Source organism: Meriones unguiculatus (assembly GCF_030254825.1).
Source record: "Meriones unguiculatus strain TT.TT164.6M chromosome 13 unlocalized genomic scaffold, Bangor_MerUng_6.1 Chr13_unordered_Scaffold_34, whole genome shotgun sequence".
Lineage (NCBI taxonomy): Eukaryota > Metazoa > Chordata > Mammalia > Rodentia > Muridae > Meriones > Meriones unguiculatus.
Window position 1 is genome coordinate 11,019,065 of NW_026843646.1, and position 142,027 is coordinate 11,161,091.

The following is a 142,027-nucleotide window of genomic DNA, read 5'->3' on the forward strand; positions in this document are numbered from 1 at the left end:
TTTGCAAACCCAGCTGCAGCTTTTCGAAGCGAGCCAGCAGCTCGGCTGGGCTGTGACCAGCAGACATTGCTTCCTCTGGCTTCTGAAGATGGGAAGAGGTGAGGCTGTCCACCCTGGCTGTGGAAAGCGTGGGATTTCTGGCACTTCTGAGACTGGCTTTGAGAGGCACACTGGAGAGCTAAGGCTGTTTCCTCCTCTCCTGGCCCTTGGGAGGGCAAGAGAAAACGGCTTTCCTGAACAGCATGCCCCATGGTGGGCCTCAGTTCTCTTTGAGAGGACAGGTTGGTAGCTTGGGGATTTTTTTGTTACACTGTGGGCTGAGCACTAGTTGGGATAGTCAGGCACATCCCACCCCAAAGCCTGGATAATGGGGCAGCTTCCATGGAAAGGTCCAAATTTGTCTATGAAGCACTTTGATGTCTTACCTGGAGGCTCTGTTCTCCAGCTCCTGCCTTCTTGCCCCACCTTCCCCTGAGAGCCTGGGCAGCCGAGGCTGACTCTAGCCTAGCTACCCAAAGCTGCAGAGGAATGGGCTGGAGAGTAGGTGCTATGACCAAGAGGATCCAAAGAATAGCAGGGGCACCTTTCTGAGAGCCCACTGGGCTCCGAATCCCTCTGTGTTGCCAAAGGTTTGTATCCTGGGCTCAGCTCTGCTTAGTCCTCTGCTCCACCCCACATCACTTGCTGAACCAGCAGCTTGGGGACCCTCTAGGGTACTAGCAGGGCTCTGATCTAAGGCAGACAAACTCAGTGTTGGAAATATATGCTCTATGCGCTTCCCATGCTACAGCACTTGGGGTTAGCTCCAAACATGAATGGCAGACCTTAGGGTGGCTCAGGATTCCAGGGAGACAGATCTGTAGTGATCTGACAGGCTCCCAGCTCTTCTCTCCGGTTTCTGGCAAACTGCCCATCTCTCCCAAGGCAGAGGACCAGCTGGAGATAGCTTTGCCTTTGTCCTGAGTCACTACAGTCCTTGTGGTAGCCAGAACAAGGGACATGAAGCCAGGACCACAAATAGGGGTACAGCGGCAGGTCCAGGAGTGTCTGTTGGTGGACTTCTCTGCATCCGTCCCTCGCTGTATTAGCAGAGCTTTGCTGAGCATCATTTCCTGAACAAAAATAGCAAGATAGAAAAGCTGTCTTTCCTTTGTTCCCGAATTAACCGCACCCAAACTTTTTTTTTTTTGTAATCCATAAAAGGTTGGGGAATACATGAAGCAGGTGTTTTCATTCTACGTCCCCACTGAAACTTCCTCAGTGTTTAGAAATTGGAACCAACAACAACAAAAATACACAATGGGCTGCCATCTTGAAATCAGTTCCTAAAAGACTAAGGCATGTCCCAAAGCAGAAACCTGGGAAGCATGAAATGAGTTAAAACATTTATTTTTCATGCAACAGGAAAAGAGGGTTTATGCCAAATTCTAAGAATGGCCCTTTCTGAAAGACAAACAAGGGGAGACTGATTTGTATACAATCTACTCCCACATAAAAAAAAGTAAATGTAACTTAATAGTTTTGTAAATGGGAGAGGGGAATCTATAAACTATAAATATGTTATTTTATTTTTTTGTACATTTTTAAGAAGAAAAAAAAATAAATATTCACAATATGAGTCAAACAGCTGTGTCTGCTGCTTTCTGGGCAGTGGCTGCTGGTGTGGGGAAGAGTCACCAGCCTGGGGTCTTGGCTGTCCCTGCCCCTTCAGTCCTTCATACAGTGGAGACTTGCCTACCAGTGCTCTCCCTCCTCCTTATGCCAGGCTTGCAAAAGAAGAGGGCCAAAGGGCAACAAGAGGCCTCCAGGGTGGCTGCCAGCACAGCTGCCCTTGACTGGCCTCTCAGGTGGGTTCTTTCCACTCCCTTCTCTCTGGCACTTTGTGGTTATTTCTGCTTCATTAGATCTGTGCCAACCGCTACAGAGAGGTTGAAACCGCACGGCTCCTGTTTCAGTTCCATCTCCACACGCTCTGACCCTTGAAAACCCATACTGGGGCTCCTGTGCTAGCCACCTTATTATGCAGCATTCACACTGCTCCAGCTGGTATCGTCAATGATCTCCAGGAGCAGCCATTCCAAGAGGCAGAATGCTAGCATTTTTCTACAGCACCCTTCTTTAAGGCACAGTACTAAAATCTTGCCTCAAAAAAGCCTTCCCTGGCCTCACCCCCAATGGGATCCCTGCCCTTTGTTCTCAGATCAGTGCTAGGGAAAAACAGGCCTGGGGTGGATGGAGAGTGTTTATTACGGAAAGTTCTGGAAAGATCATGTAATTAGAAATGGGCCATGGTCTTTTTTTTATTGCTACCCATGTCCTTCCTCATCTTTGGGTCTGATTGTTCTTCATATCTGCCTGAATGGGTCGTTTGGGGGGATGTGAGTGTTATCACATCTTCCTTTCCCTGTGGACATCAGTGAACTGTGTTTATCCCCTCCTCCCCCCTCCCCAAGCTCCCCAAACTGGGGGAGATTTTTGGTGACATATTCCATCTATTCCAAAGGGTTCTTCAGCTCTGTACTCCTAAGCAACTCTAAATGGGTCCATGGTTAATACTGGGAAGTCAAGAATTTGAGGAAAGATGGTGGGGGCCTCTGATGAGCCAGAGGCAGAGAAGAGAAATGTGAAAAGACACCAAGGGTGAGCACCACCCATGTTCATTGGGCATCAGTATCCATCACGTGGTACTTGGGAAAGAACATTTCCCATTCGCCATGAAGTGTTTATAGTGGTATTTGATCCTGAGTTAGGTATTCCCCTCCGGCCATCTCCTTTGCTAACAAGGCCTCTCTAGCTCACACATACACTTCCAAGCCTGCCACACTTATGCTGACTGGCAGCCCCATCAAACACTCGGTATGAGTCCAGCCAAATGATGAGATGTTGCTATTGAGGTTCAGCGAGAGGTCTGACTGGCCATTTGCCTGTCTTCCTGGGGGTGGTGTGTACTGGTGAGGATTTTTATTAGCATATACTAATTTAGATATTTACACACATGTCTGATTTGGTCATTTTCATACCTCATTACTCTGGTTTGTTCCCCTTCCACTCTTGCTGATCCCTTCAGTTTTCCTAACCAGGCTCGTTCACATGTCTCCCACGTTTCCATGTGCACCGTGTGTGTGTGTGTGTGTGTGTGTGTGTAGACTCAATGAGTTTAGAGTTGCTTATGTGAGCATGGGGAGAAAGTTATTTAGAGCATGGGCATGGGCAACTTAGTATCACTGTTACACCAAGTTACACTGCTAAGGAAAATGTCTCCCCTTCCTCCTCAGGGAGGGGTGGAGTCTCTTCCCTGTCCCTACCCCCTACCCCAAACCCCACCCATGTTAGAATGTCCATGGGCCCAATCTTGGGCATAGGAGGGAATATTTAACTAAGTGGGGTTGGCAAGTCCAGCTGCATTGTACCTTAGAGTGTTTTTACTGTTTGTCACAGAGAAATACTAAAATATCAAATATTCCCTGGAAATTCATAGCGCTAATGCCTTCCTATGGCCTGGGTGCTCCAAGCTGTCCCCTAGTTAGCTCCTGATGGTCACTATCTCTGCACCCAAGGAAGGTCTGGAACTATGCACCACACGTTAACACTCAGTACAGAAAGTCTTAGGCAACAGGCATATTGATGCTACAAAAGTGGGGAAATGGTTGAGTTGTAGGTATACAGGCTCCTCAGGGCTCTGGCCACATTCCCATCATCACCTCATCATCACGTGTTGTGTTTCAGATATTGCTTACACACAGAGACTAACTGTGGAGGAGGAAAAGAGTCTCCTCCACATCTGTACCCCAAAGGTCTAGCTGGCCTGTGAGGAGCCTATTGTACCTCCTAATCTAGGGAGCAAGTTAGTAGCTCTTGTTCATACAGCATTAGCCTTTGGGGCTGTAGTCAAGGCCAGTGATAGGAACAAGACGAGAAAAGCTTGATGTGATGGCTTTGGGGGAACATTTAGTTATCTCTCCCACTAAATCTCCAACAGAGTGGGAAGGGAAAGGATTATATTGCTGTTGTATTTTTAGTTTGGTTGGTTTTTGAGACAGGATTTCTTTGTGTACCCTTGGGTGTTCTAGAACTCACTACATAGACCAGCCTGGCCTTGAACTTACAGATCTGCCTGCTTTGCTTCCTGAGTGCTTCCCTGATCCTACTGAGGAGTTTTTCTGAGTTTTGCTTTGGTGCCTCATGTTTGGAGAAGCACAAAGTGGGAGGGAGTGAAGGCCAAGCTGAGAAGGAAGTAAGGAAGCCACACATGGACCAGAACTGCTTTCAAACTCTTCCACCCTCAAACCTGGAAGACACAAGCTTCCACACTGTCACACACACTGACACACTGACACACACTGTCAGCTGAGGCAGCTTAGTAAGAAAAAAATCTCATGCTCCAGACAATGATATTAAATAATAAACATGCTTTAATGCCAGGGAAGAGCTATACAATCAACTGAGAATGGGAACACTTCACATAATATGACATATATATGTAATTAAATCCATTTCCAGAAAGTCCCCCTGGGGAGTACCACACCGCCCCTTCTCCATCCTGAGCGAGGTATGAACAGTCAAGCACTCTGAAATGTCCTCCAGTCCTGTGGACAGCACAGACTTCCTTTACTTGGAACAAAACAGGCTCTACCTCCACCAGAGGCCCCTGAACACAGCACAAACACTGCCTGGCCACAGGAGTGACAGATGTCTTCAGACACTCGGCCCTCCTGATGCTGTGATGTTCGTTGGTCAAACATGCATGCATAAAATGACACCCAATGCCTTCCTGGGAGAGGTGGAGAAGAGGAGGAAACATACAGATAGGTCTGTTATGTCTGTGTGTCTAGCTGGTCTGGAGCTCTCCAGGCCTTCTGGGGACCACAGGGTTCATAACCTGTGCATCTGGCTCTTGAATTCTGAAGAGCTGGAGGCCACCTCTGGTTTCCATCCCAACTTGGGTTAATTTTGCTTTCCAAAAACAGACTTTATCATTTGGCAAGCCTTGCTACAAAAGGTAAGGAAATGACACTAGGAAAAATTAAGATTACAAAATCTAGGTCACAAAATTTCAACCTATGGAGACACCATTAAAGTTTGAACTTCTGCCAGTTAAGAGTATCGCCATGGCGGGGGGACCTTCAGCCAGCAAGAATTGCCTGGGCATCATTTCTTATAGCTATGTTTAACTTTTTGCGGCTTTGTTCTACAGGAAGTGGCTACAGGCAGCAGAGACCTTCCTGACTCCTCTTAGGCAGACTCTGCCACCAACATCCTTGAGTGTCTGGGCCTTGTTGATGCCACTTGTGTGTGAGGCTTTGGTTGCCTGTAGCCAGAAGTTTTTGCTTCCAACCCTTATTTCAAAGTAGTGTATATGAGGTGACCAGCCCAAGCAACAACTCACCTTTGCTAGATTCAAATAACACAGTGAAAGGGAGTGCTGTTGGGATCCACGGTAGCCTCAGACACTGCAGGCTCCCTAGCCGGCACCTACAGGTGAACTGCCTGGCTGGCCCACACCTCACTACATGAAAGATACCCGGGGGCAGAAAAAGAAGATTCTAGGCGTGGCTCACCCACTGAGGATGTAGGTTACACTGTTAGGACCAATCTGCTTTTCCGAGTCTATGGAACATTCATCTGCTTAGAAAGACAGCACACCTGCACCTGCCAGTGCGCTGCTGGACCTTGGCCCCTTCTCAGAGCTGCTGGTGGACAAGACGCTTGGAAACTGCCTTCCTCTGGCCACCTTGACTCTGTAAAACCATTCGAAATCAAAGCTGGGCCTGAGAAATGGGACCATCCCAAATTAGAAAGAAAAACAACTGGATCTTGAATAAGGGCCAGCTAAAAAGAAAGAGCAAGTCAGGCAATTTAGGGGAGGACTGTCCTTGAAGCTATGAGTTCCCCGCTACAGCTGCCAACCACATAACTGCTATCTTTTCTGCTAACTAATCAATGTAAAGGCCTGAAATAAAAACTCTGTGCTTTGTATGCTCGGGGTCATCTCCTGCTTTGAAGGGACGACCCCCATCGCGATCGGAATAAACTGCCTCTTGCTTTTGCATGGAACCGCGGTCTGTGAGTCACTTTGGGGGAGGGAGCGGTACGGACCCTGCACCGGGAGTGCAGGTTTTGCAGGCCCTTGTCATCATTCTTTTGTAATTTTATGGAGTATATAAAATACACTTGTTGACTGGTACATTTGTGCAAAGACAGGACTTTAAAACAAGACACTGACATTCGTTGTAGTTGGCTTCACAATAAACTGCTAAAACAAGTCTTCTGTAGTAAGATTGCATTAGCGCTCACTAAACATGCATTTACAAGGCAAAACACTTAATTTGGTCTGCAATACCCAATATTTTATATACAGCAGTCTTTTTATAAATCACAAGTAGGTAGCAAGATGGGTCTGGTTTTAGAATGTTACCATCTGTGTTTGATTTTTCAAAGGACCTCATATTAGCTCACCTCTGTAAACCTGTGGGGTGGGAGAACCGCTGAGTCATCTTTCCCCATCTCTGTTAATTTACCTTGTAATGTTCACAGCTTGGAAACTACAGCCTGCTGGGGTGGAGGGGAATGTCCCAGCTGGCTTTAATAGCTTTACCCCAGGGGGTAACCTGCTGTTAGAAAACCTAGCCTCCGGGTGCCTGCCATAGCCCTGAGGGCATGCGTGACAACACACCCAGATTAGGAGTTTTGTCTTTCAAACAAAGCCCCTCAAAGCTTGCTGAAGGATCTCAGGGGCAGAATGGAATTCTTTTCTCTGGCCCCACCAGTCTTGGGTTTTAAGACAGATACATTAGAATCAAAGGGGAAAAAGTAATGATGATTAAAAAGTCATCCAACAGGGAACACCACGAAGTCTGTTCATGCTCTCCACAAGCGCTCTGGGCATTCACGTCCACGACGAAAGAAGCAAGGGACAAGGGTGTCACAGCAGAGCGCGTCTGACTGAAGAGGGGACAGCTTCACCATCAATATTGTTTGGCAAAAAAATACAAATAAAATAAGTTTAAAAGCCAACTGGGAGAGACCCAGGCAGCTGTAGCGTCCTTAGGGTGCGGGGCTCAGAACTGGCCGGCGCTGCTGGGGTCACACTGCAGGAGACGCACTATGGATGGATCTCTTTTGGCCCCTCGGATGAATTCTTCCAGGGAGAGTTTTCCTAGAAGGCAAGAGGACCAGTGAGTGACGGCCTGTGGTCCTTTGCACTGCACACGGGGCACAGCAGAAGCCCACAGCTTCACCCACCAGAAGCCAGGAGACCATGAGGCAGAGACCCCAATTCTCTGTTTACCATGGCATTCCCCCACCTCGCTCAGTGCACAGGGCCATTTAACAAGACCTCCAGGACAGGACCCAGGGCCTGGGAGGGTACTGGCTTACCCTGACCTGAATCTTTGCCCTAGTGGCTCTTCTGCCTCTACCTATACCGGGGCCTCACCCCACTCCTCGAGCCCCTGTGCTCATGCTCAGCTTCTGAGGACTGAGTAGCCCTAGCTCATTTGCGTGTGCCAGGCTCAGGCCCTTCAGCCCCTGTGTACTGCTGTATTCTGGTTTGCAGAAGACTCCTCCCCCCACCCCGCTCCCAGTGGGCAGAGCAGGAGTGTAGGTTCTTTTTAACAACTTTTGAGGATAGCACCACCGTCATCCAAAGTCGGGAGGATAAAGGAGTGTGTTCTAGACAGAAGGTGATACACTTCTGTCAACCCAGGCGGCTTGAGAAGGAAGCCAAAAACCTGGATCTCTCACCAGACGGCTTTCTTTCTTCTTTTTTGATATGGACTCTACTGTGTAGCCCAAGCTTCCTTTTTTTACCTCAGGCTCCTCAATTTCCTGGATCTTCAGTATCCTTCCTCCTCAACTCTCTGCCAGTAAAGGTCTCTGTCACTATCACTTTGGAGAAATGGGGGTGGGGGTGGCTTTCCTCATTCCTGGCACTTCCATGGTGACCATTTGATTGAAGTGACTCATTGACTGATAGTTGGAAATAGAACTGTTGGGAGCTGTTACCTAACTACCTAACTTTGCCCTCTCACCTTCCCTGCAGACTTAGCCCCATCTGTTTTTCCAAAGACAGATACGAGGCTGCCAGGCTCCTCCAGGCCTGTGCACTTCAGTACCTCCTTAGCTGCTCTTCCATGCTACCTGCTCAGCCCCTGCAGGATGAGAATGAGGGGATGGGATTGGAAGCAGCATCTTCTAAACACTTTAAAGCTGCAGGCACAAGCACAGGCATCGGGCACCACAAGCTGTAGAGCATTTGGTACCCCATATGAACTCTGCCTCTTGCACAGACTCCCAGATTGACTTGCTTGTAGGTGCAGACTTTCCATGGCAGAGGCCAGCAGTGGGATGCAAAGACCCTTATCTAAGGAGACTCTGGTGGCAGCAGGCTTCACACCACGCCGGCTCTGCTCCAAGTGAGGAGGGACAGGAGGCTCATGCCCGAAGCACTGAAGCCAAGCCCTGAGCTGAAGCAGTGTGTTTTTCGGGTGCTCAGCAGTCCCTGCCCTCCTGCCCTCACTGCCTCCATCCCCATAGCTTTCCTTGTTTAAACAAATCTTTCCTTCTCAAAGCCCAGGGCAGTAGTACTCGGCTGTGCATTGGGCAAGGGCCCAGGCAGAGCTCTTTGATCCCATAGAAACAGTCCCAGTGGAGAGGCTCTGCCATTGCCTTGAGCCAGATATCCAGAAGTGTCTTTCCCCCCATCATTTAGTCCTCCTCTAAGGAAGAGGCTGGGTCTTAAAGCCATCATGTTCCCCAGATGACCAAAACCTGTGGTTCAATATCATAAAAACAATCCCATGTTTGTTTAAACTTGTGAAACAAACTATGTGCTGTGAATCAGGGCACATGAGGGAAAACAGCTCTCAGAGGATATCAGGCAGCTTCATGGAGGCAACTTCTAGCAGTGAACAAGCTGGCTGTGCCACCAAACCAAGATTCTCAGGGAGCTGGCGCCCCACGTATGGGGGGAAAAGGAGGCTTATTCTATGCAGAACATGCTATCATACACACCACGAAGGACCTGGTCTATTTGAACACAGCTCACTAGAATTATTAAACATCAGGTGTGAGGGTCTGGGGCCAGTGAGCTGTCTCAGTGAATAGAAGTATGTGATGCATAAACCTGATGACCTGAATTTGATTCCTGGAAACTATGTAAAGGAAAGTGGGGGAAAACGAACTTCATAAACATGTCTTCTGCATGTGTGCACCATGGCACACTCATACATGTCATGTAATAATACTTGCAAAATTCTACACTGTAATATTAAAATGAGTTTTATGTTTTAAAAATGAGTTGGCTGGAGAGATGGCTCTGCAGTCAAGAGCAGAGGACCAGTTTGATTTCCAGCATTCATGTTGAGTAGATCACAACCACCTGCAGCTCCAGTTCCAGGGAACTGTATATCCTCTTATGCTCTCTGCAGATTTCTGCATGCGTGTGATGCATATAAACTCACACATGTGTGCAGGTACAAACATACATGCATGTAAACAATAAAGAAATACATGTTTGTTTAAAGAGCTGTGAAGCTTTTGGCAGCATTGGGTCATCAATGGTAGGCCTTGACTTAGCACTGTAAACTCAGGAACTATTTCTGAATAGCATTTCAAGATTTGGCAATAAAAATAATGATTCTAAAATAACTTTAAATTTCAGTTGAATAACGATCAATTACTTAGCATACGTATGCCCCAAATATTGCACAGATAGAGATGCTATAAAGAAGTCATTATTTTTCAATTGCCTGGGGATCCTGTATCTTACTTGGTAGCCCAACATGCAGAAACCATATCTATTTATTTGATTTTGCAGATAGCTTCAGACTTGTGGTCCTCCTGTGTCACCAAGCGCTCTTTGGTTTGTGCACCTGCTGGCTGCATCCAGGCAGCACCCTCACCCAGTGGAACCAGCAGACCACTCCAACCTGCTTCCCACTACCTGAGCTTTCACTTGGACGCAGCATCGTAGAGTCTGCTCATAAGATCATTCAGGCAGGTTGGGATAAATGCTGTTGGGGTCTTTAAGAAACAGCAGGCACATCCCCATACTCTGGCCTATTGGCCACAAGGATCCAGACTTCTAGAAAAGGCCCATCCTACCTCAGTGGCTTCTTGGGTCCTTTTATTTCTGCTCCACAGGACCCATTCTATTCTGGGGAAGGCTAACTTAGGAGAAAGCTAGAAGGGCCTAGAAAATAAGGCCTTTGCTCTAGACTGGGACCAGCTCCAGGGTCTACCCACTTCTATTCCTCCCCACCCAGCATAGGTGGTTGTCACATATCACTGTGCATAAGGTCCCTGTGGTTGACATTTGGTCCTTTTATAAAGCCACCCTGCCCGGACTCCACCAGAAGCTTGACCCAAGCAAAGTCCTTTAGCCTCTTACCATCTCTATTGGTGTCCATCTGGCAGAAGATCTTCTCTGTCCTTTTTTCTGGGGTTGATTCATCTTCAGGCATTTTCATGACAGAGGAAACCATTTTGTAGATAGCCTAGGGAAAGAAGCAGCCGGGTTGTGATATGGAAACAGTTCAAGCCAACAGTAGCTCTATCAAGAGTCAGATGCTGGAGTAAGGGGAAGGGCCCTTTGCTCTGCTGGAGCGCCGTCTGTCCCTGAGCCTTTTACAGGACAGAATGTGAAGTCTGTGGTAGAAGCCAGGCCCTCAAACTTGCTCTCCACCAACGACACCCTCGGTAGTGCCAACTGGCAGAAAAGCCCATCCTGCTGCCTCTGATGTGTTATACGTGTAAAGGAGCTCTCAGCAGTTGTGTCTCAGAGTCATTATTACAGGAACTGGGGTGAGGGTGGTCATGTGTATGTCATTATCTTCCCCCTGGCAGACCCTATCAGTCCTCTCAACCTGTGCAGCACTGTTTTCTCCACAGTGCGTGGCTATGGGCTCACTCATTCTCTGAATGAGTAGCTCTGAGAGGGAAGGCAGGTGCTGTTAGAGTTTTGGATTATAATAACTTTGCAATCTCAGGCTGAGATAGACTTCTGTGAAATATGATAGAAGAAAAAGAGATTTGACTGAAGGACTGAGTAAGTGGAAGTGAAGATGCACAGGAAAGGTTCGAGGGCCTCACTCATCAAAGGTACTTTGTATTTAGGAAGAGCAAGATGAAGTCATTGTTTAGATCATGACATTGTTAATCAATTTTACTTTGGGCACTTCAGCATGGTGAAAACGTTTAAAAAATAGATTTTGTCAGAAAGTTCTGGAACTTTCTGGAGTTCTAGGTACATCAGTGTAACTGGGAAAAACAGGGAAATAAAGACAACTAAAGAGAAGAGGAAATGCCAGGCGAAGGTGATAGTAAGGGTTAAATTTCCCTGCTTACATTATTGTTTAGGATCAATCCTATCAGAAATACCTAAAATATTGTAGACATGTTCTAATCCCAGCCAACAAAATAAGAATGAAGGTGGATTCACCCAGTAGAGGTCCCCTTGGGCAGATACCATCTCTCAGAGACCCCTGTGGCAGACTTCCACGTCCCTTGCTGAACTCCAGGGACACCCCATGGTCAGTCACTCTAGGAAGACAGTCAAGGCCAGCACCGTGGCCCAGTTTAGAGTGATGGCCAACACTGGATAAACTCAGCCACATCCAGCTTTCCTGAAAAGTGCTTGCTAAAGAGTTCCTGCAGGCAAGAATAGGGCTGTAATTAGTTCTTGTCCCAGACCCTGTCGGCTGTTCTTGGCTGTTCTCGCAAGCCTCCATCTGTGTCTCCACCTGTGCTATGGGTTTAGAACCACAGGCCAACCTGTTGGCCATAGAGGTAGTGCTCTTTTTAAAAGTGGGAAAGCTTTCCTGCTAACTCCAGAACAAGGCAAGATGGGACCAGGCAACACACACACACACACACACACACACACACACACACACACACACACACACACTTTGAGCTTCTTTGTGTTCTGTGAGTTCATAATCTCAGGGATCTCAGAACAGCAACAGCAGTGCAGTGTCTGGACCCCACCGGTTCACCCCAGCACAGCCTCTGTCCAGGGCAAGCACTGCTCCGTCAGCATGCGTAGAGGTGTCAGCTGAGGAATATTTACAGACAACAGAGGCATTTATTTTTTGCCTCAAGACTTCAGCATACTGTGATTGTCTTTCCCCAATCTCTTTTGGACCCAGTTGTTTCTCTCCTGAGTCTTTTTGCCTCTTGGGGGCTCCTTCCTGGTTTGTGTTTGTGACTGTCTTGCAGTCAGGTGCTCTCCTGTTTTCCTAGATGAGTGGCTTCACTCGCACTCATTTCTTATCTGAGTGTTCACCTGCTCACCCCCAAGCCTGGCCCATGTACTAAGGATAAAAGAAAACGGGACCCTACCACAGGAAGCCACCTATGCCTTCCCTTCCTTCCTCTTCAGCGTGCACTCTCCCTTCCTCTGCACAAACAAATGGCTCTATTGCAACGTCTCTGGGAGCATTTCATTCCACTTACCCTCAATTATAGTTGGCCAGGACACCCTCCTTTTGTGACGGGCGATCATGCCTGGCTACTCATCAGGCTACTGGCAGTGGCTACTGCAAGGTCTTGTATAGCACCAGTGTAAAGAATTTGTTCCAGAGTGAGAGCCCCACCTCACTTGTCTTCTTTCATATATACATTTTTAAGATTTATTTATTTGTGTATTTTATGTATATGAGTACACCAGAAGAGGGTTCAGACAGGTGAAAGCTGCCATGTGGGTGCTGAGAACTGAACTCAGAACCTTTGGAAGAGCAGAGAGAATCTTTGCCACTGAGCCATCTCTCCAGCCCAGCTCTCATATTCTTCCTCTCTTCTCCTTTACTCTGCTTCTCTATATAAGGTTCCCTCTTTGTCTCACAGTTTTTGTTTCCCACCCTTTGTTTCCCATGTCTCTCTCCCTCTGTAAATGTGTATTTATACATAAAATCTAATTCTTGTAAGCTCCCTACACTCTCGGAGTCTGCCAACAGCTGCAGCTTCCCCCTTTGGCGCAAATGTTTGTGGATACATATCTATCACTGCAGACAACTATGCAGACCTGCGGATTTAGGAGCATATCCACCAACACCCCAACCCTGTAAGCCTCTGCTCCTGACTATCCCCTCCACAGGTCTCAGTTACCATTCATTTTCCCAACCCACTCATTCACCTGTCATTTTCTGTCTTGAGTCTGACACACCAGGATACTGCGCCCAGCCCTGCCTTTGTCCTGAGGGGTTTACCAGGAAGCAGGCAGAAGGATGAGATGCCCACTGTGGGATGGGCAAAGGGACTGTGTGGCATGATGACAAGAGGTGTGGGACTCTGAGTCTGAAAGGAGGCTAGGGCAGGCCGCCCTGAAGGCTGACTATGAAGCAAGACATGAAAAGAGCACAGACCTTCCAAAGAAAAGCAGTTGGCGGGGTTTGTCCTCTCACATCTCATCTGCCCTTTAGAAAGAGCTTGGATGCTACCACACTGAGAAAAGTATCCCACTTTCCAGAGACCACCGTTTAGATGGGCTTAGGCACACCAGCAACGCCTTAGTAGTTGTCATGAAAGCCTTCACTTCCGTTCTTCTCAGTCCCTAGTGCTCCCTTAGAAACCCACTGACCCTTTAAGAACCCTGGGCCTGGAAGGCTAGGGCTAAATGGAATCCTCCTTCTTGGGACTTTGATGACAACGAGCAGTAGCAGTATGGAGGTCAGTCCTTTAACACTTCTGCTAGAGTGGAGGCGTGAAAGCTGACACAAACACAGGGCATAAGAGGAGACTACCTCTACAGCCAACAGGTTGGCCTGTGGTTCTAAACCACAGCACAGGTGATGACACAGATGGAGGCTTGTGAGAACAGCTGAGAACAGCCGACAGGGTCCTGAACTGTTACAAAGGAATAGAACTGGCTCAGAGAAATGAGGGCTCTACAAACAGCTCCCTCGCCACATCACCAGCCCACAAAGAACAGTCACTGAATCCTCCACAAGACGATGCATTAGTAGCAGTTGCAAACTGGGCACCTGGATGTCTGGATGGTTAGGTTTCCTTTAAGAGGCTGGTCTTTGGCCAAGCATAATGGCTTTGTTATGGCAATTAGATTAGATTTGTTCTTTGTGCATCAATTAGCCAATAGGATGAATGCAGTGATCCCCAAACCAAGTTTGTAATGTGGTTGGCCCCAGGGCAGAGCAGACAGGGGTGGCTTCAGGCCCCAGGGCAGTGCACAGACAGTGGTGTGGGGGGACTTCAGGCCCCAGGACAGAGAAGATAGGGCAGGTGGGGCTTCAGGCCCCAGTGGTGTCAGTCTCACAAGCTTAGCTTGGAGGGATGATGGCTTCCTTCTGTTCCCCAGAGCAGGAACAACCAAAACTGACTACTGTTGAGCTTCAGTCTAGGGCTCTAGAGCCTCAAGAGAAAAGACACAGTCCCAACCAGTGCTCTGAGGCAAACCATGTCTTTTATTATCACCATTTCCCCCAAACTTAATGGGATTAAGCCATAGAGAAACCAAGCTGCTTCCGCATGTTAGTTTTAGCAATGTCAGTGAAGACCTGGCAGAGGTAGCCTATTTTTAAGTCCTGTTAGAAGGACGCTGTCCCTGGGTATATGTGTACCTTTGGGACACTCAGAAGCCCAGTAAGGTTGTTCCCTGTTAGGCTCACTGTGGCCTTCCTCTTTGTGGTCTTTCCTCACTCCTCCTTACTTTCCCTCCTTCCTCCCTCCCTCCATTCCTTCCATCCTGAAAGAACAAACTCTTAGAAACAGTCACATCTGGATTGACAGGGCTGTGGATCGACCAAGGCCAGGCACAATTTTAAGAATCAAGGCGTTTTCTCTGAAAGACACCAAAGCGACTCTTTTCACCAGAGAATTTAGACTCTTCCTATAAAGCACCAGACATTCAGTGCTCTCTGATGGCAGCGGAGGTTAGCTGAGCAGTGCTGTCTGTGGATTGCAGATAAGGAAAAGCATCCTACTTAGAAAGATTTCTACACCAGGATAAGAGACCCTGAAAACCTTTTCTGGTAATAATTTTAAACTGCAGTCAGTGTCTACATGCTGGAATGATATGTCATTCAGCTGGAAAGGTAAACTACATCAATGTCCATCACCATGTCCTGCTGAGGTATTTGAGTACCATTTCTGACAAGAGAACAGCATTCCCATCTCCTCTTTTATTTTATTATTTGAAACAAGAGAACAGCATTCCCATCTCCTCTTTTATTTTATTATTTGAAACATTTTTTATTTATGTGCATGAGTGTTTGCCTGGTGACCACGAAGGCCAGAAGAGGGCATCAGATCCATTGGAAGTAGAGTTAGAGAATGCTGTGAGCTGCCATGTGGGCTGGGACTCCATCTCTACCCTCTGAAGAGCAGTGATCTTAACCAGTCAGTCATTTCTTCAGCCCCTCTTGCTCCCTCTCCATAAATGACATCTCATTCTTATACTACATTTCATGAAGGTTTTTACTTAGGAAAAAATAAACTATCAGTTTTTCCTGTTCAAAATAGGGTCTGTCCACTTTGCATATTTTTCCCCATACAAGCCTGAGAACTTTGAAGATCTTAAGTACAGATTTATAAACTGACTCTTCCTTCCTACACAACAGCTTACTATTTAAAAGGCCAGCACGATGCCTTTTTATCATTTAAAGGTGATAGACATTAGATAATCTATAGAACCAAGTGTGTGGAAATTAAAGCTATACACACATAAGCGGGACAAACTCTGCGATACAGTGCTTTCACTAAAGTTTTTTGTTTTGTATTGTTTTGTTTTTTCTTCTCTCCCAAAATTGTATTTCTCTGTGGAGCCCTAGCTGTCCTGGAATCCTCTCTGTAAATCAGGCTGGCCTCAGACTCTGAGTTCTGCTTGCCTCTTCCCTCCAAGCCCTGGGATTAAGGTGTGAGCCAGTGCCAATGTGCCCCTACAGCTCTTTTTAAGAAATGTGTCTTTCAAGATGCCCTAAGACCACCATCACCCAAACAAGGTGAGAAACACTGGTTTATGCTGACTGAAATGTATTAGGACAGAGAGAATTAACTGGAAAATTACTGAGTGCTGGTGGTCCCTAGCACCACCCCAGGGGCTTCTGTGCCAGCACCCTTCGATGCACTGGGTGCTAGTTTTGACTGAGTCCGTAGCTCATATTTATCTTGAAATACTTCAATTCTACCTATCTGTAGCTTTTCAAATATAATAGCAGACAACACTGACTTTTAGTTCATGTAGAAAGTAGAGTACTTAGGGGCTCAAGTGCAGAGATAGGCTACCTTTCCACTTCTGATTACAGAGATTGAACAATGTATATTTCTTATACTTTAAATAAAATCAAGTTTTAATAGAAGAATAATGAGAAAGTCTCTGACTTGACCAGAGTCAATTTTTTTGTAAAATTAATATATTATAAAATGTGAACAAATGAATGAAATAGAAATGAAGAGAGATCTGTGAAAATGAAGCTTACAAGTATTAAAGAAGGGTAAGAATACCACAGCGCAAATGTTAAAAAGGCCCTTAGAATCTCTGCACTGAAGATGCCCACTAAGTTGAATCCAGCACTTCCCAAACTGGTTTGACCAATCCTTTTGTTACAAAGCATTGGTAAAATCAGCACCCCAAGGAGAGTCTCTCTGAGCCAAGACCAAGTCTGATGCTAACACCTTCTCCTGGAATCCTCTGTTCTTTTCCCTCTTCTTCTTGGCAGAACTAATGATCCAAGACCCATGATGCTTCTCCATGAGTTTTCTCTTCCCAGTGGAATCTACATTGCTTCATAGGATGTTTATTCATCTGTGTATGTTTTGTGGCTTAGTATTTGCTTTGGTTGATGAATGCATGCTGGCTTTGTGATAAGCACAGGGACCGTACAATATCTTTCAGATTTAGAAAAGGAAAGCATGGTCCAGGTCAAGAAACTCACAGGGGGCAGAGAGACAGGCATTCAGACTGAATGTGAAAATGGAAACAGAGAAGGTTACTTCCAACCAGGATTCTCAGGGACTGGACTACCCTCCCAGTTAAAGCCATCACCAACAGAAACCAAACATGTTCCATAGATGGCACTGGTTAAAGCCAACGGGTCACAAAGCAAAAAAACCATGAAAATGGGAAAACAACTTACATGGGGGGAGGGTAGGTATGAGGACAGGAAGGAGGTAATAGAGATCGAGGTGTGAGTAATCAGAATGGATCATCTACACACAAGAAATGGTTGAAGAATATTTTGATTTGACAAAGACGAAATACATCGAACCTGATGTATAAGCTTATAAGATCTGTAAATTAGGCAGCCAATGACAGTGATTCCTGAGAAACTAGAACCAGAAGAAGTAAGCCCTGGACATCTCCACTGTGATGCTGTGACAGTGACTGACTCACCCCTATGGAAGGAGCTTTATAGACTCACTGGCGGGTGGACAGACCAAGGTGTTTAGTCATTCAAAGACAGTGTAAAGGAGAAAACCACACAGGCAGGAGTCCAGAGCACTGTTGAGGCTCCCCATGTGTGTCTGGCTGAGTTCCTGTGCAGAAGAATGAGAACTAGCAAAAAACAGGGTTGAAAGAATCAAATGGGAAGATGGATGAGGAGAGCCTGACCGTCAGCTGTGGTCAGGAAGAATGTCACCATCCATGGAAAACCTCCTGATTTGTGGGGTCTGTCTACTGGGAAATAGTTAGTCCCAGTGATCCCTGCTCAAATTTTAAAACCAAGATCTGGAAAGTTCGAGCCATTTCCTAGAAACTTAACTACTTCTCCGAACAAAGCATAAGGACATTAAAAAGCTGGACAGAATTTATATTTACAAAATATACCTCTCAACGGGTAAAATTCACAATGTCTTGTGCCCTCCCACCCAAAGCTATCAGTCTCCTAAGGAAGCAGTATCATCCACACAGAAGGAGGAGTAACTCCATCCAGTGGCCCAGAACTGCCACAGATGTTATAATTAGCAGAAAGCCATTTAAACCCATACAAAAATGTGCTCCATCTTTCCCCAAAAGAGATGGGAGAAGACATTACAAAGAACCCAACTTGAATTTTTAGCAATGAATTCTACAATGTTTGAGGTGGAAAATGCACAGAGTGAGATTGATGGCAAATCAGATCTACTAGTAAAACAAGTACTCATGTAGACATGAGGCTAAGTTACCCAAGATCAAAGGGAGAACAGTTAGCATCTGCAATGCTGGTGGATTGTGTGTGGGCTTCAGGCTGTACAGTATGTCCATAATTAAAGACTGAAGGAGGGAAGAAAGAGAGCCAAAAGCATAATTACTAAAAACATTCCAAATCTGATAAAAACCATAAGTCTACAGATCAAAACTTTGATAGACAAAAACATAGCATCCAGAAGGAACTAGATAGTTTGTGCATTCCACTAGTCAAGAAAGTAGACTCATGGTTAAATTTCTTCTTAAGGGACCTGCAAGGAGCACATAATAGATGCAAAAGGAGGATAGGGGAACCTGAAGTTTTAAAAAGAAGGGGACATTGGCCTGCTTTCCTCAAGATGCCTAGCCATCATCTTTACTTTGGGTAAAGGTGGCTGTTGCCTGCACTTGTTTGTTGCTCACGTTGAGTTATGAGGCTGACGCCTGTCCCTGTAACCAATGACAGTCCTGCCGTCACATCGGCCTTGCTCAGTGACTACTTGCGAACAGACGGGAGGCAAGCGTCACTCCATCTCTTACACTGGATGCTGTATTCCCATCCCAGCTTCTGTCTCTGACAGCTCCAGGAAGTTCTAGGCCACAGGAGAACTGGTGATGTCTTTCAGGTATCACTTGGCCCTTTCCATAGACTCAGCCTGTGCCATGGTGGGTGTGTGGGCATTTAGACTGCCCCCAAGCAGGGCAGGGAGCTGGAACTATGAGAGGAAGAAAGGAATTTCCTTCCTCATAAAGTGACAGGCAGCTGTTCCCATGGAGAGCAGAGAATTCAGAGTATGGTGGGGAAAGGTCCCCGTTTCAGCCTGCTTTAAGCTGCAGGAAGTGCTTCTGTACAATACTAAAAACCAGCCTAAATCAGGATCCTAAATTTGTAACTAACAGGAAATCAGACACATAACTGTAAAAAAGAAGTGTTCATTTAAGGCTCTAAACCAAATTCACCAAATTTAATTTATTCATCCAGATGATGGTACATCAAAAAATAGTGAAAATAAATAGTTTTCTTTAAAAAGAGCCACAACTGTCCTCCAGCATATGTGGTAGACTGAGTAATGAACCCCCCCACCCCCTGTGGATGTCTGTGTCCTGACGCTTGAAGCCTGGAGCTGTCTTACCTTACATAGCAAAGAGACTTCTCAAAACTGGATGAATCAATCACAGATCTGGAGATGGGAGGGTACACCTGGATTCCACACATGGCCCCGGAAAACACAGGAACCAATGATTAACATTCATAACTACACAAATGCATGCATGAACGGAAGAGACGATCAGGGTTGCAGTCCCAGGGAGCCAGCATCTGTGCAGCTGGATTTGAAGGTGAATGAGCAGGCCTGGGAATGTAAACTTCTTCTAAGAACTGGGGCAGATGAGAAATCTTTTCTCCAAATAGCTCCAGAAGGGGACACAACCATAAGCACACTTTAATTTTAGTCCAGTGAAACTGAGGTCAGACTTTCAGAACTATAAGATAATATATTTGTGGGCTTGTAAGCCATGAGCTTTGGGGCTCCTTGCTGTAGCAGCCATAAAGACTAATTCAGCTGGCTTCAGCACAGAATTCATGGTAGTGTGGTAAATTCTAGTCTTTCATACCAATATCCGGAAATGAATTCTAGCCTTTTTGTCACTAATACTATTCCAAAACTAAGTCGAGGGAAAGATCTAAGTATAACAAATGGATGATTTCTGAACAGCGTACGTCCCTCCATCTCTATGCAAAGCCTAATTAAAGACTCACTTTCATCCTGGTCTACGCCCTGACCCTGTCAGCATTTGTAGGCAAATGATCATAAATTTTCCTCCCCTCATTCCCCATTAAATGGCTTGAATTGCTGAGTCTTGAAGGGATGGTGATTCAGCTAGGAAGTTGCTTTCAGAGATTGTTATTAAGCTACAAGTGTTCCTTCAACAATGAGACCCTTAGTCCGTTTATGGTGCTCCCTAGCATAGCTGGCCCCGCCTCCCTGCTTCCGAACAGCTGTTTGCCCAGCTTACCACAGACACTCAGCAGACAGTGACTGCTTTGAAGTAATCAATGTTTTCCTAAGTGGTGCAGACCAGCTAGGACAAAGACAAGAATATCCCCACAAATAGCTTCCTGTGACAGGGCTTAGAGAGTGTAGGCTTTCAAAAAGGGAAGGAATAAAAGATTAAAAAACAAAAAACAGAAACAAAAACAAAACCAGACCGTGGAGCTCAGTGAGGTACACTGAATTCCAGTTCATCCCAAATAACTGATGATAGGGATCAGCCTAAGAATGTGATGGACTGTGTGGACTGTCAGCTTGCAAAATAGCCCTGGGTATGAAAATGGTTTGAGATTTAATTTAATCTCTTCGATGATCTAAAGTCACTTCAGGTGCTTGTGGTGTTCGCAGCCATGAGTATTAACCATCAAAGGCATGGGGGTGTCCAACGGTTGAAGAATTTGAGTCTTCTATTGACAGGCTTCTTAAGAACCTCAGCCTTACACACGCATGTCTGAAGTTCAGGTCTGGACACTTATGAGGGCCTGGGAGTGGCCTAGGGCACTTTACAGTGAGGGGCAGGCCTCCATCAGGTTGAGCACACCTTCATGTTTCTCACCAGGCTTGAACATGGTGGAAGACCCTTCAGGGTCTGGGGTCTGCTGTCGTGTTCTGCATGTCCCAGCGTTCTCCTACCTGCTCTTCCAAGCCACATTCCAAAGCACGGGGCAATGTGACCTTCCTGAACACTGTTCCCCTTGCCAGGGCCTTTGCTGAGCTATGGATAGCAGATGAGTGCATAGCTGCATCTCCATTCTCGTAAGCTCATGTTCCTTATAGTCTTGCTATCTACAGGTTCATCAACAATGGCTGCAAAAACCACCAGGAAAATTGGGCAAAAACCAAAACAAAACAAAAAACAAAACATTAGAAGATAACACCATGGCTCTTGGGCATTTCTGTTTCAGATTCCAGTTAGGAAGAAGTTTTGTCCAAAATGAGTATAGCCCTTTCCACTCTTCCAAGGGCAGAGCCCAGCGCTCTGAGATAGAAAGGCCTGGAATGCAGCAAAGTCCGCACTGGGGTGTGTGGGAGTTTGCCTAGTACTCATGAACCCCCTGGTTCTGTTCCCAGTACCAAATAGTAAAACAACACATAATAGCAAAAAAGCCTAGTTAGGATGAAAGCTACAACTGAATGTCATGTGTTCCCGAAGCTCTGCACCTGAAGGTCTGGCCCTGCTGAGAAGTGGTAGACTCTCTAAGAGGGGGCCTGCTGGGCTCATCTTCAGGTAGTCCGAGTGAGTCTTCAAAGGAGACTGCGGCACCTCAGTCTTTTTCTCTTTCACTGCTTGCTGGCCATGAGGTGAATGGTTTTTCTCTGCTTCACACTCCCGACCCTGATGTAATGTTTTGCCACAGGCCCAGACTCACAGAGGGGACGAAATCTACAAAACTGTAAGTCAAAACAAACCTCCTTGTAAGTTGATTGTTTCAGGCATTCATTATAGTTACAGAAATCAAACCTTGGAATTTTAATTTTTGTTTAACTATCAAAAAATAAGGGAAATCTAAGGTGCAAAATGATAAGCAGTTGTCCTACCTCCACTTGTGGGGGCATTAGAAAAACTACTTTGATAAGATGTATCAAGAGATCTTAGAAATATTGACCCAGCTTTTGGGATTCCATCCTAAGAATGGAAAGAAAAACTTTATATAGAAAAACTTTATATAGAAAGATTGACTTTTTTTTTTAAGACATGATTTCTCTGTGTAGCCTTGGCTGTCCTGGACTCACTTTGTAGATCAGACTGGCCTGAAATGATCACAGGTATGCACCACTGTACCTGGCAGATTTATTTTATTTTTAAAGAATAAATCATTTATAATGAAAACTGGAGGTAACCTAAATATCCAACAGTAGAAAATTAAGTAATTTTAATATACTGTAGGATTATTATGCATTTTATTAAATATTTTTATAAGACATCATTATAAACACAGAAATACTTGTGTTACTCTGCAAGATGAAAATGGCAAGGTAGAAAATAACATACACCTTACAGACGTAACTGAATATTTTTAATGCATGGTAAGAGGACCAGGAAATATATAATTTAAAAATCATCATATTAAAAATTATCAAGAAATATATCATTTAAGAAACTGTCCTACCCACAAAAAATTTTTAAAAATAAAAAAAAATTGAGGGTAGGATGGAATAATGAATACTTTTCTCTTAATATTCTGCTTTATTGTACAATATGGGTGCTTTGGGTGCATGTATGTCCTGTGCTTGCAGTACCTGTGGACGCTAGAGGAGGACAGTGTATCTCCTGAGCCTGGGGTGACAGACTGTTGGGAACCACCATGCTGGGAATTGAACCCTGGTCCTCTGGAAGAGCAGTCAGTGGTCTTAGCCACTAAACTATCTCTCAAGCCCACCCCTTTATCTGTCCATCTTTTACATTAGCTGTCCCCCTCTGCAGAGGAGGGGAAATGCTTAAGATCTATATCACTGAGTGATTATTTTGGTATGGCCTGTTACCCTCTGGTGGAAGGAGAGCCACTGGTGGCCATTCAGAAGAGAGAAGTGCTTGGAGAGCGATTCCTGGGTGAGGCAGTGTCACCAGAAACCCTCATCTTGCATCTTCCTAACGTTTGTGCTGTAACTGCCCATGCAGGCTCCACCTGAACATGACTACTGTTCAGTCACAGCTCTATTGTAGTCTTTTCAGCTCTGTCCAGTTTCCCTTGTCATTGTCCCCAACATTCTCCGCAAGCTAGCCATCCTCTATCCTAATATGCTAACCCCACTCCTACAGCAGCTGACTTCTTTCATCTCCTTGTTCCATCCCTTCCTACCCAACGCTACCATTTTCCCAGGGCAGCAGCTCTATCTCAATAGGACATTTGCCCAGAAGCCCTGCAATGAATGTGACCTCTGAGCTGAGCCCTCCAAGAATCCAAAACCCACGCCCTTGACCCACCTCCACCACGTGGTTCTCTACCGAGCTTCCCTCACCTACCTAGAGGTGAACGGCAGCCAGCTCCCGTGGTCTCTGTCATCATCTAGTTCTTAGTAATGGCGGTAGCAGAAGCTCTCCAAGTCTCTCCTGAGCCCTCAGTGAATCTCCTTAGCTTTGTCCCCAGACCCCACCCACTGCTCAGCAAGCTGCCATTACCACGAGCCTACCAGCACCACCTTCTCCTGTTTGCTTCAGTGAATTTACTCAAACCGAGTGGTTTGGGGAGGCCAAACTCAGCGTTTCTTAGTAAAATGAAGAAGCTCTCTGTATTTGCATCCTGGATAGGATAAAGAGTCCAGACCCTACAAAGCTGTAAATTAAGAACAGTGATCTTGACTATGTGTTTGGTCCTGGGCATTTGTGGTGATTTGAATAAAAATGGCACCCATAGGTTCATATGTTTGAAATCTTGGTGCACAGTGGAACTGTTTAGAGAAGTTTAAGAGGTGTGGTCTTGTTGGGCTCTGAGGGTACAAAAGCCCACACCAGGTCCAGTCTCTCTCTCCCTGATGCCTATGGATCAGGATGCAAAGCTCTCAGCTACTGCCCTAGCGCCATGCCTGTCTGCTTGCTTCCTACTTTGATGATCACGGACTAACCTTCCAGAACTGTAAGCAAGCCCCCAATTAAATGCTTTCTTTTATGAGAGTTGTCTTGGTCACAGTATCTCTTCACAACAGAACGGTAACTAAGACAGCATTTCACATGGGGAGGTAAATCTAAACTTAAACGAGCCCCATGACAGGCAGTCCCACTTCACAGGTGAAGACACTGCTTGCGTTGACTGCTGATCAAAGCCACAGAGGTGGTCCCTGAAAAACGCAGGTGGGGACCCAAGCCAGGGCTTTGTTACTCACGCAACTTCAGAAGACGTGACCGCAAACTCTATGACTGAGCAGGTCGTTATATTGACCAATGGGAAGACTATAACAAGGGTGGCCACCAGGGAGAGCCCTGTCTCTCTGCAGTGTGGGAGCCACCCCAAAGCCCAGGTGACTGCTGACAGGAGAGCATGTGCAGGCAGCAGAGTTGCAGCTCCTGGGTTTGCAGGAAATTCTGACCAGTGGAGATTTTTATGCCATTTTTGGGCATGCAAATTCAAACTTTTCAAAAAGTTAACTGCCTCAGAAACACACCAGATTACACACTCAGTCCCAATTCTCCGGGTGCCTCTTGGGTCTTTCTTGTGACACATGCTTCTCCCTCTAACATGCCAGGGCCCCTACCTACACGATCTCCAGCATTTCTGCCTTTCTGATGTAGCCATTACCGTCCAGGTCGTACATGCTGAAGGCCCACTTCAGCTTCTGTTCCAGCTTGCCCCTCAGGTCACACTCAGGGCTATGATCAACTCTCTAAAGTCTATTGTCCCGTCTCCATTTGCATCAAAGGTACGAAAGACATGCTCTGCAAATTTGGAAGCATCCCCATAAGGGAAAAAGTTCCCATATATTTTCTTAAACTCTTCCATTGATAAGTGTCCACTGGGGCAGTCTCTCAAGAAGCCTTTGTACCACTCCTGGATCTCATGCTCCGGGAAGTCCGTGATCTCCAGTAAGTCCTGCATGACTTCAGGGCCCAGCTTGCTGTTCTGCTTCACCATTCTGGCCACGAAAATTCAACTGCAGAGAGAAAAGAAAATACACATCATAGTTTGTAGAGCTGTCCTACGTGATTATCAGGTGTTGTTCCTTGGGAAGAGGGAAAAGAGCGTTTTCATGCAGCCTTCCCTGACTGTGTGCGGTGAGGGGCAGCATGTGTGTGTGTGTGTGTGTGTGTGTGTGTGTGTGTGTGTGGCAGCGTGTGTGTGTGTGTGTGTGTGTGTGAGGAAGCATGTGTGAGTGTGTGTGAGTGTGTGTGTGTGTGGCAGCATGTGTGTGTGTGTGTGTGAGGCAGCATGTGTGTGTGTGTGTGTGTGAGGAAGCATGTGTGAGTGTGTGTGTGTGTGTGTGTGGCAGCATGTGTGTGTGTGTGTGGCAGCATGTGTGTGTGTGTGTGTGAGGCAGCATGTGTGTGTGTGTGTGAGGCAGCATGTGTGTGTGTGAGTGTGTGTGTGTGTGGCAGCATGTGTGTGTGTGTGTGTGTGTGTGTGTGTGGCAGCATGTGTGTGCGTGTGTGTGGCAGCATGTGTGTGTGTGTGTGAGGCAGCATGTGTGTGTGTGTGTGAGGCAGCATGTGTGTGTGTGTGTGTGTGAGGCAGCATGTGTGCAGTGTGAGGCAGCATGTGTGTGTGTGTGTGTGTGAGGCAGCATGTGTGCGTGTGTGTGTGTGTGTGTGTGTGTGTGCATGGCAGCATGTGTGTGTGTGGGGGCAGCATGTGTGTGTGTGTGTGTGTGCGGTGCGTGGCAGCATGTGTGTGTGTGTGTGTGTGTGTGTGTGTGCATGGCAGCATGTGTGTGTGTGTGTGTGTGTGTGTGTGTGTGCATGGCAGCATATGTGTGTGTCTGTGTGTGTGTGCGGTGTGTGGCAGCCTGTGTGGTGCAAAGTGCTCACATGGCACCTCCGGAGCCAATGCTACAGTGGAGTCCCATGATGCAACTCAAGCAAGCTTCACCAGGAACATCTCAGATTCACTATGTGTTTGATTTTGAGTTAATTGAAAACTATTTTTAGATTTACTTGTTTATGTGCTTGAGAGTTTAGTCTGCATAATGTGTTTGATTTCATCCTCCTGTGGTTAGTGCCTGAGGTTAGAAGAGGGATCCCCTAGAAGTGGAATTATGGATAGTTGTGAGCAGACTATCCAGGGAACTGAACTGGGGTCCTCTGGAAGAGCAGCAAGTACTCTTAAGCCCTGAGCCACCTCTCCAGACCTGGAATTAATATTGCCAATTGCTCACATCCTCCATATTCCCTGGTGGGATCTTCTGTGGAGTCCTGACCTACAGCAGAGAGCTTTGCCCTACAGTGGCCCAGGAGGCCGGGATGCTGGGCAGGTGAGATTATTTGATGCATTTTCCACACAAATCACAGTCTCACAGCATGCATGGGTTTAGCAGGATTTATCTCCACTGTACATTAAGGAGTGTTTGTATTTTTAAGTATTTTTTCATTGAAAAAGGTTTATTCACTTATGTGTACGTATATGTTTGAATATACAGAGGCCAAATGAGGGTATCACATGGTCTTTGCTGCTACCCTTCACCTATTTCTTTAAGAAAGGGTGGGGGCAGGTTTTTTTTAGGCTAGGCTGGAAACCAGCCAGCAAGTTCCAGCAATCCTCCTGTCTCCGCCTCTCCCAGAGATGGGGTTACAGATCTGTACTGTATGTCCACTGATTGCGTGGTGCTTGGATCTGAGCTGGGAACCTCATGGGTATACAGCAAGGGCTTAACTGCTGAGCTGCCTCCCTAGCACCATGTTTCCATTTGTAAAGTAGAAGTATACACTCCCGTGTTACTCTTTTCTTGGCACGGTGTGGGGGAGGAAGTGCCTTCCATGGGGGTGGAGGTGTCGCTCTCAATACTGGCTTCCACTCACATATCCAGTTAGTGTTCATTCAGCCTTTCTCAGACTTCCAGAGATGTGGATGCCAAGAGTGAGATGTGACCTTTCCCTTAGGACACTCAGCCGTCGGTACACAGGGGGTGGTGGTGGCAGTGAGGGGACCCATGGAGGCAGAAGACTGGGTCCGGTGCGGTGGTACATGGGTGGTACATGGAGGAGGGACACTCTGGGGGAGGCTAGAAAGGGGCAGAGGTGCCATCACAGGACATTGCTCAGAGGGGATAATGCCTGACTTTAGTCACGAGCTTTCGGACTGTTGTGTAGTGTTCTAGTTTCCTGTCTGTGAATGATAAAATTCTCTAACGAAAATCAACTTAGTGGAAGAAGGGTTTGTTTCAGCTTGCAGGCCACACTCCTCCACTGAGGGTAGCCAGGGAAGGAACATAAGCAGGAACTTGAAGCAGGGACTGTGACAGACTGCTGCTTGCTGGCTTCCTTGAAGGCTCAAACCATCTTAGAGAATGGTGCTGCCCACAGTGGTGTAAGGCCTTCTATATCAATTAGCAATCAAGACAATTCTCCAAAAATATACCCATAAGCCAATCTGCTCTAGGCAATTCCTCTCCCAATTGCCTCTAGGATGCTTGGGTGACAGGCAGTGCTCAGTAGGACTTGTAGTCTGTATATACCCCTTCACACAGAAGCGGCTCTGCCCTTTCACTTCAGACGACCTGAAGGACAACAACCTGACCTCTGATTTTTCGTTTTGGGATTCTTGTCATTTGTATTTGTCTCTCCTGCTGCTGTCTACTCTGCAGGCAGATCTTAATGGCTGTTAGGCTTTGCCTCTCCAAGGTCCATCACAAAACACACTGTGAACTAAAGGCAAACAAACAAACAAACAAACAAAAAACAAAACTAAAGAACAAGTAGGAAAAGCATCATGGGTAATCAGAAGGATGACTAATTACTAGATGGACACAGATGCTAGACTTGGAAGACTAGTCTCCCGGAAGCAGGCTGGCTTTCTGGTGCTATTCATCGTGCTGGAAAGCACCAGGTGCTTGGAGTTACACCTTGGTCTCAGGGCCTCTGATACCAAACTGTTTCTGAGGCCCTCATTCACGAAATTCCTACCGGGCAGCATTTGTGTGGCTCACAGGGCTCAAATTTCGTTTGTAAAATCCATAGATCAGGAAATAGGGATCGTCATCAATCACCTGACTGGTTAGTTTTGACTTTAGGTACTTGTAACTGATACATAAAATTGAACATATGTGGCTTCCAATGTGAAGTTTTTATAGAGACATGCCTAATGTGATGATTAAATTGGGCATATGCATATTCAGCCTCGCAAACACTCACCATGTCATTGTGATGAGAGCATTCATCTTCCTTCCTAGCTATTTGAAAACACAATACATTAATGATACCCCCTACTTTGCAGAACACCGGAGCCTAAGCCCCCCATCGAGCTGTGGCACACCCTATCTCACTCCTTTCTAGGATCTGAGTTCTGCATTGAGGTGGGAACCCGACTCAGCTCACATACAAGCTACCTCTGAGGGGTAGGTTGAAGAGGGTGTTCCTTCAACCTACAACAGCTGCAAGGAGACCTCATCCAGGTCCCTACATTTATACAGAGACAAATTAACTTACAGATGAAGCCCAGATTGAATAACAATCCAGTAACGTTCACTTTCCTCCTCTGGAAGTGAAAATCCTCCCAAATGAAGAGGGAGCAGTTTATGAGAATTTTAAAACCCTCATTTGGTTGTGACATTGGCAATTTGCCTGAGGCCAGAAACAAAAGTTGATACATAATGCATAGGTTTGAAGGGAACCAAAACACTTAATGAAATTTACAAGTGATTTCAAGTTCTTTCAGGATCTCTGTAGACCTCCCCTCTTGGTGGATGCCATGGCTTCCAATCAGATTGCCACTATCCAGTTTTGTTATATGCAAATCATCTGGTACCTGAGTTAGGAGGGGATTGCTATTTTAATATTTCAATCTACCTATTCAAATAAATCATTTCTTTTCCTGTAGAAACAAAGTTCTATTTCTTAAAAACCAACTTAATGTCCTTTTCCAACCTTTACAGAGTACTTCTCACTTATTAGCTGCTTTATACAAGGAACAAATTGCCTCAACATTTTGGCTAAGTCTCTCACAAGACTAATCTGTGTGCAGCTATTTTTCAGTAAACACTAATTAAAGCACATTAACAAACTCATTAACACAGAAAGACCGTAACACAAAGAATAGAGCATAGCTTGGTTGTTTGGGAAGCAGGTGTTTGCAGCTTAGTCCAGTCTTCATCTCTGTAGTTGTCAACAAATACTTGACTGAGGACTGGTGTCTCAACCTGAGGAAGCCATCTACCCTTGCTTAGTCGGACACACGACAAAAGCCTGAGAGACCCATGACAGGCTTTCGTTCACTGGGTAGAGAGGCCTGAAGGTTGTTTGCCTGTGGGAAACAGGACTGTGTGCCTATTTGAATCCAAAGAAGGGCACAGAGAATACTGTCAGGGAAATACTACATTAAATAACAGTCGGGGAAAAAAACTGCAGAAGCAACAGTTTCACCTTGGGTCAAATCTTCTTCATCTCTGCACACAGTCATTAACTGATTTTGAGCATAATGGGACAACTGCTCAGGACATAGAAGTGAAGTGCTTGTGTTCAGGGACTGGAGAGAGTTCATTAGGAAGAAGCACTCCCCTTTCAGAGGACGTGAGTTCCGTTCCTACCACCCACAGTCCACATTAGGAGGCTCACAATTGCCTGTACCTCCATTCCTAGGATATCTGCCATGAACAACGGCACACACATGCACATATATAGACATAAACAAAATAAGATTCTTTTAAAAAGAAAACATTTAGGTTCAAAGGCTAGTTCTGTTGTTTAATGGTTGAACAAACCATTTAATTTGGGGGTGCATCTCAGTGAAATGAATTCAATACTGCAATTTCACTGCCTTGATATGAGAATTCAATGAGGTGGTCACACATATAAAGTTATAGTATTGAATTAGGAATGGTTTTCATCGTAACCATAAAGACTGGTGTGTTGCGAGTTTGGTCCCCAGTGGTACTGAAATGAAAGAGCTGTTAAAAGTGAGGTCCAGTAGAAGGTAGGTAGGTAATGGTATTCCTCCATCACAAATGATGTAATGCTCCTTTGAAGGAGAGAGGGTGAATCCCATGGATTACTTCCTGAGACAATGGGTTATTACAAAAGAGCTGGCCTGGCCTCTTTCCCAGATCCCGGTTTCTCACCTTGCCATGTGACCTCCCTCTCTGTCATATGTGTTTCTACCATGTTGTGATATGATCTGAAGGCTCTAACCAGAGGTCAAACAGACAGAATCTGAGAATCTGCCCAGGTGAAATCTTCAACTCTAGACTTATAAAAGTCTCTGTGTCAATATTTACCACCTAATCGTAGTCTTCCAACCTTTAAAACTATGAAGTAAATGTCCTTTCTGTGTGAATACAGCCCCAGATATTTGTTTTCGCAAAATAAGAGACTAAGACAATGGTCCCTCACACATTACTCTGTAGCATCTTAGCCACCTGTGATAGGCAGGGCAGGCTTTCTCCATTTTATTAGCAAAGAGATCAAAACTCAGAAAAACTAATTGACACGACCTAGGTCAAACAGCTTGTGGAGAAGCCATGAGCCTAGACTGCTGTCCATTGGCTTTCACTCTGCCCTATATCCTTTATGAACATGCAGAAATTACAACAGTTTAATAAAGAGTTAGAAGGAAGCAGATGAAAAGGAGCAGACAGTCTCCTGTTGTAACCCCTTTACACCACAAATAGGTACTGAGTATCTGTCGGGAGAGACACAAGACAGGGGACAGGTAGGCAAAGAGCCTTTTATGGAGTTTATAGTTGGCGGCAAGAGACATACAGAAAGAAAAAAACAGTAAGAGAAGTGTTGGGTGTACATGTGCAGTGGAGAAGGTAAAGAGTAGAAGGGGGAGTGCCCGGAGGGTTAGAATTTCAAATGAGAAGTCAGAGAAGACCTCACTGAGAATGTGCCATGGCCAGAGCAGAGCAGTGAGAAGGTCACATGGGTAGTGAGAGCAGCTAGCTAAATTGTTCTGAACAGGGTCTTAGCATGACCCAGAATGTGGCAGAGTGGAAACATGAGAATTGAGAACAGTGGGGCCATTGGGCCAGTGCTGTGGACATTGTGCTGAGACAGACTAAAAAGAGAAAAACCGAGGGGGGCCAGTGAGGAAGGCCCTGTGTTGGAGTAACCTTCCTTCACATTGTGTGAGGAAACGTCTCTGGACTGTTCTGACAGAGAACTCAGTGCTGGCAGGATACTGCTATTGTCAATTCTGTGTCCCACCACTGGGTGTTCTAGTTTGTGAATGTTTGACTTTCCTCATTTACCTAGAGGCACTCTAAAAGATGTTCAAGTGTTCTCTTACTGCTGTTTGGTTATAATAAAGAGCTAATGACCAATTTCTGGAGCAGGAAGTAGAGGACAGAGCTTCGAGAGAGAGAGAGAGAGAGGAAGTCTGGGATAAGAAGGCAAATATGAAGGTTTTGGAACAGACACAGAAGAGAGCAGAAGGGCAGAGCAGAGCAGAGGTCATAGGCAAGAATAGTTGGGTCAAGTCTAGATGGTAGATGAGAATCTGCCCAGGTGAAGTCCTCAACTTTAGACTTATAAAAGTCTCTGTGTCATTATTTACCACTGGTGGGTTGGAGGAAGTCCTATAGCCCTTCAGTGACCTAGACACAGGCTGTGCTGGCTGGAAGGGTGGTTACAGCAGGAGAAGGGACATGTAGCTGGATTCTAGGCAGCGGCCTTGGGTTGTAAAGTAGAGAACAATAGCAACAAACAGAACTTCAGCTGGATGCTGAGTGTCTGGCCTCAGTAGCTCCAAGGATTGACACAAAGTTGGGGAAAATACAGAAACAGGGCTTTTCGGTGAGTCAGGGCACATGGTAATCCCTAGATGTCTACTAAAAGTGCAGCTGCAGAAGACGAGCTGCTGAGAGCCCAGAAGTCTGGAGTCAGGAGTCCATGGAGCCAGCAGCAGACAGAGCTTACAACACTCAGTCTCGGAAGCCAATTCTCCTGAAGACTGGGTCCTTATCACTGTGACATTCGGACCTTAAACAATGGGATGGAACCGGCAAAGGAGAGTGAGGAGGCAGAGCTAGTGGGAACATACAAAGAGTCTGAGTCCTACCCCTCAGTGGGCATGCTTCACACCCAGTTCTGCCCATCAACCCTAGTTCAAGGCTGCCCTGAAAGCTCCTGGCTTCCTACTGAATCTTGTCAGCTTTCCCAGATTCCCATCTGCTCCATCTCAGTAAAAGCCTCCCCCCTGCCTCCAGTTGCTCACCCCAGAACTCAAGGATCGCCTGTGACTTCTTTCACTTTAATTCCATTGGCATGGGACATTGATTTTCTAATCAAAATTTCAAATCCACCTTGCCTACCATCTTCATCACCACCCCAGTGAAGACGACAGTGGTCCTCACTGCTCCTCTAAGACCTTCCTTGCCTGAGCTCTTTTCATCTAATTTCCTTTCTTCTTATCCCAGTTCTCATCTATTTTCCACTCAGCGCCTACGATGACTTTCTAAAAACACAAGCCATACTATGTCATACCACTGCTACGTTCTCTCTCTTGCTTGCTTTGGATTTCGAGATAGGGTGTAGGAGCAGAAGTTGGCTTCAAATTTGAAATGTATTCTGTGCCACATGCCTGTCTTCTCAAAATCCTACAGGGCTCCCCATTACCCTCAGATTGTGTGGTCTGTACTCCCTCTGCTTGCCCACAAGCTGTGCAGATCCTGAGTAGACTCCTGCAGTCTTTCCACTGCAGACACCTGGCTCACTTAATGATCTTTGTTTCAGTTCCGCTTTTCCCCAGGTGGGTCCATGTCCCGCAGGTGCTTCATTAAACACTGACATCCTATTTTCAATAGTTTCCTCCAAGAAGGGTAGTGTGGAATTTCTTAACTTATTTTGGGCTACACCCAATCTTCCAGGGGGAAGAGAAAGAGAGGAAGAAAGAAAGAAGGAAGGAAGGAAGGAGGGAGGAAGGAAGGGAAGGAAGGAAGAAGAAGGAAGAAAGAAAAAAGTGTAGAGTTTGGTCAGAGATGGAAAAGAAAAACATGTGAAGCCAGTTTTTCCATCAAAGAAGAAAAGAAATCACAACCCCAAACAAAATAAACAAAAACCCCACCCCTCCTCCAGTAAAGGCAATGGCGACTAGCCGATGTTCTTTCAAGGGCAAGACCTCCCTTCTTCCCTTCTGCATCTGAGCAGGGAAGGAGGAAGCCTTGCACTTCTGTGATTCCCCAAAAGGTTTTGAAAACTCTGTAGCTTCATTCCTCAGCTCCCAGAATTAGATTTTCCAGGGAAAAGCCCATAACTTACCCTAGACAGCCTGGCTAACTTTGGAGGGGAAGTCTCAATGTAAGCTGCACTGTGGTCTCCTAAAATGGTATTTGTAAGGTGCTAGCAGCTGAAGTCAAGTCTGCTGCATCCAAAACAAAGAATCCCCAGAAAAGAGCAGGGTGATGAAAAACGTCTGTCCCCTGTGGAAGCTTCATCCTGTCCACTAAGCATGGTTTTGACTCTTCTGTTTCAACTACAAAAACACAACTAGAAAAATGTCAGGAAAATTATAAACGCTATGGATGAATGGAGAGGTGTGCTGTTTTTCATGACTTGTTTTAGATGCCATCTGACTGATGGTTAAAATCCTCAAATTCATTTCTAGGCTGTCTGTCTATGGTTCTCAGTGGAGAAAAGCATGACTGGGCAAGAAGCCGAGGGACCTCTGTTCCCTCAGAACTTCCCTTCAATAAACTCAGCGGAGTGTGACAGGAGGCCACCCAAACCAACACAAGGACACAGGCAGATTAGGAAATTAAACAGTGATGCCTCAAGGAAGAGGTGAGGTATGAAAGGAGGACTGGGGAGCTGTGTGATAGCCCTCGACCACATTTTTCTCCTCCAGCCTGTGGTATGGGCACAGGACTCGCAGCTTGCTGAAGAGGTTGGCGAGATGGCACCACAGTTAAATGAGCTTGCTGCTCTTGCAGAGGACCATTTCAGTTTTCACTGAAAAGTGGACCATTCAGTTTCCACACCCAAATGGCAGCTCACAGCTACAGTTTTAGGGGACCTCTTCTGGCCTCTTTGGACCCGTGCACACAGGTGATACACATAAATTCACACAGGCTGGCACACAAAAATGATAAAGAAAAAGAAAACTTATGTGGCTTGCTGAAGTCATTTGAACAAATGTACAAAGCCACTGCTTACAGTGAAGTCTCTTTCCCAGGAGAATGGCCCGTATGTCTTGAGTGATGTCACACACCTGCGCCCACTTTCCCTGCAAAAGGACATCAGCTGAACTGGCACAGAAAATGCTCTTGCCCTGGAGGCTTGATTGATAGTTTTTTTTATGTCCCCTGAGGCATGAGATGAGGCCCAGGTTTGCTCTGGGTGAGCTCAGGGGTAACAGTTTCTAAGGCATTGGAGACCTTGCATTTTAGGCTAGGCAAGGATTGGCCTTTGGCTCTTTCCAAAGTTTTCTTTTTTACATTAATGTCAATAAAACATGTATTTTGATAAAAAAATCTAAATAAAGCATTGTCTAACAATATTCTAACCTCCTCTTAAAATATAGAAACATTACTTTTAACTAAGCTCATCACCAAAGACTGCATCATTTTAGTAGTTTCTTGCTATCTGCATGGGATACATTCTGAGATCCTGTGTGGATGCCTAAATCCAAAGAGAGTACCAATCCTATTCATAGCTATGCTGGTTTTCATATACATATATATCAATGATAAAGTTTAATTTATAAGTTGGAAACAAGAGATTAATAAAAACTTACAAGAAAATAAGGCAATTGTACTGCAATAAAGGCCATTGAATTGTTTGTTGCTAGAGTTTTCCATGAAGCAGTTTTGGATATAGGTGGACATAGGTAACAGACACTGCCAGCAGGTGAGGTGGAGGAACAATGTGACTGGCTGTAAAACATTTCACAACCTGTGCTTGGTGGCTCACGCCTTAACCAGCACTCAGGAGGTGTGTGTAGGGGGGGGAGAGGGCTCTGCAAGCTCAGACCAGCTTGGTCTACTAGTGCATTCTCGGCCAGCTGGAGTCATATGGTGAATAACTTTCTTTGAAAAAAAAAATCTAAGGAATAAGAGGCTGTAAAAAATGAGAAACCAACTAGCCTGAAAGCACGTTAGAGAAAACAGCCAGCTTCTCAGGCATCCCTTCTGCCGTCAGCTGGTCATCCAGCTCATGTCTGGTTCTACCCTTCCTGCATAATCCATGGTCAGCATTTGGAGGCTCATTTACCCCGTCCATGTAAATGAGCCATGAGTTAGTGGACAGGCCCCATGAGATGGTCACTGTCCAGGCCTATTCGTACTATACAGCTGACCCAGCACAGAGACCGTGTGAGTGTCAGAAGTCAAGAGCTTTGGAGAAAGTCCCTATGTCCATGGCCACTTGACTGCTGTGGCAGACTTGACTACAGCCACATTATGGGGTAAGGCTGGGGGTACACTGTGGCCTCAATAGTCTCTCAGGGTTGCCGCAGTCCAACCAGATGGAGTTGCTTGGAATTCTGATCTCAAGCAATGTCTGCTCAGCTTAAGGCACTAAATATTCTTATTTTTAATCACAAACTATGGCTTAACAGTAATCACTGTGACAGCAGAAAGGGCACAGAGCTTCCTAGACTAGGGGAGCAAACAGATCAGTTTCAGCCATCCAGGCCAATTTGCTTACCAGCAGCTGGAGGACCAGAGGCTCATGTCCCCAATTTTAGACTTCCTCTGGGGGCCACAAATGCATTTAGTAAATGGCTCCAGGCCCCATAGAGTCCAAGAATAGTTCATAATTTTTAAAATTTATTTGGCATATGGCTTCCGGGCTTAGAAGGGATAGTTCTATAAAAATACTCCTACATGGGGTAAGGAAGTAGCAAGAGTCTGCGGTTTGGGACATAGTTCATAGAAGTTTTATTAATATTTTTCTTTGAAAGTCTGTGATTTCACTCCAAGGATGAGAGTTATGAAGCAATGAACAGCCGTGACATGCAGCTGTGGTCCCAGGGGAGGGTGACCTATCTGCTCCCACCTCCACCCCTGCTGTTTCCCCTGGCTGGGAGGTTTCTGTTGTTTGAATGGCTGATTATGCTAAAATGTATTCTGGGATTCCTCATCCTGACTAGCATGGCAGGATATACTATCTATCTACAAAACACGTGCAACAGTTGTGTTTTGGATGTAGAGCACGAGACACCCATTGACCAGATAGGAGAAGTTATGGAGTGCCTTATGTGATGCTCCTGCAGGGTAGGTGACAACTAAATCAGAGTCACTATTATAGCAGTGTATCATGTGGCCCTGGGGACACGTCTCCTCCTCTTAGTTACTATACAGTAATTAGGCACAATTGACACCTATGTCCTCATGCTGTCCAGAGGACTGAATGAGAGAAAGAGAACCTCCTGCTGCTGAGCGATGGAAAAAAAAATCAACATCATGCCTGGCTCCAGCAGATGTTCAATAAACACCATTAACCTAAGTAAGATAAGGGTACTGTCCCATTGGCATACTTATAGAAACAAGTGCTCCAAGGGTGTGAAGGAATTCTCCCTCTTGCCCAGTGTCCAGGAAGGTGATGCACAAAGAAAAAGAGCAGGAGCCATTTCTCTCTAGCCTGACTCCCATTTGGGTCATTACCTAGCTATGAAAAATCTTTGTGGGTCTGTACTCCAGGAGGCTAGCCCCTAGGTCAATGTTTTCCATGTGGTGGTCATTATGACAACCAGAAATGAAGTGCATGGGTCCCCTGGGAGTTGTAGCTGATGAGAAGGGCTCTGGATTTCATCCTGCCTTCCCTTCTGGTTCTGGGGAGGCTATGGCTCTGTAGCAAGATACCATGGATGCTTGATGAGCGCCACAAAACAATGACTTTAGCCATGTGACTCTGGAGTTACAGAGCAAAAGTGGTGCTGAATACCTTCTGCAGGCAGAGCCTTTAGCTCCCTGACACCAGTGGTGCCCCCCACTGGCTTTCCTGGATGCTCCTGTTCCATCAGATCTCCTTTATATATGGTAGCCATGTTCTGTACCCCAAAAGGCTGCTCTTTCTACCTAGTTGCCTCCATTTTCTAAATGCCCACTGACCCAACTCACACATACTCAACCCAAATAGAACAGCTCTTTCTCCAGAGACCTCTGGTCATCCAGAGGGCTTCCTTTACACACTGCAGTCACATCTTGCATTTAGCTACATCTGGAATTAGTTATTTACATTTTGTTCCAGATCAGCTTCTCCAGCCAGATGTTAAACCAATTGCAGGAGAGTCTGTCTTGTTTTGTGTTTTCTTTCTCATACTGTGAGAGGAAGTAGTGAGGCAGGCATGATGAGCAGGAGGGAAGGGGTGTCATGTAGATAGGTCCTTTTTGTTGTTCAGTACATCCTGACTAGGCGGGCAGAGAATAACACACAAGGTAATCAGGGAAACTACTGTCTCCTGGTAGGTAAAATACTGCTTTGTGGCTTGACATCTTGAGGTGAAGTAGTTTTGTGCCACCATCTTAGAAATGGAAAGGATAGGGCACTTTCTTGTGGCCCACATAGGCCCACCAGAGAAGATCCCAACAACCAAGGGAGGAAAAGCCACAGTGAGCAACATCTTAGCTCCAGAGCATGCTGAGTGCAATGGGGTGAAATGAAGGTGGTACCCAAGAGGAAGAACTAAGCACTGATGTCAAAGGAGGTAGGGGCCTATAAGAAACTTCTTAAATGTCCACACTGGAGAACTCACTTGTGTAATTTGCTTTGCTTAAACCATGTGTCTCTCAGCTGAAGTCTTTCTTTGAAGAGACAAGAAGATGATGCCTGCTTAGGAGGTATCTGCTGTCACTGACAAGCTGATGACTGTTGTCATGGACAGGCATTTCTTCTGCTGTGGCTCCCTTATTCCACTCAAGGTTGGGCTCTTTGCCCACCTGGACAAAGGCATACAGTACTCTGTTCTTACATAGCTACGGAAAAAGAGATGCATTCCTTGAAGAACCCAGTCCACACTAACAAGGAACCAACACTGTACAGGCAGGACCACACCACAGCTCTTCTACTCACATGACAAGAAAAATACATAGTGTTTCTAATCTTATCCTTTATGGTCTTCTCCGAGAAGACTCAATATTGGCTACATGTCCTATCGTGAGTTTGCTCTCAGTTCAAAGCAGCTAGAAGAGAACCCATCTTCACTACCCATGCCTCGCCTCTTTCACGATAACACCAATATCACCTTTCCAGCGGTGTTTCTCCTCAGATCCCTAGTTAAAATCGTAACGACAGGTCTTCCTTGAGTACTTTACTGTCTGCCTTAGTACTTTCAACCTCCAGCACACTAACAGCTTTATTATATTTATTGCTTAGCTTTCTCTACTAAAATGGAGGCTTCATGAAGTCACAGATTTGGTTTTGTTTTGTTCACAGTCCCCACAATCCCAATACTGTGGGACAAGATTTAGAACAAACTAGTTACTCAATAAAAACCTATTGATTGACTTATAACTCAGTTTGCTCAGTTTTCATTTGATTTGTTCTTTTTTGCTTCTCAGCCTTCTGTTCAGCTTATAAAAATTCTTAGTAAAACAGAGAATACTACTTTTACAATCAAACCAGCTGATGTTTTAAATACACTCATTCTTACACCAACATTGACTGACTCAGAGCACATGCCTATCAGTGCCCTGCGTAACAAACTCAAGTGAAATATAGTACCTTCTTGTATAAATTTACAGAATGTTCACACTATTTTTTCAGTAGATGATTGAAATATTGTGTGAAAGAGAATCTCCATATTAAAGAATCAGAGTAAAGATTTAAGTATTAGCCTAAGGTTAGGTAGCCGAGGGTCAGTGGCAGAGGCAGAATGCTTTGCACTCTCCTTTGTCAGCACAGGGACTGGAAGAAATCAGAGTAGAGGCTTAGGGAGGGTGGTGTGTGTGCGTGTGTGTGTGTGCGCACACATCTTTCTGTTTGTTTGTGTACTCTCTGGTTGCTATTTTTATTCCATATTCAGAGAAAGTAAAATCTAAAGGAATCCATGCTGAATGTATAGCCACAAAGTAATTAGAATGCATCCAAGTGAAGGCTCCAGCATCTGAAGGACAAGCTGTGGGTGCAACCAGGACAAACCAGCGTTATTTTTAGGGCACCTCTGGTATGTCTGGGTGGGCTTACTCAGAGATCATCGTGTGAGCCCACCTCATCACTGTCACACCAGAGAGCTCAAAAATGTTTCCTGTTCCTTCTAGATGCTAATAAGAGTCTGCCTGAACTCCCATGGATGTCTCCAGTCCTCATGTTACAGCAAATGCCATCAGATAGGGCACAGCACTAGAATAAATCAATCAAGCCGTCAATCAAAAAGGGAAGGAAGAAAGGAAGGAAGGAATGAAGGAAGAAAGAAAGGTTTCCAAGTGTCTGTAAGTAGGTCAAACAAGGTTCCGTGCTTCTCTTGTCCCTCACACCTGAGCTGAGGACAGCTAAGGCAGTATCAGACTTACAGCATTAGTTACTGTTTTCATAGTGGTGGCAGAATATTTGACAGAGGCAACTTGAGCAGGATTTATTTTGGCTCATGGTTCAAAGGGACGGCCCGTTATGGTGGAGCGGCTCAGTCTGTGGTGGTGGAGCTGGTGACTGATCACTTCATGGAGGCCAATTAGAAATAAAGATCTCAGGCAGAAACCAGAAGCGAATGCCCTTAGAGCCCCCTGCAGTGGCTTAGCTTGCCAGGTAGGAACCATGTCCATAAGGTTCTACAGTTATCACCATAATCTGGGAGCAAGTGGTCAAGCACATGAGCATGTGGGATGCACAGATGAACCCTAACACCTGCCCCTCTGCTAACCAGGCCTGGCCAAGCAGAAACACCCTGTTGCCTTTGGCCCCCACATATAGGTAGTCACACACTTAAAAATGTCTGAATTGCAGGTCCTGGAAATGTACTGACCTCATTAAAGGCAAGTGCAAAGAAAACCATTTTCTGTCTTTTCTAGATCAATGTAACTTCTGGTCATTCAAGCTTAATCTTGCTTGAATAGAGTTTAGTAGCAGGTGCATCTCAGCAGCCATGGCACCAGCAAGTACAGCCTCTGTGGCAAGCTGCAAAGATGAATTCAGCAGAAGTGACATTAGAGTGGTGCATTTGCCATGCATAACCAGCAAACACCTTAAATTTATGAGGTAAGCAGAGCACATACTCAGAAGCACAAATAAAACCATAATGCAAATGGGTAAAAGTGATGGCCTAATTCTTCTGAAGACTCCAATATGCTTGCTCTCACAGCCAAATTCAGACTTTGAAGATGATTACAACTAAAGAATACCAGAAGGCAATGTGAAATTAATGTGAACAATTTTGTAGAAGGAGAAAGCAGTAAAGGCAGGGTGTGGTATGGTGAGCAGTGACTCTGTTTGAGTAATGGGGCATGGATTTGCCAATATTCCCCTGCCCCTGGGGATGTGTGACAGTGCATGAAATAATAGAAAACATAGCTCCAATTTTCCAGGCCAGTTGCTTGTTTCTTTAAGGGTAGCACTTTCCATCATCATAAAGTTATGCAAAAGGAAGATTTGATTGTATTCAAAGAGAAATTGGTAATAAAAGGATATCGAAGCCCAGTACAAATTACGTGTGAGCAGGTGCCATGGATTAAAAGTGAGTTAGATCCATTTTTCAAAATATTAAAAACTGTATTTCAACAGTGATATTCACTTAGTACAATAACCTGGTCCTTGTCTTAGTCCTCATTAGTTTACAAAGATTCTGAAGCATTTAAAGATGTTTTTGTAGCTTAAGGTTGTCAATGATTAGATTAAGCTAAGTCAAATGGGGAGGGGGTGATTATGAGCCTCAACCCTTAGCAAAGGCAGTTGCCGGCTTCTGGGGAAGGGAGAATTGGTTTTCTTTAAGGATATGGCTGCTGGTAGGTAAACCACGTTCCACTGGATCACCCCACACCTATGAGTTACAGACGGCACAAATTGGATTTGGAGAGTTTTATATTTATTGCAGTGTGTGTGTTTGTGTGTGTGTGTGTGTGTGTGAACATTCTTTAAAGGACATTAACTTGAATGGTAGTGGGAACGGAATCTGGGAAGAGTTGGGGGTAAATATGATCAAACTTTAAATAACTCTGTTTTCAAAGAAAACCAAAGCTTCACATCAGGTAATTCAAAGTTCACTTGGGAATAACCGCAACATAACCAAGAAGTCTCTCTCCCCAGCTAACAGGCAGTTAGACTAGGCAGAACTTTCAGTGGATTTTCCTTCTCCCTGACTTTGTTTTTGGGTGCTGGGACTGAGCCCTGGGCTTAGGCATGCTTAGCCCAAGATCAGCCACATTCTATGGGTTGGCCCCTGCCCACAGGGTCTCGTCCTCAGCCCTGGTGCGTGGTTTAAAGCTTCTGCTGCTGAAGCTTGAGAACATCTTTCCATTCGGAACTTTGGGTAGGCCGGGCATCCTGATTTGATGTTAGTTTATCTGCCATATGTCTTCACTGTCAAGGTCAAACTCAATCAGGAAACAGCCTATGAGAATGTCCGCTAACTTGTATCCCCACCGTGGGAGCAGGAAACAATCAGACTCACCCGGCATCCACAGCTAGGCCTCCTGCCTTTTTTATAGAGAGGAAAGGGGCTCTGTTTATGCAGTACCCTGGGGTAAGTGGAGGGGGTCGGGATGGGCTTGAGAAAGCCAGGCCTTCCTGGCTGCCCAGGGAAACGGAGGGACACAGCTCACTCCCAGCTCACTAGGAGTCCTCACCAGCACGATGAGAAGACCTGACTAGAAGCAGCAAAAGAGGAAACAGCTCAGCAGTTGGTAGTGAGCAAACACCTCTCCTAGGAAGGACCCTCCTTTCCGAGCACCCAGATTGGGTGGATCATAACCCCATGTGACTAAGATCCAGGGGGTAATGACACCTGTGAGTCCCAGGGGACACCTGCACTCATGTGCACACACACTGTCAAAGGCACATAATAAAAAATAAGAAAAATAAATCTGAAGAGGAGAACATTTAGTAATTAAAAGAGGAGAAAATACCTCAAATTTATTATTCACGCTCCTCCATCAATTCAGAATAGTTTATGTTTTCTCTTTTGCATAAAGATGCACTTCACTATTTCAACCTGTCACCTTGGCCGTCCATGAGACCACATCTGGAATCAGCTCTGTGAGGGACATTCCTGAGGGATCATTTGAGGTGGGACTGCCGACCTAGGTCACACCTTCTGGTGACAGCCCACGTAAAGGACATGGAAAAAAGAAAGCTTTGCTTGTTTGCATGCTCATCCTACCCTCTGTGACGAGTTCATCTGCCTGTTGCTGAGGCAGGCACTCCTCCACTATGTTAGAACCTAGCTCATCTGGGTTCCAGCAGAGACTGACGACCCGCAACTCCTTAGGAATACTTGTAGGACTCCTCTAGGACTCCAGCACCAGACTGGACAAACAGCCTTGGGGACTGAACAACCCCTGTATTCTCAGCCTTCCTGTCAGGAGACAGCCATTATGGAACTAGCTGGGTCTTAGAGTTTAAGACACTCTAAGAAATTATATATATTAAAATGACCATATTCATTAAATATTAAGTTGAAATCATTTGTTAAATACTAAAATGAAAATACACATGTATATTAATTTTATCTCTATACACACATACACACATTTATTTTATTAGTTCTATTCCTTTAGAGAACCCTAATACACATCTCTTGCTTAAAATATACATAAGCCTTGACTGAAAAGGGCCCAGGCAGTTTCTGACGGTGTGGAAATGGGTACTGAAACTGGCAGCTGAGACTCAAGTGAGGAGAATCAGCCAACACTTTCTTTCCAACACAGTTTATACAAACTCTGCAAAGATTTTTTTAATACAAAATTAGGATTTGGGGAGATGGTCCCATCAGCCTTACAAGCTTGAGGACCAGAGTTCAATCCCCAGAACCTACACTAAAAAAAGCCAGGCACCATCAACTGCCCATCACAGATGTGGGGCGCTCACGAGGCCCCACTGCTCCCTGAATGGTTTTCTGAAGTTAATGGTTGCTGAAGGAGGGACAGTGATGTCTTCAGTGATGCAGACAGTGGTAAGTGCTCATAATCTAGTAAGTAACCTTCACACGCCTATAAATAATCCCAAGAAGCTCAAGTGGGTCACAAACAAGAAGAGGACTGGTATGGTGGGAGTATTGATGTGGAGGAAGGGGCTCCCCTTTTTTGAAGGGAAGGGAGAGGGGAAAGGGAAAGGAGGGAAGGTGGAGCTGGGAGGAGAGGAGGGATGGGCACCCTTGTGATGTAAATATACTGAAACCAAAAAAAAAAAAGAAGAAAGAAAGAAAGAGAGAGAGAGAAAGAGAGATAGAGAGAGAAAGCAGAAGAAGACTTGTTGGGAGAAAGGGTCCACAGGAATGGGAGGGGGATGAGGGCAGTGGGGAGTGGTACAGCCTATTCTTTCTTGGCTACCTGCCCTTACCAGCGTGACCTGCTGTGCAATGCATCTCTATGACCCCAAGCCTAAGAGTCACTCTCGCTTCATCACCTTTCAACGTCCTGGCACCTGCTAAATGTTTTCTGTACACTGTGTCATTTAATCCCCATGACAACCCTGTGGGGAAAGAATAGCGCACCTCACTACACAGACAGGGTACCAAGGCTTAGGGAAATGAGATAATTTCTTCAAGACTGGACAGAGTATGAGCTGAGGGCAGAGTTGAATTCCAGTCACAGGGAACTTGAAGTTCCTGCTTTGTTCACTATGGCACACCATGCCACATATAAGTGAAATGAATGGAACTCGAGAATCTTTGTAATCCTGTGCAATTTATCAAGAATCCCCACACCCACCTTTTAGCTAACCTCCCTGAGTCTGTGACCTACTTATCTCATGTTACAGCAAAGACACTGATGCTCAGAGAGGGAACATCATTGAGGAGGATTTTGGTTTCTGGTGAAAACACAGAATTCAGAAATACTAAGAGTCAAGAAGGGTGGTTGGTGGTGAGCAAAAGATATGGGTTTTGAGGTTAAAGGTGTAAGTTTTAATTCTTGTTCTTTATTTTTTTCTAATTAAATGTATTCATTTATTGTGTATATACAAGCCTGTGGAGGTCAGAGACAATTTGTGGGAGCTGTTTCTCTCCCGTCATGTGAATCCTGGGGGTCAAGCTCAGGTCATCAGGTGTAGTGGTCCCTCTTCTGTCATATACTCACTTGATCCCCTGAGCATGTCATTTAGCTGGTTGGGCCACAAATTCACGTATGTAAAACAATACCTTATGCAGTATGGGTCAGATGAGGTGTGTGGTGAGGCTGAAAACTACCCCAAACACGATCAAGCAACAGCACTGACAATGACAGTTATGGTCCAAGGATCTGTGTCTTTATTTCACGTCCACTTCAGACCTCACAGGGTGCAAGCCACAGAGGCAGGCACAGAGCAGCTCATGCTGACTCAGTCTGGTGATGAGATTAGAGTTTCAAGTCTTTCAGTGCAAAGCAAACTGCTTTCCCTCACTTTTGCTGGCTGGACTTCTGAGTTATTTTTCCTTCTACCCACCTATGTCACCCACATGGTTACCACATACCTCTTAAACATAGTTTCTGGCATATAATGATATAACTTTTAATTGACTAAATCCTTGAAGAACATGACTTTGTAGCTAGCTAAAGACTCACTTTTCTTGTAAAACTCTACCAGGAAGACTCCATGACAGCTAAATGGCGTGCGATCTAGATGATCCTCTTCATTTCCGGTGCTAGGAGAAAGCTGACTGAAGACAACATGAACAGCTGAGGAACCGACAGGCGTTCTCTCAATAGGTCTAGTACTGACACTACACCCCAGAGATTGAACTGTACCCTGTTCAGTCACAGTGACTCGACCAGGAAACCCAGTCCAAATACCCACTGCCTCTGAAAGTCGACGCAGCACACACCAAATGCACACCCAACAGCGATTTCCCTGTTCACACTGACATCCGCAGAACTCTGACATCATCTTGTTGTCTTCTCTCATGATGCAGAGAAGTTGTAATGGGGCTCAGCCAGTGCTGAGGACTGTGTCTCCCTTGCCAGGAACTGGGGTGGGGAAGGTAGGAGCCCCAGTCTGGGCAGTAAATCACAAAAAGAAGACTACAAGAAGCCAAGAGAGATGTTCTCATTGCTAATCAAAACAGGCAACAAAGGATTGTATTTAAGAGCTATGCAGGAGACCTGTGAATTTGCCACAGCCAGTGTGGGATGCAGAGCTCACTTCCAGCATGACATCTTAGTAAGACCCTGACTCCCCCTGGTCCCCAAAAGGTCTGGATGTGTAGCTCGGTGGTAAGGTGGTGACCTAATGAGTGGGAGTCCCTGCATTTAATCCCCGGTAGTAGGGAAAAAAAGAGACCAAATAAATAAAAACGAGAAATAATGAAAGAGAAACAAAAGAATGAAGGAAATAAAGATACATTCATATTTTTTCAGTCTTTATATTTCTTCTCAAAAATCATCCAAGGATCTTTGTTTCCAACAGAGTCCTTTCATTTAATCTCATTTTTCTCAATAAAATGGTATTCTGACACTTCTTTTTGTCATACTTAAATTTTTAAAAGATAAGAAATACTTGGTGCATCCTAGACCTTTTATTCATAAACTACTAAATTGAATTTTTCAAGTTCCCAGTAATTTTCAGATTTTCATCCAAGAAAAGCAGACAATGCTCACAAACAGAGATGATCTGGTGGCCACAGGTCTGGTTTGCATTGCCACTGAGCACATGACAAGAGAGACAGGAGGGAGCCAGAGAGATGGCTGAGTGGTTAAGGGTGTTTGTTGCTCTTCCAGAGGACCTGGGTTCGATTCCCAGCACTCACATAGCTACTCACAACTGTCAATAACTTTAGTTCCAGAGGATCTGGAGCCCTCATACAGACATACATGCATGCAAAACATCAATGCACATAAAAGTAAATCTTTAAAGAGAGAGAGAGAGACAGGAGAACGGCTGCTGACATTAAGGTGCCCGCAGGTTCCTCCCACAGCTTCAGTGGTGTGAAAGAACTCAATGGTGCAGGCCAGGGGTGCAGTTTTTGAGGCTTGTGCTTGAAAACATTCCAACAAGGGAATCATGGCAACTGCCATGGTTCCCCAGCCATGCAGCCCATCCCTCCCCTCAGCTTACCAGAGTTGCTCTTCTGTGCAGAGCCCTGGAGAATGACAGTTCCATGTGCGGAGAGTACCTCTCTGAGCCACTTGCCACCACCCACTCACCCCTTCCCGCCATGACTACACAAGCTTTGCTTACTTTAGAAAACATCCCAAAGGCTTGAGCTCAAGGGGAGCCTGGCTACCACATTGTTGGCTTATTTTTAAAAAAGTGAAAAAAAAGTCAGATGTATAAAAATTATAAGTATGGGGAGCCAAGATGGCAGCGCCGGGAGAGCACCGCGTTTGAGAAGCAGGACAGCACTCACCATGCAGAGACCAGGAGACTGAACTCTGGGCCCTGAAACTGCATCAATCCTGTTTCCCAGGTGAGGGGAGGCTCCCACGGTGTGGGAATCGGTCGGGTCCACTCACGGCTACCCAGCCAGAACCTGGAAGAAATCCTGGGTAACACAGGCTTTGTGTCTCCGGGCTGGAGCTGCAAGTGTCCCTGCCGCAATCACTTTCCCAGGCTGATCTGTGAGCACAAGGGTGCCTGAGGCTGGGAGTCCCAGCCTCAGGGGGACCCCACTGGGAAGCAATCTTGCCAGACTGATCACGGGTCACCCAGTCTATCCCCGGAAGGTCGCTAGGACGGCGGGTACCCACCGCCAACACAACTGAGCTCCTGCCTCGCAGAGAGCTGCACGCTCAGCTCAGCAGTACAGACAAGATGCGCGCCCCAGTACAACAGGGACTGGGAACCCCTGTCCAGAGAGGACCCCACAGGGAAGGAAGAAACCGTGCTGCTGGGGTCACCTAGGGAAAGTCTAGCAGCCTGCAGATCGCAGACAGGTGAGTACTCCCAGCCATCACAGATCTGGGCCCAAACAGGGAGCACAGAGTGATCAGAAACTCAGCTTCCACAGACTAGCAGGCAGGCGCACACTCCACCAGCCCAGAGGCCTGCATTGTACCAAATACACCTTACAGGCAGAACTGTGCACCCCAAGACACCAGAGCAGTACTCACCCGCCACAGATTACCTCTTGGGTTCTGGGGCACAGAGCCCCAACCTCAGACCTACAAAAGACTGGGAACCCTGAGATCAACCCCCCAGATACTGCTCCAAGGGGCAACCAGTTATCCCTAACAAAACCGACCAAACCACGGGACACACAGGTTACAGCAGTTGATCACTCAATTTACAGCAAGAAACCCAGAAGGAGGGCAACTGTCTCCAGGACTTCTCCCAGTGAGAGGAGAGCCCTCTCAACTAATCAGGACCACAGTTACTACCCAGGTCTCTAGGCCTGAGGTGAGCTGTAGCAACTCCTGAAAAACACCAGACATCCAGTGACTATACCCAAAAAGTTGGAAAGGCTTCCTTCAGGAAAAACCATCTTCCTGCCAAAGGGATTCTCTCTACTACAAGAGTCCAGGAACAACCAGAAACTAAATTCAAACAACTAAGATAGCCCAATGGGTAGAGGACAGCGTAAAAGTCCAACCAACAAAAGCCAGAGCAATATGGCATCTCCAGAACCCAGTTATCCAGGGGCAAATAGCCCTAGACACCCCAGCATAAATGAAATTCAAGGAGATGACCTAACTTCTATGCTCATGAAGAAGATAACAGAGGAAACAAATAAAATACGAAAAGAATTAGAGGAAGATAAAAACAAACAGATCATGGCTATCCGTAAAGAAATGGAGGAAATTAAAGACAAGGAGATTATGGCCATCCGTGAAGAAATACGGGAAGCTGCAGCCAAACACTCTGTGGCCTTTAGAGAGGAAATGCTTAAATCACTGAATGAAATAAAAGAAACAGTGGATTGTTCAAACAAACAGCCGAAGGAATTGACGGAAAAACATGAAAATGCAGTCAGACAGGGGAAGGAAACCAACTCAAGACCTGAAGATAGAATTGGAAAAATTAAAAAAAACACAAATGGAAGAAATTGTGGAGAGAAAGAACTTAGGGAAGTAAGCAGGAACTACAGAGGTTAGCATAACCAATAGGATACAAGAAATGGAAGAAAGAATCTCAGGTGTGGAAGATATAATGGAAGAAATAGATGTATCTGTTAAAGAAAATGTTAAATCTAAAAAATTCCTGACACAGACCATCCAAGAAATTCAAGACAACATAAAAAGACAAAACCTAAGAAGAATAGGAATAGAAGAAAAAGAAGATTCCCTGCACCAAGGCCCAGAAAATATTTTCAACAAAATCATTGAAGAAAATTTCCCCAACTTAAAGGAGAGACCAATAAGAATACAAGAGGCCTATAGAACACCCAATAAATTACACCAGAAAAGAAAATCCTCCCGCCACATAATAATCAAAACCGTAAGTATACAGAACAAAGAAAAAATACTAAAAGCTGCAAGAGAAAAAGGCCAAGTAACATATAATGGCAAACCCATTAGAATCACACCTGACTTTTCAACAGAGACTATGAAAGCCAGAAAGGCCTGGACTGATATCATGCACACCCTAAGAGAACACAGATGTCAGCCCAGGCTACTATACCCTGCAAAACTCTCAGTCCTCATAGACGGAGAAAACAAGATATTCAATGACAAAAACAAATTTCAACAATACCTACAAACAAATCCAGCATTACAGAAGACACTGGAAGGGAAAATACAACCCAAGAAAGCTAGCTACATTCAAGAAAACACAGAAAATAAATAACCCCACTACAGTAAAACAAAAAGCAACCAAGCACACAACCGTATGACCACAGCCAACATCAAACTCAAAGGATCTAACAGCCACTGGTCATTAATCTCTCTCAATATCAATGGACTTAATTCTCCAATAAAAAGACACAGACTAACAGAATGGATGTGTAAACAAAACCCAGCAATCTGTTGTATACAAGAAACACACCTAAGATAGACATTACCTGAGGGTAAAGGGATGGAAGACGGCTTTTCAAGCAAATGGACACAAGAAGCAAGCAGGAGTAGCCATTCTAATATCTGATAAAATAGTCTTTCAACCAAAATTAATCAAAAGAGATGGGGAAGGACACTTCATACTCATCAAGGAAAAATTCCACCAAGAAGACATCACAATCCTGAACATCTATGCCCCAAATACAAGGGCACCCAGATTTGTGAAAGAAACATTGATAAAATTTAAACCACACATAGATCCCAACACACTAATAGTGGGAGACTTCAACACCCCACTCTCAACAAAGGACACGTCAACTAAACAGAAATTAAACAAAGAAACAATATCTCTAACAGAGGTCATGAATCAAATGGACCTAACAGACATTTACAGAACCTTACACCCAAACACAAAAGAATTTACCTTCTTCTCAGCACCTCATGGAACCTTCTCCAAAATAGACCACATAGTTGGTCACAAAGGAAGCCTCAACAGATACAAGAAGATTGAAATAATCCCTTGTATCCTGTCTGATCACCATGGAATAAAGCTGGACCTCAGTAACAACAAAAATAGCAAAAAGCCTACACATACATGGAAACTGAACAACTTGCTACTAAAAGACAGCTGGGTCAGGGAAGAAATAAGGAAAGAAATTAAAATCTTCCTAGAACTCAATGAAAATGAAGACACAACATACCCAAACTTGTGGGACACAATGAAAGCAGTGCTAAGAGGAAAGTTCATAGCACTAAGTGCCTTCAAGAAGAAATTTGAGGCAGCGCATTCAAGCAACTTAATGGCTCACTTAAAAACCCTAGAAAAAGAAGAAGCAGACACACCAAGAAGGAGCAGACGGCTGGAAATAATCAAACTCAGGGCTGAAATCAATCAATTGGAAACAAATAAAACAATTCAAAGAATCAATGAAACCAAGAGCTGGTTCTTTGAGAAAATCAACAAGATATACAAACCCTTAGCCAAGCTAACTAAAAGGCAGTGAGACACCATCCAAATCAACAAAATCAGAAATGAAAAGGGGGACATAACTACAGACACTGAGGAAATCCAAGCAATTATTAGGACTTACTTCAAAAGTCTATATGCAACAAAATTTGAAAATTTAAATGAAATGGACAATTTTCTTGATCGATTCCACTTACCAAAGCTAAATCAGGACCAGGTAAATCAATTAAATAGTCCTAAGGAAATAGAAGCAGTCATCAAAAGTCTCCCATCCAAGAAAAGCCCAGGACCTGATGGTTTCAGCCCAGAATTCTACCAAACATTCAAAAAAGAGCTAACTCCAGTTCTCTTCAAACTATTCCACAAAATCGAAACAGAAGCAACATTACCAAACTCATTCTATGAAGCCACAGTCACCTTGGTACCTAAACCTCACAAAGACCCAACCAAAAAAGAGAACTTCAGGCCAATCTCCCTTATGAACATTGATGCAAAAATACTCAACAAAATACTCGCAAACCGAATACAAGAACACATCAAAGATATCATCCACCATGACCAAGTAGGCTTCATCCCAGGTATGCAGGGGTGGTTCAATATATGGAAATCCATGAATGTGATCCACCATATTAACAAACTGAAAGAAAAAAACCACATGATAATCTCCCTAGATGCTGAAAAAGCATTTGACAAAATTCAACATCCATTCATGTTTAAAGTATTGGAGAGATCAGGGATACAAGGCACATATCTAAACATAGTAAAGGTGATATACAGCAAACCTATAGCCAACATCAAACTGAATGGAGAGAAACTTAAAGCAATCCCACTGAAATCAGGGACAAGACAAGGTTGCCCACTCTCTCCATATCTCTTCAACATAGTGCTGGAAGTCCTTGCTAGAGCAATAAGACAGTTGAAGGAGATCAAGGGGATACAAATTGAAAAGGAAGAAGTCAAATTATCACTATTTGCAGATGATATGATAGTATAAGTGAGTGACCCCAAAAACTGTACCAGGGAACTCCTACAGCTGATAAACACCTTCAGCAAAGTGGCCGGATACAAAATTAACTCAAAAAAATCAGTAGCCCTCCTATATACAAAAGACAAAAGGGCTGAGAAAGAAATTAGGGAAACAACACCCTTCACAATAGCCACAAATGACATAAGGTACCTCGGAGTAACCCTAACCAAGGAAGTCAAAGACTTGTATGAAAAATATTTCAAGTCTCTGAAGAAAGAATTAGAAGAAGATATGAGAAGATGGAAAGATCTCCCATGTTCATGGCTTGGTAGGATTAACATAGTAAAAATGGCCATTTTACCAAAAGCAATCTACAGATTCAATGCAATTCCCATCAAATTACCAACACAATTCTTTACAGACCAGGAAAGAAAAATTCTCAACTTCATCTGGAATAACAAGAAACCCAGAATTGCTAAAACAATCCTCTACAATAAAAGATCTTCTGGAGGTATCTCCATCCCTGATCTTAAGTTGTACTATAGAGCAACAGTTTTAAAAACTGCATGGTACAGGCATAATAACAAAATAGTGGATCAATGGAACCGAACAGAGGCCCCAGAAATAAACCCACACACTTATGGACACCTGATCTTTGACAAAGGCGCCAAAACCATACAATGGAAAAAGGATAGCATCTTCAACAAATGGTGCTGGTCCAACTGGATGTCTACATGTAGAAAAATCAAAATAGATCCATACTTATCACCCTGCACAAAACTGAAGTCCAAGTGGATCAAAGACCTCAACATAAAACCTGACACATTAAATCAGCTTGAAAAAAAAGTGGGGAATACCCTAGAACTCATTGGTACAGGAGAAAACTTCCTGAACAGAACACCAACAGCACAGGCTCTAAGAGCAACAATCAATAAATGGGACCTCATGAAACTGAAAAGCTTCTGCAAAGCAAAGGAGACCATCACCAAAACAAAGTGACTGCCTACAGATTGGGAAAGAATCTTCACCAACCCTTTATCTGACAGAGGACTCATATCCAGTATATATAAAGAACTAAAGAAGCTGAAAAGCAGCAAACCAAGTAATCCACTTAAAAAATGGGGAACAGAGCTAAACAGAGAATTCTCTATAGAGGAATACTGAATGGCAGAGAAGCACTTAAAGAAATGCTCAACCTCACTAGCCATTAGGGAAATGCAAATCAAAACAACCCTGAGATTTCACCTTACACCCATGAGAATGGCCAAGATCAAAAACTCAAGTGACAACACATGCTGGAGAGGTTGTGGAGAAAGGGAAACCCTTCTCCACTGCTGGTGGGAATGTAAACTTGTACAACCACTCTGGAAATCAATCTGGCGCTTTCTCAGACAACTAGGAATAGTGCTTCCCCGTGATCCAGCCATACCACTCCTAGGCATATATCCAAAAGAGGCTCAAGTACACAAAAAGGACATTTGCTCAACCATGTTTGTAGCAGCTTTATTTGTAATAGCCAGAAGCTGGAAACAACCCAGATGCCCCTCAACTGAAGAATGGATGCAGAAATTGTGGTACATCTACACAATGGAATATTACTCAGCAATGAAAAATAAGGAAATCATGAAATTTGCAGGTAAATGGTGGGATCTGGAAAGGATCATCCTGAGTGAGTTGTCCCAGAAGCAAAAAGACACACATGGTATATACTCACTCATATAGACATACAACGTAGGACAAACCCACTATAACCTGTGCATCTAAAGAAACTAAGCAAGAGAGAGGACCCTAACTAAAATGTCCAATCCCCATCCGGAAAGGCAAAGAGGATGGACATCAGAAGAAGAAGAAAACAGGAAACAACCTAGGAACCTACCACAGAGGGCCTCTGAAACCCTCTGCCCTACAGACTATCAAAGCAGATGCTGAGCCTGATGGGCAACTGTTGGGCAGAGTGAATGGAATTTTATGTAAGAACTGGGAAATAGTAAGAGCTAGAGAGGACAGGGTCTCCACAAGGAGAGCAACAGAACCAGAAAATTTGAACACAGGGAACTTCCCAGAGACTCATACTCCAACCAAGGTCTATTCTTGGAGATAACCCAGAACCCCTGCACAGATGTAGCCCAGGGCAGTTCAGAGTCCAATTGGGTTACATAGTAATGTGAAGAGGGACTGCCTCTGACATAATCTGATTGGCCTGCTCTTTGATCACCTCCCCCTGCAGGGGAGCAGCCTTACCAGGCCATAGTAGAGGACAATGCAGCCACTTTTGATGTGAACTGATGGACTAAGATCAGAAAGGAGAGGAGAACCTCCCCTATCAGTGGACTTGGGGAGTGGCATGCATGCAGAGGGAGGCGGGAGGGTGAGTTTGGGAGGGGAGGAGGGAGGGGCTTATGGGGGGATGCAAAAAAAAGAAAAAAAAAAGAAACATGTGAAGACTACACTGACAGAAATCACCGAAACAATGTAACTATAACTTTGGAGATGTTACCAGGAGAAGGCTTGTATAGTAATGATACATGTAATGACACATTACATATCCAGAGGCTTATGGGCAAATAAATGCTTTGGCACTGCATGCATGTTGTAAGTTAATAGATTCTGAAAGAAAGACAGAGCGTTCTAAAATTAGACAGGGGTCTGATGAGCCAAATCAAGAGTCTTTTTTTTCTCATCTTTTGTAGGCTTTCAGTCACCTAATGGTTGATGGACAGAGAGCAGTAATTATTTTCAAGCAACTGATGTATTAGAATTTTAATTAAGACAGTCAGCCATGTGTCCCTTTGGAAATAAAGAAGGTATTAATGATTATATTGTCTCTGTACTAATATAGGGCCTTTATATACTCAAGGCTGAATATATTTCTTACTGTAGCCCTCTTGGGGGAAACAGTAATGTAATATGGGCAGTCAAACAACAGGAAGAAAAATCAGTCATGACAGTGGCTGTATTTTAAAAACACATCAGGCTTCAGAGGATACTCTCCACACAAAGTAGTATTTGTAGATGTCACCAAAGATGATTCACTGATTTTTTTTTCATATAAGTGCTTCTGTACAACAAATGGAATTACACATGATTGCATTGCCTTAAAATGTTACCTTCAACCTCCCAACTTATATTCTGACACACAGTACCAGTGATGGCAGTGCAGCATCTAGAATAAGGGTGGATTTCCTCACCGGGCACCTCCACTCATGATTTAGTAAAATTGATTCAACAGAAATTAAGAACACAGGAATGTCCAGTTTTTTTTTATTGTCATATAAGATCACATTCTAATCTTTCAGGACTTTCATCAGTGAGAAATGCAAAGGAATATTCCCTTTTGACACTGCCTGTTTTCCTAGGAAGTAACAAACCACAGGGAGCACAAGAATCCCAGGAATAATTTCATCAGAATGTTTCAGGATTGAAATATCACTTTTCACTAACTAAAGTGCAGGCTCCCTTGATTGTGAACAAATGTCCTTTATGTGTAAGAGTTAATATAAAACTTCTACCTTCTTGTGATGTAAACTCCCAGAGGATTACTGCCAAATCATATGTGTGGAGATGTTAATTTTGTCCCCAGTTTGTGGAAATTAAAATATGCTCATGAATGGGGTAATGGAGTCATGGAGTCCTGAAAAACAGTCTTTCTACCAACTTCTCAGATGTAGAAACTAGTGACTGAAGGAAGATAGTTGGTGAAATCTAAGGCTGAAGGGTGTGACTGATAAATTGCTGTTTTTTGCTATATTGTCTCTTTTGAATAAGTTACTGATGATCATATGGTTTCGTTGGCAGAGATGGTCACACGACAACATTGATGTTCATGCTTGGGTGATAAAATATTAGCTATTCAACACTGAAATTTAGATGAATCACCCTCCTTTATTGCTGGGCAAAAACTAGCAAAAACTTTTGTTCATTATTTTTTCTGATTCTAGTTGGACTTCTAAAATGTGGTGCACAGCAATGTCTCTGGAAATTTTTTTTTGTTGATTATGCTGGACAACATTATAGCCTTGAGGTTGATTGGCTACTCCATGCCTGCTTTGAAGTTTGAATTCCATATTTTGAAATTAAAAAATAAAAAAAGAGATAACTCTGGGGAATCATGGAGTTGGTCTGATCTAGATGCCTTGAGAAGCATGTGCCATGGGATTTTCAGTTTATAGTCAGGAGCTCCTAAGACACTGTCCATTTCAGTTCCCAAGACCTGAAGCACTCCCTCAGGCTTTGAAGCATTCAGGACACCTGTGTATCTGTGCATCTCCTAGAAGTCAGAAAAGCATATTGAAGCTTGAAAGAACTTTTAGTCTTATATACTAATCCTGTGTGCCCTGTATAGTTTGCAAATGTCAGCAACTATGACTGTATTCTTCAGGGGAGCTGCAATTACATTCTGTTTCTGATAAATATGTAAAAATCTGATTTCATGCAATAAATTTGTCAATCATCAATCTTACTTTGACTGCACTAACCTTTGCTAGATAGACAATGTTCCCTCTGACCTAATTCAGGTAACCCTGGATTGGCACATAAGTACATCAAGCCAAGTACCTTCTACAAAGGTTGGCTGAAATCTGATTCTACATTGAAACCCCAGCCTCTTCACATTCACTGCCCTTGCCTAAATCAGTCATCCATTCCAACATGCATTATGGTAGTCAGGACAAGACAATTTCCAAATATATAATAGATAACATGTCCCAGGAAGACAGAAATGTCTGAGGAGGTAGAGACTAGCATGAAGGCATCTGAATCTATATTTAAATCTGCATCTGTACCAAAAAAAAAAACCCTACATAAACTCTATGTGAATCCATCCCTGTTCAAAAATACCCCTTTTCCCACTGAAAAATGTCTTATCTCTGTTATTAAAAACAAACAACCACTTCTGCTGAGGGAAGACTAGTCACTTTCTGTAGTCTCACTTACTAAATTGCCTCAGATTCTTGAAGTTAAAACTATCTAACAAACCTCTGAAAACTTACCTCTAAATCATACCACAAAGATAACAAAGCTTCAAACAGAAAACCTGTAAGGGATTTCACATGTCCAAATGCTTCAGCTACTGTTCATTCATATTTTCGGCATCAAGGATGTTACCAACATAAGAGACTCTAACACCCCTGTTTTTAGAGACATGAGTTTTCTTCAGATATTTTGAATATCCAAATGTGGTTTCTATGATCATAGTCAAAGAGGTCATTTAAAATGATATTTCCATTTCCATTGCCCATTATCCACAACTTCTACTCCTCTAAGAAAGACGTTTAATTTTTTACAATGAAGAATATACCCTCCATATTATTCTGCTGTAGAGTGTTAATAATTCCATCTTCCATAGTTCCTACTGCTCTGCTTGCCTCTACTCCAATGCCTTGTTCTCATAACACAATATGAACCACCTGATCAGTCAGTCATATCTCTTTTCTGATCTCTGTGTATCTAAACAACTACTAGTTACAAATCAGGCATCCGGTGTAGTTTCCCATAGTAAGAGCTTTTATTTTCCCTAATATGAGAAAATAGGATCTTATACAGTCATGCTAAACTATAAAATTTCTTCTGAATTTCATTGAAAATAACCTGTGAAAAAACAGAATCTTCTGGAGTTCAAAAATGAAATAATTACACAAAATTTAATGGTTTGTTTTTAACGAGAGAAGGATAAAACAAATACATCATGGCTGACACACGGTGACACAACTTCAAAACTAGCACTTTGTAGCCAAAGGAAATCATCTATCCATGAGTTTATGCCACACTGTTCTAATTATGGGGATTCAGCTAAAAGAAAGAAACATAAAGAAATTTTATTAGTGAAAAAGTGTAAAACATAAATCTCAAACATAAGATTAAAATAATGGTTCCATTTCAAGAGATTTTAGTACAATTAATTAAATATTCACATGGTATTATACATAATTAAAGATTTATAATAGTGTAGCACTGGTTTTATTTTTTGTTTATAATTTACTAACAGATTAATTTTCATTTTAACTAAATTTTAAGTTAAAATTCCTTTTTGAATGGGTTTTGTGCCTGATATCAAGATGGGAGTTCTTATCTGGTCTTAACAAAATTATGTAGCACTTGGAGACAAAGATCAAACCAAGGAGTGCTGCACTGGAAGCCAACACAGAAAAGACTTCCATAGCCACCATAATCTTCTCCTTTGTGCTGTGGTAGACAGGGAGGAAGGTGACCCACACACAGAAGAATACCTGCATGCTGAATGACAGGAACTTGGCTTCACTGAATGTGTCAGGCAAATTTCTAGACAAGAAGGCCATGGCATAGCTCCCAAGTGCCAAGGAGCAGAGGTATCCCAGGACACAGTGAAAGGCAACTGCTGATCCTTTGTTGCACACAATGATGATGTGGCCATGTTCAGCATGAGAATCATGATCAATGAATGGTGTAGAGGTAACCAGCCAGATTCCACAGAGAACAAGTTGGATCAGTGTGCAGATGGGAATGATGAAGTTAGGGGTCCTTGATACCATTAACCACCTCACCAATCTAGCTGGAACAGTGACCTTGAATACAATAACAACTGTGATAGCTTTGGCCAGTACTGTGGAGAGAGCCACAGTGAGCAGAATTCCAAATGCTGTCTGCTGCAAGATGCAGGTGGCTGTGTTGTGTGGGCTAATGAAGAGCAAGGAACTGAGGAAGTAGATGATGAGTGTCAATAGCAGGATGTAACTGAGAGCCTGAATATTGGCCTTGAAAATGCATGTGTCTCTGTGCTTCACAAAGACTACAAGAACCACAGTTGTGAGTGCAGAGAAGCACAGTGCTGCAGTGGTGAAAGCCATACCCAAGAAGTCTTAGGACAAAAAGGTCACAGATTTCTGGAGGCAGTAACTCTTCTCTGAGTTTGCATAGTGACTTTCTGGACACATCACACACTGGTCGATATCTGTTCAGAAATAAAGGTGACTGTGAATCAATCCTCAGGTGTTCCCTTTTCCCCTAAGTTGTTACTCAGCCTCAGCTCATCAAAATGTTTCCTGATTCACCTCCTTTATTGTTTATTGTTTCAGAAAGAAATACCAGGTTGCCTGTGAATCATCTCAAATCTATGAAGCCATTTTTGTCTATGGTGACAAAAATCAAAGAATCCCAATGATCTTTGCTGTTTTTGTATGTTTGGCTTAAATTTATGGCTTCATGCATCTATTTTTGTTTTCAATGCAGTTTATTCAGGAACATTGAACAATCCTCGGACCCCAGGGAAAGCCAGCCCACAGCTTAAATAGCCTCTGTGTAGCCAACCCAGGCGTGCCACGGGGGCAATGCAGATAGGTCCACATACATGGAAGCAAGCCAGCATCTATTTTATAAGTCATAAGATGACAGAATAATATTGTACAATGCTAATTTTATTCATACTTCACTTTATGAAGAAATTGCTAATTTCTAGGTGTATACTTTGTACAGTATGGACAATAGGCTTTGAAATTAATTTCTTATATACTGTTCTAAGATTCAGGACCCATATTAAATTATTTTCCCCAAATCCCCTGGATACACCCAATTTGGTTCATATTATGTATGATTTTGAAATAATAAATACCATTATATCCTTGAAGCTTAAAACCTTCACTAATATATGTTTTTACATTTAACTATAGCCTTATGTTTAACATAAAAGAAGAAAATTTTTGAAGTATTTCTATATATTCAAAAAAGAAGTTTGAAATACTCTGCTTCTAACATTTGTGTCATTTATCTTGAATTAATAACATATACTCCTTGGTTTGCAATGAAATATTTTTATTATATTAAACCTTTCTGTATTTCTAAAAATTATCACTTCATCAAATAATTTTCTGTTTTACATTTTGAACTAAACATTATCAAGTTTATTGTCAGAAAAATCAAATCTGTATTTTGATATATGTTTTCTTTAGTGATCTTGAATAGTAATTTTTTCTCAAGATAATTTCACACTCAGAGCTTATTCCTTTGCTTCTGTTATGAGTGTTTTTTGTTGCTTTTCTATTGTACAATGTATGCTTTAAGCTTTTATTTATATGTTTCATTAACTAATATATATATGTGGATAACATCTTTTTTTAAAAAATAAGTTTTTCATATTCTGCAATATTGAATCATTGTTAGTTTGAAATTTTAATTTTGACCATGTATGTGTTCACTCATATTTTACTGTATTTCAAAATATAGTCACAAAGACAGGATATTGCATTCATGACTGACGTGTTCCTACTCTGTGCATATTGAATATATTTATGCACTTACCATATATCTGAAATACAGGGAAGGACATTTATCAAAAGAGTATTACATACCTGGTCCTATAGACCACACACAATTTCAGGAGGTGGGAGACCATATCATAAGAGGAGGAACTTGATGCTGCCAATTAGTTTAATGTACTTATTGTCAAACAAACTTCTAAATGTTCTTGTTTATGCACATGGAAAAGTAATACTCTCATTCTTACTCTAAGAAGCCTCTCTTTGCTGTGATCTATGAAGAAGGCCAAGAAATATGACTGTGAAAGATCCTGAGAATGAGTGATGCATTAATGCCCATCCATAAAGAATGACTTTTAAACCATCTATTCCAACATTCAAGAAATATAATGGAAATAAATGCAAAATGTACACAAGATGATGGTTGCTAATTGTGTCTAGGCATCATATGTATTGCACTAAAGAACTCTCAATAATTACGGATAATGTCGCTGGTTGATTCTTCATAAGGATGAGATGAAGAATGAGAGAATTACTGTTCCCTTCCCTGTTAAAGTATTGCCTGTAAAGATATTTTTAAAAAGGAGAGGTAAATGTGTAACAAGTGATGACTGTATCTGGCTCCAAGGCACATTCTGAATCCAAAGGTCATGAAGATGAAACCAAATATGTCACAGAAAAATGAAAAAAAAAAATTCGTGCAACTGGTAAAGGGACAGTTAAGGATGAGAAGAGTAATAAGCATTAGTAGGGTGGAGCATACCTGGGATATACTGAATACATTTCAGAAATTTTTCCATCTTATGAACTATTCTAAATCAATTTAGACTTTAAAATTGAAAGTTTCAAATTTAGGCTATAAATAGCCATTGTTCAATGTATATTGAAGTCACAATAGAACTGAGAGACATGCAAATATAACCAGTCTGAGGTTTACCAAATGGAGCTTTGTTGGCTTAGCCCATAGACAAAGAGTGAAGAAATAAGGTAAAACTGGGTGTCAAAATCACTGAACTGGTACTTCCTTTTAGTTTTGGATTGACAAAACAATACTGGATATCATGCAGGGCATTCCCTACTATATTTTGAAGAGTCGGTAGTTCGTTTGTCTGTGGAAACTATCTGGAATGTTTGACCTATTGGGTTCCTGCAAATAGGCATGAGGACTTTCTGGTTGTATATAGGATTTTCTTGGAAAACTGGGAAGTTAAATGCAGTTTTGGGGACTATATGCCCCTCTGCACTTCCTGGACTGTTTGTCTACACAAGGCCATTTTATTTTTAAGAAACTGCTTTGACCTGGCTATCAACATACATGTTTTGGAAGGTAACTGAGTTAGACAAGTGCAGTGTGTAAGAAAAGGCTAGAGTTTTAACACCTCACTCCCATCAGAATGGCTAAACTCAAAACCTCAATGGATGACACATGCTGGAGAGGTTGTGGAAGAGAATGAACCCTCCTCCATTGCTGGTGGGAATGTAACCTTGTACAACTGCTTTGGAAATCAATCTGGCATTTCTGAGAAAATAAGAAGAGTGCTACTTCATGATCCACCTATACCATTCCTGGGCATATATTCGAATGATGCTTAACCATAAAACAAGGACATTTGCTCAAAATATATTCATAGCAGCTTTGTTAGTAATAGCCAGAATCTGGAAACAACCCAGATTTCCCACAACAGAGGAACGGGTACAGAAAGTGTGGTACATTTATGCAATGGAATACTACTCAGCAATTATAAACAAGGAAATCATGAAATTTGCAGGCAAATGCTGGGAACTAGATAATATCATCCTGAGTGAGGTAACACAGAACAAAAAGACAAATAAGGTATATGCTCATTTATAAGTGGATATTCTTCACATTATATAGAATAAACATAGTAAAATCTCTAGCCCTAAAATGCTAAACAAGGAAGACCCTAGGGAAGAGATTGACACCTCATTCAGAAGGGCAAACAAGACTGAAGTAAAAGAAGACAGGGAACAGGACAGAAGCCTGCCAGGGAGGCCCTCTTAAAGACTTTACCCATCAGGTTGTCAGAGGAGATGCTGAGACTCATATCCAAACTTTGGGCAGAGTGCACGGAAACTTATGAAGGGGGAGTTACAAAGATGTGGAGACAGGAGCTACACAAGGAGACCAACAGAGCCAAAAACACCTGGGCCCATAGTGGACATGCAGAGACTGAAACTCCAACCATTGGCCTTGAATGGAGATTTCTTAGACACCTTGCTCAGATGAAGTCCATAGGTGCTCAGCTTCAAAGTGATTTCCAAGTACAGGGCTGTCTCTGACTTGAAGTCAGTGGCCATCTCTTTAATCACCTCCTTCTAGGGGATGCAGTCTTGCCAGGCCACAGAGGAAGATGATGCAGCCAGCCCTGGTGATACCTGATAGACTAAGGTCAGATAGAAGGGGAGGAGGTTCTTCCCTGTCAGTGTATTAGGGGAATGGGAGAGGTAAATGGGTAGAAGTGGGAAGACAGGTGTGACTCAGAGGAGACAAGGTAGAAGCTATATCAGGGATACAAAATGAATAAATTGTAATAAATAATAAATAAATAACTTAAAAATTAAAAGAGAGAAGCTTGTGTAGACATTTCAATATCTAAAGAATAGACTACACAGCAAATCTAATCAAAAGAGATGGGTAATAATATTACATATTAACACAAATAAAATTCCATGATATTTCACAATAGCCTCAAATAATATTAAATTTCCTAGTGTAACTATAAGCAAGGGAAATAATTATGTGGTAAAACTTCAAGTCTTTGAAGAAAAAAAATTTGAAGCAGCTATGAGAAAATGGAAAATTCTTCCATGGTTATGAATCAATAGGATAACAAAGTAAAAATGACCACCATACCAAAATCAATCTACCGATTCAATGCACTCCCCTTAAAATTTCCAACACAATTATTTACAGATTATGCAAGGATAAATCTTGACTTCATACGTGAAAATTACAAAGCCAAAATACTCAAAACAGTCTTGAACAATACAATAACTATAGGAGATATCATTACCTCTGACTGGAATTTGTACTAAGAGATATAGTATGAATGGTGTTGGCATAAAAACAGAAATATTGACAGACATATTGGTAATTGAATAGATCTCTATCTATCTATCTATCTATCTATCTATCTATCTGAGAGTTCCAAGATGGTGGCAACCAGTGCACACCATTTCTGAAGGGCAGAACACCAAAAACTTGAAAACTTGTGAGTGGATGGTTAGCTGAAGCCAGAGCATTGACTTTGAGGTTTCCAGGGCTAGACCCATGTGCTGGGACACCCTGGATCCATCCTCTTCGTGGATGTCTCCGGGTCTGAAAAGTGGCCAACTATGGAACCCTGCACTCCCAGCTGCACCTTCGCTTGCTCAGCTTGCCCTGGTGGTGCAACAGAGGTGGGGAGTGCATAACCCCAGGTATGGGGCACCTCCTTACTCTAAAAGCCAAACAGGGACCCAAATCTGAAAGTAGAAATCTGTGGGCTCTCTGTGCTTATCACATACACCTGTGAGTGAGTGTGCTCAGGACTTCTGTGCTTCCCACACAAGCCTGAAAGTGAGTTCATGGGCCCTTTATGCTTTGCACACCCACCTGCAAGTGAGTGTGCATGGGCCCTAGTGCTCCCACACATGCCTGTGAGTGAGTTCGCAGGTCCTCAGCACTTTCCACACAGCCTGCCAGTGAGTGCTTCTGCAAGAGAGTGCATACAGAGCCTGGAAAATGGGTCTTTCTGCACTCGCAGCCAGACATCAGATTCCTCTGACACACACCCCCATTATGGGCAACATAGGGATGTCTGGGACAACAACCTCAACACTGAAGCCCCTGTTCTCTGGGTTTCCCAGTGGAGTCCAGACAAACATTTCCTAGAACCAAGACAGTGCAGCTTAGGCAGATCTGAGGGATTGAAGCACAATGCTTGGACAGGCCTGTGGGCCACTGAGCCATTCATGGCACCTGGACATGCACACTGAGCCTGCAAAATATGCCAGAACCCTCACCTGTACTTAAGCTTTGTCCTTATACTTCACTTCTCCAGGCAGACACACCTACACCCACACTCCTGCACTTGCACATTTGCACCTGCAACCTTCCTCGATTAGCAGCATTTGAAACACCAACACCCACTCTCAAACCAGTGGACCTCTCTAATCTTCCTGAAGAATTCCCTGGACTCCACAGAAAGACAGACACAGTCTGCAGTATGGGCTCTAAGGAACAAACAGAAAAGGCTACTGATCATCAAATGGCTAGAGGCAGGCTTAAGAACACATCCAACATAAATTAGGACATCACGGATTCACCAGCAACCTCCAAAAAACATAGATATTTTAATTCATTGGAATCACAGGAAAATTATTGTAAAGCTATGCTTATTGAATTATTAGAGGCACGTGAATAAGAAATGAACAAAACTCTTAAACAGCTACACAAAAATAGAGGCACATAAAGAGGAAAGAAACAAAGCTCTCAAAGAAATACCAACAAAAAATAGCAACCCAAATATAGACACATAAAGGGGAAACAAATTTAAAAATGGATGCCATCATAGAAAGATAGGAATTCACATTCAAACAGATGAAGGAAATGGTGCAAGACATGAATTAGAATCAATTAGAATTAGAATCAATGAAAAAATACAAACAATGAAAACTCAGGAGCTGGAGAACTTAGAGAAAAGACCAGGAGCCAAAAAAGGTAAGCATCACCAACAGAATACAATAGATGGAAGAAAGAATCTCAGGCACTGAAGATACAATTGCAGAAATTGAAACTTCTTTCAAAGAAAAAGTAAAATCAGAAAAGTTCCCAACACAAAACATCCAAGAAATCAAGGACATCATGAAAAGAAAAAAAAATCTAAAAATAATATGAATAGACCAAAAAAAAAAAAAAATCCCAGGCTCCAAGGTCAAAACACTAAATCTACAGAACAAAGAAAAATATTAAAAGCAGCAAGGGAAAAAAGGACAAGTAAAATGTAAAGGTTGATTTAGCAGAATCACACCAGATTTCTCAACAGAAAGCATGATAGCCAGAAGGGCCTAGGAAGATGTCGTGCAGACTCTAAGAGAACACAGATGCCAAACCAGACTACTATACCCAGCAAAAATTTCAATCACCAAAGATAAAGAAAACAAAATATTCCATGACAAAATTAAACTTAAACAACATCTTCATAGCAACCCAGCCCTACAGAAGATACTAGAATGAAAACTTCAATCTAGCGAAAACAACTACACCCAAGAAAATAAAGAACATAGATAACCTCACAACAACAACAACAAAGTCAAAAGAAAACAAGCACACAAACACACTATCACCACCAACTCCACAATAAAGGAACTAGCATTTATTGGTTTATCTATCAACATCAATGGACTCAACTCGCCCATAAAAAGACACAGACTAACAGAATGGTTGCAGAAACAGGATCCAACATTCTGCTGCATCCGAGAAACACACCACTGCAAGAATGAGAGAAACTACCTCAGAATAAAGGGCTGGAAAAATATTTTTAAAGCAAACAGACCCAGAAAAAAAGCTGGGGTAGCTATTCTAATATATAATAAAATAAACTTTCAAACAAAATTAATAAAAAAAATGAGGATGGAAACTTCATACTCATCAAAGGGGAAATTCCACCATGAGGACAACACAATCCTGAACATCTATGCCCCAAATACAAGAGCATTGGTATTTGTAAATGAAACAGTACTAAAGCTCAAATTACATAACCATCCCAACACCTTGATAGTGGCAGACTTCAATACTCTACTCTCTCCATGGGACAGATCATCAAGACAGAAGCTAAATAGGGAAATAATGACACTTACAGAGGTCCCAAATAAAATGGGCCTACAGAAATTTTCACCCAAACTCAAAAGAGTCTACCTTCTTCTCAGCACCCCACACAACCTTTTCCAAAGTTGACCATTCTCCATAGTCAAACACAAAGCAAGCCTTAACAGATACAAGAAGATCGAAATAATCCTATCAGAACACCATGGCCTAAAACTAGACCACAACAACAACAACAGAAATAACAAAAAGCCTACACATGCATGGAAACTAAACAACTCTCTACCTAATGACAGTTTAGTCATGGAAGAAATAAAACAAAGAAACTCAATGTAACTCAATGAAAATGAAGGCACAACTTACCCAAATTTATGGGACACAATGAAAGTAGCGATCAGAGAAAAATTCACAGCACTAAGTGCCTTCAGACAGAAGTTGGAGATATCTCATAGAAGGAACTTAATGGCACTTGAAAGCTCTAGAAAATAATAAGCAGACACACCCAAGAGGAGTAAAGGGTTGGAAATAATCAAATTCAGGGTGAAATCAATACATTAGAAACAAGTAAACAATTCAAAGAATCAAGCAAGAGCTGGTTCTTTGAAAAAAATCAACAAGATAGACAAACCCTTAGCCAAACTAAGTATATGGCAGAGAAAAACTATCCAAGTCAGCAAAATCAGAAATGAAAAGTGGGTTATAATGACAGACACTGAGGAAATTTAGAGAATCATTAGGTCTTACTTCAAACGCCTATGTCACAAATTTTGAAAATATAAATGAAACGGACAATTTTCCTGATAGATTCCATTTAGGAAAGTTAAACCAAGATCAGGTAAATAGATTAAACAGTCCTACATGGCCCAAAGAAATGGAAGAATTCTACCAGACCTTCAAAGAAGACCCAAAGCCAATACTCTTCAAACTATTCCAGAAGATAAGAAGAGAAGTAACATTAACAAACTCATTCTATGAGGACACAGTCACATTGATACCTAAACTACACAAAGATCCAACAAAAAGTAGAATTTCAGACCCATCTCTTCTTATGAACATGACACAATAAAAGAAAAAAAAAGTCTCAATAAAATACTCGCAAACCAAATCCTAAACCACATAGAAGATATCATCAATGATGACCAAGTAGGCTTCATTCCAGGTGTGCAGAGGTGGTTCAATATACTGAAATCCATTAATGTAATCCAGCACATAAGCAAACAGAAGGAGAAAACAAAACAAAACAAAACAAAAACATGATCATCTTCTGAGATGCCAAAAAAGCATTTCACAAAACCCAACATTCATTCATGTTTAGACTTTTAGAAAGATCAGTTATACAGGCACTTACTAAACATAGTAAAGGAAATATACAGCAATCCTAGAACCAACAAAAAACTAAAGAGAGAGAAACTTAAATCAATCCTAATGAAATCAGGACAAGGCAAGGCTGCCCCCTATTCCATATCTCTTCAAAATAGTACTCGAAATCCTAGCTAGAGCATTCAGACAACTAAAGGAGATAAAGGGAATAGACACTGGAAAGGAAGAAGTCACAAAAATTCTATCAGAGAGCTCCTTCAGCCAATAAACACCTTTAGCAAAGTGGCTGTATACAAAATTAACTCAAAAAAATCTGAAGCCCTCCTATATTCAACAATCAAATGGGCTGAGAAAGAAATTAGGGAAACAACACCCTTCACAATAGCCACAAATAACATAAAGTGTCTTGGTGTGACTAATCAAGCAAATGAAATACCTATATTAAAAAGTACAAAACTCTGAAGAAAGAAATTGAAGAAGACTATCCAGCAGGGTATTAAAGCAGATGCTGAGGCTCATAGCCAAACTCTGGACAGAGTGCAGGGATTCTAAAGAAGGGGGAGAGCAAAAGATGTAGAGGAGACAGGAGCTCTACAAGGAGAGTAGCAAAGCCAGAAAATCTGGGCACAGGGATCTTCTCTGAGACTGATACTACAACCAAGGACCATGAATGGTGTTAACCTAGAACCTCTGCACAGATGTAGACCATGGCAGCTCGGTCTTCAAGTGGTTTCCCTAGTAATGGGAACTGGGGCTGTCTCTGACATGAACTCAGTGGCTGGTTCTTTGATCACCAACTCCCCCTGAAGGCAGGGACAGTCTAACCAGGCCACAGAGGAAGACAATGCAGACAGTCCTGATGAGACCTGATAGACTAGGGTCAGATGCAAGGGGGGACATGGGAGGAGAAGAGAGAGGGAGGGCAGTATTAGCAATAGATGAAGGAAGGGGCTAACAGCTGGAATTCAAAGTGAATAAGTTGTAATGAATAAAAAATAAAAAAATAAATTGAAGATATCAGAAGATGCAAAGAGCTCCCATTCTCATGGATCTGTAGGATTAACATGAAAATGGCCATCCTACCAAAAGCAGTCTACAGATTCAACTCAATTCCCATCAATACACCAACACAATTATTTACAGAACTTGAAAGAACAAGTCTCATATGGGGAAAAAAATTCAGAATTGCTTAAACAATCCGGTACAAACTGTTTTCAACATGTGCTATAGAGCAATAGTAATAAAAACTGCATGGTACTGACATAGAAACAGACTGGTGAATCAATGAAATAAAATAGAAAAAACCCAGAATAAACCCATACACCTATGGATACTTGATTTTTGACAAAGATGCCAAAACAATACAATGGAAAAAGATAGCATATTTAACAAATGGTACTGTCCTAATTGGAAGGCTACATGTAGAAAATGCAAATAGATCCATTTTTATTACCCTGCACAAAACTAAAGTCCAAGTGGATCAAAGACCTCAACATAAAACCAGACACACTAAACCCATTAGAAGAAAAAGTGGGGAAGAGCCTTGAACTCATTGTTACATGAGACAACTTCATGAAGAGAACACCAACAGCACAGACTCTAAGATCAATAAAAGGGACCTCATGAAACTGAAAAGCTTCTATAAAGCAAAGGACACTGTCATCAGAACCAAATGACTACAGACTGGGAAAAGATCTTCACCAATCCTACAGCTGACAGAAGGCTAATATCCAGAATATATAAAAAACTTAAAAAGTTAAACACCAACAAACCAATTAATCCCATTAAAAATGGGGTACAGAGCTAAACAGAGAATTCTCAATAGAGCAATATCAAATGGCAGAGAAACAGAGAAATGCTCAACATACATAGTCAACAGGAAAATGCAAATAAAAAACCCTGAGATTTCACCTCACACCCATCAGAATGGCTAGGATCAAAAACTCACATGCTGGAAAGGATGTGGAGAAGGGAACATTTCTCCATTGCTGGTGGGAATTTAAACTTGTTCAATCACCTTGGAAATCAATTTAGTGCTTTCTCAGAAAATTGGGAATAGTGCTGCTGCAAGATCCAGCTATACCACTCCTAGGCATATATCCAAAGTAAATTTAAGTATATCACCTACCCCTGCAGGGTTCAGTCATGCTAGACCACAGAGGAAGGCAATTCAATGGTCCTTATGAGACCTGATAGTCCTGATAGTAGAGTCAAAAGAAAAGGGGAAGAGGACCTCCCTTATCAGCATATTAGATGAGCATATATTCTGAAGTAAACAACAGGGACATTTCTTCAACCATGTTTGTAGCAGCTATATTATTAAAAATAAAAAGCTTGAAACAACCTAGATGTCCTTCAATGGAGAAATGGATACAGAAATTGTGGTACTTTACACAATGGAATACTACTCAACAATTAAAAACAAGGAAATCATGAAAATTGCAGACAAATTGTGGGAACTAGAAAAGACCATCTTGAGTTAGGTAACCTAGAAGCAGAAAAACACACATGGTATATACTCACTTGTAAGTGGATATTAGCCATATAATATAGGATAAACATACTAAAATCTATACTCCTAAAGAAAGTAAACAAGAAGGAGTACCCTAGGGAAGATGCTCAATATTCATTCAGAAGGTTAAATGTGATAGACATTGGAAGCAGGAGAAACCAGGTAACAGGACAGGAGCCTACAATTGTAGGCCTCTGAAAGTCTGTACTGATCTAGGTATCAAAGCAGGGGCAGAAACTCGTAGCCAAACTTTGGGCAAAATGCCTGGATTAAATAGAAAGACCAGGAGGGGAAAGAAGCTCCAAAAGGAGACCAACAGAGCCAAAAAATCTGAGCCCTGGAAGGGGGCCTGCAGAGACTGATAACCTAACCAAGGACGTGTAGAGGACATTTAACCCACTCTCATATGTAGCCCATAGACTCAGCATCCAAGTGGAGTCCCTAATAAGGATTGCAGGGACTTTCTATGAAATGAACTCTGTGGCAGGCTCTCTGATCACCTACCCCTGCAGGGTTCAGTCATGCTAGACCACAGAGGAAGGCAATTCAATGGTCCTGATGAGACCTGATAGTAGAGTCAAAAGAAAAGGGGAAGAGGACCTCCCTTATCAGCATATTAGATGAGGGGCATATGGCAAGAAGAGGGAGGGAAGGTGGAACTGGAGGTAGACAAGGAAGAGAACCACAACTGTGATACAAATTGAACAAATTTTAATAAAAGATAAGTAAAAATTTTTAAAGAAATAAATATAAATCCAAACACATATTACTACCTGATATTTTTATAAAAATATCCAAAGTTACCTACAAGGATAAAAAAACAGCATCTTCATCAAATGATAGTACTAAAACTAGATTACTATAAAATATATATAATATATATAATAATATATAATAATATAATAATGCAAATAACAAATTCATCACCTTGCACAAAACCCAACTATCAGTGGATAAAAGATCTCAAGATAAAAGAAGATACACTGAACTGTATAGAAGATAAAGTTTGGAATAGCCATGAATGCATTGGAACAGGCAAAGCTTTTCTGACTAGAACACTGAAAGGAAAGGCACCAAGGTGAACAATTAATAAATGGCATCTCATGGAATTGAAAATTTCTGTAAGGCAAAGGACACAGTTATTTAAGCCAGGCAGCTTCCTACATAAAGAGAAATTATTTACACAAACTTCACATCTGATAGAGTACTAATTGTAAAGATTATATAAAGGACTTAAAAAACCTGATTTCAAAAAAACAAAAATAAAATTGATGTGCAGACCTAAACAATGAGTGTGTAATAGAGGTATACAAATAGCTGGAAAAAAAAAACCTTAAAGAAGTGTTCAATATTTTTAGGCATCAAAATATCTAATGCAAATCAAAAATACTTTGACATTCCTATTTCTACCATAATGGACACCTCATGTTGGCAAGGATGTGGAGTAAGAACATCTCTTAAATGTTGACGTGAATACAAAAATAGCTCTAAGTAAATGAATACAGCAGTTCCTCAGAATGTTGGGAATTGATCTATCACAGTATCTAGACATATAACTTTTGGGCATATAACCAAAGAATGCAACATCCAACCACAATAACACTTGTTCAACCATGTTCATTGTAGCTTTATCCATAATATCTAGAGACTAGAAATATTCTAGATATCCCTCAACAGAAAAATAGATAAAGAAATCTGGTACACTTACACATTAGATTATTACTCAGCTGTTTTTTTAAAAGACATTATGAAATTAGCAAAAAGATGGATATTACGAGAAAAAAAAAACATCCTGAGTGAGATAATCCAGACCTATAAAGACAAGTTTGTTGAGTACCACTTCAAAGTGGAGAGTAGCCCTTAGATTAATAACAACCAAACAACATTCCATTGACCACACACACAGGGATCTTTTCTGAGACTGATACTGCAACCAATGACCATGCAAGGAGATAAACTAGAACCCCTGCATAGATGTAGCCCATGTCAGCTCAGTCTCCAAGTGGCTTCCCTAGTCAGAGAAGAGGGACTGTCTCTGACATGAACTCAATGACTGCCTCTTTCATCATCTCCTCCTGATGGGGGAGCAGTCCTTCCAGGCAACAGGAAAAAAAAAAAACAACAAAAAACAATGCATCCAGTCCTGATGAGACCTGATAGGCTAGGGTCAGACTGAAGGGGAGGAGGACCTCCCCTATCAGTGGACTGGGGGAGGGACATAGGGGGAGAAGAGAAGAGGGTGGGATTGGACAGGGACAAGGGAGACAGCTACAGCTGGAATACCAAGTGAAGAAACTGTAATAAATTAAAAATAAATAAATGAAAAATGAAAAAGAAGTCATGGAAGTAGCCAAGAATTATTTGATCTGATTTAAGGACCACTCAAGGAGAAGCAGAGCATGAATGACACTTCTTGGGTAACCAAGAGCAGGAGATTGGATATTCCAGAACCTAGGGTAAAATGAAATATAACTGATCTAAGAAAACCTCAATAAAATGATGCCTAATGATTAGGAATATCCTAATTAGAATATCCTAGTGATATTCTACTACATTCATAGTTGAATGCCTTATCCAATCATCATCATCAGAAGTTTCCTCTGGCAAGAATTCAGAGTGGATTCAGAAATCCACAGCCAGACTGTGTGAAGAGTGTCTAAATTGGAGGTCTCCATCAAAGCCCTCCCTGCAGAGCTCAGGGATTCCACTGAGAGCAGGAGGTGGGAGGATTATAAAAGTTGGGGGGATGGAAGGCACCAGGAAAACAAAGCCCTCTGAATCAACTACAAAAATGGTGCATATGAACTCACAGAGACCGAAACAGCAAGCATAAGGCCTACATGAGTACACCTGGTCTTCTGCATGTATTTTAGCTTAGTATGACAATGAGACTTCTGACTTTGAGGATGAGTGTGTCTCTGACTCTTTTGTTTCCTCTTGGGAAACTTTAAATTTCTAATCAAGGAACAAAAGTCTATATCTTCTCGCTAGTCCTTTTCCTTTGGCTTAGGTATTTCAGACTTCTAAGGACAAGTTGGGAAGTTCTCTATCAGCCTGTATTTATCTGTCTCATTGGAAATCTTATTTTCAGCACAAGGAGTACAATCAAAGCAGCAAGCAGCCTTGCCTTCCTGGGCAGACTTCCTTAATCCAGGCATACAGCTCTCACTGCACACAGACTGTGGAATCTAAGAGAAATGAAAACTATTAGCAAATGTTTGGATTTTTGTGAAATTTTTGAGTGAGTGGCATGTTTCTAAGTATTATCAAATATTAATCTGGAAATGCTTACACATAAAATGAAAGGTAATGGGTATTAGTGATACTAATTTTAGAACATTTTGCAATACAAAACCCACATATTTAAACCTTGGTTCAATATATGAAGCTGTTGTCATTAAAGTAGTGTTCTAGAAGGTCACAGTATGACTTCAGATTTAAACTGTCTCAATTTTACTGGCTACTAGGGAACTTTAATATCCAATGTAGTTGTGAATGTTGATTGACAACTCTATAGGGCTTGGATTCATCATGGAAACAAGTCTTTGGGCATTTCTGTGAGGAGTTGTAGAGAAACATTTACCTGATGTGGAAAAAGCTACCACAAAATGGGGGTCAATAATTAATTGGCTACTGTGAGTTTAGTGTCATCACATTCTCTGGCTCCTAAAACATTATTTTCCCACTAGGGTAAGACTGATTGCTCACAGAGTCAGCAAAAACAAACCTGCTCTCCCTTCAGTTGTTTTGTTGACTATTTATTTGAGGTAGCAAAGCAAACACACACACAAACACACACACACACACACTCACTTGTCATCCTAATCTATCTTTTTTAAAGGCTGACAATAAAAATGCCACTTTACCCCTTGGTTTGCCTGTGGTATATATGCAAGATTAGAGTCTCACAACAGTGTGAGGCAGCCATGATCATTCAGGCCTTTACAGCCATTGAAGCAGGACATTCTCCCCAAGCATGGTTGGATACCATAAAAAGCTAAAATGGTACGCTCAGGATGCGAGGCTAAGCACTGCACTCAGGGTCAGCCGCTTTGGACCCAGAGAAGAGCATGTCTGATTGCATGCGGGTTGATGCCCCAGGTCCCGCCTCTGAGAAAAAGGTATCGGACGGGTCTGATGCTCTTTGGGTGGATGACACCTAAATGAACATCTGTACAAAGTCCCAATATATTTCTAATATCAGAGATCAGACCTCTACTCTTGCCTGATGCGTCTAAAACAAAAAGGGGGAACTGTAGAGAGCTGCGGAATGCTATGCCTTAAAGATGGAGCTGGTTTCTGCCTTCCACCTTCCCGATGGTGAGTGCTCTCTGTCACGAACAACTCCACATTTGGCTAAGGCCGAGGATCTGGCTTGCTTCCATGTATATGGACCTATCTGCATTGCCCCCGTGGCACGCCTGGGTTGGCTACCCAGAGGCTATTTAAGCTGTGGGCTGGCTTTCCCCAGGGTCCGAGGATTGTTCAATGTTCCTGAATAAACTGCATTGAAAAAAAAATGCCACTTTACTTCTCACTAAAATTTCTAAGGCTCTGTCACTAAATAAATCTTCTATCAGTGTTTTCAGGCTATGACAGAAACTTAACTTATTCATAAGAAATATGTTGGCATACTAAGATTTAAAAACAAACTTTTCCATTGATCAGAGTCAGGAAATGAGAAAACAGTTTATGTTGGCTGTTTAACTGCCTAAATGGTTGCTGAATAATAATTGGTACTGAATAAGTGTCAAAAGATCATAACATCCTGAAAACTACTTTTGTTTTTATTAAAGATCAAAATGAGATAAGTCATGACTCACCTTTATAAACTTTGTAGGCCATTGAATCATCTGCTCACATAGACAACTGTTGACCAAGAGGAGCATCTGAAGAAAATGGTGCATATGAAAATGGTGCATACTTTAACCTTTAATCCAAGACCCTTTGGAAAATTCCAAAAATTGAGAATGTCATACTCTGAATCTAGGCATTTTCTCCCATCCAGTATTTTGTGACCTCTCAAGAGATTTTTCAGTAGGTCATTCTTTAGGAAATAAAGGAACTGAAAGAGATGTAGGAATATAGTTTGAAGTACATCTAAGATACTAAAAACATTTTATTTAAAAAGTAGTACAAAGAATCATTATAAAAGGATAATTTTTAAAATTTATTTTTTATTTATTACTATTTATTCAATTTGTATCCAAGCTGTAGGACCCTCCCTCATTCTCTCCCAAACCCCTGCTATGTCCCTCTTTTAGTCCTCTGCGCCTTCCCTAGTCCACTGATAAGGAAGGTCCTCCTTCCCTTTCATCTGACCCTAGCCTATCAGGTTTCATAAGGACTGTCTGCATTGTCTTCCTCTGCGGTCTTGTAAGGAAGTCCTTTCTCAGTGGGATGTGATCAAAGAGCCAGCCACTGACTTCATGTCAGAGACAGCCCCTGTTCCCCTTACTAGGGAACCACTTGAAGACTGAGAAGGGGTACTAGGTTATCTCCTTGAATGGCCCTTCTTTGGAGTATCAGTCTCAGAACAAACCCCTATGGCCAGATATTCTGGTTCTGTTGCTCTTCTTGTAGCTCTCCTGTTCACTCCATATCTTTTTATCTCTCCCTTCTTTCATAAGATTCCCTGTACTCTGCTCCAAGTTTGACTGTGAGTCTCAGCATCTGCTTTGATACCCTGCCGGTTAGAGTCTTTCAGAGGCCCTCTGTGGTAGGCTTCAGTCCTGTTCCCTGTTTTCTCCCTCTTCTAATGTATTTCACCTTTCCCTTTCTGCATAAGGATTGGTCATCTTACCCAGAGTCCTCCTTCTTTCTTAGATTCTTTAGGTATAAAGATTTTCATATAATTTATCTTATATTATTTGTCTAATATCTACTTTTAAATGAGTCTATACCATGTGTGTCTTTCTGCTTCTGGGATACCTCACTCAGGATGACAGGCTACAGACTGGGAAATGATCTTCACCAACCCTATAACTGATAGTGGGCTAATATCCAGAATATATTAAGAACTCAACAAGTTAAACAGCAACAAATAAAGTACTCCAATAAAAATTGGGGTACAGAGCTAAACAGAGAATTCTCAATACAGGAATATCGAATGGCAGAGAAACACTTAAAGAAATGCTCAATGTCCTTGGTCATCAGGGAAATGCAAATCACAAAACCCTGAGATTTCACCTTACATCCATCAGAATGTGTAAGAACAAAAACTCAAGTGACAATATATGTTGGAGAGGATGTGGATAAAGGGGAACCCTCCACCATTGGTGTTTTGAATGTAAACTTTTACAACCACTTTGGAAATCAATCTGATGCTTTCACAGACAATGAGGAATAATGCTACCTCAAGATCCAGCTATCCAGCTATACTTCCTCCTAGGCATATATCCAAAATGTGCTCAAGTATACAACAAGGACATTTGCTTGCCAATGTTCACAACAGTTTTATTCTTAATATCCAGAATCTGGAAACAACTCATATTTCCCTCAACTGAGGAATAGATACAGAAATTGTGGTACATTTACATGGTGGAATACTACTCAGCAATTAAAATAAGGAAATCATGACATTTGCAGGCCATCGGTGGGAACTAGAATAAAAAGCACCTTAAAGGAGGTATCCGTGTGGCTGAGTAAATGAACAATACTTGGACTGAAATGCATTAAAATTTGGAAACCACATTTTCTTCAAGATAAAACCTTGCACTAGGAACAACTAAGTCAGCAATAAACAACGTAATGTGGATTCTGCTGATTCAAGTTCCTTTGGAAAGCTAACCAACTTTCAGAATATATACAAAGCTGCCATCCTTAGACGAGGGCCCTGGGGTGGAAAGTACACATTAAAGTGATCCTTAACTTCATAATCCTGTGGTAGTGCTCAGAAGCATTTTAAACCTTAAGGATCTACTGCTACTACCTCTGCTCTGAGGAATACATCCTTGCTTGTTGACAATGTATTCTAAAAACCCTGTGATACCTAATTTAAATGCCTAAATGCCTAAAAATACCTCACATTGCTGATGTTAAAACAACACAGGAAGGGATATTACCTGCCAGGGGAAGAATTCCTTTCCATCTCCATTAACATGTGGTTATGTCTGTATTTGCTGAAGATTCATCTCATGGAGACTGTAGGCCACAGCATGCATAGCACTGTATATATTGAAGCTCTCTGCATTCATAACTGGGTCAAAATAGTGTCTTGGCAGTAACTCCAAAGTAGCATTGGGTTGGCAGTTTTCTAAAAGTTGACAATCGAACTCAGAAAATGAGCACTTGAAGAACAGAAACCAAAACTTAGGAAGATAAGTGTCTTCTGGATATTTGTAGGGATTAACTGTTTAAATAAAATTTGTAAAGTCAACCATCTCTTCATGGTGGTGTGAAAAAATGAGACTCCCATGAAATGACTCTACCATAATTGTGATCAACATCCCATTGAGAGTTCAAGATCCAGACTTTCCATGTCACTAACTGCTGCTCAATATGTCGCATTAAACCTTGCAAAGAAACAACATCCCCATAAATATCACATTTGCTGATGATTCCGGAATCATTACCAGATCCTTCCATAATGCACTGGAATATGAATTCCAGGAACCACAAATCATTTTCAAAAAGGCTATGCAGATGCCAGTACTCTCCATATCTTCTCTCAAGTCTGAAAGAATCTGATTCTCTCTGGTGGCCATCGGAGAATCAGACCAACCCAGGACCATTTGAAACGATGCATCAAAGAAACTATGGTAAGTGACAGAAATGTGTCCTTGGGGGCCATCTGATAGAATTAAACTGACCTCTGTTATTTAAGCTAGAATCAAAAAGTCCAAAAGTGAGCTGTAGAAAAAGAAAATTGAAAAAAAAAAGAAGAAAAACATTGGCATCAAACAGATTATCAGTCCTGAATCAACAAGCATAAACAGTTGGTATGAAGATGGTTTTGTCATATTTTAAAAGGCAAACCCAAACGGAGACTTTTCCAAAAAAATTACTGACTATTCTCAAGTTTCAGTAAGGTAGCTGTTCTCATCAACTTCTCCTTCTTTATATTTCAAGTAATGGAAATGTGGATCTATCATGAAGCACCTTTGTACTTTACTTTGTTAGATGACTTATTCTAGACCTCCTATTTTACATTTTCAATCAACCAATACTATCAAAACTGACATTTGACCCTGAGTTCCAACACCCCAGCCCTCACCTGTGGTATTTTGTAAATTTGAAACAGTTTCCCAAGGTGGGAAGATATTTTCCATGATGTTCCTGTGAGTGCAGCAGATGACATTCTCTTCAGTCCACTGTTGAAATTAGCTAGAGGTACCCTCAACGTGTGAGCCAAATAAAGGGAGCATAAAGGATACTCGTTTCCAAAGGTGCAGCATTATACAGAGCAAAGCCCAGAGTTGTGTTGGGAAGAAGAATACGGTTTCTGTTCATTTCCTCAATGGCAAGTACCAGGGCCAGAACAAACTGGTAGTTCTTAAACTCATACCTGAACAGATTAAAACAAAACAATACAAAAACATATAGGAAAAAGACATAGAATATAAACCCACATATTTAGTGCAATGGCTTTTATAACTCAAAAGCCCATGTTTCTATACAACACTTTTTTAAGTATATTCTCATGAATGATTGGAATTAACATGGGCAATTTAAGTAGATAAGACTAGGTAAGATCCTACATTATTAACCTTTATTATTTATGGTCTCAGGAAATATAATTTTTTATTACATCGCTTTATTTATCTTTTATGTGCAGAAAAATAAACTTAAACTGTCCATGAATAAGAAATTGGGTTCTGACAAAACATCACAACTTTTGGTGTCTGGAATTTGGCCCTTCTACTTTAACAATTAAGAAATGTCATTATGTCTTGATACAATCACTCAGGTTTTAGAAAATAACTTACTTAAAGTATAGCACAAAGTTAATTCAAATAATATATTGCTGCAGTTGCCATTTCTATGATATTTTCTCAATAGTGTGGCCTGGAACACAGCATGTAGACAAGGATGCCCTTGATCTCATGGGAATATTTCTTGTCTCTGCATTCAATTACTGGGATTAATTCATGTGAATCCATATTTAAATTTATGTTAACATTTTGTGTATTGATGAACTGTGCAACACTATTGTAGATGTGAGTCTCTCTGTGCATGTACAGGTTTATGAGTGTCAATAACTATTAGTGCAAGGCAGAAAGAATATCCAGGGTCAGTCCTAGCTGTCCACATTATTTCACAGTGGTTCTTTATCATTTGTTAATTATTCACTTACTGACTGACTGACTTATTTGATTGACTGAGACAGAGTCTGACCATGTAGCACTGGCTGACCTGGAACATACTCTGGCCTTGAAATCACTAAGATTCTTTCTGCCTCTCCTTACCCACTGCTGTGCAGAAGGCAGAGTACCACACTAACTGACTTCATTGTTTTCACCACATAAGCCTGCCACTGTGAACAGCAAACTTGTAGAGGGTCTCCTCTCTTGGGTTCTTCCTGCTATGTGATCATTGGATTATAATAGTACATTTATGTTTGGGGGGAGATCTGAACTTAGATCCTCACACTTGCACCTGGAGCAATTTATCTTATTATGTAATAATAATGCTAACAATAATATGGTGAGGAAAGATTTCACATTCTTCATGATGCCAAAAGTCCCACACACCAGGAATAGCATTTCATTTAGTGTCAAAGTGTGCTGTTCACAAAAAAAGTTTTCTTAACTTTCTATTTAGTAAATTGATCTTCGATAGAAATGCTACATATTAATATATTTTCAGAGTTTTCTGGAAAAGTAATATTTTTTTATATTTTGGAAAGATCTATAGGAAAGAAGATTAATTCTACATTAAAGAAGATTAAATTCTACATACTTGAAAAGAAACAAAGAGTGTACCCTTAGATGTAGAATTTTTGCGTAATTATGTTTTTCTAGTCACAGTTTTTTCTGTTGCTGTTTTTCTACATTGTTTGTATTGCTGATTCTTTGTGCTTTCTTTTTTTAATTTTTATTTTTTAATATTAGTTACAGTTTGTTAAATTTGAATCTCTGCTGTATCCCACTCCCTCTTTCCCTCCCAATCCCACCTTCCCACCCTCATCTCCTCCCTGCCCCTTTCCAAGTCCACTGATAAGGGAGAACCTCTTCCCCTTACATCTGATACTGATTTATCAGGTGTCTTCAGGACTGGCTGCAAAGTCCTCCTCTGTGGCCTAGCAAGGCTGCTTCTCCCTGGGAGGCAGGGAGGTCAAAGAGCCCACAATCGAGTTCATGTCAGAAACAGTCCCTGTTCCCCTTATTAGGGTACTCACTTGGATACTGAGCTACCAAGGGCTACATCTGAGCAGGGGCTCTAGGTTGCATCCATACATCGTCCTTGTTTGGAGAATCAGTCTCATAAAAGACCCCTGTGCCCAGATATATTTGGTCCTTGTGGAACTCCTGTTCTTTCCAGGTCGTATTAACTCCCCCCCCCCTTTTTTTGGTTTCCTGCATTCTGCCAGAGGTTTGGTTATGAGTCTTAATATCTGTTTTGATACACTGCTAGGTAGAGTCTTTCAGAGGCCTTCTGTGGTACAACTCCTGTCCTGTTACTTGTTTGCTCCTACATCCAACGTCCATCCCATTTGTCTTCCTAAGTGAGGATTGATCATCACACCCTGGTTCCTCTTTCTTGTTTATCTTCTTTAGGTGGATAGATTTCAGTATATTTATCCTATCTTATAGGTCTATAAAAGTGAGTATATACCATGTGTGTCTTTCTGCTTTTGGGATACCTCACTCAGGATGATCATTTCTAGGTCCCACCATTTGCCTGCAAATTTCATGATTTCCTCATTTTTAATTGCTGAGTAGTATTCCATTGTGTAAAAGTACCACAATTTCTATATCCATTCCTCAACTGAGGGACATGTGGGTTGTTTTCAGGTTCTAGTTATTACGAATAAAGCTGCTACAAACATGGTTGAGCAAATGTCCTTGTTGTGTACTTAAGCCCCTTTTGCATATATGCCTAGGAGTGGTATAGCTGGATCTTGAGGAAGCACTATTCCTAATTGTCTGAGAAAGCGCCAGATTGATTTCCAAAGTGTTTGTACAAGTTTGCATTCCCACCAATGATGGACGAGGGTTCCCCTTTCTCCACAACCTCTCCAGCATGTGTTGTCACTTGAGTTTTTGATCTTAGCCATTCTGGTGGGTGTCAGGTGAAATCTCAGGGTCGTTTTGATTTGCATCTCTCTGATGGCTAAGGACATTGAGCATTTAAGTGTTTCTCTGCCATTCTGTATTCCTCCACTGAGAATTCTCTGTTTAGCTCTGTACCCAATTTTTTAATCGGATTGCTTGATTTGCTGCTTTTTAACTTCTTTAGTTCTTTATATATTCTGGATATCAGCCCTCTGTCAGATGTAGGGCTGGTGAAGATCCTTTCCCAGTCTGTAGGCTGTCATTTTGTTTTGATGACTATATCCTTTGCTTTACAGAAGCTTTTCAGTTTCATAAGGTCCCATTTATCGATTGTTGCTCTAAGAGCCTGTGCTGTTGGTGTTCTGTTTAGGAAGTTGTCTCCTGTGCCAATGAGTTCCAACGTCTTACCCACTTTTTCTTCTAACCGATTTAGTGTAGCTGGATCTTTGATCCACTTGGACTTTAGTTTTATGCAGGGTGATAAATATGGATCTATTTTCATTTTTCTACATGTAGACATCCAGTTGGACCAGCCCATTTGTTGAAGATGTTGTCTTTGTGATTTCTTATTCCTTTTCTAAAAAAATTTTCCTTTGAAAAACTGCATTTCTCTCACATATCTGACATGCACACAGGCTCCAAGTACATTGTATTTTTTTTTCTTTCCAAACCTAAAGTCCTTTTCTATGAATCTGCTCTGATGTACAGATTGTGTTTCTGAGTTATGTTTCTTATAAATCTAATAAATTTGTCTAGGAACTTCACAAAAATATGAAACAAAATGAAAATATTGTGATGTCATAATTTAAAAGTAATAACTACTATCAGAGATAATCAAACTCAGAGGTGAAATTAATGAATTGGAAACAAAGAAAACATCCAATAATAAGTAAGTATATACCATGTGTGTTTTTATGCTTGTTAACTACTTCACTCAGGATGATCTTTTCTCGATTCTAACATTTGCCTGCACATTTCATGAATTCTTTGATTTTAATTGTTGAGTAGTATTCCATTGTGTAAATGTACCACAATTTCTGTATTCATTCCTCAGTTGGGGGACATCTGGGTTGTTTCCAGGTTGTGGCTATTAAGAATAAAGCTGCTATGAACATTTGATCACCTCCCCCTAAGAGGGGAGCCAAGCCAAACAGGAGGACAAGAAGCCAGTCCTGATGAGACTTGATTGTCTAGGGTCAGATGGAAGGGGAGGAGGAACCTATAATTAATATAAAAAGTAAAAATTAAAAAAATCAAAGAATCAATGTGACCAAGAGCTGGTTCTTTGAGAAAATCAATAAGATAGACAAACCCACAGCCAGACTAATGAAAAGGCAGAAAGAAACTATTCAAATCATCAAAATCAGAAATGAAAAGGGGGACATAACAATAGACTCTGAGGAAATCCAAACAATCATTAGGTCTTACTATAAAACCTGTATACCACAAAATGTGAAAATCTAAATGAAATCTCTAATTTTCTTTTCCAAATTAAAAATTAAATCAAGATTGGGTAAATACATTAAATAGTCCTATCCACCCCAAAGAAATAGAAGGAGTCATCAAAAGTCTCTCTTAAACAAACAAACAAACAAACAAACAAAAAGACTAGGGACAAATGGTGTCAGTGCAGAATTCTACCAGACCTTCAAAGAAGAGCTAACTCCAATTCTCTTCAAATTATTCCACAAAATAGAAACAAAAGGAATATTGCCAAACTCAGTCTATGAAGCCCTTAATACCTACACCACACAAAGACCCAACAAAAAAAGAGAACTTCAGACCTATCTCTCTTTGGATATTGATGCAAAAATACTCTAAAATACATGCAAACCATATTCAAGAAAACATAAAGATATCATCCAACATGACAAAGTAGGCTTCATCCCAGGCATGTAGGGGTGGTTCAAAATATGGAAAACCATTAATGTAATCCACCATGTGAACAAACTGAAGGAGAAAAACCACATGATCATCTCCTTAGATGCCTAAAAAACATATGGCAAAATCCAACACCATTCATACTTAAAGTCTTGGAGAGATCAGGGATAAAAATCACATACCTAAATACAGTAAAAACAATATATAGCAAGTCTATAGTCAACATCAAAATACATGGAGAGAAACTTAAATGAATCCCACTGAAATCAGGGACAAGGCAAGGCTGGCCAATCTCTTGTTATCTTTTAAACATAGTTCTTGAATTTCTAGCTAGAGCAATAAGACAACTAAAGGAGAACAAGGGATACAAATTGGAATGGAAGATGACAAAGTATCACTATTTGCAGATGATATGACAATATAATGAATGACCCAAAAAATTCTACTCAGGAACTCTTTCAGCTGATAAACACCTTCATCAAAGTGGCTGGACACAAAATTAAATAAAAAAAAATCAGTAGCCCTTCTGTATACAAATGACAAATGTGCTGAGAAAGAAATTAGGGAAATAACAACTTTCACAAGAGCCACAAATTACATAAAGTACCTTAGTCTGGCTCTAACCAAGCAAGGGAAAGACCTGTTAGAAAAAACTTCAAGTCTCTGAAGAAAGAAATTGAAGATCAGAAGATGAAAAGATCTCCCATGCTCATGGATTAGTATGATTAACACAGTGAAAAACAGACATCCTGCCAAAAGCAATCTACAGATTCAATGCAATTCCCATAAAAATACGAACACAATTCTTTACAGACCTTGAAAGAACAAGTCTCAATTTCATATGGAAAAAAAAAAAACAGACTTACTAAAACAATCCTGTACAACAGATAGTCTGGAGGTATCTTCATCCGTGATCTCAAACTGTACTACAGAGCAATAGTAATAAAAACTGCATGGTATTGGCATAGACACAGAATGGTGGATCAGTGGAATAGAATAGAAAACTCAGAAATGAACCCACACACCTATGGATACTTGCTTTTTGACAAAAAAACCCAAAACCATACAATAGAAAAGGGCAGTATCTTCAACAATTGGTGCTGGTAAAACTGGATGTCTACATGTAGAAAAATGCAAATAGATTCATACTTATCACCCAGGGGATCAAAGACCTCAGTATAAAAGTGGACACATTAAACCTGTTAGAAGAAAAAGTGGGGAAGAGCCTTGAAATCATTGGTACAAGAGACAACTTCTTGAACAGAACACCAACAGCACAGGTTCTAAGATCCTAAACAATCAATAAATGGGACCTCATGAAACTAAAAATCTGTAATGCAAAGGACACTGTTGTCAGAACCAAAGGACAGCCTATATATTGGAAAAGAATCTTCACCAACCCTCTATCTGATAGATGGATAATATCCAGAATCTACAAATACTCAAGAAGTTAAACAGCAACAAATCAAGTAATCCAATTAAAAAATGGGGTACAGAGCTAAAAAGATAATTCTCTATCAAGGAATATTGAATGACAGATAAACACTTAAAGAAATGCTCGACATTGTTAGTAATCAGGAAATGCAAATCAAAACGACGCAGAGATTTCGCTTTACACTGATCAGAAAGATGAAGATCAAAAACTCAAGTGAAGACACATGCTAGAGAGGATGTGGAGAGAGGGGAACCCTCCTCCATTTCTGTTGGAAATTCTACAACCACTTTGGAAATCAATCTGGTGCTTTCTCAGACAATTTAGAATAGTACTTCCTCTAGACGCAGTTATAAAACTCCTTGGCATATTCCCAAAAGATGCTCCACCATTCAATAAGAGCCTTTGCTCATCCATCTTCATAGTTTTATTTGTAATAGCCAGAATCTGGAAAACCCTACATGTCCCTAACCAGAGTACTAGATACAGAAAATATAGTACAGTTGGGAAAGGATCTTCAACAACCCTATATCTGATAGAGGGCTAATATCCAGAATAAATAAAGAACTTAAGTAGGTAAACACCAACATGACAAGTAATCTAATTAAAAAATGGCATACAGAGCTAAAAAGAGAATTCTCAATAGAGGAATATAAAATGGCACTTAAAGAAATGCTCAACATCTTTAGTCATCAGGGAAATGCAAATAAAAATGACCCAGAGATTTCACCTTACATCCATCAGAATGGCTAAGATCAAAAACTCAAGTGACAACAGATGCTGGAGAGGATGTGGAGGAAGGGGAACCCTACTCCTTTGCTGGTGGGAATGTAAACTTGTACAACCACTTTGGAAATCAGTCTGGCACTTTCTCAGACAATTAGGAATTGTGCTACCTCAAGATTCAGCCATAGCACTCCTAGGCATATATCCAAAATATGCTCTAGTATACAAAAATGACATTTGCTCACCATTTTTGGAGCAGCTTTATTTGTAATAGCCAGAATCTAAAACAACTCAGATGTCCCTCAATTGAGGAATAAATACAGAAATTGTGATACACTTACACAATGGTATAATACTCGGTTTTTAAAAACAAGGGAACCATGAAATTTTCAGGCTAATGGTGGGAAGTAGAAAAGATCATTCTGAGTGAGGTATCCTAGAAGCAGAAAGACACACATGGTGTATATTCACTAATAAATGGATATTAGACATATAAAATAGGATAATCATGTTAAAATCTGTAGACCTAAAGAAGCTAAGCAAGAAGGAGGAGCCTGGGAAAGATGATCAATCCTCACTTAAGAAAAGCAAATTTAATGGACATTGGAAGTGTGAGAATATAGGGAATAGGACAGGAGTCTAGCACAGATGGCCTTTGAAGAACTCTACCCAGCAGAGTATTTAAGCAGATGCTGAGACTCATAGCCAAACTTTGGGCAGGGCATCCTATTAATGAAGTGGGAGATAGAAAGACCTGGAGTGGACAGGAGTTTCACAAGGAGAGCAACAGAACCAAAACATCTGGGCACAGGGGTTTTTTCTGAGACTGATACTCTAAATAAGGACCATGTATGGAGGTAAGAGATGTAGTCCAAGGCAGCTCAGTCTCCAAGTGGTCTCCCTAATAATAGTAACAGGGACTGTCTCTGACATGAACTCAGTGGCTGGCTCTTTTCTCACCTCCCCCTAATGGGGGAGTAGCCTTATCAGGCCACAGAGGAAGACAATGCAGCCAGACATGATGAGACTTGATAGGCTAGAGTCAAATGGAAAAGCAAGAGGACCACCCTAGCAGTGCACTTTGGGAGGGGACTGGGAGGTGTTGTGGGATTGAGGGTGGGATTAGGATGGGATGAAAGAGGGAGCTACAGCTGGGATACAAAGTGTAATTTATTAAAAATAAATAAAGTAAAATTTCAAAAAAACACCTGATATGAACTCATTGGCCAGACTCTTGATCACCTCCCCTTGTGGGATTTAGCCTTGCCAAACCACAGAAGAGGACAATGAAGCCAGTCCTGATGAGACCTGATAGGCCAGGATCAGAGAGAAGGGGAGAGGGACCTTTCTTATCAGTGGACTAGTGGAGGGACATAGGGGAAAAAGGAGGAGCAAATGGGAGACTGGGAGGAGACAAGGGAGGGGACTACAGCCAGGATACAAATTATATAAATTTTAATTAATAAAAAGGTAATTTAAATATCATTCATCTTTCATATTTATTATCTATAATGTGTGTCAGGAAGATACGATATTGGAAACTTGCAAACTTGATGTCAAGACTCCACTGCTGAGGATACTACATAACTTGAGTTGCTAAACATGGAGAAATCAAGCTATTAATCACCTGAATGTTTTATCTATCTTGGCTATATTTCATAATGCTAGAAGGTTCTACACTTGCTACCAATAAAAATAAAGGTAACACCAACTCCTATTCTTCCATGAACTATGAGGTATGTAGTTATGATGGGCTTTACATCATATGTACTATGGTCCAATAATGGGCAAACATATTATATATGGAATCAACCTTTGTTTGATTTGATTTTAAGGTCTCCTCAATGGAATGGAACACACACTTGGCACCATAAAAATAGCCAGAATCTGTGACTAGATACAGCAAAGACCCAAGGATTGAACTTAATGCTGTTATTCTACAAAATGGACTATATATGAAATCAACTCATTTGTTGTTGCACCGTGGATTAGTGCATCCCTGAGCCTTCATCAGCGTAGCTTTTGTTCTTTTTGCAGTAGATGGAAAATAATGCAGAAATCAGTGACTGTTCAAGGTATAGAAACTGCTCATGGTACATATCATAATAGACTATGAAGTGCTCAGACACAAATGTGGCTTACATATCACACCCATTTCAATAAGGATGAGGGGTCATGGCTGAAGAGACCTGGGTAGATTGTAAGAGCCAGAGGCTTGGATAACCTCAAGAAAACAACATTTTCTGTCCACAGCAGGCTACTTGCACATGTAAATTCACAATAATTATGAAAAGATGTGCCAGATCATGTGTACTTAAACAAAACAAAATACCAGCATGAAGAAGGAGAGGGGAAGAAAATATCACTGCTAGCTGAAATTTTATTGGGATTTGATAGTTACTGGGAAAGAGAGTTACTGAGATTTGCGAGTTACTGGAAAAGTGAAGAGAGTTTCTTCACTGTTATGATCACTAGGTGGCCATCCACACACACAAGAAGGCTCCAGTTAAAATAGTACTTATAGAACACTCACTGCCCTTGACTGGGAGAATAAAGGAAACACAAAGTCAGATAGGTAGGGGGCTTAATGTAGGCGGATATGGAAGTGGTGGTGTTGGTGAATATGACCAAAATGTTTGCACTAAAATATTAAACAATATATATTTAAAGACCAAAATAAAATTAAATGTGTGATGGAAGGGCATTGTTGAAATTGTGAGAAACAAGAAAAATAAATAGTAGTTCTTGCCAAAGGACAGCATAGATCCAAATGTATATCTACATACATATGATATATATCATTTTACACAACTTTATGCATGTAAGTAAAGGATTGCAAACACATTATAGACTGCAATCACTACTTCATAGTTCATGATAAAGTAGCAGAGGGGCTCCAATCCTCCACACACACAGCAGTGATAAAGAAATGGAAGACTTCACCACTTTATTTTAGATTCATGTTTTGAAAACCATAGTATGTCATAAACTTGTACACCACTTGAGTCTATGACCTACCTAGTCACAGATTATGGCGATTTTGAATGCCAAGCATGTGTTCTATATCATGAGGGGACCTTAAAAATCGAATCAGAGAAAGATTAATTACACATAAAATATGTGTGCCTATTACTGAACCAGACTGTATATCATATAAGGCCCATCATAACTGTATCCCTCTTGGTTCACAGATAAAGTGATATTACCTTTATTTCCTTTGGTAGGATATATAGCACCTTCCAGCACTATGAAATATAGCCAGCAAAGATAAAGCATCCAGGTGATTAATAGCTTGATTTCTCCATGTTCATTAACTCAAGTTTTCTGGTATCTTCAGCAATGGAGTCTTGACATTAAGTTCTGTAGTATACAATCTTGTAGCTTCCTGATACATATTATAGATAATAAACATGAAAGATACATGATATTTATATTTGTTAATGTGACTCAGAATGCACATATTAAATGTATACAATTTCTCTGAAATGTACAGAATTCTGGTCTGGTTAATTTTGGTGCCTGGTGTTTTGATTTAAGATTTCTTCATAATAGAATTTTACTTAAAATATTTTTATTGTTAGTCTCTACAGTCCTACTTTAGTCTTTGTAGACTGTCACAGTGCTCCTCAATTTTGTGGTTTTCATGATCTCATCCTGCTAAATACAATTGCATTCTTACTTACCACTTTTAAATTATGATATATACAATATCTCTTGTTCCGATTCATTTTGTGTGAAGTTTCTAGACAAATCTATTAAGTTTAAAAGTAACAAATATTCTGTTTTTATTTTGTGGAATTGTTTGAATTGGTGGCAGCTCTTCTTTGAGCATCTGGTAGAATTATGCACTGAAACCATCAGACTGGCATTTTTTTTGACAGGAAGACATTTGATGACGGCTTCTATTTGCTTGGAGGGATATAGGACTGTTTAATTTATTTACCTGATCTTAGTTTAGCTTTCGTAAATGGAATCTATCAAGAAAATTATGTTTCATTTAGATTCTCAAGTTTTGTTGTGTAAAAGCTTTTGAAGTAAGACTTAATTACTCTTTGAATTTCCTTAGTGTCTGTCATTATATCTTCCTTTTTGTTTATGATTTTGCTGATTTGGATATTTTCTTTCTGCCTTTTTGTTAGTTTAGCTAAGGGTTTGTCTATCTTGTTGATTTTCTCAAAGAACCAGCTCTTGGTTTCATTGATTCTTTGAATTGTTTTATTTGTTTCTAATTGATTGATTTCAGCCATGAGTTTGATTATTTCCAGCTGTCTGCTCCTACTGGGTATTCCAGCTTCTTCTTTTTCTAGGGCTTTCAGGTAAGCCTTTAAGTTGCTTATATGAGATGTCTCAAACTTCTTTCTGAAGGTACTTAGTACTATGAACTTTCCTCTTAGCACTGCTTTCATTGTGTCCCATAAGTTGTGTGAATTTTGCCTTCATTTTCATTGAATTTCAAGAAGTGTCTAATTTCTTTTTTTTTCTTCCCTGACCAATCTGTCATTGGGTAGAGAGTTGTTTAGTTGACATGCATGTGTAGGTACATTGCCAAACTCATTCTATGAGGCCACAGTAACCTTGAAACCTAAACCACACAAAGATCCAACAAAAAAAGAACTTCATACCTATCTAGCTTATGAAAATTGATGCTAAAATACTGGCAGGAGCAGTGGGCTTGGATCTGACCCGGAAGCACAGGAAACCATTGGAACCCCTCCCCCTATCAGTGAGTACTTTTCTGGGACAAGCAGCAAGCACACTGGGGTCCAACCCTACAGCCTTAGGCCACCCACCTGCCAAAACACTCCATCTGTGGATAACTTGCCTCCCACTGCCTAAGACCACTTTCTGTGGATATCTTCCTAGAATCAGAGTAAGACAGCTCTGACCTTGGGCACTCACTGCCTGTATTGTGGGTGAGACTCCAAACCTGGATGCTTACCATCACAGTACTGTGGACACCTTCTCGGTAATAAAGGCTCCTGATTCCAAACCCGGGAGACCACACTCAACATTCTTTGGACACCTTCCTAGTCACAGCAGTTAGTGTAACTGACTCTCTCTGCCCATTGGAGGGGATACATTCTGGTGCTGTGGAGAACGTACAGCTCCTTTATGCCTAATCCTCTTCTGTGTGGCTCACCCAGGTCAGAATCAGCCAGCACAGCACAGACAGTGAACACAGCAGAGCTAACCTAGGCTTTGGACTAAGGTTCTATTCCCCACCATCTAAGTGAAGCCTGTGGGACACTGGGGCAGTTCTAGGCAAAGAGATCTACCTGCCATTGCTCCAACACTTTGGCTCACATATGACAAAATCAGCAAGCCCAAATAAGCTAGACCAGAAAAGAAATTCCTCCTGTCACATAATAATCAAAACACTAAATCTACAGAAAAATGAAAAAAAAATTATTAAAAGTGGCAAGGGAAAAAAGCCAAGTAACATATAAAGTCAAACCTATCAGAATCACACCAGACTTCACAACAGAGTCTATGAAAGCCAGAAGGGCCTAGACAGATATCATGCAGAGATTAGAGATCATAGATGACAACCCAGACTACTATATCCAGCAAAACTTTCAATCAACAAAGATGGAGAAAACAAAATCATCCATGACATAACTAAATTTAAACAATATACATGCAGCAATCCAACCCTACAGAAGATACTAGAAGGAAAATTTCAACCCAATGAGATCAAGTACACCCAATACAGAGAATAAACACACCTCACATCAAAAAACAAAAGAAAGCAAACACACAAACACAAAATCATCAACAACTCAACAATAAAAGGAACTAAAAATCATTGGTCACTAATATCTATTAACATTGATAGTCTCAACTCTCCGATAAAAAGACTCAGACAAACAGACTTGTTGCAGACACAGGATCCAACATTCTGTTGCATTTAAGAAACACCTCTGCAACAAAAGTCGCCACTACCTCAGAGTAATGAGTTGGAAGAAAGTTTTCCAAGCAAATGGACACAAGAAGGAAGCTTGTGTAGCCATCCTAATATCTAATAAAATAGGCTTTCAACCAAAATTAATCAAAAGAGATGAAGAAGGATACTTCATTCTCATCAGAGGAAAAATACATCAGGAGAACATCACAATCCTGAACATCAATGCACCAAAACACAAGGATATGTCAAAAAAACTTTATTAAATCTTAAATCACACATTGATCCCAATACTTTATTAGAGGGAGACTTCAACACCCCACTCTTGCCAAAGGATAGATCATTGTGATAGAAGTTAAATAGAGAAATAATGACACTTGCAGAGGTCTTAAATCAAATGGACCTAATAGATGTCTATAGACACTTTCACACAAACACAAAAGAGTATACATTCTTCTCAGCACCTCGTGGAACCTTCTCCAAAACTGACTATACAGCCAGGCACAAAGCAAGCCTTCACAGATATAGGAAGATTTAAACAATCGTTTGTATCCTATCAGACCACCATGGCCCAAAACTAGACCTCAACAACAACAGAAATAACAACATGCCTACATATGCATGGAAACTAAACAACTCTCTACTCAACAACAGCAAGATCAGATAAGAAATAAAAAAGAAGAAATCAGAGAATTCCTAAAACTCAATGAAAATGAAGGCACCCAAATTTATGGGATACAATGAAAACAGTACTAAGAGGAAAGTTCATAGCACTAAGTGCCTTCATAAGAAAATTCAAGGCATCTCAAACAAGCAACTTAATGGCACACCTTAAAATACTAGAAATAAAGAAGCAGAGCCACCTAAGAAGAGTATACAACTAAAAATGATCAAACTCAGGGATGGAATAAATACATTAGAAACAAAGAGAACGAGTCAAAGAATCACCAAATTCAAGAACTGGTTCTTTGAGAAAATGAACAAGACAGACAAACCCTTAGCCAAATTAACTAAAAGGCAAAGGAACATTGTACAAATCAACACAATCAAAAGTGAAAAGGAGAAGATAACAACAGACACTGAGGAAATTTAAGGAATCATTAGGTCCTTCTTCAAAAGGCTATATGCAACAAAATTTGAAAATGTAACTAAATGGAAAATTTGCTTGACAGATTCCATTTACCAAAGATGAATCAAGATCAGGTAAATAAATTAAACAGTCCTAAATCACATAAGGAAATAGAAGGTTTCATCAAAAATCTCCGATCCATAAAAGACCCAGGGCCATATTGTTTCAGTGCAGAATTCTACCAGACCTTCAACTATGTGCTAATACAAATACTCTTCAAACTGTTCCACAAAACAGAAACAGAAGGGATGTTGCCAAACTCATTCTGTGAGGCCACAGTCATGCTGATAGCAAAACCACACAAAGACCCAACAAAGTAAGAGAAATTTAGACCAAATTCACTTAGGAACATTGATGCAAAATTACTCAATAAAATACTTGTAAACTGAATGCAAAGCATATTAAAGATATCGATCACCACAACCAAGTAGGCTTCATCTTAGCCATGCAGGAGTAGTTAAACATAAAAAAAAATCAATGTAATCCACCATAAAAACAAACTGAAAAAGTAAACAAACACATGAGCATCTCCTTTGATGCTGAAAGAACATTTTACAACGTTCAACACCCATTCATGTTTAAAGCTTTGGAGAGATCATGGATACAAGGCACATACTGAAACATAGTAAAAGCAGCGTACAGCAACCCTACAGCCAACATCAAATTAATTGGACAGAAATTTAAATCAATCCCACAGAAATCAGGGACAAGGGAAGGCTGCCCACTCTGTATCTTTTCAACATCGTACTGGAAGCCCTAGATAGAGCAATAAGACAACTAAAGGGGATTAAGGGAATTTCAAAGGAAGAATTAAGATTAAGATTAAGGAATTGCAAATTGCAAAGGAAGAGGTCAAAGTATCACTATTGGCAGATCATCAGTGACCCCAAAAATTCTACCAGAGAACCCCTTCAGCTGATAAATGCCTTCAGCAAAGTGGCTGGATAAAAAATATCTCAAAAAAAAATCTGAAACCCTCCTTATACAAAAGACAAAAGGCTGAGAAAGAAATTAGGGAAACAACTCCCTTCACAATAGCCACAAAGAACTTAAAGAACCTTGGTGTAACTCTAACCAAAAAAATGAAAGAAGCACAGGGGAAAAAAAACTTCAAGTGTCTAAAGAAAGAAATTGAAGAAGATATCAGAAGATGAAAAGATCTCCCATGTTCATGAAGCTGTAGGATTAACATATTGAAAATGTCTATGCTTCCAAAAGCAACCTACAGATTTAATGCAATTCCCATCAAAATACCACAAAATTTTCTACAGACATTGAAAGAACAATTTTCAATTTCACAAAACAAAATAAAAAAAACCTACAGAATTCCTAAAAACAATCCTGTACAATAACAGATTTAAAAATCTCCCATGCTCATGGAACTGTAAGATTAACATAGTGAAAATGTCCATGCTACCAAAAACAATCTACAGATTTAATGCAATTCCCGTAAAAATACCACAGAATTTTCTACAAACATTGAAAGAACAATTCTCAATTTCACAAAACAAAACAAATTAAAAAGACAAAAAACAACCATAGAATTCCTAAAACCAATCCTGTACAATAACAGAAATTCTGGAGGTATCTCCATCCCAGATCTCAAGCTGTACTATGGAGCAACACTAATAAAAATGGCACGGTAATGGCATACAAACAGATTGGTAGATTATTGTACTCAAACAGAAAACCCAGAAATAAATCCACACATCTAAGAAAACTTAAATTTTGACAAAGAACCTAAAACCACACAATGGAAAAGAAACAGCATTTTCAACAAATTATGCTAGTCTAATTGAATGTCTAAGTAGAAAAATGCAAACAGACCCATATTTATCAACCTGCACAAAACTAAAGTCTAAGTGAATCAAAGAACTCAACATGAAACCAGACACACTAAACCTGTAAGAAGAAAAAATTGGGAAGAGCCTTGACTTTATTTACACATAAGACAATGTCCTGAAGAGAACACCAACACTACTAGCTCCAAGATTAATAATTAATAAATGGGATCTTATGAAACTGAAAAGCTTTTGTAAAGCAAAGGACACCATCAATCAGAACAAAACGACATCCTACAGAATGGGAAAAGAGCTTCACTAACCCTGCATCTGACAGAAGGCTAATATACAGAATATATAAAGAACTAAAGAAGTTAAACACCAACAAAACAAGTAATACAATTAAAAAATGAGATACAGAACTAAACAGAGAATTCTCAGCAGAGGAATATAGAATGACAGAGAAACACTTAAAGAAATGCTCAACATCCTTAGCCATCAGGGAGATGCAAATCAAAACGACCCTGAGATTTCACCTTACACCCATCAGAATGGCTAAGATCAAAAACTCCAATGACAACACATGCTGGAGAGGTTGTGGAGAAAGGGGAACCCTCCTCCATTGCTGGTGGGAATGTAAACTGGTACAACCACTTTGGAAGTCAATCTGGTGCTTTCTCAGACAATTAAGAATAGTGCTTTCTCAAGACCAAGCTATACCACTGCTAGGCATATACCCAAAATTTGCTCAAGTACACAACAAGGACATTTGCTCAACCATGTTTGTAGCAGCTTTATTTGTAATAGCCAGAACCTGGAAACAACCCAGATGTCCATCAACATCAACGGAGGAATGGATACAGAAATTGTGGCAATTTTCACAAAATGGAATACTACTCAGCAATAAAAAAACAAGGAAATCATGAAATTTGCAGGCAAATGGTGGGATGTAGAAAATATCATTCTAAATGAGGTATCCCAGAAGGAGAAAGACACACACGGTATATACTCACTTATATAGACCTACAAGATGATAAAACATACTGAAATCTATACACTCCTCACTTATAAAGACAAATGGGATGGGCATTAGACATAGGAGAAAACAAGTAACAGGACAGGAGCCTACCACAGAGGGCCTCTGAAAGACTCTACCTAGCAGTGTATCAAAACAGATATTAAGACTCATAACCAAACCTTTGGCAGAGTGCAGGGAATCATATGAAAGAAGGGAGTTTTTATGACGTGGAAAGGATAGGAGCTCCACAAGGACCAAATATATCTGGGCAAAGGGGTCTTTTCTGAGACTGACACTCCACACAGGACCATGTATGGATATAACATAGAACCTCTGTTCAGATGTAGTCTGTGGTAGCTCATTAACCAATTGGTTTCCCACAGTAAGGGGAACAGGGACTATTTCTGACAGGCACTCAATGGCAGGCTCTTTGACCACCCCACCCCACAAGGGAGGAGCAGTCCTGATAGGCCACAGAGGTGGACTTTGCAGCCAGTCCTGAAAATACCTGATAAAACAGGGTCAAATAAAAGGGGAGGAGGTCCTTCCCAATCAGTGGACTTGGAAAGGGGCAGGGAAGAGATGAGGGAGGGAGGGTAGGGTTGGGAGGGAATGAGGGAGTGGAATACAGCTGGAATACAGAGTTAATAAAATGTAAGTAATAATAAAAATAAAATAAATTAATTTTTTTTCAAAAACTCAAACTGAAACAATGCTAAATAGGAAAACCCAGTCAAGGAAATACAAATCTCAGTGTAAAGTCACACTAACAGAATTGATCTTGTTGAAAAGAAAGAGTTTAGGAAAGAAGACCAAGTAGAGGAACCAGAAGACTCAATAAAAGAAAATGAGAAACTTAAAAGCATATATGAATGGAAATGACAGAGTTTGGGGATACAAAGAAAATATCAAACACCTAAAGTATATTTATAAAAAGAGAAGCATAAAAACATTAGCAAAGTCATATAAAGTATCTTCAGTAAAGGTATTGAAGAAAATTTCCAAAAGCTAATAAAAGGGATGCCTACCAAGTTGTGAGAGAACTACAGAATGCCAATTACATAAGACTAGAAAACAAATTCTCCATGACGTATTGTCAGGAGCCCTTCTGTAAAAGGAGCTCTTTAGGAATGTGAGCCTTCTGGAAGGTTGTCCAGTATTTTGCATCTGTACTGTGATGCAGCCACAGAAATGCTTCCAGCATCTGAAATGATGTCAAGAGCCACTGATTTGGGAAAATTCAGTAGGTAGGAGAGCTCTCTGGAAGGGAATCCTGTATTTTGCAAGGACTGTACTGTCATGCACCACAGAACTGATTCCAACCTCTAACAACACCATCATTTGTGCACTGCTGCATCTCCCTAAAACCTGGCATGGTTTGAACCATCACTTTCTGGGGATTTACCCACTCTAATTGAACAATCTTATTGAAGATGTACTGCTTTTTAACTGGATTATTTCCTAATTATGGAATTCCTGATTTGATTCAAATAATTTTAAAGTTAAATTGCTTTCAAACTTCTAAAACAACTTTAGAATGTTTATGACTGCAATAAACAGCTTTGTGAACCTCCAGATACATTACTAGGAGACAGATATGAGGCACATTTGTGACCTCTCAGATAGCCTTTATTCCAGATGATGCCACGAACCCTGGTATACACCATAGGTACAGGCAAGTCATTTTAAACTTCCCATGAACCCAAAATATAATAGAGCTACCATAAAATGTCTAAATCAAGTACAAATATTGATGCCATTAAATATAAACTATTTTGTTGTAATTTCTTATACCTTGTCAACTAATGGCATACTATCATTTTAAATAAACGTTGTTTCTTAGAATTTGAAGCAAAAAAGAATTATTATCTTGAACTCAGTATAAACTTAGAGAGAGCTGAAAGGTGTAGCCAGGTTAGTCCTAACTGAAAATACATATATTCTTGGAACTTTGAGACCCTTTTCAGCCTTTGTCATTCTAAACTATGAACACATGTAAAGGATACATAAATAAGAAATGTTTAGTTTTAAAATGTGTAAACTGTTGTATTTTAGAATTCATCTTATTTTGTGATCAATTGTCTTATTGACTATGAGGTAATTCCTTTGCCTCAGAAATATAAAAGTATAAATAGATAATAAATGAGTTTTTTATGGCCAGTGATTTTATATGAGTGTATGTCAATTGTTTGCAGGTCAGGAGCTCCACTTTTATCAACCATGGAATGTGTCTAGTAATATGTACAAATCCATATGTCTGATTGTTTGTCTATATGTATATATGGGTGTGTACTGTGGGACCAGAAGCCTGACGCAGTTTCTGCAGAGGAGTTGCTAGCTAAAAGCAACAACATCATCATATGTAAACTCTTGAAAATTTGTTTAAGATGAACTATAAGGTTTTAATTTCATCTACCCTTTCTGTTGAGCATGTGTATAGGAACAGTCTGTGCTTACTTTCCTTTTTTTTTCTTCCTTTTCCTATCGATCCACAAATAAGTGAATAGATTCAGAACCTAACTGAGTAGGACTCTTCCAGTTTGGGCCAGAGCAGATTTTGACAAGTTCAATCAGTGAAAACAAAACAGGTGGCCAGGTTAAGTTTTCTGCCTTAGCAACAGTGTATCCAGTCCCTTTTACCTGACCACTCAAGAGATAAATTGAACAGGGATTCTTCATCCTGTCACAAGTCATATCCTGAACATTGGAACCCTGCCAAACAGAGAGAGAAAGAGGGAGATTGGCATAGAGATTTTAACAATGTAGTATAGTTAAAATACTAGAAACACAAAATTTAAAAATGGTATTAAATTTTACACTGAGGAAGATAAAGTAACTTAAAAAGGTAGCCCACTTATTAGAATAATACAAAAGAGTTTCACATAAACTTAACCACAGAAGGAAATCAAAGGATATACTCTAACCCCTGAAACATCGTAACTGTTAGACAAGAAGTTATACTCAACAAAAATATGTATTAAAACTGCAGGAGGAATAAGCTTTTACAGTAAACACTCATTAAAAGAATTCATGTGTACAAAACAGCACTATGAAAAAAATTAGGAGGAATATATCAATGTAAAAAGAAGAATGACCAAGATATCACAAGGTACTAAAAAATATTGCATGTACAATGTTTAATTGTCAAATATATTCAAGAAAAAAGCATGAAATCAAGAAAATAACAAAAATCAATACACAGCTTTCATAATAACTATATTACTGGTCTCAATTTCTCAATAAATACGCATGAACTACCAGACTGGATAAGAAACAGGATACATCTGTTTTCTGCCTCTAAGAACCTTACATCAACGTTAAATACAGACACTTACTTGTGGAAATAGATTTGATAAGATTCCAATGAAATGGAACCAGAAAACCACCATATATATAGGTATTTTATTGTCTGACCAAATGTACTTCAAGACAAAAGTAGTTAGGGGGGCACTTCATACTCATTCAAGAAAAATCCACCAAAAGATATTACAATCAGTTTGGTAGTGGTGGCAGTGTGCACTTGTAATCCCAGCAATCCTGGAGGCAGAGGAGGCTTGGTCACAGTGAGTTCAAATCCTCCCTGGCCTAAAATGCAAGTCCAGGAGAGCCAGAGCTACACAGAGACACCTGTCTGGGAAAAAAAAACAAACAAAAAGATATTACAATCCCAACACACAGACATCAAAAACAAGTGTACTCAGTTTCCTAAAAGAAAAAATTACATATGAAACAACAGATTTGCTCCAAAACAGTGATAATCAATAATCCCTTCTGCTAATAAACTGGTTATCTGGAAACAAACTAATCCGAGGAACTGTGGAATTTAAAGACACCATAAATCAAATGCACCTAACAAACACAAGGCAAATTTTAAGACATTAGATAAGAAACCAGAAGATGGAAAGACTGCACATGCTTAGGGTTTTATAAGAATAATGTTGTGTAAATGCCCACTCTACCAAAAGCTATTCATATATTCAATGCAGTCTCCACCAATTTCCAATATAGTTCCTCAAAGAAACTGAAAATGTTCTTGAAATCCATTTGTAAGAAAAAAATCCAAAACAACAAAAACTGTCTTTAACATCAAAAATACTTCTGCAGGTATCTCCATTTCATGTGTCAGGTTACATTACAGAGCTATAGTAATAAAAACAGCATGGTACTGTCTTAAAAATGGGCTTACTGACCATTGGAATAGAATTGAGGACCACCACACAAAGCTGCACTCCTACAGCTTTTGAAAATTAGGGAAAAGAGCACCTTCAGTAGTACTTGCTGAACTATTTACCTCCACATAAAAATGAAACTGTCCATATCTCTCACCATGCACAAAACAATTCCAGAGGTATCATAGAAGAACTGCAATCTTTTTCATGATATCCTGAAACTAACAAAAGAAAAATAAGAGATACGTTGGAATTTTCAGGAAAGAATTTTCTGATCAGGACTAAAATGGAACATGCAAAAAACATGAAGACCATCAACTAATAAACGGGAGGGGATCAGAGAGACTGCCACTTGGTTCATGCCAGAAAAGTTCCAAAGAATCCAAAACCATGCAATGGAAAAAAGATAGCATCTTCAACAAATGATGTTGTTCTAACTGGATGTCTACATGCAGAAAAATGCAAATAAACCCGTATTTATCACCCTGCACAAAACTAAAGTCCATGTGGATCAAAGACCTCAACATAAAACCAGACACACTAAATCTATTAGAAAAAAAAGAGGGGAAGAGCCTTGACCTCACTGGCACAGAACATCGAGAACACAGGTTCTAAGATCATCAATCAATAAATGAGACCCCAGGAAAAAAAAAAGCTTCTATAAGGCAAAGGACACTGTCATCAGAACAAAATGACAGCCTACAGATTGGGAAAGGATCTTCACCAACCCTATATCTGACAAAGGGCTAATATCCAGAATATATAAAGAACTCAAGTAGTTAAACTCCAACAAACCAAGTAATCCAATTAAAAAATGGGGTAGTTACACATTTTCTTATTTTTGTTGACTTTATAAGTATATAATTGACTCTGAATTATTTGTTTAGAGTGTTAACTATTAAGTTTAGAGTGAATTAACACTATTAACTGATGCAGATTCCAGCGTAACTAAGAAAAATATTTTTTAGATGTTTATAATTTTCTGGTTTCAGATAATCAAAAGCTGTGCTAATTTAAACAAAAGAGAATGCTGATAACTTTTTGTTTCTTTATTGAAGCAAAAATATTAATATGTATTTTTTAAAGCGCCTTATTAACAACACTTCATCCATGTATTTAAACTTTATGTTTAGTTGAAATGTAGTTGTTGTCATAAAAAAGCAATCTTCTTATATCTGTTGAGTCTTGCTTTGTGACCCACTATATGGTCTACTTTGGAGAAGGTTCCATGAGGTGCTGAGAAAAAGGTAATTTTTTTTTTGTTTGGGTGAAAGGTTCTGTAGATGTCCACGAGGTCCATTTGATTCATGACCTGTCAGAGTTATTGTTTCTTTGTTTAATTTCTGTTTTGTTGACCTGTCCTTTGTTGAGAGTGGGGTGTTGAAGTCTCCCACTATTAATGTGTGGGGGTCTATGTGTGGTTTAAGCTTTATTAAAGTTTCTTTTACAAATGTGGGTGCCCTTGCATTTGGGTCATAGATGTTCAGGATTGTGATATCTTCCTGGTGAATTTTTCCCTTGATGATTATGAAGTGTCCTTCTCTATCTCTTTTGATTAATTTTGGTTGAAAATATCTTTTATTAGATATTAGAATGGCTTACTTACTCCTGCTTGCCTCTTGGGTCCATTTGCTTGGTAAACCGTCTTCCAGCCCTTTACTCTCAGGTAATGTCTATCTTTGTGATTTAGGTGTGTTTCTTGTATGCAACAGATTGTTGGGTCTTGTTTACGCATCCATTCTGTTAGTCTGTGTCTTTTTATTGGAGAATTGAGTCCACTGATGTTGAGGGAGATTAATGACCAGTGGCTCTTAGATCCTTTGATATTGATGTTGGCTACGATAGTGTGTTTGGCTACTTGTTTTTGTTTTGCTGTAGTGAAGTTATTTATTTCCTGTTTTGTTTTTGTTTTGTTTTTGTTTTTGTTTTTTTTTGAAAGTAGTTCGTTTTCTTGGGTTGTATTTTTCCTTCTAGCATCTTCTGTAACACTGGAATTGTGTGTAGGTATTGTTGAAATTTTTGTCATTGAATATCTTGTTTTCTCCATCTATGAGGACTGAGAGTTTTGCTGGGTACAGTAGCCTATGCTGACATCTGTGTTCTCTTAGGGTCTGGATGGATACATCCAGGCTCTTCTGGCTTTCATAGTCTCTGTTGAGAAGTCAGGTGTGATTCTAATGGGTTTGCCATTATATGTCACTTGGCCTTTTTCCCTTGCAGCTTTTAGTATTTTTTCTTTGTTCTGTATACTTACTGTTGTGATTATTATGTGATGGGAAGATTTCCTTGTCTGATTTATTAGGTGTTCTGTAGACCTCTTGTATTCTTATTGGCCTCTCCTTTAAGTTGGGGAAATTTTCTTCAATGATCTTGTTGAAAATATTTACTGGGCCTTGGAGGAGGGAGTCTTCTTTTTCCTCTATTCTTATTCTTCTTAGGTTTTGTCTTTTTATGTTGTCATGAATTTCTTGGATGGTCTGTGTCAGGAATTTTTAATATTTAACATTTTCTTTGAGGGATACATTGATTTCTTCCATTTTATCCTGCACACCTGAGATTCTTTCTTCCATCTCTTGTTGGAAGTCTATTAGTTATGCTTACCTGTGTAGTACCTATTTTCTTCCCCAAGTTCTTTCTCTCCATGATTTCCTCCATTTGTGTTTTCTTTAATTTTTCCAATTCTATCTTCAGATCTTGAGCCATTTTGTTGATTTCCTTCACCTGTCTGACTGTATTTTCCTTCAATTCCTTCAGCTGTTTGTTTGAACAATCCTCTGTTTCTTTTATTTCTTTCAGTGATTTAAATATTTCCTCTTTAAAGGCCACAAACTGGCTGCAACTTCCCATCTTTCTTTACAGATGACCATAATCTGTTTGTATTTATCTTCCTCTATTTCTTTACAAATGGTCATAAGCTGTTATGTCTTTATGTTCTTCTAGGTCTTTACACATTTTGTTTCCTCTATTTTCCTCTTCATGAGCATAGATGTTAGGTCATCTTCTTGAATTTCAGTTATGCTGGGGTGTCCAGGGCTACTTGCCTTTGTATAACTGGGTTCTGGAGATGCCATACTGCTCTGTCTTTTGTTGGTTGAGCTTTTACCTTGGCTCTACCCATTGGGCTATCTTCGGTGTTGGGTGTTAGTTTTTGGTGGTCCCTGGAATCCTGTGGTGGAAAGAATCCCATTGGCAGGAATGTTTCTTTTTTTCTGAAGGAAGCCTCCTCAGCTTTTTGGGTATGGTCACTGAATGGCCGGTGTTTTTCAGGAGTTGTCACAGATCACCTCAGGTGTACAGACCTGAGTGGTAACTGTGGTCCTTGTTAGTGGAGAGGGCTCTCCTCTCACTCGGAGAAGTCACAGCTGCCCTGCTTCTGGGTTTCTTGCTGTAATTTAGTGAGCTGTTGCTGTAACCTGGGTAGCCCGTGGTTTGGTTTGTTTAGGGATAACTGGTTGCCCCTTGGAGAAGTATCTGGGGGTTGATCTCGGGGATCCCAGGCTTCTGTAGGTCTGAGGTTGGGGCTCTGTGCCCCAGTACCCAAGTGGTAATCAGTGGCAGGTGAGTACCGCTCTCCTGGGAGCAGCAGGCTAGCTGGTGCACAGCAGGTCCCTGGCTTTCCAGGCACGCTGGTCTGTGGGACCTTTTTCAGGGATATATTGGGTGGCCTCCATCCATCCGCATTTGCTTCCTTCCCTGTAAGTTTTTTTCCCTGACAGGGACTCCCAGTCTCTAGTGCCCTGGGGCACACAGTTCTGTCTCTACTGAACAACTGTGCACAGCAGGTCTCTGGGCTGACAGCACGAGTGCCTGCTAGTCTATGGGGCCTTTTCCAGGGATATACTGGATGACCTAATTCAGTCCCCATCTGCTTCCTTCCTGTGGGGTTTTCTCCCAACAGGGACTCCCAGCCTCTGTTGCCCTGCAGTGCACAGTTCTGTCTGTGATGGAGAGTTGGGCATGCAGCAAGTCTCTGTGCTCACAGCTGGAGCCCAGTTCAGTGCTGGTGGTGCACACCCACCATTCTGTGAGATCTTTTCCAGGGAAAGACTGGCTGACCGGAGGCTAGATCCTTTTCCTTCCTTCCCTGTGGGTTTTTCTCGCAACTGGGACTCCCATTCTCTGGTGTTTTTGTACCCACCATTCAGCCTGGGAAGGTGATCAGGATACACAGGCATGTGGCTCTGGTCTGGCAACCTAGTGGCTGCACGACCTGGGATCTCTTCCGGGTTCTGGCTGGGTGAGCTGAGAGTGGACCTGACTGATTCCCACACTGTGGGGGTTTCCTCTCACCTGGGAAACATGATCACTATTGTTTTAGGGCCCAGAGTTCAGTCAATTGGTTGCTGTACAGAAAATGTTGTCCTGGTCCTCAGAAGTAGTGTTCTCCTGGCGCTGCCACCTTGGCCAGTGAGTCTTAAGTGACATGTGCACCTGCCTTGGGATTACAGTGTACTGAAGGGACGGGCTCAGTGATTTCTGGCCTTGGATTCCATTTGGGGGCCACACCTTTTCCAGATCTTCAGAGATTTTTATTTCAGTATCATTTACGCCTGTCGTTTCATAGCCTACCTTTTGTCTTCCAGCACTCAGTAGGCAATTTCCCTCCTCCTCCTGGAATTAAGGTGAATACCGTACAGCCTTAGTCAACATGTGGCAAAGTGAACAATCTGTCCCACAGGTGGAAGGGTGCCAAGAGTATTAAAGATTAAAGAGAGGTTTTAGAAAATGCAATGAGATTATTTTTTTCTGTGACTTCACAGAAAAAAAATGGCTGGGGATGGAACTCAGTTGGCATGGTGCTTGCCTAGCATGCATGAAGCTATGGGTTCATGCCCAACACCACATAAAACTTGACACAGTGGTATTACCTGTAATCAGTGCCCTTAGGAGGTACAGGTGGAACAATCAGAAGTTCAAGGATATCCTTGGCTAGTGAGTTTATGACTATCAATGGCTAAAAGAAGTCCTGTCTGAAAATATAAAGCAAAACAAAACAAGCATTTTTTTTTGCAGCATGAAGGATGAAATCTTTGCTCTCATACATGTAGAGCATGCTTTCTTCCATTGAGCTAAATCCTCAGATTCCCCAAATTTACTTATATCAACTTAAAAAAAAACTGAGAGGGCTAAAGGAATGGCTCAGTGGATAAGAATACTTCCGGCTATTCCAAAAATAAACCTAAGTTTAATTCACAGTATCCACTTAAGCTGGCTCACAGCACCTGGTCCACCTCTACAGGATCCCATGAATTCTTCTGATCTCCTCAGATGACAAACATAGGAAAGGAACTAAAACAAACAAATAAACAAAAAAATACAGTCTTTAATCCCAGCCCTGGGGAAAAAGAGGCAGACAGATACCTGTGAGTTCAAGTTCAGCCATGGTCTACAGAGTAATTTCAGGACAGCCAGGACTACATAATGAGACCCTGTCTTGAAAAACAAAAGCAAACAAATAAAAAAATAAATGAATATGATAATTTAAATTAGTTTTCAAAATAATTACCCTGCATTGGATACCCTAAACCTGGAGTTAGAGGTGGCCATGAGCAATGAGATATGGTTGCTGGGAAGCAAACTAAGGTACTGTGCAAGAGCCACTATCAGTTTAAACTCATGACCCATCTGGTCAGGTGCTCCTCCCCTTTGTAGACATGGTTCCATGTAACCTAGACTGGCCAAAATCTCTCTATGTAGCTGAGGATGACCTTAAATTTCTGTCTTGCTGCCTCCACCTCCCCTGTGCTGGAAACTACAGGTGTTTACTATCATATCTCTCTTACAAAAGTGCAGAGGATCAGACCCAGGGCTTCATGAATGGTAGTTAGTCACTCTACCAACTGAGCTACAGTCTCAGGAGGAGGTCTATTTCATCTTGATGCTGTTCAACAGAAGCCAGCACACAAACTGGCAGTAGAAGAACATCTTTTTAAAAATGGGGTAAAAGAATAGAGGGATGTGGATGCCAGGAGCAGTTCATTGGGTTTTTATCAAATGAGATTTTAGTAATGGTTTAGATTTTCTTGACAGCTTCGGAAATTTAATGAGTGCAATGCAGAAAGAGAGAGTATTTGTAAGCTCAGTATTACACACTAGTTTTCCCTGCACTCTGTAAGATGAGGTAGGAAAATTCAGAGTTTGATGCCAGCCTAGGCTACCCTGTTAGCTGGAGGACAGCTTGGGCTGTGTTAAGACCATGTCTCAACAGAACACCAACAGCACAGGCTCTAAGAGCAACAATCAATAAATGGGACCTCATGAAACTGAAAAGTTTCTGTAAAGCAAAGGATACCGTCATCAAAACAAAACGACTGCCTACAGATTGGGAAAGAATCTTCACTAACCCTTTATCTGACAGAGGACTAATATCCAGTATATACAAAGAAATAAGTAGCAGAAAAGCAGCAATCCAAGTAATCCAATTAAAAAATGGGGAACAGAGCTAAACAGAGAATTCTCCACAGAGGAATATCGAATGGCAGAAAAACACTTAAAGAAATGCTCATCCTCATTAGCCATCAGGGAAATGCAAATCAAAACGACCCTGAGATATCACCTTACACCCATCAGAATGGCCAAGATGAAAAACTCAAGCGATAACACATGCTGGAGAGGTTGTGGAGAAAGGGGAACCCTCCTCCACTGCTGGTGGGAATGTAAACTGGTACAACCACTCTGGAAAGCTATCTGGCGCTTTCTAAGACAAATAGGAATAGTGCTTCCTCCAGACCCAGCTATACCACTGCTAGGTATATACCCAAAGTTTGTTCAAGTACACAAAAAGGACACTTGCTCAACCATGTTTATAGCAGCTCTATTTGTAACAGCCAGAACCTGGAAACAACCCAGATGTCCATCAACGGTGGAATGGGTACAGAAATTGTGGTATTTTTATACAATGGAATACTACTCAGCAATGAAAAAGGAGGAAATCATGAAATTTGCAGGCAAATGGTCGGATCTAGAAAAGATCATTCTGAGTGAAATATCCCAGAAGGAGAAAGACAAACATGGGATATACTCACTTATATAGACCTATAAGATATGATAAACATAATGAAATCTATACACCTAAAAAAGATAATCAATTGAGCGGACATGGGGTAAGATGATCAATCCTCGTTTAGAAAGACAGATGGGATGTGCATTGAACGTATGACAGGAGTCTACTGAGCGCATCTGAAAGACTCTAACTAGCAGTGTTTTCAAAGCAAAGACTCATGACCAAACCTTTGGCAGAGTACAGGGAATCATAAGAAAGAAGGGGAATTAGTCTGATGGGGAAAGGATAGGAGCTCCACAAGGACCAAATATATCTGGGCACAGGGTCTTTTCTGAGACTGACATTCAACCAAGGACCATGAATGGATATAACCTAGAACCTCCACTCAGATGTAGCCTGTGGTAGCTCAGTAACCAATTGGTTTCCCAAAGTGAGGGGAACAGGGACTATTTCTAACAGGAACTCAATGACTGGCTCTTTGGTCTCCCCACCCCCGAAGGGAGGAGCACTCCTGTTGGGCCACAGAGGAGGGCTTTGCAGCCAGTCCTGAAGATATCTGATAAAAAAGGATCAGATGAATGGGGAGGAGGTCCCCCCTATCAGGTGGACTTGGAAAGGGGCACGGTGGAGATGAGGGAAGGAGGTAGGGACCGGGAGGGAATGAGGGATCCGGACACGGCTGGGATACAGAGTTAATAAAATGTAACTGATAAAAAAATAAAAAAAAAGAAACAAACAAAAAAAAAAGAATACAGGAAAACTGAAAAGTGTTATCTCCAATGTAAGGCACAGTAACAAGTTTCCAACGAAAGAACAGAAAAGCAAAGCACTACTTTGTAAACTAATTCATATACGTGTCACCTGTTCAATTATTATAACAGGAAAACTGAAAAGTGATATAACCCTAACCCTAACCCTAACCCTAACCCTAACCCTAACTTGTTCCAAACAGGAACAAGTTTCCAACAAAAGAACATAAACGCAAAGCACTACTTTGTAACCTCAATCACATATGTGTCGCTCGCTCAATTAGGAAAACAGGAAAAATGAAAAGTGATATATCGCACTGTACAGCACAGGAACAAGTTTCCAACAAAAGAAGAGAAAAGCAAAGCACTACTTTGTAAAGGGAATCACATGTGTGTCGCTCACTCAATTAGGAATACAATAAAACTGAAAAGTGATATCTCCCACTGTATGGCACAGAAACAAGTTTCCATCGAAAGAACAGAAAAGCAAAGCATAACTTTGTAAGCTAATTCACATATGTGTCGCATGTTCAATTATTATAACAGGAAAATGGAAATGTGATATATAGCACTGTACAACAAAGGAAGAAGTTTCTAACGAAAGAACAGAAAAGCAAAGCACTACTTTTTAAACTAATTCACATACGTGTCACCCGTTCAATTATTATAAGAGGAAAACTGAAAAGTGATATATCACACTGTACAGCACAGAAACAAGTTTCCAACAGAAGAACAGAAATGCAAAGCACAACTTTGTAAACTAAATCACATTTGTGTCGCTCGCTCAATTAGGAATACAGGAAAACTGAAAAGTGATATATCGCACTCTACAGCACAGGAACAAATTTGCAATGAAAGAACAGAAAAGCAAAGCACTACATTGTAAAAAGAATCAAATATGTATCACTTGCTCAATTAGGAATACAGGAAAACTGAAAAGTGATATATTGCACTGTACGGCACAGAAACAAGTTTCCATCGAAAGAACAGAAACACAAAGCATAACGTTGTAAACTAATTCACATATGTGTCGCCTGTTCAATTATTATAACAGTAAAAATGAAATGTGATATATCGCACTGTACAACACAGGAACAAGTTTCAAACGGAAAAACAGAAAAGCTAAGCATTACTTTGTACACTAAATCACATGTGTGTCGCTCGCTCAATTAGGAATACAGGAAAACTGAAAAGTGATATATCGCACTCTACAGCACAGGAACAAGTTTCCAACGTAAGAACGGAAAAGCAAAGCACTACTTTATAAACGGAATCACATGTGTGTCACTAGCTCAATTAGGAATACAGGAAAACTGAAAAGTGATATATATCGAACTGTACGGCAAAGAAAGAAGTTTTCATCGAAAGAACAGATAAGCAGAGCACTACTTGGTAAACATTCACATACGTGTCGCCCGTTCAATTATTATAACAGTAAAACTGAAATGTGATATATCGCATTGTACAACACAGGTACAAGTTTCTCACGAAAGAACAGAAAAGCAAAGCACTACTTTGTAACCTAAATCACATGTGTGTCACTCGCTCAATTAGGAATACAGGAAATACTGCAAAGTGATATAACCCTAACCCTAACCCTAAACCTAACCCTAACTTGTTCGTAACAGGAACAAGTTTCCAACAAAAGAAAAGAAACGCAAAGCACTACTTGGTAAAATGAATCACATGTGTGTAGCTCTCTCAATTAGGAATACAGGAAAAATGAAAAGTAATATATCGAATTGTACGTCAAAGAAACAAGTTTTCATCGAAAGAACAGAAACACAAAGCACAAATTTGTAAACTAATTCACATACATGTCGCCTGTTCCATTATTATAACAGGTAAACTGCAAAGTGATATGACCCTAACCTTAACCCTAACCCAAAAACCCTAAACCTAACCCTAACCCTACCCTAACCGTAACCCTAACCCTAACCCTAACTTGTTCCTAACAGGAAGAAGTTTCCAATGAAAGAACAGAAAAGCAAGGCACTACTTTGTAAACGGAATCACACGTGTGTCGCTCACTCAATTAGGAATACAGGAAAACTGAAAAGTGTTATCTCCCATTGTAAGGCACAGACACAAATTTCCATCGAAAGAACAGAAACGCAAAGCACAACTTTGTAAACTAATTCACATACTTGTCGCCCGTTCAATTATTATAACAGGAAAACTGAAATGTGATTAATCACACTGTACAGCACAGAAACAAGTTTCCAACAGAAGAGCAGAAATGCAAATCATTACTTTGTAAACTAAATCACATGTGTGTCGCTCGCTCAATTAGGAATACAGGAAAACTGAAAAGACATATATCACACTGTACAGCACAGAAACAAGTTTCCATCGAAAGAACAGAAACTCAAAACACAACTTTCTAAACTAATTCACATAAGTGTCGCCTGTTCTATTATTATAACAGGTAAACTGCAAAGTGATATAACCATAACCCTAACCCTAACCCTAACCCTACCCTAACCCTAACCCACTAATCCTAACCCTAACCCTAACCCTAACAATAACCCTAACCCTAACGCTACCCTAACCCTAAACCTAGCCCTAACCCTAACCCTAACTTGTTCCTAACAGGAACAAGTTTCCAATGAAAGAACATAAACGCAAAGCACTACTTTGTAAACTAAATCACATGTGTGTCGCTCGCTCAATTAGGAATACAGGAAAACTAAAAAGTGATATGTCGCACTGTACTGCACAAGAACAAGTTTCCAATGAAAGAACAGATACGCAAAGCACAACTTTGTAAACTAATTCACATATGTGTCGCCTGTTCAATTATTATCACAGGAAAACTGAAAAGTGAAATAACCCTAACCCTAATCCTAACCCTAAACCTAACCCTAACCCTAACCCTACCCTAACCCTAACCCTAACCCTATCCCCTAACCCTAACCCTAACCCTAACCCTAACCCTAACCCTAACTCTTTCCTAACAGGAACAAGTATCCAACAGAAGAACATAAACTCAAAGCACTACTTTGTAAACTAAATCAGATGTATGTCGCTCGCACGATTAGGAATAAAGGAAAACTGAAAAGTGATATATCACACTGTACAGTACAGGAACAAGTTTCCAACGAAAGAACGGAAAAGGAAAGCATTACTTTGTAAACGGAATCACATGTGTGTCGCTCGCTCAATTAGGAATACAGGATAACTGAAATGTGATATATCGCACTATATTGCACAGGAACAAGTTTCCAATGAAAGAACAGAAAAGCAAAGCACTACTTTGTAAAAGGAATCACATGTGTGTCGCTCGCTCAATTAGGAATACTGGAAAACAGAAAAGTGTTATATCCCTCTGTACGGCACAGACACAAATTTCCATCGAAACGCAAAGCACAACTTTGTAAACTAATTCACATACGTGTCACCTGTTCAATTATTATAACAGGAAAACTGAAATGTGATATATCACACTGTACAGCACAGAAACAAGTTTCCAACAGAAGAGCAGAAATGCAAATCATTACTTTGTGAACTAAATCACATGTGTGTTGCTCGCTCAATTAGGAATACAGGAAAACTGAAAAGTGATATATCGCACTATACGGCACAGAAACAAGTTTCCATCGAAAGAACAGGAACTCAAAACACAACTTTGTAAACTAATTCACATAAGTGTCGCCTGTTCTATTATTAAAACAGGTAAACTGCAAAGTGATATAACCATAACCCTAACCGTAACCCTAACCCTACCCTAACCCTAACCATAAACGTAACACTAACCCTAACCCTAACCCTAAACCACTAACCCTAAACCTAACCCTAACCCTAACCCTAACCCTACACTAAACCTAACCCTAGCCCTAGCCCTAACCCTAACCCTAACCCTAACTTCTTCATAACAGGAACAAGTTTCCAACGAAAGACCATAAACGCAAAGCACTACTTTGTAAACTAAATCACATGTGTGTCGCTCGCTCAATTAGGAATACAGGGAAACCAAAAAGTGATATATCGCACTGTACTGCACAAGAACAATTTTCCAAGAAGAACAGAAACCTAAAGCACTACTTTGTAAACTAAATCACAAGTGTGTCGCTCGCTCAATTAGGAATACAGGGAAACCGAAAAGTGTTATCTCGCACTGTATGGCACAGGAACGAGTTTCCAAAGAAAGAACAGAAATGCAAAGCATAACTTTGTAAACAAATTCACATACGTGTCGCCTGTTCAATTATTATAACAGGAAAACTGAAAAGTGATACATCACACTGTACAGCACAGGAACAAGTTTCAAATGAAAGAACTAAAAAGAAAATCACTAATTTGTAAACTAAATCACATGTGTGTCGCTCACTCCATTAGGAATACAGGAAAACTCAAAAGTGATATATCTCACTGTACAACACAAGAACAAGTTTCCAACGAAAGAACAGAAAAGCAAAGCACTAATTTTAAACGGAATCACCTGTGTGTCGCTCGCTCAATTAGGAATACAGGAAAATTGAAAACTGTTATCTCGCACTGTAAGGCACAGAAACAAGTTTCCATTGAAAGAAAACAAACGCAAAGCACAACTTTGTGAACTAATTCATATATGTGTCGCCTGTTCAATTATTATAACAGGAAAACTGAAAAGTGATATAACCCTAACCCTAAGCCCCTAACCCTAACCCTAACCCTAACCCCTAACCCTAAACCTAACCCTAACCCTTATCCTAACCCCTAACCCTAACCCTAACTCTAACCCCTAACCATAACCCTAACCCTAACCCTATCCCTTACCCAGTACTAACCTAACCCTAACTCTAACGCTAACCCTAACCCTAACCCTGACTTGTTCCTAACAGGAACAAGTTGCCAACGAAAGAATGTAAATGAAAATCACTACTTTGTAAACTGAATCACATGTGTGTCATTTGCTCAATTAGGAATAAAGGAAAACTGAAAAGTGTTATCTCGCACTGTATGGCACAGAAACAAGTTTCCATCGAAAGAACAGAAACGCAAAGCACAACTTTGTAAACTAAATCACATACGTGTCGCCCGTTCAATTATTACAACAGGAAAACTAAAAAGTGATATAACCCTAACTCTAACCCTAACCCTAAGCCCCTAACCTTAACCCTAATCCTAACCCTAACCCCTAACCCTAACCCTAACCCTAACTCTAACCCTAACCCCTAACCCTAACCCTAACCCTAACACTAACCCTATCCTTTACCCAGCCCTAACCTAACCCTAACCCTAATCCTAACCCTAACCCTAACCCTAACCCTAACCCTAACCCTAACCCTAACCCTAACTTGTTACTAACAGGAACAAGTTTCCAACGAAAGAACGTAAATGAAAAGGACTACTTTGTAAACTTAATCACATGTGTGTCACTCGCTCAATTAGGAATACAGGAAAACCGAAAAGTGTTATCTCGCACTGTACGGCACAGAAACAAGTTTCCATCGAAATGACAGAAATGCAAAGCACAACTTTGTAAACTAATTCACATATGTGTCGCCTATTCAATTATTATAACAGGAAAACTGAAAAGTGATATATCGTATTGTACAGCTCAGGAACAAGTTTCAAATGAAAGAACAAAAAAGAAAAGCACTAATTTGTATGCTAAATCACAAGTGTGTCCTTCGCCCCATTAAGGAATACAATTAAACTGAAAAGTGATATATCTCACTGTACAGCACAAGAATAAGTTTCAAACGATAGAATAGAAAAGCAAAGCACTACTTTTAAACGAAATCACCTGTGTATCGCTCGCTCAATTAGGAATACAGGAAAAATGATAAGTGTTATCTCTCACTGTATGTCACAGAAATAAGTTTCCATTGAAAGAACAGATACGCAAAGCACAACTTTGTAAACTAATTCACATATGTGTCGCCTGTTCAATTATTATAACAGGAAAACTGAAAAGTGATATAACCCTAACCCTAACCCTAAGCCTAATCCCCTAACTCTAAACCTAACCCTAACACTAACCCCCTAACCCTAACCCTAACCCTAACCCTATCCCCTAACCCTAACCCTAACCCTATTCTATACCCAGCCCTAACCTAACCCTAACCCTAACCCTAACCCTAACCCTAACCCTAAACCTAACCCTAACAATAACAGGAACAAGTTTCCAACAAAAGAACGTAAATGAAAAGCACTACTTTGTAAACTGAATCACATGTGCGTAACTCGCTCAATTAGGAATACAGGAAACCCGAAAAGTGTTGTCTCGCACTGTACAGCACACAAACAAGTTTCCATCGAAAGAACAGTAACGCAAAGCACAACTTTGTAAACTGAATCACATACGTGTCGCCCGTTCAATTAGTACAACAGGAAAACTGAAAAGTGATATATCACACTGTACAGCACAGAAACAAGTCTCCAAGAAGAACAGAAACCCAAAGCACTACTTTGTAAACTAAATCACATGTGTGTCGGTCGCTCAATTGGGAATACAGGAAAACCGAAAAGTGTTATCTTGCACTGTATGGCACAGAAACAAGTTTCCAAAGAAAGAACAGTAACGCAAAGCACAACTTTGTAAACTAATTCACATATGTGTCGCCTGTTCAATTATTATAACAGGAAAACTGAAAAGTGATATAACCCTAACCCTAACCCTAACCCTAATCACCTAACCCTAACCCTAACCCTAACACTAACCTTTAACCCTAACCCTAACCCTAAACCTAACCCCTAACCCTAACCCTAACCATAACCCTAACCCTAGACCTTACCCAGCCGTAACCTAACCCTAAACCTAACCCTAACGCTAACAAGTTTCCAACGAAAGAACGTAAATGAAAATCACTACTTTGTACAGTGAATCACATGTGTGTCATTTGCTCAATTAGGAATACAGGAAAACCGAAAAGTGTTATCTCGAACTTTACGCACAGAAACAAGTTTCCATCTAAAGAACAGAAACGCAAAGCACAACTTTGTAAATTAAATCACATATGTGTCGCCCGTTCAATTATTACAACAGAAAAACTGAAAAGTGATATATCACACTGTACAGCACAGAAACAAGTTTCCAACCGAAGAACAGAAATCCAAAGCACTACTTTGTAAACTAAATCACATGTGTGTCGGTCGCTCAATTAGGAATACAGGAAAACCAAAAAGTGTTATCTTGCACTGTATGGCACAGAAACAAGTTTCCAAAGAAAGAACAGAAATGCAAAGCACAACTTTGTAAACTGATTCACATATGTGTCGCCTGTTCAATTATTATAACAGGAAAACTGAAAAGTGATATAACCCTAACCCTAACCCTAAGCCTAACCCCGTAACCCTAACCCTAACTCTGAACCTAACCTCCTAACCCTAACCCTAACATTAACCCTAACCTAACCCCTAACCCTAACCCTAACCCTAACCCTACCATAACCCTAACCCTATCCTTTACCCAGCCCTAACCTAACCCTAACCCTAACCCTAACCCTAAACCTAACCCTAAACCTAACCCTAACAGGAACAAGTTTCCAACGAAAGAAGGTAAATGAAAACACTACTTTGTAAACTGAATCACATGTGTGTTACTCGCTCAATTAGGAATACAGGAAAACCGAAAAGTGTTATCTCACACTGTATGGCACAGAAACAAGTTTCCAAAGAAAGAACAGAAATGCAAAGCACAACTTTGTAAACTAATTCACGTACGTGTCCCCTGTTCAATTATTATAACAGAAAAACTTAAAAGTGATATAACGCATTGTACAGCACAGGAACAAGTTTCCCACGAAAGAACAGAAATGCAAAGCACTACGTTGTAAACTAAATCACATGTGTGTCGCTCGCTCAATTAGGAAGACAGGAAAACCGAAAAATTTATCTCGCACTGTATGGAACAGAAACAAGTTTCCAAAGAAAGATCAGAAATGCAAAGCACAACTTCGTAAACTAATTCACGTACGTGTCCCCTGTTCAATTATTATAACAGGAAAACTTAAAAGTGATATAACGCATTGTACAGCCCACGAACAAGTTTCCATCGAAAGAACAGAAACGTAATGCACAACTCTGTAAACCAATTCACATACGTGTCGCCTGTTCAATTATTATAACAGGAAAACTGAAAAGTGATATATCACACTGTACAGCACAGGAAAAGTTTCAAATGAAAGAACAAAAAAGAAAAGCACTAATTTGTATACTAAATCACATGTGTGTTGCTCGCTCCATTAAGGAATACAGGAAAACTGAAAAGTGATATATCTCACTGTACAGCACAAGAACAAGTTTCCAACGAAAGAACAGAAAAGCAAAGCAATACATTTAAACGGAATCACCTGTGTGTCGCTCGCTTAATTAGGAATACAGGAAAACTGAAATGTGTTATCTCCCACTGTACATCACAGAAATAAGATTCCATTGAAAGAACAGATACGCAAAGCACAACTTTGTAAACTAATTCACATATGTGTCGCCTGTTCAATTATTATAACAGGAAAACTGAAAAGTGATATAACCCTAACCCTAACCCTAAGCCTAACCCCCGAACTCTAACCCTAATCCTAACCCTAACCCTAACCATAACCTTAACCCCTAACCCTAACCCTAACCCTAACCCTAACCCTAACCCTAACCCTATCCTTTACCCAGCCCTAACCTAAATCTAACCCTAACCCTATCCGTAACCCTAACCCTAACAGGAACAAGTTTCCAACGAAAGAACGTAAATGAAAAGCACTACTTGGTAAACTGAATCACATGTGTGTCACTCGCTCAATTAGGAATACAGGAAAACCGAAAAGTGTTATCTCGTACTGTACGTCACAGAAACAAGTTTCTATCGGAAGAACAGAAACACAAAGCACAACTTTGTAAACTAAATCACATACGTGTCGCCCGTTCAATTATTACAACAGGAAAACTGAAAAGTGATATATCATACTGTACAGCACAGAAACAAGTTTTCAACAGAACAACAGAAATCCAAAGCACTACTTTGTAAACTAAATCACATGTGTGTTGCTCGCTCCATTAGGAATACAGGAAAACCGAAAACTGTTATCTCGCACTGTAAGGCACTGAAACAAGTTTCCATCCAAAGAACAGAAAAGGAAAGCACAACTTTGTGAACTGAATCACATACGTGTCGCCCGTTTAATTATTACAACAGGAAAACTGAAAAGTGATATATCCCTATCCCTAACCCTAACCCTAAGCCCCTAACCCTAACCCTAACCCTAACCCTTACCCCTAAACCTAACCCTAAACCTAACCCCTAATCCTAATCCAAACCCTAACCCTAAACCTAACCCTATCCCTGACCGATCCCTAACCCTAACCCTAACCCTAACCCTAACCCTAACCCTAACCCTAACTTGTTCCTAACAGGAACAAGTTTCCAACGAAAGAATGTAAATGAAAAGCACTACTTTGTAAACTGAATAACATGTGTGTTACTCGCTCAATTAGGTATACAGGAAAACTGAAAAGTGTTATCTCGCACTGTAAGGCACAGAAACAAGTTTCCATCGAAAGAACAGAAACGCAAAGCACAACTTTGTAAATTAAACACATACTTGTCGCCCGTTTAATTATTACAACAGGAAAACTAAAAAGTGATATATCAAACTGTACAGCACAGAAACAAGTCTCAAACAGAAGAACAGAAATCCAAAGCACTACTTTTTAAACTAAATCACATGTGTGTCACTCGCTCAATTAGGAATATAGGAAAACCGAAAAGTGTAATCTTGCACTGTATGGCACAGGAACAAGTTTTCAAAGAAAAAACAGAAATGCAAAGCACAACTTTGTAAACTAATTCACATATGTGTCGCCTGTTCAATTATTATAACAGGAAAACTGAAAAGTGATATAACTCCCTGTACAGCACAGTAACAAGTTTCCATCGAAAGAACAGAAACGCAAAGCACAACATTGTAAACTAATTCACATACGTGTCGTCTGTTCAATTATTATAACAGGAAAACTGAAAAGTGATATAACGCCCTGTACAGCACAGTAACAAGTTTCCATCGAAAGAACAGAAACGCAAAGCACAACATTGTAAACTAATTCACATACGTGTCATCTGTTCAATTATTATAACAGGAAAACTGAAATGTAATATATCATATTGTACAGCACAGGAACAAGTTTCAAATGAAAGAACAAAAAAGAAAATCACTAATTTGTAAACTAAATCACATGTGTCGCTCTCTCCATTAGGAATACAGGAAATCTGAAAAGTGATATATCTCACTGTACAGCACAAGAACAAGTTTCCAACGAAAGAACAGAAAAGCAAAGTAGTACATTTAAACAGAATCACCTGTGTGTCGCTCGCTCAATTAGGGATACAGGAAAACTGAAAAGTGTTATCTCGCACTGTACCTCACAGAAATAGGTTTCCATTGAAAGAACAGATACGCAAAGCACAACTTTGTAAACTAATTCACATATGTGTCGCCTGTTCAATTATTATAACAGGAAAACTGAAAAGTGATATAACCCTAACCCTAACCCTAACCCTAAGCCACTAACCCTAACCCTAACCGTAACCCCTAACCCTAACCCTAAACCTGTCCCTTACCCAGCCCTAACCTAACCCTAACCCTAACCCTAACCCTAACCCTAACCCTAAACCTGTCCCTTACCCAGCCCTAAACTAACCCTAACCCTAACGCTAACCCTAACCCTAACCCTAACTTGTTCCTAACAGGAACAAGTTTCCAACGAAAGAACGTAAATGAAAAGCACTACTTTGTAAACTGAATCACCTGTGTGTCGCTGGCTCAATTAGGAATACAGGAAAACCGAAAAGTGTTATCTCACACTGTAAGGCACAGAAACAAGTTTCCATCGAAAGAACAGAAAAGCAAAGCACAACTTTGTAAACTAAAAAACATACGTGTCGCCCATTCAATTATTACAACAGGAAAACTGAAAAGTGATATAACGCACTGTACAGCACAGCAACAAGTTTCCAACGAAAGAACAAAAAAGCAAAGCACAATTTGTAAACTAATTCACAGACGTGTCACCTGTTCAATTATTATAACAGGAAAACTGAAAAGTGATATATCACACTGTACAGCACAGGAACAAATTTCAAATGAAAGAACAAAAAAGAAAATCACTAATTTGTAAACTAAATCACATATGTCGCTCACTCCATTATGAATACAGGAAAACTGAAAAGTGATATATCTCACTGTACAGCTCAAGAACAAGTTTCCAACGAAAGAACAGAAAAGCAAAGTACTACTTTTAAACGGAATCACCTGTGTTTCGCTCGCTTAATTAGGAATACAGGAAAACTGAAAAGTGTTATCTCGCACTTTACGTCACAGAAATAAGTTTCCATTGAAAGAACAGATAAGCAAAGCACAACTTTGTAAACTAATTCACATATGTGTTGCCTTTTCAATTATTATAACAGGAAAACTGAAAAGTGATATATCACACTGTACAGCACAGAAACAAGTTTCCAAATGAAGAACAAAAATCCAAAGCACTTTTGTAAACTAAATAACATGTGTGTCGCTGGCTCAATTAGGAATACAGGAAAACTGAAAAGTGTTATCTCGCACTGTATGGCACAGAAAAAAGTTTCCATTGAGAGAACAGAAACGCAAAGCACAACTTTGTAAACCAATTCACATATGTGTCGCCTGTTCAATTATTATAACAGGAAAACTGAAAAGTGATATAACCCTAACCCTAACCCTAAGCCTAACTCCCTAACCCTAACCCTAATCCTAACCCAAAACCCCTAACCCTAACTCTAACCCCTAACCCTAACCCTAACCCTAACCCTATCCTTTACCCAGCCCTAACCCTAAACCTAACCCTAACCCTAACAGGAACAAGTTTCCAATGAAAGAACATAATGAAAACCCCTACTTGGTAAACTGAATCACATGTGTGTCACTTGCTCAATTAGGAATACAGGAAAACCAGAAAGTGTTATCTCGTACTGTACGTCACAGAAACAAGTTTCTATCGAAAGAACAGAAACGCAAAGCACAACTTTGTAAACTAAATCACATACGTGTCGCCCGTTCAATTATTACAACAGGAAAACTGAAAAGTGATATATCATACTGTACAGCACAGAAACAAGTTTCAACCGAAGAACAGAAATCCAAAGCACTACTTTGTAAACTAAATCACATGTGTGTCGCTCGCTCCATTAGGAATACAGGAAAACCGAAAAGTGTTATCTCACACTGTATGGCACAGAAACAAGTTTCCATCGAAAGAACAGAAAAGCAAAGCACAACATTGTCAACTAAATCACATACGTGTTGCCCATTCAATTATTACAACAGGAAAACTGAAAAGTGATATATCACACTGTACAGCACAGAAACAAGTTTCCAAGAAGAACAGAAACCCAAAGCACTACTTTGTAAACCAAATCACATGTGTGTCGCTTGCTCAATTAGGAATTCAGGAAAACCAAAAAGTGTTATCTCACACTGTAAGGCACAGAAACAATTTTCCAAAGAAAAAACAGAAATGCAAAGCACAACTTTGTACAGTAAATGACATACGTGTCGCCAGTTCAATTATTATAACAGGAAAACTGAAAAGTGATATATCACATTGTACAGCACAGGAACAAGTTTCAAATGAAAGAACAAAAAAGAAAATGACTAATTTGTAAACTAAATCACATGTGTGTCGCTGGCTCCATTAGGAATACAGGAAAACTGAAAAGGTGTTATCGCGCACTGTATGGCACAGAAACAATTTTCCATTGAAAGAACAGAAACGCAAAGCACAACTTTGTAAACTAATTCACATATGTGTTGCCTGTTCAATTATTATAACAGGAAAACTGAAAAGTGATATAACGCACTGTACAGCACAGGAACATGTTTCCACTCGAAAGAACAGAAACGCAAAGCACAACTTTTTAAACTAATTCAAATACGTGTCGCCTGTTCAATTATTATAACAGGAAAACTGAAAAGTGATATAACCCTAACAATAATCCTAACCCTAACCCTTACCCTAACCCCTAACCCTAACCCTAACCCTCTCCCTAACCCTAACCCCTAACCCTAAAGCTAACCCTAACCCTAACCCTAACAGGAACAAGTTTCCAACGAAAGAACGTAAATGAAAAGCACTGCTTGGTAAACTGAATCACATGTGTGTCACTTGCTCAATTAGGAATACAGGAAAACCGAAAAGTGTTATCTCGTACTGTACGGCACAGAAATAAGTTTCTATAAAAAGAACAGAAACGCAAAGCACAACTTTATAAACTAAATCACATACGTGTCGCCTGTTCAATTATTAGAACAGGAAAACTGAAAAGTGATATATCATACTGTAAAGCAGAGGAACAAGTTTCAAATGAAAGAACAAGAAAGAAAAGCACTAATTTTTATACTAAATCACATGTGTGTCGCTCGCTCCAATAAGGAACACAGGAAAACTGAAAACTGATATATCTCACTCTACAGCAAAAGAACAAGTTTCCAACGAAAAAACAGAAAAGAAAGCAATACATTTAAACGGAATCACCTTTGTGTCGCTCGCTCAATTAGGAATACAGGAAAACCGAAAAGTGTTATCTCGCACTGTATGGTACAGAAACAAGTTTCCATCGAAAGAACAGAATAGCAAAGCACAACTTTGTAAACTAAATCACATACCTGTCGCCCGTTCAATTATTACAACAGGAAAACTGAAAAGTGATATATCATACTGTACAGCACAGAAACAAGTTTCCAAGAAGAAAAGAAACCCAAAGCACTACTTTGTAAACTAAATCACATGTGTGTCGCTCGCTCAATTAGGAATACAGGGAAACCGAAAAGTGTTATCTCACACTGTATGGCACAGAAACAAGTTTCCAAAGAAAGAACAGAAACGCAAAGCAAAACTTTGTAAACTAAATGACATACGTGTCGCCAGTTCAATTATTATAACAGGAAAACTGAAAAGTGATATAACGCACTGTACAGCACAGGAATATGTTTCTACTCAAAAGAACAGAAACGCAAAGCACAACTTTGTAAACTAATTCAAATACGTGTCGCCTGTTCAATTATTATAACAGGAAAACTGAAAAGTGATATAACCCTAACCGTAACCCTAACCCTAAGCCCCGAACCCTAACCCTAAACCTAACCCTAACCCTAACCCTAACCCCTAACCCTAACCCCTAACACTGACAGTAACCCTAAGCCCCTAACCCTAACCCTAACCCTAACCATAACCCCTAACCCTAACCTAACCCTAACCCTAACCCCTAATACTAACAATAACAATAACCCTAACCCTAACCCTATCCCATACACATCCCTAACCTAACCCTAACCCTAACCCTAACTCTAACCCTAACCCTAATCCTAACTTGTTCCTAACAGGAACAAGTTTCCAACGAAAGAACGTAAATGAAAAGCACTACTTTGTATACTGAATCACATGTGTGTCATGTGCTCAATTAGGAATACAGGAAAACCGAAAAGTGTTATCTCGCACTGTACGGCACAGAAACAAGTTTCCATCGAAAGAACAGAAACGCAAAGCACAACTTTGTAAATTAATCACATACTTGTCGCCCGTTCAATTATTACAACAGGAAAACTGAAAAGTGATATATCAAACTGTACAGCACAGAAACAAGTTTCAAACAGAAGAACAGATATTCAAAGCACTACTTTGTAAACTAAATCACATGTGTGTTGCTCGCTCAATTAGGAATACAAGAAAACCGAAAAGTGTAATCTTCCACTGTATGGCACAGGAACAAGTTTCCAAAGAAAGAACAGAAATGCAAAGCACAACTTTGTAAACTAATTCACATATTTGTCATCAGTTCAATTATTATAACAGGAAAAATGAAAAGTGACATAATGCACTGTACAGCACAGGAACAAGTTTCCATCGAAAGAACAGAAACGCAAAGCACAACTTTGTAAACTAATTCACATACGTGTCGCCTTTTAATTATTATAACAGGAAAAATGAAAAGTGATATATCACATTGTACAGCACAGGAACAAGTTTCAAATGAAAGAACAGAAATGAAAATCACTCCTTTGTAAACTAAATCACCTGTGTGTCGCTCGCTCAATTAGGAATACAGGAAAACTGAAAAGTGTTATATCGCACTGTACAGCACAGAAACAAGTTTCCATTGAAAGAACAGAAACGCAAAGCACAACTTTGTAAAGTAATTCACATATGTGTCGCCTGTTCAATTATTATAAGAAGAAAACTGAAAAGTGATATAACCCTAACCCTAAACCTAACCCTAACCCCAAACCCTAACCCTAACCCTATCAGTAACCCTAACCCTAACCCGTAACCCTAACCCCTAACCCTAACCCTAACCCTAAGCCCCTACCCCTAACCCTAACCCTAACCCTAACACTAACCCCTAACCCTAACCCTATACCTTACCCAGCCCTAACCTAACCCTAAAGGTAACCCTAACCCTAACCAACGAAAGAACCTAAATTAAAAGCTCTACTTTGTAAACAGAATCACATGTGAGTCACTCGCTCAATTAGGAATACAGGAAAACCGAAAAGTGTTATCTCGCACTGTACGGCACAGAAACAAGTTTCCATCGAAAGAACATTAACGCAAAGCACAACTTTGTAAACTAAATCACATACGTGTCGCCCGTTCAATTATTACAACAGGAAAACTGAAAAGTGATATATCACAGTGTACAGCACAGAAACAAGTTTCCACCCGAAGAACAGAAATCCAAAGCACTACTTTTTAAACTAAATCACATGTGTGTCGCTCACTCTATTAGGAATACAGGAAAAGCGAAAAGTGTTATCTCGCACTGTATGGCACAGAAACAAATTTCCAAAGAAAGAACAGAAATGCAAAGCACAACTTTGTAAACTAATTCACATACATGTCCCCTGTTCAATTATTATAACAGGAAAACTGAAAAGTGATATAACGCACTGTACAGCACAGGAACAAGTTTCAATCGAAAGAACAGAAATCCAAAGCACTACTTTGTAAACTAAATCACATGTGTGTTGCTCGCTCAATTAGGAATACAGGAAAACCGAAAAGTGTTATCTCGCACTGTATGGTACAGAAACAAGTTTCCATCGAAAGAACAGAATAGCAAAGCACAACTTTGTAAACTAAATCACATACCTGTCTCCCGTTCAATTATTACAACAGGAAAACTGAAAAGTGATATATCATACTGTACAGCACAGAAACAAGTTTCCAAGAAGAAAAGAAACCCAAAGCACTACTTTGTAAACTAAATCACATGTGTGTCGCTCGCTCAATTAGGAATACAGGGAAACCGAAAAGTGTTATCTCACACTGTATGGCACAGAAACAAGTTTCCAAAGAAAGAACAGAAACGCAAAGCAAAACTTTGTAAACTAAATGACATACGTGTCGCCAGTTCAATTATTATAACAGGAAAACTGAAAAGTGATATAACGCACTGTACAGCACAGGAATATGTTTCTACTCAAAAGAACAGAAACGCAAAGCACAACTTTGTAAACTAATTCAAATACGTGTCACCTGTTCAATTATTATAACAGGAAAACTGAAAAGTGATATAACCCTAACCGTAACCCTAACCCTAAGCCCCGAACCCTAACCCTAAACCTAACCCTAACCCTAACCCTAACCCCTAACCCTAACCCCTAACACTGACAGTAACCCTAAGCCCCTAACCCTAACCCTAACCCTAACCCTAACCATAACCCCTAACCCTAACCTAACCCTAACCCTAACCCCTAATACTAACAATAACAATAACCCTAACCCTAACTCTATCCCTTACACATCCCTAACCTAACCCTAACCCTAACCCTAACTCTAACCCTAACCCTAATCCTAACTTGTTCCTAACAGGAACAAGTTTCCAACGAAAGAACGTAAATGAAAAGCACTACTTTGTATACTGAATCACATGTGTGTCATGTGCTCAATTAGGAATACAGGAAAACCGAAAAGTGTTATCTCGCACTGTACGGCACAGAAACAAGTTTCCATCGAAAGAACAGAAACGCAAAGCACAACTTTGTAAATTAATCACATACTTGTCGCCCGTTCAATTATTACAACAGGAAAACTGAAAAGTGATATATCAAACTGTACAGCACAGAAACAAGTTTCAAACAGAAGAACAGAAATTCAAAGCACTACTTTGTAAACTAAATCACATGTGTGTCGCTCGCTCAATTAGGAATACAAGAAAACCGAAAAGTGTAATCTTCCACTGTATGGCACAGGAACAAGTTTCCAAAGAAAGAACAGAAATGCAAAGCACAACTTTGTAAACTAATTCACATATTTGTCATCAGTTCAATTATTATAACAGGAAAAATGAAAAGTGATATAATGCACTGTACAGCACAGGAACAAGTTTCCATCGAAAGAACAGAAACGCAAAGCACAACTTTGTAAACTAATTCACATACGTGTCGCCTTTTAATTATTATAACAGGAAAAATGAAAAGTGATATATCACATTGTACAGCACAGGAACAAGTTTCAAATGAAAGAACAGAAATGAAAATCACTCCTTTGTAAACTAAATCACCTGTGTGTCGCTCGCTCAATTAGGAATACAGGAAAACTGAAAAGTCTTATATCGCACTGTACAGCACAGAAACAAGTTTCCATTGAAAGAACAGAAACGCAAAGCACAACTTTGTAAAGTAATTCACATATGTGTCGCCTGTTCATTTATTATAAGAAGAAAACTGAAAAGTGATATAACCCTAACCCTAACCCTAACCCTAACCCCTAACCCTAACCCTAACACTATCAGTAACCCTAACCCTAACCCGTAACCCTAACCCCTAACCCTAACCCTAACCCTAAGCCCCTACCCCTAACCCTAACCCTAACCCTAACACTAACCCCTAACCCTGACCCTAACACTAACCCTAACCCTAACCCTATCCCTTACCCAGCCCTAACCTAACCCTAAAGGTAACCCTAACCCTAACCAACGAAAGAACCTAAATTAAAAGCTCTACTTTGTAAACAGAATCACATGTGAGTCACTCGCTCAATTAGGAATACAGGAAAACCGAAAAGTGTTATCTCGCACTGTACGGCACAGAAACAAGTTTCCATCGAAAGAACATTAACGCAAAGCACAACTTTGTAAACTAAATCACATACGTGTCGCCCGTTCAATTATTACAACAGGAAAACTGAAAAGTGATATATCACAGTGTACAGCACAGAAACAAGTTTCCACCCGAAGAACAGAAATCCAAAGCACTACTTTTTAAACTAAATCACATGTGTGTCGCTCACACTATTAGGAATACAGGAAAAGCGAAAAGTGTTATCTTGCACTGTATGGCACAGAAACAAGTTTCCAAAGAAAGAACAGAAATGCAAAGCACAACTTTGTAAACTAATTCACATACATGTCCCCTGTTCAATTATTATAACAGGAAAACTGAAAAGTGATATAACGCACTGTACAGCACAGGAACAAGTTTCAATCGAAAGAACAGAAATCCAAAGCACTACTTTGTAAACTAAATCACATGTGTGTTGCTCGCTCAATTAGGAATACAGGAAAACCGAAAAGTGTAATCTCTCACTGTACGGCACAGAAACAAGTTTCCATTGAAAGAACAGAAACACAAAGCACAACGTTGTGAACTAATTCACATATGTGTCGCCTGTTCAATTATTATAAGAAGAAAACTGAAAAGTGATATAACCCTAACCCTAACCCTAACCCTAACCCCTAACCCTAACCCTAACCCTAACCCTAACCCTATCCCTTACCCATCCCTAACCTAACCCTAAGCCTAACCTAACTCTAACCCTAACCCTAACCCTAACTTGTTCCTAACAGGAACAAGTTTCCAACCAAAGAACGTAAATGAAAAGCACTACTTTGTAAACTGAATCACATGTGTGTCACTCGCTGAATTAGGAATACAGGAAAACCGAAAAGTGTTATCTCGCACTGTACGGCACATAAATAAGTTTCCATCGAAAGAACAGAAACTCAAAGCACAACTTTGTAAATTAATCACATACTTGTCGCCCGTTCAAATATTACAACAGGAAAACTGAAAAGTGATATATCAAACTGTACAGCACAGAAACAACTTTCAAACAGAAGAACAGAAATCCAAAGCACTCCTTTTAAACTAAATCACATGTGTGTCGCTCGCTCAATTAGGAATACAGGAAAACCGTAAAGTGTTATCTCGCACTGTATGGCACAGAAACAAGTTTCCAAAGAAAGAACAGAAATGCAAAGCAAAACTTTGGAAACTAATTCACATACGTGTCCCCTGTTCAATTATTATAACAGGAAAACTGAAAAGTGTTATAACGCAATGTACAGCACAGGAACATGTTTCCATCTAAAGAACAGAAAAGCTAAGGACAACTTTGTAAACTAATTCACATACGTGTCGCCTGTTCAATTATTATAACAGGAAAACTGAAAAGTGATATAACCCTAACCCTAACCCTAAGCCCCTAACCCTAACCCTAAACCTAACCCTAACACCTAACCCTAACCCTAACCCTAACCCTAACACTAACCCCTAACCCTAACCCTAACCCTAACCCTGACCCTATCCCTTACCCAGCCCTAACCTAACCCTAACCCTAACCCTAACCCTAACCCTAACCCTAACCCTAACTTGTTCCTAACAGGAACAAGTTTCCAAAGAAAGAACCTAAATGAAAAGCACTACTTTGTAAACTGAATCACATGTGTGTCACTCGCTCAATTAGGAATACAGGAAAACTGAAAAGTGTTATCTCGCACTGTACGGCACAGAAACAAGTTTCCAAAGTAAGAACAGAAATGCAAAGCACAACTTTGTAAACTAATTCACATACGTGTCCCCTGTTCAATTATTATAACAGGAAAACTGAAAAGTGATATAACGCACTGTACAGCACAGGAACAAGTTTCAATATAAAGAACAGAAACGCAAAGCACAACTTTCTAAATTAATCACATACTTGTCGCCCGTTCAATTATTAGAACAGGAAAACTAAAAAGTGATATATCAAACTCTACAGCACATAAACAAGTTTCAAACAGAAGAACAGAAATCCAAAACACTACTTTGTAAACTAAATCACATATGTGTCGCTCGCTCAATTAGGAATACAAGAAAACCGAAAAGTGTAATCTTGCACTGTATGGCACAGGAACAAGTTTCCAAAGAAAGAACAGAAACGCAAAGCACAACTTTGTAAACTAATTCACATACGTGTCACCTGTTCAATTATTTTAACAGGAATACTGAAAAGTGATATAATGCACTCTACAGCACAAAAACAAGTTTCCAACGAAAGAACAGAAGAGCAAAGCACTAATATTAAACGGAATCACCTGTGTGTCGCTCTCTCAATTAGGAATACAGGAAAGCTGAAAAGTGTTATCTCGTACTGTACGGCACAGAAACAAGTTTCCATTGAGAGAACAGAAACGAAAATCACAACTTTGTAAACTAATTCACATATGTGTCGCCTGTTCAATTATTATAACAGGAAAACTGAAAAGTGATATAACCCTAACCCTAACCCTAACCCTAACCCTAACCCCTAATCCTAACCCTAAACCTAACCCTAACCCTAACCCTATCCCTTACCCATCCCTAACCTAACGCTAACCCTAAGCCCCTAACCCTAACCCTAAACCTAACCCTAACACCTAACACCTAAACCTAACCCTAACCCTAACCCTAACACTAACCCCTAACCCTAACCCCTAACCCTAACCCTATCCCTTACTCAGCCCTAACCTAACCCTAACACTAACCCTAACCCTAACCCTATCCCTTACCCAGCCCAAACCTAACGCTAACCCTAACCCTAACCCTAACCCTAACCCTAACCCTAACCCTAACTTGTTCCTAACAGGAACAAGTTTCCAACGAAAGAACGTAAATGAAAAGCACTACTTTGTAAACTGAATCACATGTGTGTCACTAGCTCAATTAGGAATACAGGAAAACCGAAAAGTGTTATCTCGCACTGTACGGCACAGAAACAAGTTTCCATCGAAATAACAGAAACGCAAAGCACAACTTTATAAATTAATCACATACGTGTCGCCCGTTCAATTATTACAACAGGAAAACTGAAAATTGATATATCACACTGTACAGCACAGAAACAAGTTTCCAACCGAATAACAGAAATCCAAAGCACTACTTTGTAAACTAAATCACATAAGTGTCGCCTATTCAGTTATTATAACAGGAAAACTGAAAAGTGATATATCACTTTGTACAGCACAGGAACAAGTTTCAAATGAAAGAACAGAAAAGCAAAGCACTACTTTTAAACGGAATCACCTGTGTGTCGCTCGCTCAATTAGGAATACAGGAAAACTGAAAAGTGTTATCTCGCAGTGTACGTCAGAGAAATAAGTTTCCATTGAAAGAACAGAAACGCAAAGCACAAATTTGTAAACTAATTAACATATGTGTTGCCTGTTCAATTATTATAACAGGAAAACTGAAAAGTGATATACTACAAAAGCCTATATGCCACAAAATTTGAGAATCTGAATGAAATGGATAATTTTCTTGAAAGATTCCATCTACCAAAACTAAGTCAAGATCAGGTAGAAAGACTGAATAGCCCTATATCTCCCAAGGAAATCGAAGCAGTTATTAACAGTCTCCCCTCCAAAAAAAGCCCTGGACCAGATGGCTTCAGCACAGAATTCTAGAAGACCTTCAAAGAAGTGCTAACTCCAATTCTCCTCAAGGTATTCCACAAAATAGAAACAGAAGGAACACTACCAAACTCATTCTATGAAGCCACAGTCACCTTAATACTTAAACCACACAAAGACCCAACAAAAAAAGAGAACTTTAGGCCTATCTCTCTTATGAACATTGACGCAAAAATACTTAATAAAATACTTGCAAACCGAATCCAAGAACACATCAAAGATATCATCCACCATGACCAAGTAGGCTTCATCCCAGGCATGCAAGGGTGGTTCAACATACGGAAATCCATCAATGTAATCCACCACATAAACAAACTGAAGGAGAAAAACCACATGATCATCTCCTTAGACGCCGAAAAAGCATTTGACAAAGTCCAACACCCATTCATGTTTAAAGTCTTGGAGAGATCAGGGATACAAGGCACATACCTAAACATAGTAAAGGCAATATATAGCAAGCCTATAGCTAACATCAAACTCAATGGAGAGAAACTTAAATCAATCCCACTGAAATCAGGGACAAGACAAGGCTGTCCATTGTCCCCATATCTCTTCAACATAGTACTTGAAGTCCTAGCCAGAGCAATAAGACAACTAAAGGAGATCAAGGGGATACAAATCGGAAAGGAAGAGGTCAAAGTGTCACTATTTGCAGATGATATGATAGTATACATGAGCGACCCCAAAAATTCAACCAGAGAACTCCTTCAGCTGATAAACACTTTCAGCAAAGTGGCAGGATACAAAATCAACTCAAAAAAATCAGAAGCCCTCCTATATACCAAAGACAAAAAGGCTGAGAAAGAAATTAGGGAAACAACACCCTTCACAATAGCCACTAATAACATAAAGTACCTTGGTGTGACTCTAACCAAGCAAGTGAAAGACCTGTTTGAGAAAAACTTCAAGTCTCTGAAGAAAGAAATCGAAGAAGATATCAGAAGATGGAAAGATCTCCCGTGCTCATGGATTGGTAGGATTAACATTGTGAAAATGGCCATACTGCCAAAAGCAATCTACAGATTCAATGCAATTCCCATCAAAATACCAACTCAATTCCTTACAGACCTTGAAAAAAAGATTCTCAGCTTCATATGGAGAAACAAAAAACCCAGAATCTCCAAAACGATCCTGTACAACAACAGATCATCTGGAGGTATCTCCATTCCTGATCTCAAGCTGTACTACAGGGCAACAGTTATAAAAACTGCATGGTATTGGCATAGAAACAGAAAGGAGGATCAATGGAACCACATAGAAGACCCAGAACTAAATCCACACACCTATGAATACTCGATATTCGACAAAGAAGCCAATTCCATTCAATGGAAAAAAGACAGCATCTTCAACAAATGGTGCTGGACCAACTGGATGTCTACATGCAGAAAAATGAAAATAGATCCATATTTATCACCCTGCACAAAACTAAAGTCAAAGTGGATCAAGGACCTCAACATAAAACCAGATACCCTAAATCAATTGGAAAAAAAAGTGGGGAACAGCCTAGAACTCATTGGCACAGGAGACAACTTCCTGAACAGAACACCAACAGCACAGGCTCTAAGAGCAACAATCAATAAATGGGACCTCATGAAACTGAAAAGTTTCTGTAAAGCAAAGGATACCATCATCAAAACAAAACGACTGCCTACAGATTGGGAAAGAATCGTCACTAACCCTTTATCTGACAGAGGACTAATATCCCGGAAAGCCGAAAAGTGTTATCTCGCGCTGTACGGCACAGAAACAAGTTTCGATTGAAAGAACAGAAACGCAAAGCACAGCTTTGTAAACTAATTCACATACATGTCGCCTGTTCAATTATTACAACAGGAAAACCAAAAAGTGTTATCTCGCACTGTATGGCACAGAAACAAGTTTCCAAAGAAAGAACAGAAATGCAAAGCACAACATTGTAAACTAATTCAAATACGTGTCCCCTGTTCAATTATTATAACAGGAAAACCGAAAAGTGCTATTTCGCACTGTATGGCACAGAAACAAGTTTCCAAAGAAAGAACAGAAATGCAAAGCACAACTTTGTAAACTAATTCACATATGTGTCGCCTGTTCAATTATTACAACAGGAAATCTGAAAAGTGATATAACCCTAACCCTAACCCTAACACTACCCCTAACCCTAACCCCTACACTAACCCTAACCCTATCTCTTACCCAGCCCTAACCTTACCCTAACCCTAACCCTAACCCTATCCCTTACCGAGCCCTAACATAACCCTAACCCTAACCCCTAACCCTAACCCTAACCCTAACCCTAACCCTAACCCTATCCCTTACCCAGCCCTAACCTAACCATAACCCTAACCCTAACCCTAACCCTAAACCTAACCTTAACTTGTTCCTAACAGGAACAAGTTTCCAATGAAAGAACGTAAATGAAAAGCACTATTTTGTAAACTGAAGCAAATGTGTGTCACATGCTCAATTAGGAATACAGGAAAACCGAAAAGTGTAATCTCGCACTGTATGGCACAAAAACAAGTTTCCATCGAAAGAACAGAAACGCAAAGCACAACTTTGTAAATTAATCACATACATGTCGCCCGTTCAATTATTACAACAGAAAAACTGAAAAGTGATATATCACACTGTACAAAGCACAACTTTGTACAACTTTGTAAACTAATTCATATATGTGTCGCCTGTTCAATTATTATAACAGGAAAAATGAAAAGTGATATAATCCTAACCCTAACCCTAACCCTAACCCCAAACCCTAACCCTAACCCTAACCCTATCCCTTACCCAGCCCTAACCTAACCCAAACCCTAACCCTAATCCTAACCCTAACCCTATCCCTTACCGAGCCCTAACCTAACCCTAACCCTAACCCTAACCCTAACCCTAACTTGTTCCTAACAGGAACAAGTTTCCAACGAAAGAACGTAAATGAAAAGCACTAGTTTGTAAACTGAATCCAATGTGTGTCACGTGCTCAATTAGGAATACAGGAAAACCGAAAAGTGTTATCTCGCACTGTACGGCACAGAAACAAGTTTCCATCGAAAGAACAGAAAAGCAAAGCACAACTTTGTAAACTAAATCACATACGTGTCGCCCGTTCAATTATTACAACAGAAAAACTGAAAAGTGATATAACGCACTGTACAGCACAGGAAAAAGTTTCCATTGAAAGAACAGAAACGCAAAGCACAACTTTGTAAACTAATTCACAGACGTGTCGCCTGTTCAATTATTACAACAGGAAAAGTGAAAAGTGATATAACCCTAACCCTAACCCTAAGCCCCTAACCTTAACTCTAACCCTAACCCTAACACCTAACCCTAACCCTAACCCTAACCCTAACCCTAACCCTATCCCTTACCCAGCCCTAACCTAAACCTAAACCTAACCCTAACCCTAACCCTAACCCTAACCCTAACCCTAACCCTAACCCTAACTTGTTCCTAACAGGAACAAGTTTGCAATGAAAGAACGTAAATGAAAAGCACTACTTTGTAAACTGAATCACATGTGTGTCACAGGCTCAATTAAGAATACAGGAAAACCGAAAAGTGTTATCTGGCACTGTACGGCACAGAAACAAGTTTACATCGACAGAACAGAAAAGCAAAGCACAACTTTGTATACTAATTCACATACGTGTCGCCTGTTCAATTATTATAACAGGAAAAGTGAAAAGTGATATATCACATTATACAGCACAGGAACAACTTTCAAATGAAAGAACAAAAAAATCACTAATTTGTAAACTAAATCACATATGTGTCGCTCGCTCCATTAGGAATACAGGAAAACCGAAAAGTGATATATCTCACTGTACAGCACAAGAACAAGTTTCCAACGAAAGAACAGAAAAGCAAAGCACTACTTTTAAACGGAATCACCTGTGTGTCGCTCGCTCAATTAGGAATACAGGAAAACTGAAAAGTGTTATCTCGCACTGTACGGCACAGAAACAAGTTTCCATTGAAAGAACAGAAACACAAAGCACAACTTTGTAAACTAATTCACATGTGTCGCCTGTTCAATTATTATAACAGGAAAACTGAAAAGTGATATAACCCTAACCCTAACCCTAAGCCGCTTACCCTAAACTTAACACTAACACTAACACCTAACCCTAACCCTAACCCTAACCCTAACCCTAACACTAACCCCTAACCCTAACCCTAACCCTAACCCTAACCCTAACCCTAACCCTAACCCTATCCCTTACCCAGCCCTAACCTAAACCTAACCCTAACCCTAACCCTAACCAAAACCCTAACCCTAACCCTAACCCTAACTTGTTCCTTGTTCCTAACAGGAACAAGTTTCCAATGAAAGAACATAAATGAAAAGCACTACTTTGTAAACTGAATCACATGTGTGTCACACGCTCAATTAGGAATACAGGAAAGCCGAAAAGTGTTATCTCGCACTGTAAGGCACAGAAACAAGTTTCCAAAGAAAGAACAGAAATGCAAAGCACAACTTTGTAAACTAATTCACATACGTGTCCCCTGTTCAATTATTACAACAGGAAAACTGAAAAGTGATATATCACACTGTACAGCACAGAAACAGGTTTCCAACCGAAGAACAGAAATCCAAAGCACTACTTTGTAAACTAAATCACATGTGTGTCGCTCGCACAATTAGGAATACAGGAAAACCAAAAAGTGTTATCTCGCACTGTATGGCACAGAAACAAGTTTCCAAAGAAAGAACAGAAATGCAAAGCACAACTTTGTAAACTAATTCACATACGTGTCCCCTGTTCACTTATTACAACAGGAAAACTGAAAAGTGATATATCACATTGTACAGCACAGGAACAAGTTTCCATCGAAAGAACAGAAAAGCAAAGCACAACTTTGTAAACTAAATCACATACGTGTCGCCCGTTCAATTATTACAACAGGAAAACTGAAAACTGATATATCACACTGTACCACACAGAAAAAAGTTTCCAACGAAAGAACAGAAATCCAAAGCAGTACTTTGTACACTAAATCACATTTGTGTCGCTCGCACAATTAGGAATACAGGAAAACCGAAAAGTTTTATCTCGCACTGTATGGCACAGAAACAAGTTTCCAAAGAAAGAACAGAAATGCAAAGCACAACTTTGTAAACTAATTCACATACGTGTCCCATGTTCAATTATTATAACAGGAATACTTAAAAGTGATATAACGCACTGCACAGCACAGGAACAAGCTTCCATCGAAAGAACAGAAACGCAAAGCACAACTTTGTAAACTAATTCACATATGTGTCGCCTGTTCAATTATTATAACAGGAAAACTGAAAAGTGATATAACCCTAACCCTAACCCTAACCCTAAGTCCCTAACCCTATCCCTAACCCTAACCCTAACACCTAACCCTAACCCTAACCCTAACCCTAACCCTAACCCTAACCCTATCCCTTACCGAGCCCTAACCTAACCCTAACCCTAAACCTAACCCTAACCCTAACCCTAACTTGTTCCTAACAGGAACAAGTTTCCAACGAAAGAACGTAAATGAAAAGCACTACTTTGTAAACTGAATCACATGTGTGTCACTCGCTCAATTAAGAATACAGGAAAACCGAAAAGTGTTATCTGGCACTGTACGGCACAGAAACAAGTTTCCATTGAAAGAACAGAAAAGCAAAGCACAACTTTGTAAACTAAATCACATACGTGTCGCCCGTTCAATTATTACAACAGGAAAACTGAAAACTGATATATCACACTGTACAGCACAGAAACAAGTTTCCAACCGAAAAACAGAAATCCAAAGCACTACTTTGTACACTAAATCACATTTGTGTCGCTCGCCCAATTAGGAATACAGGAAAACCGAATAGTTTTATCTCGCACTGTATGGCACAGAAAAAAGTTTCCAAAGAAAGAACAGAAATGCAAACCACAACTTTGTGAACTAATTCACATACGTGTCCCCTGTTCAATTATTATAACAGGAAAACTTAAAAGTGATATAACGCACTGCACAGCACAGGAACAAGCTTCCATCGAAAGAACAGAAACGCAAAGCACAACTTTGTAAACTAATTCACATATGTGTCGCCTGTTCAATTATTATGACAGGAAAACTGAAAAGTGATATATCATATTGTACAGCACAGGAACAAGTTTCAAATGAAAGAACAAAAAAGAAAATCATTACATTGTACACTAAATCACATGTGTGTCGCTCGCATAATTAGGAATACAGGAAAACCCAAAAGTGTTATCTCACACTGTATGGCACAGAAACAAGTTTCCAAAGAAAGAACAGAAATGCAAATCACAACTTTGTAAACTAATTCACATACGTGTCCCCTGCTCAATTATTCTAACAGGAAAACTGAAAAGTGATATATCACACTGTACAGCACAGGAACAAGTTTCAAATGAAAGAACAGAAAAGCAAAGCACTACCTTTAAACGGATTCACCTGTGTGTCGCTCGCTCAATTAGGAATACAGAAAAACTGAAAAGTGTTATCTCGCACTGTATGGCACAAAAACAAATTTCCGTTGAAAGAACAGAAAGGTAAAGCACAACTTTGTAAACTAATTCACATATGTGTCGCCTATTCAATTATTATAACAGAAAAACTGAAAAGTGAAATAACCCTAACCCTAACCTTTAGTCCCTAACCCTATCCCTAACCCTAACCCTAACCCTAACACCTAACCCTAACCCTAACCCTATCCCTTACCCAGCCCTAACCTAACCCAAACCCTAACCCTAACCCTAACCCTAACCCTATCCCTTACCGAGCCCTAACCTAACCCTAACCCTTACCCTAACCTTAACCCTAACTTGTTCCTAACAGGAACAAGTTTCCAACGAAAGAATGTAAATGAAAAGCACTACTTTGTAAACTGAATCACATGTGTGTCACTCGCTCAATAAAGAAAACAGGAAAACCGAAAAATGTTATCTGGCACTGTAAGGCACAGAAACATGTTTCCATCGAAAGAAAAGAAAAGCAAAGCACAACTTTGTAAACTAAATCACATACGTGTCGCCCGTTCAATTATTACAACAGGAAAACTGAAAAGTGATATATCACACTGTACAGCACAGAAACAAGTTTCCAACAGAAGAACAGAAATCCAAAGCACTACTTTGTACACTAAATCACATTTGTGTTGCTCGCACAATTAGGAATACAGGAAAACCGAAAAGTGTTATCTCGCACTGTATGGCACAGAAACAAGTTTCCAAAGAAAGAACAGAAATGCAAAGCACAACTTTGTAAACTAATTCACATACGTGTCAACTGTTCAATTATTCTAACAGGAAAACTGAAAAGTGATAAAACGCACTGTACAGCACAGGAACAAGTTTCCATCGAAAGAACAGAAACGCAAAGCACAACTTTGTAAACTAATTCACATACGTGTCGCCTGTTCAATTACTACTACAGGAAAACTGAAAAGTGATATATCACACTGTACAGCACAGGAAAAAGTTTCAAATGAAAGAACAGAAAAGCAAATCACTACTTTTAAAAGGAATCACCTGTGTGGCGCTCGCTCAATTAGGAATACATGAAAACTGAAAAGTGTTATCTCGCACTGTACGGCACAGAAATAAGTTTCCATTGAAAGAACAGAAACGCAAAGCACAACTTCGTAAACTAATTCACATATGTGTCGCCTGTTCAATTATTATAACAGGAAAACTGAAAAGTGATATAACCCTAACCCTAACCCTATCCCTTACCCAGCCCTAACCTAACCCTAACCCTAACCCTAACCCTATCCCTTACCGAGCCCTAACCTAACCCTAACCCTAACCCTAACCCTAACCCCAACCCTAACCCTAACTTGTTCCTAACAGGAAAAAGTTTCAAACGAAAGAACGTAAATGAAAAGCACAACTTTGTAAACAAAATCACATACCTGTCGCCCGTTCAATTATTACAACAGGAAAACTGAAAAGTGATATATCACACTGTACAGCACAGAAACAAGTTTCCAACCGAAGAACAGAAATCCAAAGCACTACTTTGTACACTAAATCACATTTGTGTCGCTCGCACAATTAGGAATACAGGAAAACCGAAAAGTTTTATCTCGCACTGTATGGTACAGAAACAAGTTTCCAAAGAAAGAACAGAAATGCAAAGCACAACTTTGTAAACTAATTCACATACGTGTCCCCTGTTCAATTATTCTAACAGGAATACTGAAAAGTGATATAACCCTAACCCTAACCCTAACCCTAAGTCCCTAACCCTAACCCTAACCCTAACCCCTAACCCTAACCCTAACCCTAACCCTATCCCTTACCGAGCCCTCACCTAACCCTAACCCTAACCCTAACCCTAACCCTAACTTGTTCCTAACAGGAACAAGTTTCCAACGAAAGAACTTAAATGAAAAGCACTACATTGTAAAGTGAATCACATGTGTGTCAATCTCTCATTTAAGAATACAGGAAAACCGAAAAGTGTTATCTGGCAATGTACAGCACAGAAACAAGTTTCAAACGAAAGAACAGAAAAGCAAAGCACTACACTTAAACGGAATCACCTGTGTGTCGCTGGCTCAATGAGGAATACATGAAAACTGAAAAATGTTATCTCGCACTGTACGGCAGAGAAACAAGTTTCCATTGAAAGAACAGAAATGCAAAGCACAAATTTGTAAACTAATTCACATATGTGTCGCCTGTTCAATTATTATAACAGGAAAACTGAAAAATGATATAACCCTAACCCTAACCCTAACCCTAAGTCCCTCACCCTAACCCTAACCCTAACCCTAACCCTATCACCTAACCCTAACCCTAACCGTAACCCTAACCCTATCCCTTACCGAGCCCTAACCTAACCCTAACCCTAACCCTAAACCTAACCCTAACCCTAAACCTAACCCTAACTTGTTCCTATCAGGAACAAGTTTCCAATGAAAGAGCGTAAATGAAAAGCACTACTTTGTAAACTGAATCACATGTGTGTCACTCGCTCAATTAACAATACAGGAAAACCGAAAAGTGTTATCTGGAACTGTACGGCACAGAAACAAGTTTCCATCAAAAGAACAGAAAAGCAAAGCACAACTTTGTAAACTAAATCACATACGTGTCGCCCGTTCAATTATTACAACAGGAAAACTGAAAAGTGATATATCACACTGTACAGCACAGGAACAAGTTTCCAACCGAAGAACAGAAATCCAAAGCACTACTTTGTACACTAAATCACATTTGTGTTGCCTGTTCAATTATTATAACAGGAAAACTGAAAAGTGATATAACCCTAACCCTAATCCTAACCCTAACTCCCTAACCCTAACCCTAACCCTAACTCTATCCCTTACCCAGCCCTAACCTAACCCAAACCCTAACCCTAACACTAACCCTAACCCGAACCCTAACCCTATCCCTTACCGAGCCCTAACCTAACCCTAACCCTAACCCTAACCCTAACCCTAACTTGTTCCTAACAGGTATAAGTTTCCAACGAAACAACGTAAATGAAAAGCACTACTTTGTAAACTGAATCACATGTGTGTCACTCGCTCAATTAAGAATACAGGAAAACCGAAAAGTGTTATCTGGCACTGTACAGCACAGAAACAAGTTTCCATCGAAAGAACAGAAAAGCAAAGCACAACTTTGTAAACTAAATCACATACGTGTCGCCTGTTCAATTATTACAACAGGAAAACTGAAAACGGATATATCACACTGTACAGCACAGAAACAAGTTTCCAACCGAAGAACAGAAATCCAAAGCACTACTTTGTACACTAAATCACATTTGTGTCACTCACACAATTAGGAATACAGGAAAACCAAAAAGTTTTATCTCGCACTGTATGGCACAGAAACAAGTTTCCAAAGAAAGAACAGAAACGCAAAGCACAAATTTGTAAACTAATTCACATATGTGTCGCCTGTTCAATTATTATAACAGGAAAACTGAAAAGTTATATAACGCACTGTACAGCACAAGAACAAGTTTCCAACGAAAGAACAGAAAAGCAAAGCACTACTTTTAAACGGAATCACCTGTGTGTTGCTCGCTCAATTAGGAATACAGGAAAACTGAAAAGTGTTATCTCTCACTGTACGGCACAGAAACAAGTTTCCATTGAAAGAACAGAAACGCAAAGCACAACTTTGTAAACTATATCACATACATGTCGCCTATTCAATTATTACAAGAGGAAAACTGAAAAGTGATATATCACACTGTACAGCACAGAAACAAGTTTCCAACCGAAGAACAGAAATCCAAAGCACGACTTTGTACACTAAATCACATGTGTGTCGCTCTCACAATTAGGAATACAGGAAAACCGAAGTGTTATCTCGCACTGTATGGCACAGAAACAAGTTTCCAAAGAAAGAACAGAAATGCAAAGCACAACTTTGTAAACTAATTCACATACGTGTCCCCTGTTCAATTATTATAACAGGAAAACTTAAAAGTGATATAACACACTGCACAGCACAGGAACAAGTTTCCATCGAAAGAACAGAAACGCAAAGCACAACTTTGTAAACTAATTCACATATGTGTCGTCTGTTCAATTATTATAACAGGGAAATTGAAAAGTTATATAACGCACTGTATAGCACAGGAACAAGTTTCCATCGAAAGAACAGAAACTCAAAGCACAACTTTGTAAACTAATTCACATACGTGTCGCCTGTTCAGTTATTACAACAGGAAAACTGAAAACAGATATATCACACTGTACAGCACAAAAACAAGTTTCCAACCGAAGAACAGAAATCCAAAGCACTACTTTGTACACTAAATCACATTTGTGTCGCTCACACAATTAGGAATACAGGAAAACCAAAAAGTTTTATCTTGCACTGTATGGCACAGAAACAAGTTTCCAAAGAAAGAACAGAAACGCAAAGCACAACTTTGTAAACTAATTCACATATGTGTCGCCTGTTCACTTATTATAACAGGAAAACTGAAAAGTTATATAACGCACTGTACAGCACAAGAACAAGTTTCCAACGAAAGAACAGAAAAGCAAAGCACTACTCTTATATGGAATAACCTGTGTGTCGCTCGCTCAATTAGGAATACAGGAAAACTGAAAAGTGTTATCTCGCACTGTATGGCACAGAAACAAGTTTCCATTGAAAGAACAGAAACACAAAGCACAACTTTGTAAACTAATTCACATATGTGTCGCCTGTTAAATTCTAATAACAGGAAAACTGAAAAGTGATATAACCCTAACCCTAACCCTAAGTCCCTAACCCTAACCCTAACCCTAACCCTGAGCCCTAACCCTAACCCTAACCCTAACCCTAATGCTAACCCTAACCCTTTCCCTTACCGAGCCCTAACCTAACCCTAACCGTAACCCTAACTTGTTCCTAACAGGAACAAGTTTCCAACGAAAGAACTTAAATGAAAAGCACTACATTGTAAACTGAATCACATGTGTGTCAATCTCTCATTTAAGAATACAGGAAAACCGAAAAGTGTTATCTGGCAATGTACAGCACAGAAACAAGTTTCCATCGAAAGAACAGAAAAGAAAAGCACAACTTTGTGAACTAAATCACATACGTGTCGCCCGTTCAATCATTACAAGAGGAAAACTGAAAAGTGATATATCACACTGTACAGCACAGAAACAAGTTTCCAACCGAAGAACAGAAATACAAAGCACTACTTTGTACCCTAAATCACATGTGTGTCGCTCGCACAATTAGGAATACAGGAAAACCGAAGTGTTATCTCGCACTGTATGGCACAGAAACAAGTGTCCAAAGAAAGAACAGAAATGCAAAGCACAACTTTGTAAACTAATTCACATACGTGTCCCCTGTTCAATTATTCTAACAAGAAAACTGAAAAGTGATATAACGCACTGTACAGCACAGGAACAAGTTTCCATCGAAAGAACAGAAACGCAAAGCACAACTTTGTAAACTAATTCACATACCTGTCGCCTGTTCAATTATTACAACAGGAAAACTGAAAACTGATATATCACACTGTACAGCACAGAAACAAGTTTCAAATGAAAGAACAGAAAAGTAAAGCACTACTTTTAAATGGAATCACCTGTGTGTCGCTCGCTCAATTAGGAATACATGAAAACTGAAAAGTGTTATCTCGCACTGTATGGCACAGAAACAAGTTTCCATTGAAAGAACAGAAACGCAAAGCACAACTTTGTAAACTAATTCACATATGTGTCGCCTGTTCAATTATTATAACAGGAAAACTGAAAAGTTATATAACGCACTGTACGGCACAAGAACAAGCTTCCAACAAAAGAACAGCAAAGCAAAGCACTACTTTTAAACGGAATCACCTGTGTGTCGCTCGCTCAATTAGGAATACAGGAAAACTGAAAAGTGTTATCTCGCACTGTATGGCACAGAAACATGTTTCCATTGAAAGAACAGAAGCGCAAAGCACAACTTTGTAAACTAATTCACATATTTGTCTCCTGTTCAATTTCTATAACAGGAAAACTGAAAAGTGATATAACCCTAACCCTAACCCTAAGTCCCTAACCCTAACCCTAACCCTAACCCCTAACCCTGACCCTTACCCTAACCCTAACCCTAACCCTAACCCTAACCCTATCCCTTATCCAGCCCTAACCTAACCCTAACCCTAACCCTAACACTAACCCTAACCCTAACCCTAACCCTATCCCTTACCGAGCCCTAACGTAACCCTAACCCTAACCCTAACCCTAAACCTAACTTGTTACTATCAGGAACAAGTTTCCAACGAAAGAACGTAAATGAAAAGCACTACTTTGTAAACTGAATCACATGTGTGTCACTCGCTCAATTAAGAATACAGGAAAACCGAAAAGTGTTATCTGGCACTGTACAGCACAGAAACAAGTTTCCTTCGAAAGAACAGAAAAGCAAAGCACAACTTTGTAAACTAAATCACATATGTGTCGACCGTTCAATTATTACAACAGGAAAACTGAAAAGTGATATATCACACTGTACAGCACAGAAACAAGTTTCCAAACGAAGAACAGAAATCCAAAGCACTACTTTGTACACTAAATCACATTTGTGTTGCCTGTTCAATTATTATAACAGGAAAACTGAAAAGTGATATAACCCTAACCCTAACCCTATCCCTAACTCCCTAACCCTAACCCTAACCCTAACCCTAACCCTATCCCTTACCCAGCCCTAACCTAACCCTAACCCTAACCCTAACACTAACCCTAACCCTAACCCTAACCCTATCCCTTACCGAGCCCTAACCTAACCCTAACCCTAACCCTATCCCTAACCCTAACTTGTTCCTAACAGGAACAAGTTTCCAACGAAACAACGTAAATGAAAAGCACTACTTTGTAAACTGAATCACATGTGTGTCACTCGCTCAATTAAGAATACAGGAAAACCGAAAAGTGTTATCTGGAACTGTACGGCACAGAAACAAGTTTCCATAGAAAGAACAGAAAAGCAAAGCACAACTTTGTAAACTAATTCACATACGTGTCCCCTGTTCAATCATTCTAACAGGAAAACTGAAAAGTGATATAACGCACTGTACAGCACAGGAACAAGTTTCCATCGAAAGAACAGAAACGCAAAGCACAACTTTGTAAACTGATTCACATACTTGTCGCCTGTTCAATTATTACAACAGGAAAACTGAAAAGTGATATATCATATTGTACAGCACAAGAACAAGTTTCAAATGAAAGAACAAAAAAGAAAATCACTAATTTGTAAACTAAATCACATGTGTGTCACTCGCTCCATTAGGAATATAGGAAAACTGAAAAGTGATATATCTCACTGTACAGCACAAGAACAAGTTTCCAACGAAAGAACAGAAAAGCAAAGCACTACTTTTAAACGGAATAACCTGTGTGTCGCTCGCTCACTTAGGAATACAGGAAAACTGAAAAGTGTTATCTCGCACTATACGGCACAGAAACAAGTTTCCATTGAAAGAACAGAAATGCAAAGCAGAAGTTTGTAAACTAATTCACATATGTGTCGCCTGTTCAATTCTAATAACAGGAAAACTGAAAAGTGATATAACCCTAACCCTAACCCTAAGTCCCTAACCCTAACCCTAACCCTAACCCTAACTCTAACCCCTAACCCTAACCCTAACCCTAACCCTAACCCTATTCCTTACCGATCCCTAACCTAACCCTAACCCTAACCGTAACCCTAACCCTAACCCTAAGTTGTTCCTAACAGGAACAAGTTTCCAACGAAAGAACGTAAATGAAAAGCACTACATTGTAAACTGAATCACATGTGTGTCAATCTCTCATTTAAGAATACAGGAAAACCGAAAATTGTTATCTGGCAATGTACAGCACAGAAACAAGTTTCCATCGAAAGAACAGAAAAGCAAAGCACAACTTTGTAAACTAATTCACATACGTATCCCCTGTTCAATTATTATAACAGGAAACGTGAAAAGTGATATAACCCTAACCCTAGCCCTAACCCTAACCCTAACCCTAACCCTAACCCTAAGTCCCTAACCCTAAACCTAACCCTAACCCTAACCCTAACCCTAACCCTAACCCTAACCCTAACACCTAACCCTAACCCAAACCCTAACCCTAACCCCTAACCCTAACCCTAACCCTAACCCAATCTCTTAACCAGCCCTAACCTAACCATAACCCTAACCCTAACACTAACCCTCTCCCTACCCAGCCCTAACCTAACCCTAACCCTAACCCTAACCCTAACCCTAACCCTAACCTTAACTTGTTCCTAACAGGAGAAAGTTTCCAACGAAAGAACGTAAATGAAAAGCACTACTTTGTAAACTGAATCACATGTGTGTCACTCGCTCAATTAAGAATACAGGAAAACCGAAAAGTGTTA

The 142,027-nt window shown here is 40.6% G+C and overlaps 1 long non-coding RNA gene and 1 pseudogene across 1 annotated transcript; both read right to left on the reverse strand.

Annotated features, from left to right (window-relative positions):
• Nucleotides 1-6,927: 6,927 nt before the first annotated feature.
• Nucleotides 6,928-19,790, reverse strand: LOC132650870 (uncharacterized). The gene is made up of 3 exons (XR_009588951.1): nucleotides 19,255-19,790; nucleotides 10,391-10,496; nucleotides 6,928-7,156 (listed from the first exon to the last, which is right to left on the reverse strand). It is a non-coding gene; the product is annotated as an uncharacterized LOC132650870 (long non-coding RNA).
• Nucleotides 19,791-21,626: 1,836 nt separating this feature from the next.
• On the reverse strand, nucleotides 21,627-103,256 carry LOC132650869 (neurocalcin-delta-like; annotated as a pseudogene).
• Nucleotides 103,257-142,027: the final 38,771 nt, after the last annotated feature.